Source organism: Enoplosus armatus, chromosome 13 (assembly GCF_043641665.1).
Source record: "Enoplosus armatus isolate fEnoArm2 chromosome 13, fEnoArm2.hap1, whole genome shotgun sequence".
Classification (NCBI taxonomy): domain Eukaryota; kingdom Metazoa; phylum Chordata; class Actinopteri; order Centrarchiformes; family Enoplosidae; genus Enoplosus; species Enoplosus armatus.
This window is the reverse complement of record NC_092192.1, coordinates 24,276,165-24,400,380: the sequence shown is the minus strand read 5'-3', so window position 1 is coordinate 24,400,380 and position 124,216 is coordinate 24,276,165. Positions and strand designations below refer to the sequence as shown.

The following is a 124,216-nucleotide window of genomic DNA, read 5'->3' as shown; positions in this document are numbered from 1 at the left end:
CTGACAGTCAAGTTTCCACTCAAAAGAGCAGGAAAGGTCAAGTTTTCACTGAAAGAGGCCTGAACGTGAAGTTTTCATTCAAATCAGCTCCAATGTCACGGTTTGACTGAAAACGGGTGTAATACGCAGTTTATGACTGAAAAAGGAGGAAAGGACAAGTTTTCAGTGAAAGCGGCCTGAATGTCAAGTTTTCACTCAAAACAGTTGAAAAGGTCAAGTTTTGTCGGAAATAGGCCTGAACATGAACTTTTCATTCAAATCCGCTCCAAACTCACGGTTTGATTCAAAACGGGTGTAATACGCAGTTTATGACTGAAAAAGGAGGAAAGGACAAGTTTTCAGTGAAAGAGGCCTGAAAGTCAAGTTTCCACTCAAAACAGCAGGAAAGGTCAAGTTTTGACTGAAAGAGGCCTGAACGTGAACTTTTCATTCAAATCAGCTCCAATGTCACGGTTTGACTCAAAACGCGTGTAATACGCAGTTTATGACTGAAAAAGGAGGAAAGGACAAGTTTTCAGTGATAGGGGCCTGAAAGTCAAGTTTCCACTCAAAACAGCAGGAAAGGTCAAGTTTTGACTGAAATAGGCCTGAACGTGAACTTTTCATTCAAATCAGCTCCAATGTCACGGTTTGACTCAAAACAGGTGTAATACGCAGTTTATGACTGAATGAGGGGCGAAAGTGATGGTTTCAATCAAAACAGGAGGAAAGGACAAGTTTTCAGTGAAAGAGGCCTGAAAGTCAAGTTTTCAGTGAAAGAGGCCTGACAGTCAAGTTTCCACTCAAAACAGCAGGAAAGGTCAAGTTTTGACTGAAAAAGGCTTGAACGTGAAGTTTTCATTCAAATCAGCTCCAATGTCACGGTTTGACTGAAAACGGGTGTAATACGCAGTTTATGACTGAAAAAGGAGGAAAGGACAAGTTTTCAGTTAAAGAGGCCTGAAAGTCAAGTTTTCAGTGAAAGTTGCCTGAAAGTCAAGATTCCACTCAAAATAGCAGGAAAGGTCAAGTTTTGACTGAAAAAGGCTTGAACGTGAAGTTTTCATTCAAATCAGCTCCAATGTCACGGTTTGACTCAAAACAGGTCAAATATGCAGTTTGAGACTGAACGAGGGCCGAAAGTGAAGCTTTCATTCAAAACAGGAGGAAAGGACAAGTTTTCAGTGAAAGCGGCCTGAATGTCAAGTTTTCACTCAAAACAGTTGAAAAGGTCAAGTTTTGACTGAAATAGGCCTGAACGTGAACTTTTCATTCAAATCCGCTCCAAACTCACGGTTTGACTCAAAACAGGTCAAATATGCAGTTTGAGACTGAACGAGGGCCGAAAGTGAAGCTTTCATTCAAAACAGGAGGAAAGGACAAGTTTTCAGTGAAAGCGGCCTGAATGTCAAATTTTCACTCAAAACAGCAGGAAAGGTCAAGTTTTGACTGAAAGAGGCCTGAACGTGAACTTTTCATTCAAATCAGCTCCATTGTCACGGTTTGACTGAAAACGGGTGTAATACGCAGTTTATGACTGAAAAAGGAGGAAAGGACAAGTTTTCAGTGAAAGAGGCCTGAAAGTCAAGTTTTCACTCAAAACAGTTGAAAAGGTCAAGTTTTGACTGAAATAGTCCTGAACGTGAACTTTTCATTCAAATCCGCTCCAAACTCACGGTTTGACTCAAAACAGGTCAAATATGCAGTTTGAGACTGAACGAGGGCCGAAAGTGAAGCTTTCATTCAAAACAGGAGGAAAGGACAAGTTTTCAGTGAAAGCGGCCTGAATGTCAAGTTTTCACTCAAAACAGTTGAAAAGGTCAAGTTTTGACTGAAATAGGAGGAAAGGACAAGTGAACGTGAACTTTTCATTCAAATCCGCTCCAAACTCACGGTTTGACTCAAAACAGGTGTAATACGCAGTTCATGATTGAAAGAGGGGCGAAAGTGAAACTTTCATTCAAATCAGCTCCAAAGTCATGTTTCACTGAAAACAGGTTGAAAGGTCAAGTTTTCGGTGAAAGAGGCCTGAAAGTGAAGTTTTCATTCAAATCCACTCCGAAGTGACCTTTTCACTCAAATGAGGTGGAAACTTCAAGTTTTCACCAAAATCAGCTTGGACGTGACCTTTTTACTCAAATCAGCACTGAAGTGACCTTTTTACTCAAATCAGCTCCGAAGTGACGTTGTCACTCAAATGAGGTGGAAAACTCAAGTTTTCACCCAAATCAGCTCCAAAGTGACCTTTTGACCCAAATCATCTCCGAAGTGACGTTTTAACTCAAATGAGGTGGAAAACGCCTGACTGAAAGTGGCCTGAAAGTGAAGTTTTCATTCAAGTCAGCTCCAAAGTTACGGTTTCACTCAAAACAGGAGGAATACTCACCTTTTCAGTGAAAGAGGCCTGAAAGTGAAGTTTTCATTCAAATCAGTTCCGAAGTGAAGTTTTCACCCAAATCAGCTCCGAAGTGAAGTTTTCATCCAAATCAGCTCCAAAGTGACGATTTCACTCAAATGAGGTGGAAACTTCAAGTTTTCACCAAAATCAGCTTGGAAGTGACCTTTTTACTCAAATCAGCTCCAAAGTGACGTTGTCACTCAAATGAGGTGGAAAACTCAAGTTTTCACTCAAATCAGTTCCAAAGTGACCTTTTGACCTAAATCAGCTCCGAAGTGACCTTTTGACCCAAATCAGCTCCGCAGTGAAGTGAGTGACTTCCATGCATACATTTGTTACTACATTCCTTCAACAGTTATACTAGTCAGACTGATTAAAAATTATTTCAATAATTTCAGAAGAGGAACTGAACTGCTGTGGACCACAGAATCACTGCAAGATTATCTGGTTAAAGCAAAGGTCACACCACTATCAAACCCAGAACCTAAAGGTCATGTGGAATATTTTTAGCACCAAACTTGAATCAATTATCGTAACAACAATGTTTTCAAGACACATCATTATGGGAGCCCTGGCTCATTAAGATTTTGTCTATTTAATAACAACCACATCGTTTGACAAGAAATAGGTGCATCATACAGTTTCACATGGGAAGGAAGGGGGGCAGGAAAAACACCCCACATGTGTACTGTATGTCATTACTTGTGTATGCTCATCGGATTGGCAGAGAATACTTTTCATCTCTATGTGGAACTTGCATTGTGCTACTGTATGTTCTCTCTCTGTCTCTGTCTCTCTCTCTCTCCACAACTGCCCGAGGCAGATGACCGCCCACCACAGCCTGGTTCTGTTCAAGGTTTCTGCCTGTTAAAAAGTTTTTCTGTGCCACTGTCACCAAGTGCTTGCTCATGGTTGGAACTATTGGGTCTCTGTAAATAATGTACATATCTACACATCTGTAAATAAAGGGTACGGTCTAGATCTACTCTAAAACTGCCCTGAGAAAACGTCTGTCATTGAATTGAAGATAGTGCAAGTGCAGCAAGTTGAAGGGCCTCAGTTATCACCATTAATGTCTATTAATGGAAATTAATTAATTAAGAAATTCAATCAAAATAATTTTGGCAAAGCCAGGCATGAATAAATTACCTTTGTGGAGCAAAGGGCAGGACAAAAGGCCTTAAATGTATTTGGACACGGACCACAAGGTGCTTTCCCTCAAGGCTGGAAGCAGGGAATGACATCAGTTGATTTCCCTTGGTGCCTTGTGCCTCGAACACATCCCACAGAAGTATTATCCATTTCCTTCTTCTTCTTCATAATGTGAAATAAACTATTCTAAATCCACATCTTTATTGGCTTGGTCTTTGTCAGTGAATTAATTATTAATATTGTGAAGATTGTCATTTGTGCCTGTGGAGAGGCAATAACACGGGACGGGCGTAGAGCATATTGACATTAATGTCAGTTGTTGGCAACAACTGCTGCACAGGAGGTAGAGCAGATAGAGCCGTCATGTCGAAGTGTCCTTGAGCATGACACTGAACCTGCTTGCTGCTTAAGTTGCTCCCGATGGAGAGCATCGGGGTGCCTTGTATGGCAGCTCGGTCCCCATCGATGTGTGAGTGAATGGGTGAATGTGACCTGATCTGTAAAGCGCTTTGGGAACTGTTAAGGTAGAAGAGCACTGTATATAAGAAACAACATTTACCTTTTGTTTTAGACAGTGGTGTAATCCTAATGTACCAGATGTCAATTACATCTTTAATGTTGTCACAATAATCTTGGCTCAGGCTTGCAACAAGAGGGGCACCACACAAAAGTTTCAAATTTATGTATTTAATTAATAAGAAGATGAGGAGTGGAGATATGGAAGGAGTCAGTGGTGTGGATAAATTAAAGTATGTGCATGAGTGAAAAAAAAGTAAACTACAAAGGTGTGGAGGCCATGAGGAGATGTTGAGGCTGCCCAGCAGAAAACTCACAGAGCTTAGGTCGGGAGAGCAGCCCTTTTGTGCCTTTTGCCAATCCCACCTTTTAGGTGCAGCTTAGGTAGATTACCCATTTCAAGATGAAAACAAGAAAGCTGTTATTTTCCATTTTTGATGGCCGCAATAAACTAAATTCAGACCCCATCTTTTTTTTTTTTAATACCCGTTTCTGAAAGGAAAATGACCAAAAGTTACATGGACTTTGTGCCAAACAACTGAAGTGTAGAACATTTAGAGGAAAATTTTAGTGACATTATACTCTTTAGTTCTCCCTGAGGAATCCTGAGGGAATCAACAACAGTTATGCAGGTGTAGTAGTATTATTGCCAACTAAGTATATCCTCCCAGAATTCCCTTCAAGGCACGATATTGTAGGCATTTTCTTTGAGATGTTGATGTGCGATGAAACATGAAAGCCAAGCTCAGTATAATCTAACTACAAGGCAGAATTTAAACAACAGCAATTTCAGCAATGATAAAACAACCATGCAGAATTACATGTCAATGTCTTTTATTGTCATGTCCTGTGTATTACTGTATATGCATTCACATGCTTTGTGGGTCTCACATGCAGGAAGCTGGCAGAGAAACACAGGGAAGCTCCACCTCCTGATCCTCAGGATCCAAGATGAAAACTCACAAAGCATGTCTGGTAAAAAATGATAAGTCCCCAGATGGTGGAAACTAAAGGTTTGAGTTGCATTGTAAACAAAGGCTTTCACCCTTGCGGTTTCTGTACAACGAATAAGACAAATTAATTCTTAATTCAGTTTAATACATTGTGTACCATATGGCCACAGTGCCATCTACTGACTCATTTATAATTGCATCCTTAGTAGATAGAGATCTACTAAGGATGCAATTATAAATGAGTCAAAGTGTAGTTTATTATACTGCATTGTGTGATCAACTGAAGTATTAACTTTCTGACACTTCGACATGATGGGGGGGAGCCGAGGATTGAACCCCCAACTTGCTTTACCTGCTCTACCTTCTGTGCGATGGTGCTAACCACTGTGCCACCAAGCCAGCCGCGAAACAAACAGCAATATCAAAATTTTAGACAAAGGAATAGAGTTTGAGTGTGAAAAACTCCGCCTTTGGCACAATTGGTAGAGCCTGACTGATCTCTCGTCATCAGGCTGGTCCTTACCTTAGGCTCAAGAAATATCAGGGTTAAACTGAAGAGCTATTTCTTTTGACCTTTATCATTTTGTGCCATTACCACCTCAGGTTAATAGTGTTTTTTTTTTCATTTTTTGAGGTTTTCCTCCAGCCAACAAGAAAAGAAACCCCCTTCAGTTATAAAAAATGTTGTTGATTGAGTTTCTGTCAATCAACTAATTTACTAATAACATATAACATAGTAACTGTGATTGGGAATTATTTTTACAAAAATGTGTGTACATTTTGACACACATGTTTGAACAAACTAGTCGATGGTAGAGGACATTCATTCTTCTCTGCATCTGAAGTGCAAGATCTAGTCTGAGTTGGCCCACTTTACTTCTTCAACAAATAGAGATATCATTACAAATGTGTGGGTTTGTGTTTGTAGTTAGAGAACAAAAATGCCTCCAATCAAGTAGCATTGACATATATTGTAGTTTTCTTTAATAAAAACACACACAACACAACATCTTTCTTTCTGTACAGTAATGTATGGTCACAACAGAAATCCCCAAATGTAAGGTAGCATTGCTAAACATAACAGTGATGAGATTCATTTTAATACACAGTAAGAGTGAGCCTAATACATCTGTAAGTGCTTAGTTATGGCAGTACATCAACCCATGCTATTCTATTCAGTTATATTCATTTGTAGAACATGAGTTGCGATGCAATGTACCACTTTGTGCTTTCTTCACTCTATTCACATCCCTTCCTGACAATTTTTAACCTTATTATTTGTGTTCCTCAGCTGTATCATGCTTGTATTGGCTGATTGCCCTTTGGATCCTTGTTACAGCATGATTTTAATGTGTGGCTGCTTTGACTGATTGCCTATTAAACCACCCCAGGCACTCACATAGATAGGCTTATTTTAATTTCCTCATAAAAGTACTCAAACAGAAAATTGTGGTAGTACATGTGTTTGCTCATCCTTTTTTAGACATTCTTCTTGAGTGCAGCAGTCTAATTGTCAGACTTCATGATAGCATTTTGTCTCGAGCTCTAGCATTCTTGCTCACTTAAAACAGTGGGCATCAAAGTCCCCAGAAGATCAGAAATATCAAACTGCAAGAATTTCACTTCATCTATACTGTCATTCAGTAGTCAAATTACAGTACACAAAATGCTGGGTTTTACAGAGCTCTAGTGTAAACAACATGATATCAGCCAAATATGGAAATTAGAAACCTGCTCTGGCAGCTACAAAGTGCCCCCCAGAGATACAGTACACACACAAGTGTCTCACATTAAATGGGAAAAGTACAGATCTCAATACCCTTGCGCCACACTTGTAAACATCATAAGGTCCTTTCAGGAGGAAAAAGGAAAAAGATACCTTCCGTAAGCAGCAGGTGACTGAACAAAAGCATCTGAAAATTGCCTTTGAGTGTATTGCTCAAGATGGCACATCCACTTCTCCATGCATTCTGTGATCAGTTCATGAGGAAAGATCCTTCGCAAAGCATTCACTAGAAAAGAAATTCTCATAATTCTCCGAAAAACAACAAAGAGCCAAAACAATGTACAGCACATGATACAAAAAGATAAACCCATTTCTAATGCAACTAGCATTAAAAGTCACCAAGGTGTTCTGGTAACTGATGTACAGAGCTTGCTGCTGTGCCAGCTCACATAAGGTGCTCACGAGAAAAGCCATTTTCTTATTTTAACAATGCCCTCAGTGCTCTGAATGACAGAGGGGCAGCTGAGCTCACAACGTTCAGAGATTTTAAATTTTTTTCTTTTATGTCAATTCTTTTTTTGAAGTTGGCTCATGATTAAGAAGTCTTTAGTAGTGTATAGCTTCAAAAGTTGGCATTTACAAACCATGTTATGTCCCTCTGTTGGAATACCAATGAAGCACTGAAAAATGATCTCATCTGTGTAGGTAAGATGGCTCTTTGGAACATCCCTTTCATCCTCGTTACACCAGTCAAGGTCCCACAAGCTGTTAGACGTGGGTCTGCATGCGTTTCTGCAGAGGCCTTGTGAGGTCTGAGTTCTGGGAGGAGGACTGAGAATAGTGGGAAGAGGATGAGGCTGAGGTCTTGCTGTCCTTGTCAAACTGCACGTAGGTGTCCTGCTTGCTGTAGCTGCTGATGCTGCTGTCACACTGCGTGTCGATGAAGGAGCTAGAGTCGCTGAGTGAGCTACGCTGAAACTCTCGCTCGCATAGTTCAATGGAGCTGCTGCCCATGCCCAGGACGAAGCGCTGGCTATAGTCGTACAGGCGGTTTGGACCGGCTCCTAGTGTGTTGTAGATGTTGGTGAAGGACATGCCGGTGGGCACACGCTGCTTGCCGATAGTCATAGTTCCAGCAGGTGGGCTTCGGACTGCGTCGGGCGTCTGGCTGGGGGCCAGGGACATGGTGGGAGTGGCGTGGTGCTCGTTGAAGGTGTTGACAGTGTAGTAACCATTGGTGGGGTCCTTTTACATGCAAAATAAAGCAAAATTCCAAAAGTTGCAGTGAGAAAATAAACAAACCTTTTTATGTTGCCTCTTATTAGTGAATCAATGCCTTCCTTTACTTGCAACTACAGTTATTGAAAGCTATTTCTGAAACACAGTGCATCTATAAAACTCAGCACCAAAAATACTTTTTCTAGGTTTTCTAATCTCTCACTTTCACTCTGAAGGGAAAAGTAGACATTCAAACAGTAATTAGGAAATAGGATGATCAATACAAGGAATTAATAAACAGGCTAATTTGTGCAACATGAAATAGCAGGTAACATTCTTTCGAGGTGTGAGTCATCTGCTTGTGACTGACTTGTGAAAACCCACTTAGTTAATCAATGCTCTGCAGTATCCACCACTTGTGCAGTGTATATTGCTAGATTTGTTAATACATTTTATTGTCTGTCAAATTAATTGCAAAACTGCACAGCATTGTCTGTCATTGCTCTCTCTCTTTTTTTAATACCATCACTGACATAAACTGAATGTGGAAAAGGAGGGACGACAGTAAAAATTTGGTTTTATGGTGGCAGAATATATATGTAAAAAGTAAATCAACTAGGAAGAACATTATTAGCAGGTGGAACATAGAGAGGTGTGTTGGAAAACAAATATCTCATCTGTGGATAAAAATCTCCATGGAAGCATGGATGGGCCTCGGCCTAATAAACTGGATTTCTTTGTGATGATTAAGATCTGACTGTGCTGAGCTTTAAATTACTTTGAGGCAGTAGAAGTATATTGCAAGATGGCGCCGCGGATGGCTGCCTCGTCTGTTGGAGCGCATTGTTTTGCCTTGTTTTGTTTGTAAACAGTGTTTTTTGTTTTGGTTCACGGAGCTCTTTCACCAGAGAAGAGCTCATGAACATCAGGGGAACATCTCCAGTGGATTTGTTTCCCGAATTTCTCGCACCTTTAACTGTTTTATGGGACATTCTGGTCAAAGGTGCTCTCACCTTTGCAGCTCAACGCCGACGTAGAGGGAAACGTGCCGGTGCGCTCGTGCGTCTTCGCCGGCGAGGACAACGCACACCGCTACCCGGAATATTTCTCTCTAACGTGCGCTCACTGGGGAATAAGATGGACGAACTCCAGCTGCTGATGAGGAGAAACAAGGACTTTTATTCATCTGCTGTTTTGTGCTTCACGGAGACATGGCTGGGGGAAAGAACTCCCGACGCGGCGCTGCAGCTGGACGGATTCCAGCTTCTCCGAGCGGACCGCGACGCACACCTCTCCGGCAAAACAAAGGGTGGAGGTATCTGTTTCTACATCAACAGCAGCTGGTGTAACGACGTGACAGTGATCCGACGGCATTGCTCTCCTTCCCTGGAAACTTTTTTCATAAACTGTAAACCTTACTACTCCCCCCGTGAGTTCGCTTCATTCATTCTGGTCGGTGTTTACATTCCACCGGAGGCCAACGTGCAGGACGCACAGCGCGCACTCGCCGATCAGATACTGGAAACGGAGCGGACCAACCCGGACTCCTTAGTTATTGTCCTCGGTGACTTTAACAAAGGTAACCTCAGACATGAACTCCCCAAATACAAACAGTTTATTAAATGCCCCACCAGGGAGGGGAACACTCTGGATCACTGTTACACCACAGTCAGTAACGCTTTTCACGCCGTCACCCGCGCTGCACTGGGACACTCCGACCACGACATGGTCCACCTGATTCCTGCATACAGGCAGAAATTAAAACTTTCTAAGCCTGTTGTGAGAACTTCGAAGAAGTGGACCAGTGAAGCTGCAGAGGACCTGAAGGCGTGTTTGGACTGTACTGACTGGGATGTTTTCAGGACTGCTACCAACAGTCTGGATGAGTACACAGAGGCTGTGACTTCATATATCAGCTTCTGTGAGGACTGCTGCGTACCAACTCGGACCAGGGTGAGTTACAACAACGACAAACCCTGGTTCACAGCAAGACTGCGACAGCTGAGGTTGGAAAAGGAAGAGGCGTTTAAGAGTGGCAACAGAGCAGAGTTTAAGGAAGCCAAGTACAAGTTTAGCAAGGCGGTGAGGGAAGCTAAACGACTGTACTCAGAGAGACTACAAGACCAGTTCTCCTCCAACGACTCTGCTTCTGTGTGGAGGGGGCTCAGGCAGATCACCAACTACAAGCCAAGAGCCCCCAACTCTGCTAACGACCGACGCCTCGCCAACAGCCTCAACGACTTCTACTGTCGCTTTGAAAGACAATGGGACAGTCCTGACACCATCCCCCACACCATCACCCACCAGCTCCAGCCCAACAGCCCCAACCCCCTCATCACACCTGGGGCTGAACTCTCACACCTCCTACCACCACAGCTGCCCCCCACAGCGCCCCCCACTCCTCCAGCATCGACACCTCTGTCTGTCCTTGAAAGAGATGTGAACAGGCTCTTCAAGAGACAAAACCCGCGTAAAGCTGCTGGACCAGACTCCATCTCCCCATCCTGCCTGAAGCGCTGCGCCGATCAGCTGTCTCCAGTGTTCACGGATATCTTCAACACCTCACTGGAGACATGCCACGTGCCAGCCTGCTTCAAGGCCTCCACCATCATCCCCGTCCCCAAAAAACCAGGGCCCACAGGATTAAATGACTACAGACCCGTCGCCCTGACCTCTGTGGTCATGAAATCATTTGAACGCCTGGTCCTGTCCCACCTCAAATCCATCACAGACTCTCTGCTGGACCCCCTGCAGTTCGCCTACAGAGCCAACAGGTCTGTAGACGACGCCGTCAACCTGGCTCTACACTTCATCCTCCAGCACCTGGACTCCGCAGGATCCTATGCCAGGATCCTGTTTGTGGACTTCAGCTCTGCCTTCAACACCATCGTCCCGGCTCTTCTTCAGGACAAGCTCTCCCAGCTCAACGTGCCTGACCCCACCTGCAGGTGGATCACAGATTTCCTGTCTGACAGGAAGCAGCACGTGAAGCTGGGGGAACACGTCTCAGACTCGCGGACGATCAGCACCGGCTCCCCTCAAGGCTGCGTTCTTTCTCCTCTACTCTTCTCCCTGTACACCAACAGCTGCACCTCCAGTCACCAGTCCGTCAAGCTCCTGAAGTTCGCGGACGACACCACCCTCATCGGACTCATCTCTGGAGAGGATGAGTCTGCCTACAGGTGGGAGATTGACCACCTGGTGACCTGGTGCAACAGCAACAACCTGGAGCTTAACGCTTCAAAGACAGTGGAGATGGTTGTTGACTTTAGGAAGAGCGCAGCCCCACCCGCCCCCATCACCCTGTGTGACTCTCCAGTGGACACTGTGGAGTCCTTCCGTTTCCTGGGCTCCATCATCAGCCAGGACCTCCGGTGGGAGCTGAACATCAGCTCCCTCATCAAGAAAGCCCAACAGAGGATGTACTTCCTGAGGCAGCTGAGGAAGTTTAACCTGCCACAAACAATGCTGGTTCACTTCTACACTGCCATCATAGAGTCCATCCTCACCTCCTCCATCACCGTCTGGTACGCTGCTGCCTCCACCAAGGACAGACGCAGACTGCAGCGTATCATCCGCTCTGCAGAGAGGGTGATCGGCTGCAACCTCCCATCTCTTCAGGACCTGTACTCCTCCAGGACCCTGAGGAGAGCAGGGAAGATCGCTGCCGACCCCTCCCACCCCGGACACCATCTGTTCAACCCCCTCCCCTCTGGCAGGAGGCTGCGGTCCATCAGGACCAAAACCTCCCGCCACAAAAACAGTTTCTTCCCCTCTGCAGTCAACCTGACAAACTCTCACTGACACCCCCCCGAACACTACCACAAGCTATACGTTATATTAACGTACATCACCCCTGTCCCCACTGCGTTACATTAACGCACTCACCCCCTACTGGACACTTTATCTGGACACTTTACTTTATTCTGGTCACTGCACTGTTGTTATTTATCTTATCTTATTTTTATTTTTATTCTTATTGTTATTTTAGCTTTTATATTCTACTTATTTGTTATCAAAACAATAGCACCTCCAGACCACAGCAAATTCCTTGTAATGTATGTTACTTGGCAATAAACAGTTTCTGATTCTGATTCTGATTCTGATATATATTTGGATTGTTAAGACTGAGGTGCTATTGCAGTATTCTAAATTATAGGTTTAAAAAAGTCCTGATCCTCTTTTTGAATCTTGCACGATTCTGGAATACCGTAGATAATATTTATTTAAGAGCTGCTTCACTGGTAATAAATTGCTTGTGATAAATTACTTTTGAAAAGAGTGAAAATCAATCAGCTAAAGTGACTCCTATGATTTGAACGCCCCTGTATGTCTAACATGACTGTGTTGTGCTGTCACTTTGCAAGGCATGGGTACCTTCTCCCATTAGACTTAATGCAACCATTCATTATTGAACGAGATGCTATCACCCACTCTTTGCCTCTGCAAATGGCTTTCTGAAGCTGAGTTGTCATATTTCCTGATGGATTCCCTGCAGTTGTCGTTCGGCCTACATATTCTCAGTGTTCACCCACCTTGATGTGCTTCTCTTCCTCCTGGAGCACCTCCAGCTGCTTCAGCACAGGATCCTGCTGGAACTCACCACGTTCAATCTGCATCATGGTTAATCAGGGTGCATAGTGAATACAGTTGACTAGAAAGCCTTAGAGAATGCATATCAGTATTTGACAAGCTGACGACAAAAGGCCACATCAGAGCACTCACCATCATCTGTTTAATGCTTGTATGCTCCTCGCTCTCCCGTGCTGCATTGTGATCCTTGTGAACGATCTCCACTCGAATGTCATTTTTTGCTGAAACCACTCCTTTGAGATCTGGAGGAGAGGGAGAGACGGAGCAGTGCAGCTGATTGGTGTAGGCTGATAGATGCATTGGTCCTGTGTCACACTGTTTCCCCATTTAATGCACTCAAAGCAGCTTCAAAGGCCGCAGTTTTCCTAAGATCTCACTGCGACGGTGGTAATGAAGACTGTGCAGCTTACACAACACTCTTTTCAGCCTACTGCAGTGTGACCTTAAGCTCACTTACTGAGCACTTGGATAAATCCCATCTTGGTAACACTCACTTGTCCCTGAACCTCATGGTGCAATACTGATAAATATCTGCAATCTTATAATGCAGCTATGTGTAGCTGGCCTAAGAGTGTGAATATAAAATGCCGGCCTTTCACAATGATGAGTTTACTTCAGATCACAGAGACAACAAAGGGCTTATGTGAAATGATCCTGACACTAATGCACTTCCGCTTTTCTTTTGGCACTGAAAGTCGAAAGGTTTTTGTTAATAGAGGTGTTAATCACATTGCAAATGTTCTCTCAGTACCATGGCTATTAAACTAATCAACAGGCAGTCCCTGGGTACAACATGGCTAAGTGGTACAAAGTTACTAAACTTCACCTGAAATTAGCAGGAAACAAAAGCTGAAAACTAACTTTTCAGAGAAGGAACACAGCATCCTCTGGAGGGAACATTTATTTGTTTCATCTTTGAAGGCATGCAATCCATTAAACAGTTTCAGGTGTTTTACAATGCAGTAAAGCATTTTTTTGCTAGGTTATAGTGTTCTCTAAATGTCTGTCTTCAGGTGTGCTATGATAACACTATATGGCAGACAACATAACATTTATCATCAGTTATGTGGAAAAAGTTGTATTCTAGTGCTCAAAATTTTCTATGCTAAATACTCCATGATGATATTGGTCATTAGTTGTAAGTATCAGGTAAATTATTATTATTAAAGTTTAATAACAATAATAACAGACTGCCCATACATTATTATTTATCATTAGTATTCACTTACTCCATAAGTGGCATTTTTATGTGGCACCATAAGTTCTGACAATGCAATAGAGGCCAACATTTGCCTCCCAGAGTAGTTGCTGTGGCTGCATCATGAATTACATTTAACAAGACAAAGGAAAAGCAAGCATTAGGATTATTAATTCAACAAATGAAATAACTGGAGATTTTCCTCTGAATGTCTTCGTTTCTGTGTCTCCATATTCGCCTAATGACGCTATATTTACTGTAGGCACAGTCACACAGTGAAGCTATATTGCTGGAATGTTGAATGTCTAAAATAAATCCTATAGCTGAACTCTCAGCTGTATGCAGTACAGTCAAACAATGACAATAAAGGTTACATGAACCACATGTGAATTGAAATGCAAATGCTTCTTGAAAAACTAGTTTCAAATTTATTCTTACTTCACATAACTTTGACATCACACAAGGACATATACAGTGCATCCGGAAAGTATTCACGTCGCTTCACTTTTTCCACATTTTGTTATGTTACACCCTTATTCCAAAATGGATTAAATTAATTTTTTTCCTCAAAATTCTACACACAACACCCCATAATGACAATGTGAAAAAAGTTTTTTTGAAATTTTTGCAAATTTATTAAAAATAAAAAACTAAGAAATCACATGTACATAAGTATTCACAGCCTTTGCCATGAAGCTCAAAATTGAGCTCAGGTGCATCCTGTTTCCACTGATCATCCTTGAGATGTTTCTGCAGCTTAATTGGAGTCCACCTGTGGTAAATTCAGTTGATTGGACATGATTTGGAAAGGCACACACCTGTCTATATAAGGTCCCACAGTTGACAGTGCATGTCAGAGCACAAACCAAGCATGAAGTCAAAGGAATTGTCTGTAGACCTCCGAGACAGGATTGTCTCGAGGCACAAATCTGGGGAAGGTTACAGAAAAATTTCTGCTGCTTTGAAGGTCCCAATGAGCACAGTGGCCTCCATCATCCGTAAGTGGAAGAAGTTCGGAACCACCAGGACTCTTCCTGGTCAGGGAGGACATGGTTCAGGGAGGTGACCAAGAACCCGATGGTCACTCTGTCAGAGCTCCAGAGTTCCTCTGTGGAGAGAGGAGAACCTTCCAGAAGGACAACCATCTCTGCAGCAATCCACCAATCAGGCCTGTATGGTAGAGTGGCCAGACGGAAGCCACTCCTTAGTAAAAGGCACATAGCAGCCCGCCTGGAGTTTGCCAAAAGGCACCTGAAGGACTCTCAGACCATGAGAAACAAAATTCTCTGGTCTGATGAGACAAAGATTGAACTCTTTGGTGTGAATGCCAGGCGTCACGTTTGGAGGAAACCAGGCACCGCTCATCACCAGGCCAATACCATCCCTACAGTGAAGCATGGTGGTGGCAGCATCATGCTGTGGGGATGTTTTTCAGCGGCAGGAACTGGGAGACTAGTCAGGATAGAGGGAAAGATGAATGCAGCAAAGTACAGAGACATCCTGGATGAAAACCTGCTCCAGAGCGCTCTTGACCTCAGACTGGGGCGACGGTTTATCTTTCAGCAGGACAACGACCCTAAGCACACAGCCAAGATATCAAAGGAGTGGCTTCAGGACAACTCTGTGAATGTCCTTGAGTGGCCCAGCCAGAGCCCAGACTTGATTGAACATCTCTGGAGAGATCTGAAAATGGCTGTGCACCGACGCTTCCCATCCAACCTGATGGAGCTTGAGAGGTGCTGCAAAGAGGAATGGGTGAAACTGCCCAAAGATAGGTGTGCCAAGCTTGTGGCATCATATTCAAAAAGACTTGAGGCTGTAATTGCTGCCAAAGGTGCATCAACAAAGTATTGAGCAAAGGCTGTGAATACTTATGTACATGTGATTTCTCAGGTTTTTTATTTTTAATAAATTTGCAAAAATCTCAAAAACTTTTTTCACGTTGTCATTATGGGGTGTTGTGTGTAAAATTTTGAGGAAAAAAATGAATTTAATCCATTTTGGTATAAGGCTGCAACATAACAAAATGTGGAAAAAGTGAAGCGCTGTGAATACTTTCCGGATGCACTGTATATGCATATTTTTTCATGCTTTTCCATGTTATTGCCAACTGTCGCAGGTGAAAATATAATTTTAATGTTCATATTTGAACACTGACATGTATCCAAAAAGCACTTTATTTCTGGTGTGCACGTTGTTGTCCAAAATGTGTTGGTGTATCTGACAGATATCACCACAGTCTGATTTCTACCACCTCTGCTCTGTCAAGAAAGCTGTGCAGAGCCTGCAGGAATTTAGATTTTTGTCGGAGGGGCTTCTTCTTTATTACACATTGGAAAAATGTTGTGACCCAGAGATAGACTAAACAGTCTATCTCTAAGATGAAATTTTATTTTTTGTCATGGATATACACTATGGTATGAAGGTGGTATAGAGGATACATTACTCAGGGATAACATTAAAAAAAATTTGAATTATACAGTCAGCAAAAAGATTCGACAACACTGATTGTCGAGAGCAGGCATTGCTCATCATACTGTGATCATGGAATCATTTAAACAATGTTTATTAAAGGCCTTACTTTCTGTTTTCACATCTCTCTGGCGCGAAAGAGACACAGGAAGAGAAGACATGACCAGATGGACATCCTCTGTAGAAAGTGTCAAAAAGAAAAGAGCAGATAACAGAAATCATATCAAAGACAAACATTGTTTTTCCTCTGTTACAGTAATGCTGTACATGCTATAGGCCACCAAACTTTACCAGGACATTTAGTCATTATGGGGTGGGAAATCCTGCCCTTCACACAGTGAAGCACATATAAACAGAAACATAAAACTCCATCTTTAAACAAACACTTACAATACAATCAAAATGTTCCGCTAACGACCTTCAGAGGGAGTGGAGGCAGAGCTGGAGGCCAAATTGTGCATGAACCCAAATCAAAGGTTACAACAACTGAACTGAAGGAATGTACATGTTTCAGATCAGCTAATGCTAGGAGATACTTCTCTATGTTACACTGTATAACAAAATGGATCAATCATGAATATTCCTTTCAATCCTGTTGGTGTTACCCTTGATTCTACAATGAATTTTAATAACCACAGAATCATGACATTTTTACATTTTCATCTTAGAGACAGAAATGGTTAAATGTTGAATGAAATGTCTTGCTGACCAAAAAGTAGCATAGAGCCAAAGAAAATATGTTTCTCTGTGACTGAGAATGCAACAAAACTCAATGGACATTCAAGACACTTTTGGACTGAGATTGGAGCTCCTTTGTTGTCTCATGAGCAGGATCCACTTGCAAGGAATGGAAAAAACCCCCCACCGCCTCTTTGTCTGACCCAAAGCTTTAATTCAGTGGGATCTTACTTCTCTGTAATCTGGTGCAGCAGAAAGCACCTAACGTCCCCAGGAGGATGGAGAGGGCAAGGAAGGCTCCCACTGCTACGCCAATGATGACAGCCAGTTGCAGAGTCTCTGAACAAACACAGCACGACATTTCAAAAGGACTTAGTTGTGCCTCTTCCTTCGTTTCTTGCACACACGCACACATAGATACACACTGACGCACTAGCACATAATCTGTTTTATTATTCATGAGGCCAGTGTTAACTCCAGGCTGTGAACAATTACCATCAACACACAGGGCTCTGTTCAAATGTTTCTTCTATATTGTTCTATGGATATCATGATAGCATATCTGGAAGCTTTCCAGCAGGAAATTGTATGTCCTTAAGTGGGTTTGACAGGCTGGTCAGGAGACATAATTCAAGTGAGGGACTTATTAAGTTATAGTATTATCTTCTTTACAGATCAAATCCAGATCTTTGCTGGAACTCAGTCTCAATAATAAAATAAAGAAAAGAAGATCAAATTATAAAAATTAAGCCACTATTTCTGGATGATACATGTGTGATTACAAGTTGAATTTGTGATCACCCCTAACATAATGAATGACTTTACACAGATCAGGCTGGATTAAATAGGCAATAAACATCACACTGAGAGTCAGTGTTGTGCATGAATGCACTAAAAGAGTGTTCACTGAACATGCTCATATCTTTGGTGAATGGTGAACTGAACGTATCCGTTTGCAACTTATGAATGTGAGCACACTGCTTACGGCACCTGAGAATTTATGGCAACCAGCTTGCCAACATGGGTAGTGCTACTACTGCTGCTGCTGAAGCCAATTCACATGAATATTTGAAAGACTTTCATGAACAAATCAGTACATATTCCAATGTACATTTTTATACAAATTTTGCCTGACAGGTCTGAAGAAACAAGTGCGAATGTCAGCCACATCGGCAAGGACTTTGAAACGACACATCGAGTTGTATTCCATATACCTTAACTGCACGTCTTTTTTCACTTTCTGCGTAATATGATACATTGTTTAAATGATAAAACATAAACTCACTTTGTTTTTTCTTGGCTTTTAAAAGTAATCTTGATAATAATCTTCTATCTTCTTCTTCTGTAGTATACAGTAATTCATTTAGTTTGGGAAGTAGACAGTGGCAATGATTGGGGGCTGGGGGTAAATAGACTTAGGGTTAGGGTTAGAAATGAACGTGAACTAGTTCATTTTAATCTGTGCGAACTGAACTTTAAGCTAGCTCTTGCGAAGTGTTAGGGTTAAAGGGTTAGGGTTACACGTTAGTTATTTGTATTGGAGTTAATACAGAAATGGACTGGGAGCCTGGGAAAATTAGTGAATTTGTCCTCCATCCAAGTTGAGCACAGGGGTTGGATCTGTGATCCTCAAATTACTTTGGTTAGCCCTCATATAAAGAATTAGTTCACACTAATCATTTGTCATCACCTGAATAACAGCAGCATTGGTCATTGGTCAGCATATGTTTACATTTTCCTGACATGCAGTCTCTTGCTGTTGTACAAATAATGACTGTTCTCTCTGACTGAAATGCATTCATTTACAATATTTACGATATTACACGATCAAACATATATTGTATAGCTATATGTTTAGGTCCAGTAGCAAAGGTGAAAGAGCACTACGCTCTCAATTAGGAAGTTGTGGTGGATGGACTGATGTGTAACTTCAACATTGAAGACAACAGTTCATGTCCCGTCTCTGACGATAGATATGTTGATATTAAAAGTGAACTTTCTCTAACTTTATCGTTAATGGTACCCTGCGTAGTTCTGCAACAGTAGTAGTGCTATAAAGCTATATTTTTATGAGTGGGTCCCCAGTTTGTTTGTATTGTACATGCGCATGTGGCCACACACAAAAGAGCATGTGGTTTCACACTATTCCACTGATCAACAGTTAGCGGCACCAAATGTAGCAATGCTCCAACAAAGTAATTGAAGTTTTATTTGCCTGAACGTAACCTTAACCACTGATTGGCAGATCAGAAAATGCTCCTCTGAGTCGAGTTATATGTGTTGATTGAGGGAATAACAAATTTAGTTTTGAATTCAGTAATTTGTGGTCATCATACACATTCAATACATTAAATATCGTCAAACATTTTGGATAACTGATACCTACCAGCTATTGTGGGATAGGAGCAAATAAGAATAATGCCTTTGAGTAATAATCAGCCACTGACTATTCATGTTTCTTTTGACATGACAGCTATGATGCCTTGTGTACTGCTGTTCAGTTGCAGTTACACTGCAAGAAGCCTGTGACATAAACTTTACCCGATGCAAGGTTTTGATGGGAATCCAAACAAGTATGATGAAAATACAGTTACTTTTAAATACTTAATACCATTAGCTTTAATTGGTGCCAGTATTATCAGTAATCACCAAGTTACATTAAGATTTCTGTCTGTTGTCCTCACCTTGCTCTTTGAGTCGTATAATTTCAGTGTCAGAGCCGAAGCTGTTCCATGCCGTACAGTTGTAGATAGTCTGGAAATCAGCGGGGACGATGTTACTCATGGTCAGTGTGGAGATCACGCCCTCCTCTGTACTGACCGTCTCCACGGTGTAGCGTCCAGACGTCCCTGACTCTAAAACTGTCTCCTTCCAGGACCAGGCCTGAGGGACAACATACATATATTAGCGGGAGCACACCTATAACCTATAATCACCTATATCATATGTTTCCTAATTATCCCTTAATGTGAAGAAATCTAACTTTTCACAAGTAGCAGACTACACTAATTATTGATGCTTTGGTCGTCCACCAAATTCCCAGTCCTTTAAAGAGAGGTTAAACTGTAAAAATGATACTAATTCTATTTTTAGAAAAGTCAGAATCACTTGGCATTATCAAAAAATGTAAAAACTAAGTAAAGGGAAAAAACTACAAATTATAACAGTACTGTATTAACATCTAACTATTATTGCTAACCATTATTGCATTGGCTGCCTCATCTGTCAGACATAATGTGTGTTGTTACAAGGTTGTGATAACATAAACTCGGCGGCATGGTGGCGCAGTGGTTAGCACAGTACGGGAGGGTTGGGGGTTCGATCCCCGGCTGCCCCCGTCATGTCGAAGTGTATTTGAGCAAGACACTGAACCCTAAGTTGCTCCCGATGGAGACCAGCACCTTGCATGGCAGCTCGGTCGCCATCGGTGTGTGAGTGAATGGGTGAATGAGCCTTAGCTGTAAAGCGCTTTGGGAACTGTGAAGGTTGAAAAGCGCTATATAAGTGAGATCATTTACCATAACTCATGGTCAATTTTAAACATACCCATAATTCAGAGCGGGCAAGTGGGCTGAGAAAGCTCTGGAGAGATTGGTGGCCAACTACTTAAAAACATGTGTACACATGGTATGTGTTAATCTTGACAGATTAATTTTTTTATAGAATATGAAAAATGTGTGTTTTGTTGTTTTGTGCCATTTGTTAGCGTTAGGGTTAAGTTTCAGACTGAGATGCATTCCGCACATTGGCCAAATCTCTTGAATATGGGAATTAATTAGTAAATGGAAGAATGGAAGAAGGGATGAAGTGACTCACTATGCGGTCAGGAGGAGGGGTGCTGCGGATGAAACACTTGATCTGACCCTTCTCTCCGTAGAGTGCCTGCTGGGTCTGGGTGCTAGAGATAGTGGGAGGACCTGTTGAGACATAGCCGAGGCAGAAACACTCAATCATCACAATAAAAACCTGGCCATACATCTTCCTGGTGACGGCACGCATTAAATGCTTCGAGAGGGCCAGCACCAAGGGTAGAGCCATGGTCAGGTCCCATTAACAGTAAAAACTCTGAGACATTATTTATTTTCTGCTTTTAATTGGTTTCACTGAGGTTGATGCAGAGATGTAGTGCAGGTTAAACCAGCCTACAGTCAATTTACCTATCTTCTTTTAAATTCTCAGATAGAGTTTCGTCTTCTTCATAGGGTTCATATGGATTTTCTGTATGGCTGTACAGTACATCAGCAGTATAGATCATACTAATTAGTATCAAATTGATGCATTGTATAGACATTATTATTATAAGTAACTTATATCATAAAATTATAATAATTCCCAGACAAGACAGACAGTAACAATGGACATAAAGATAGACTGATGAAGCACATAGTGTCACATAGTACAGATACAACAATTTCCAGTATTACCTAAAACTGGAACATCGCAAAGGAACATATTGTAGACATTATACTGTATGTCTAGCATAAAGAAAAACTAGAAAGGTTACACTGTCGTATATTGATTGTTAGGGTCCCCTTAATTGTTATCATCATGAAATTGGTGGGTTATGAACTGATCAGTGACTAACTTAACGATGGTTGGAATTCATTTAACAGATACAACAATTTCCAGTATTACCAAAAACTGGAACATTGCAAAGGAACATATTGTAGACATTATACTGTATGTCTAGCATAAAGAAAAACTAGAAAGGTTACACTGTCGTATATTGATTGTTAGGGTCCCCTTAATTGTTATCATCATGAAATTGGTGGGTTATGAACTGATCAGTGACTAACTTAACGATGGTTGGAATTCATTTAACAGATTAATTTCTAAAGTGGTTCCATGTCTTTGTTTGGACTGCACCTTGTGAGGTTCTCAAGGGCCTACCATGCTAATGTTGATGGAAACACTGTTATAGTGACCACAATGGAGAGTGTCTCCCCAGAGATTCACAGACATCCTGCAGAACTGATTCTACACTTTGAGGAATTCCAGTGGGGGTTGAAAAAGACCCTCTTTGGAGAGACCATCTGTAAACTGACTTCTCACATTTTTGATATTAACGGTGTCATTGGGACACTTCCCAGAGAAAGTACCAGGACTTTCTACCCCTGATAAATACATGTCAAGATAACGAAGTAACAGCCAGATGTGAAGACAACAACATGACTTTTTATTATTTTAGATGGAGATTAGGCAATGAGGCAAAGAGGAGAGACTAAAAAACAGCACTCTTCTCCCCTTTTCTTTCTTTCTTTCCCTCTCACACGCACACATGCAGCACCTTCTCTCCGCCTCTCTCACCTCTGATCTGGTCTGAGATAAGATGACTACCAGGCCTATCATAAAACCTAAGTGCATTCCTGAGGAAGTAACACTGTTATATTCTTCTTTCCAGCCCAAGCCTGATTAAGGTAAAATAAGAGGTAAATTAAAATCAGTGATGTGGCTAAGTCTGCTAACTCCAATCTCTGTACAATTTAAGATGAATAAATTATTCATTCATAGTTTAATGCATTGCATACCATGTGGCCACAGTGACATCTACTGATTGTAGAGAATGAGTATCTAAGGATGCAATTATAAGTGTATAAAATTGTAGTTATATTGTACTGTATTGTGTAATCAAACTTTCAGTATTAACTTTCTGTTCAACTATCAGCAGTATTGAACTGTATGTTTTTATAGTTAGTAGTTTGTAGGAATATTAGATAACTGCTTGAATGATGTTCTGAAATATGATTGCTGCAAAACCATGAGCTCCCAGAATGATTTTGTAACCACTATGTTAAAGTATATCCTGAATATCTGCATAAGTTAACCTTTTTCTAAGCAAGCCTCTGAGTGCCACAGTGTTAAAGTGAAGAGCTATTTCTTTTGACTGAAGGTTTTTAAATATTTTCCTCCAGTCAACGGAGTTACACGCGCCTAGCTGAAGAAGTTAGTGTAGCCAGAAAAACAAGAGCCGTATTGCCCTGAAGAACCGTGCCAGCCACCTTTGGAAGTCAGCTGAAACTGTCTCCTCCCTACGGCAAGTAGGCTAACCTCCATCTGCAACTGTGATACGAGTTAAAAGAAATCTCCTAAAGTTGACTGCTCTAGCTCGACGTTAGCGTCGCCTTTTTGTTTTGATAATTAAATCACATGCTCTTCACTCTCGCCCACTGAGTAAGGTTTATCATTTAAGATCTTGATTAATCCTTCATCTATTCAGTTATTAGACGTTTATAAGTAAATGTCCTCATTTAGCAGCAAGAAGTTGTCTGTGTGTTTTTCTTTGAAGCAGGAGACAGGAGTGTATGTATCGGAAAGAATTCCAATTCCTTCTGATGAGACTGATCAATTTAACGATTAATTTGGTTTATTTATTTCCTTCAATCTGAAGTTGATGCCCCCTTTTTCAAATGAGACCAAATATTGAATTTTAAGGTAGTAATATCATTACACTGCATATGACAAATGTATTCTATTATTAGTGTCCTGGTATCCTCGTGGTTCTTATAGCAAGTCCTTACATTCCCTCACTTACAAAAGAGGCCCTCTTGGTATATGTTACCTGAGAGGCCCCTTGGAATGACCTACAAGCATACAAGTAAGAAGGTATATTCAAACCTACAGAATATACCTGAATAGGGATGGAAGGAGGAGGTCTAAAATTTACCACGTTTTATGTGGATGTCCAGTCAGTGTTAATGTGTAAATGTAGTCAGTTGAAGCAATAAATTCCTCTGTTGTTCTTTCGGCACCAGCGGAAGAACTACCATTTTTTTCAACTTGGATTTCTAGTCATTATTTTTGAGCTGCTGAAAAATAAAACTTGTTCTCTTGGCTCGTAAACTAGCTGTTTCCAACAGCAAAAATGGAATCAAAATTTGTAAGCATAAGACGTTGCATGGATGAGGAAACATTTTACAGTTTTTTGGCTGACTTGGATGTTCAGCCATATTACGACTGAAGAAATGCTGAGGAGACAGGCTGAGGCTGAGACAGGATATGGCTGGCGGGGACCAACCTAAGCTGCTGAGAGCAAACAGAGACTGGTGGTGCCTTTTCTGATTCTGATTCTGATGCTTGTATCAGCGTTGATGACAAAGTGGGTGGGTGGTAAATATCTTCTGCTTGATGTTTAGTATGAGTCAGACACTGTGGACGGAGTTCCATTCACATTCAGTGTATGACATGTCAAAATGGTCATTTTGAAGAATTAAGTGAGCTGGTCCTGAGACTGAAAATATCAAGTTACCTAAAAGAAGCCTTCCTTCCAACACAGGCAAAATGTTTGCTGGGTCACTTAGTAGGTGGATTTTTAGTGTACAAAGGAGGTGAGGTTTTGAAGAACAAAGGCTTCAGACAAGAGGCTTTAGAACTGCTGAGTGCTTGTCATTGTTGTTTGCATGCCCATCAGTCCAATAAGTCACCACCATGTGGTTTTGGATCGGTCTGAAGGTCTGACATCTGGCTTCTGTTGTACACTGCATGTTGTACACTGAATGACAGCCCTGACACTCAAGAGGCTCTTGCCAATTGAGGAACTGCTGACCATGAGAAATTAAATATTGCCTTTTCTTCTTTCAAATGCATACTATTTTTCCTCAAAGAGCCCTCAGGACCTTGCCTGCCACAGTTCACAGAAACAAAACATGTCAGTAGAATAAAGAAACAGTGGAGTCATGGAGCAGGAGAGAAAAAGGGGGAAAATTCTCGTAATTGCATTTTAAGATCATCTTTTACGCACCAGCATGTCCCCAAAGATAATTACTCATCATTAAACTTAAACTTAACCCTAACCCTAACCCTTTTCGGAGAATAGTTGCATTTACCCTGTACCTGCATAATATAACTGTCAAATATGTCCTCTAACAAACAGCTTTTTTTCTAGTTCGTTAAGACTTGGCCATGGTAACCTTAGAGCCTCCAGTTCTTTGTTCAGTCTGTGGAGCACTGCTTGAACTTGAAATCCTGCTGAGTAACATTTGTAATTTTTTTTTTTTTTTTACACAATGGGGAAACTCCACATTGTCCACACTCATTTTAGAGGGATTTTTAATCTATGAATGGTAATGCTGATTTTGGCTAAGAGGTTTTTTTTTTCCTCTCAGCATGGTTTTGTCAAATTGAGTGTTTTGTGCAAAATAGGAAATACTTACCAGGCACTGGCTGTTCAAAACATTCTGTATCTTTTCTTGACAAAAAAATGAACCTTCCCTGAGGTTATGTCCACATGACCTCGGGGTCATAAAACAGACCCCGCCACACCTCAGAGTGACTTCTCCGCCGGCCATCAGAATCAAATCTTTTCCTGTGATAGTGGGGTTGATGCTATAGATTACTGAAAGAAATTTAGCGGCAGCTCACACAATCATGATATGGAATTGTAAAGTATTTCACTCGTGCTCCCCAGTAACCTTTCAGCTGCTGAACGGTGCATTAAGGCGATTTCACTGGTAAATGTTAAAGTTCATCCACTTAGTGGTTTCCTGTGTTTACGCCAGTTAATACAGCTTGCCAAGATAATCATTCACCGCGTCCTCCAGTGTAAAATGGTCCTCATTTCATGCATTAATTGTCTGTTGTATTCATGGTTTCATTATTAATTGTTCATTGCTGTATTCCTTGCTTTGATTCATGGTTGCATTAATTCATTAATTTCTATGTCTAGTAGCTGCTAGTTGTGTGTGTAGTAAGTAGTTGAATAAACCTTTCATTTATAAAGAACTTTATTAATATGTGGTTTATGTGTATGAAGTATTACCGTCACGGAACTCCGTAGCAACCTTTAGACTGAGACTGAAGTAATTGTACCCTGAGGTGAATTTAATGTAAGTTAAATGCTGATATTTAATATTGATTATTTCTAATAGCCGAAGTTGAGTGTCATCCCTTTACTACAATTTGTATTTAGGCCTATGCAACATATTTTTGGTGCTGCCTTAATGAAGTCGTATTAACACAACATAAGAGAGGCAGATTGAACATGTATTTATGTTAAATTCATGCATTTTTCTACGGTAATATTAGCTTAAAACAGATTTAAATTGATATCATGAAAATGCGAAGGGTGTGAAGAGATTTTCTTCCTCCTCAGCACCTCAAAAATAATCTGTTCCAGGTTGCTGTTATTCAGTGAGGCTTCTTGCTCTACATTGATTTTAGACTGGATCAAGTGCAGTGTGGACAAAGTGCCTTTCACATTCAGAGTATGATAGGCCATTGTACTTACCATTCACAGTGAGCGACACCTCCTTCTCCCCGGCCCCCACTCTGGGGACTACAGCCCGACACATATACTTCCCAGCATCCTCCTGCTTTACTGCTTTCAGTGTCAGAGTATTCTTGTTGCTAAGCACCTGTGTTTTGAGGGAAACACTAGTCATTTCTATCTAGTTGAACAACAATTACATTGACACAAAAGGATAGCAGCATTTAACAAGCCGTTCGACATTTACAAACATTTGTAAGAGGTGCTGCACAGCTTGCAGAATGAAAGAGGTCAATCAATCAATCAAGTTTATTTGTCACATGTAATTGTGTAAGGTACAATCACAGTGAAATGTGACTAGCTGAGGAATTTCTACCAGCTACAACAGGAAAGCTTTATTCATTCTTTTGAGCCTTCAGGGTAAACTATGCGTTCTTGACGTACCTTATTTTGAAATAAAACATTGTTTGAGAGTTGTTCAAAATCACAACAGAGAATGAGAGATTTTTGAAAATTCACATAAATGAAACATTGTTAATACCATGTATTCACAGTCCAACTACAGTTGGATTTGTGTGCGCATGTCTAGCTACAATGACAGACCTGTCCTTTAAAGAAATATTTTTCATGTAGCATGTCTCTCAGGTATAGGTTTATAACAGAACATTGGAGGAGCTGGTGTAAAATTTCCATGATCCTCTGATGATTCTATGATTATTATTATTATAGAGAACTGCACATTCCTCAATTAAATGTCCCATAGGACTTTGGCCAAAAGTGACCCAATGAACATGAATGGCCTGATGCCTTATAAACACGTTCACAATTAACTGTTGTGTGCAATGCACTTGTTGGTGAGTTATACATACCACTCCTGAGCCTCGTTTCATCCACACAATGGTTAGAGAAGGGTTTCCTGTCCAGGCACAGTTGAAAACAGCATCAGATCCCAGGTCCACCTGCAGAGACTGTGGCTCTGCTGCCATCCTCGGCCCAACTGAAAGACACATGACAGAAATGATCTGTACTTTGTAATTGTCAGCTGACAGCAGAAAACAGAATAAAAACTATAATGCGAATATAATCATTTTACACTGTATATAGTCAGTGTAAACACCTGTAGAATGTCTTTTTTTCCCCTGGAAATCTGAGCTGCCAACTGCGAAAAAAAGTCTTCTGTGAGCCTTCTAGCACCAACTGCTTGTAGAAATTATACATTTCTTGGGGGATGTAGTACATTATTAATTAAAGTATCTGCCAAGTCACAAATGACACTGACAACATATTTCTTTTTCCTCCTACAATCCACTCTTGATAATCTTGCGATATATCTGCTCGTAGAAAGCATGATAAAACTTCTTTATGGTTGTTTCTAGCACCTGTGCGTGACATTTCGCAGATGAAGGAGAGAATCGAGTGCATATCTTTATCTTCATGTTCATCTGTCACTTACAACACTTAGGGATTTAGGGAAAGATGGTGGTCTTGGTTAAAAACTGAAAAAGTCAAAATCGGGGACTTGAAGCATTACACAGGATATGTTTATTATAATTAAAAACCATGATCTTTCCCAAACCTTTACCAAGCAGGTTCTGCTGCCCAAACCTACTCACACACAGGACTCAGGACATGAACCCAGCAGTATATAAATGTTATGTAAGATTATTGTTTTGGGCATTTTTGCCTATAATTGATTGTGACAGAGAGAGACAGGTAAAGTGGGAGATAGAGAGGGGATGACATGCAGCAAAGGGCCCAGGCTGGAATCGACCGTTCGGGGCAATTGACACAGACAGAAACCAGTTGTTTTTCGTTTTTTAAATTTTGGACGAAAAGCAAAAAACACTAATTCAGCTTGATTTCTTATTTTCCATTCTTACTGACAAAACTAATTTACTACCCATGGTTTTGTTTTAATTGGTGGGTGGGCCTTCAGCGTTCCCTTGAATCTGATTGGCTTGTGTGCTCTATCAATTACATTTGCGCTGTATTCTTCAAAATAAAGGTTCTACCTCTTTGCCTTTAGACAGTGCAGTGTCAACACAAAAATACATATATTGTGAAACATAAACAGAAAGACAGGGCTGTTACGATCACAGACCATACTTGTATTGGTGGCTTTGATTCAATTTTATTTTTATCAAACAGTCAAAACAATCATTACTTGTTTTGTTAGATCTTAGTGCTGCATTCGACACCATTGACCATCATATCCTATTACAGAGACTGGAAGGGTTAGGGTTAGGGGGTTAGGGAAGGGGAACTGAGCCCGTCCACGAAGTGGGACGGGAGGTGCTCGGTCCATCCCCCGACTTCCCCCGTACCCCCGGTCCCAATCAGCCTGGCCAAAGTACTGGCGCCTCCGGCCATAACGTACTTGGGTCCAGGCCCCGCCAAAATCGTCCATGTCCATGTTTTTTTGTCTGTCTTTTGTCTTTAATGTATATGAATTCGCCTTTGTTATATATGTGATAAATAAAATTGTTTTTATGTAATGAAAATAAAATGTATCTATGTAATAAAAAATCAAAAAATCAAATCAAATGTCTGTTTTCAAAAAATAAAGAAAAAACAATTTGTTTTGCAAAATTCAAACAAGAACAAGGTGTGCCACTGACAACGTTTCGACCCCGTGGGTCTTCCTCAGGTCAGGCACACTAAAAATGAAATAAAAATGTCAAAAAGTAACTTGGTCTTGCAGTGTCTCTGTTAGGTGTGCACTCTACGAAGATCAAAGCCAGAATGAACTCCGTGGCCGCTCCTGTGTTATACCCGCCCCTTTTCCCAATTTAGGCTTCAATCTGTGTTTTTTGTTTCCCACCTTCGTTTTTCTGTTTTAACCCCTTAATACCCCTATGAAATGAATTAACAACCCCATGAAGTGAATTTTTTAACCCTTTAACCCCCATGTATCTATTTATAACCCCGTGATTCATTAATTATTAATTTATTTATTTATTTTAAAGGGGAGTGATTCGGATTAGAGTCAGGGGAGGGAAGTGGTTAGGGTTAGGGAAAAGTAAAGGTTAGGGCTAGGAAAGAGGAGTAGTTTAGGGTTAGGGCAAAGGAGGGAAGTGGTTAGGGTTAGGAAAGATGGAATGGGAGAAAATAAAAAATGGGAATTAGGAAGGGTTTGGGTTAGGGAAGAGTTAGGCTTTGTGTTGAATGTTGGATTGGGTGTTAAATTTCACATCAATTGTACTTAATATTTAATCCAAACGGTTCTTTTGTACTCAACCAATAAATCCATTTCCTTTCTATAATTTTCCGTTGTTTGTCCGTCCAAATGAGATTGCTTTGAATTCCTGCTATTTTGAGTGACTGCAAGCCATGAAAAATAAAATGATGAACTAAAGGAGTGTTGGTGTTCTTCTTGTTCTTAATGTTATATCTGTGTTGCCACATTCTCGTCCTAATAGAGTTCCTTGTTTCACCAACATATTTTTTACCACACTTGGCACAAAAAATTAAATAAATCAAATTAGAAGTACGTTCCGTAAAGTCCTGTGGTATCCTAAAAATTCTTCCATTTTCTGCATTTTTCAAATATTTCAATGTACAGAAATTATCTAACTTTGTTGCCTGATTTAGTTGTTGCACCGATTTTAGCTTAGCTCTAATTAGAAAATCTTTCAAATTCTTATTTTTTCTATATGCTGAAATTACCTCGTGATTCTTCAATAGCCCTGATTGTCCTAGCATCATGTCAAAATTGTTTTTGATCCTATAATTCAGAAGTTTACTCACAGAAGAAAATTGAGTAATCAATGGAATAATTTCCTTTTTATTAACCAATTTCTGTTCCTTGAAAGATTTCAGGCATTTCCTCAGGAATGTTCTAGAATAGCCCCTTTTCCTTAAGGCCCCAAACAAAATTTTCACTGCTTCCCAGAAATCTTTAACCTGGGTACAAATTCTATGAAATCGAAGCAATTGTGATTTCACCAGTCCTCTAAACGTATGTTTAGGATGAAAGCTACTTTTAAACAAAAGAGCATGCGTATCTGTTTCCTTAAAATAAACTTTTATATCCAATTTACCCGTCAAAGAAAAGGAAGATCCTTTATACACTGTAGTGTCCAAGAAGTCTATAGAAGATCGATTAATTGTATGTTTCAAGACAATAGATGGGTCATGGCTATTTAAGGTCTCCATGAATTGTTCAAATTCCTCCAACGAATAACACCAGACCCCCCATATGTCATCCAAATACCTTAAGTAATGGAGGGGTTTCTTTGAGCATTTTGCCAACACCTCCTCCTCCCAATTTGCCATAAAAATGTTGGCATACGAGGGAGCAAACTTCTTTCCCATTGCCGTCCCTTTGATTTGTAAATAAAACTCTCCATTGAAAACAAAATCATTTTTGGTTAAATTAATTTCTAATAATTGTAGTATTTCCTCATCTGGTCTGTCCCCATTTGGATATTTTTGAAAAATCTTTTTTACTGTTGCCAATCCTGTCTTGATATCAATATTTGTATATAAACTGTCCACATCCAAACTAAAAAATATAGAATTCTCAGGTATTGTTAAATTTTGGACAATGTCGATAAAATGATATGTATCCTTTACATATGAAGGGTGAATCGTGGATAACGGATTAAGAAAATAATCAATATATTCCGCAGTCTGATAGGTTTCGCTCCCACAATCAGAAACTATCGGTCTACCCGGAGGCACTTCAAAGGGTACTGTCCATTTCTCTGGATCTTTATGTATCTTTGGTAAAATATAAAAGCGTCTTTCCCTCGGTTCTCTTTCACCTTTCAAATATTTCTCCTGTTTGTGATTGATGAATTTCTTAGTTTTCAATGTCTTTATTATATTATGCACTGTTGGAATTGTTTGTAAATAAATGGGTTCCTCCAATTTTTTATAATATGTTTCATCGTTCAATTGTCTCAATACTTCCAATATATATTGTTCCCTGTCCAAAATTACAACTGAACTTCCCTTATCCGCTGGTTTAATTATTATGTGATTGGCCTTCATGAGTTGCCTCATTGCTTTTACCTCTTCATTACTTAAATTGGGTTTTTCCTTATGAGATTTAAAATATTTATTAAAATCTTTCTTATCTTTTTCAATCAATAAATGAATTTCCTCAGGGATTTCGTGTTTTGGTGGCACCCATGTTGAAGCCAACGTAAATGGTCTTGGTTTTGAACGTTCTTTATGTCTAAAATATGCCGTCAAACTAATTTTACGGTGATAGTTTTGTATGTCCAATTGTAATTGATTTTTCTGATTTCTATTCAAATTAATTGTAGGGATGAAAGTGAGACCTCTGCTTAATAAATCTAATTGAGCTTGTGTGGGAGTAAACCGTTTAGATAAAACAAGAACATTCTGTGCTATAAGGGGTTTCGACCCCTCATGCCCCTCCTTCGGAAGGCTCACGGGGCTTTCAAGTTTAACACTGTTATCCAATGCTCCATCATGGCCTCGGCCGTAGCCTTGGTCCAGTGAACCTCATCCCTCTCTGTCTGAAAACTGTCTTCAGGAAGGAGGCCGATGTAAGGTAAGTTCTTGTAAAGATGGGCATTAAGTGTCTTCAGGTTGAGCTGCTCCTTTTCCGGCAAAGCATCGGAATAATTCACTAACGGAATCCAAATCTCCGAATACGGAAACCGTCTCTTGGCCATCCGTACAGCTGATTGCAGCTGCTTGATAGTTGTCTCTTTGGTTTTTTGCCCTCGACTGGTTATACCACATGAAATAACAATCTTCTCCACGACAACCTGTCCTATGGCCTTACAGAGAATGGAGCTTATGTGTCTGAAATTAGCCCCTGGGAAGCTATCTATTTGGAGATCTGGTATCCCATGGAATGGCATTCTGGACAAATTGGAATCTCCAATGAACAACCACTTCTTGGTCACAGACACAGTCCAATCCACTAATTTGTGTTCTGTTCTGATGTGTCTGGTTGGTCCAAAGTTGTGAGAATGTGGAGTAGAAGTGAAACTAGCTCCCAGATCCTCAGGGTCTACGTCCTCCGGATCCCGCAAATCTTCCTGCGTTGAATGTCCGTGGACCTGTGCAATCGTGACAATCTTGTGCTGAGGGATCAGTGTTGGAGTATTGTCCCAATCCGTTTGCAGTCCCTCATCCATCAATGATTTGGAACCCTGTTCCACGTCCTCGGAAACTCTCGGTTCCTCCTCTCTTTGTCCCCGAACCGTTCTCGGAGTTCTCTGTTCCCTTGGGGAATATTGTGGAGTAGGTTGGGGGGGCAATTGCTGCTCCTGCCGTTCAATTCCCCCTGAAACCTGTATCCCCTCCGTAGTCATTGTAGACACTGCCCGTGTGGAAGGAGCTATGACCTGTTCCGTTTCAGGGGTCAGTACCACTATCTCCTCCGAAAAATCCACTTGGCAGGACTCGTGTCTTTTGTTTCGTTCACGTGGCTGTGGTGTCACCTGTGTTTGTTGTCCTCTCCGTTGTTGGTTAGTGTCTTGTGGGTTTGTTGCATTCCCCCCAGTGTCATCAGATTTTGACTCCATGGAGGTTGTCAACAACGCTTCCGCGTGGTCCACCACATCCCGTGTCAGGCGTGACAAGTTCTTACGGGCCCATCTGGTAGCCACTTCAAAGGCCGCTTTCCAATCCGGATCCGGGTCCGTAGACAAATCCTCCAAAACTTCCTCCAAAGCTGTTTCGTAGTGATCCCGAAGGATCATCAACGTGGTGTGGCCCCAATTTTTCGCATTCCCCATTATCATGTCCGTGGTCCTGGAGCTGGGGGTAGCCGGTTTTATCATGGTGGCCAACATCTCCACCATCCGAGCGATCATCCGAGGCTCTGGCTTGCCAGCCTCACCCGTTACATTCTGCAAGTGGTGTACGAACTTGATGACCTTATGCAGTTGACGCACCAACTTCCCAAATTTTGGGGTTGTTGGTGTGTATTGTTGATCTCTACCGGACTGGAAAGATCTCCCTTGCTGCATGTTCCGTGATCCGAAACCCCGATTGAAACCATCCCGTCCGGGATTGGTTCCACGTACTGCATCAGCGTACGATCTTGATTGGGGTCCGTAAGATCTTGGTGGAGGACGCTGGGCACGAGAAAAATCAGAAGGAGGCACTGGCCGGTTAGGGAAGGGGAACTGAGCCCGTCCACGAAGTGGGACGGGAGGTGCTCGGTCCATCCCCCGACTTCCCCCGTACCCCCGGTCCCAATCAGCCTGGCCAAAGTACTGGCGCCTCCGGCCATAACGTACTTGGGTCCAGGCCCCGCCAAAATCGTCCATGTCCATGTTTTTTTGTCTGTCTTTTGTCTTTAATGTATATGAATTCGCCTTTGTTATATATGTGATAAATAAAATTGTTTTTATGTAATGAAAATAAAATGTATCTATGTAATAAAAAATCAAAAAATCAAATCAAATGTCTGTTTTCAAAAAATAAAGAAAAAACAATTTGTTTTGCAAAATTCAAACAAAAACAAGGTGTGCCACTGACAACGTTTCGACCCCGTGGGTCTTCCTCAGGTCAGGCACACTAAAAATGAAATAAAAATGTCAAAAAGTAACTTGGTCTTGCAGTGTCTCTGTTAGGTGTGCACTCTACGAAGATCAAAGCCAGAATGAACTCCGTGGCCGCTCCTGTGTTATACCCGCCCCTTTTCCCAATTTAGGCTTCAATCTGTGTTTTTTGTTTCCCACCTTCGTTTTTCTGTTTTAACCCCTTAATACCCCTATGAAATGAATTAACAACCCCATGAAGTGAATTTTTTAACCCTTTAACCCCCATGTATCTATTTATAACCCCGTGATTCATTAATTATTAATTTATTTATTTATTTTAAAGGGGAGTGATTCGGATTAGAGTCAGGGGAGGGAAGTGGTTAGGGTTAGGGAAAAGTAAAGGTTAGGGCTAGGAAAGAGGAGTAGTTTAGGGTTAGGGCAAAGGAGGGAAGTGGTTAGGGTTAGGAAAGATGGAATGGGAGAAAATAAAAAATGGGAATTAGGAAGGGTTTGGGTTAGGGAAGAGTTAGGCTTTGTGTTGAATGTTGGATTGGGTGTTAAATTTCACATCAATTGTACTTAATATTTAATCCAAACGGTTCTTTTGTACTCAACCAATAAATCCATTTCCTTTCTATAATTTTCCGTTGTTTGTCCGTCCAAATGAGATTGCTTTGAATTCCTGCTATTTTGAGTGACTGCAAGCCATGAAAAATAAAATGATGAACTAAAGGAGTGTTGGTGTTCTTCTTGTTCTTAATGTTATATCTGTGTTGCCACATTCTCGTCCTAATAGAGTTCCTTGTTTCACCAACATATTTTTTACCACACTTGGCACAAAAAATTAAATAAATCAAATTAGAAGTACGTTCCGTAAAGTCCTGTGGTATCCTAAAAATTCTTCCATTTTCTGCATTTTTCAAATATTTCAATGTACAGAAATTATCTAACTTTGTTGCCTGATTTAGTTGTTGCACCGATTTTAGCTTAGCTCTAATTAGAAAATCTTTCAAATTCTTATTTTTTCTATATGCTGAAATTACCTCGTGATTCTTCAATAGCCCTGATTGTCCTAGCATCATGTCAAAATTGTTTTTGATCCTATAATTCAGAAGTTTACTCACAGAAGAAAATTGAGTAATCAATGGAATAATTTCCTTTTTATTAACCAATTTCTGTTCCTTGAAAGATTTCAGGCATTTCCTCAGGAATGTTCTAGAATAGCCCCTTTTCCTTAAGGCCCCAAACAAAATTTTCACTGCTTCCCAGAAATCTTTAACCTGGGTACAAATTCTATGAAATCGAAGCAATTGTGATTTCACCAGTCCTCTAAACGTATGTTTAGGATGAAAGCTACTTTTAAACAAAAGAGCATGCGTATCTGTTTCCTTAAAATAAACTTTTATATCCAATTTACCCGTCAAAGAAAAGGAAGATCCTTTATACACTGTAGTGTCCAAGAAGTCTATAGAAGATCGATTAATTGTATGTTTCAAGACAATAGATGGGTCATGGCTATTTAAGGTCTCCATGAATTGTTCAAATTCCTCCAACGAATAACACCAGACCCCCCATATGTCATCCAAATACCTTAAGTAATGGAGGGGTTTCTTTGAGCATTTTGCCAACACCTCCTCCTCCCAATTTGCCATAAAAATGTTGGCATACGAGGGAGCAAACTTCTTTCCCATTGCCGTCCCTTTGATTTGTAAATAAAACTCTCCATTGAAAACAAAATCATTTTTGGTTAAATTAATTTCTAATAATTGTAGTATTTCCTCATCTGGTCTGTCCCCATTTGGATATTTTTGAAAAATCTTTTTTACTGTTGCCAATCCTGTCTTGATATCAATATTTGTATATAAACTGTCCACATCCAAACTAAAAAATATAGAATTCTCAGGTATTGTTAAATTTTGGACAATGTCGATAAAATGATATGTATCCTTTACATATGAAGGGTGAATCGTGGATAACGGATTAAGAAAATAATCAATATATTCCGCAGTCTGATAGGTTTCGCTCCCACAATCAGAAACTATCGGTCTACCCGGAGGCACTTCAAAGGGTACTGTCCATTTCTCTGGATCTTTATGTATCTTTGGTAAAATATAAAAGCGTCTTTCCCTCGGTTCTCTTTCACCTTTCAAATATTTCTCCTGTTTGTGATTGATGAATTTCTTAGTTTTCAATGTCTTTATTATATTATGCACTGTTGGAATTGTTTGTAAATAAATGGGTTCCTCCAATTTTTTATAATATGTTTCATCGTTCAATTGTCTCAATACTTCCAATATATATTGTTCCCTGTCCAAAATTACAACTGAACTTCCCTTATCCGCTGGTTTAATTATTATGTGATTGGCCTTCATGAGTTGCCTCATTGCTTTTACCTCTTCATTACTTAAATTGGGTTTTTCCTTATGAGATTTAAAATATTTATTAAAATCTTTCTTATCTTTTTCAATCAATAAATGAATTTCCTCAGGGATTTCGTGTTTTGGTGGCACCCATGTTGAAGCCAACGTAAATGGTCTTGGTTTTGAACGTTCTTTATGTCTAAAATATGCCGTCAAACTAATTTTACGGTGATAGTTTTGTATGTCCAATTGTAATTGATTTTTCTGATTTCTATTCAAATTAATTGTAGGGATGAAAGTGAGACCTCTGCTTAATAAATCTAATTGAGCTTGTGTGGGAGTAAACCGTTTAGATAAAACAAGAACATTCTGTGCTATAAGGGGTTTCGACCCCTCATGCCCCTCCTTCGGAAGGCTCACGGGGCTTTCAAGTTTAACACTGTTATCCAATGCTCCATCATGGCCTCGGCCGTAGCCTTGGTCCAGTGAACCTCATCCCTCTCTGTCTGAAAACTGTCTTCAGGAAGGAGGCCGATGTAAGGTAAGTTCTTGTAAAGATGGGCATTAAGTGTCTTCAGGTTGAGCTGCTCCTTTTCCGGCAAAGCATCGGAATAATTCACTAACGGAATCCAAATCTCCGAATACGGAAACCGTCTCTTGGCCATCCGTACAGCTGATTGCAGCTGCTTGATAGTTGTCTCTTTGGTTTTTTGCCCTCGACTGGTTATACCACATGAAATAACAATCTTCTCCACGACAACCTGTCCTATGGCCTTACAGAGAATGGAGCTTATGTGTCTGAAATTAGCCCCTGGGAAGCTATCTATTTGGAGATCTGGTATCCCATGGAATGGCATTCTGGACAAATTGGAATCTCCAATGAACAACCACTTCTTGGTCACAGACACAGTCCAATCCACTAATTTGTGTTCTGTTCTGATGTGTCTGGTTGGTCCAAAGTTGTGAGAATGTGGAGTAGAAGTGAAACTAGCTCCCAGATCCTCAGGGTCTACGTCCTCCGGATCCCGCAAATCTTCCTGCGTTGAATGTCCGTGGACCTGTGCAATCGTGACAATCTTGTGCTGAGGGATCAGTGTTGGAGTATTGTCCCAATCCGTTTGCAGTCCCTCATCCATCAATGATTTGGAACCCTGTTCCACGTCCTCGGAAACTCTCGGTTCCTCCTCTCTTTGTCCCCGAACCGTTCTCGGAGTTCTCTGTTCCCTTGGGGAATATTGTGGAGTAGGTTGGGGGGGCAATTGCTGCTCCTGCCGTTCAATTCCCCCTGAAACCTGTATCCCCTCCGTAGTCATTGTAGACACTGCCCGTGTGGAAGGAGCTATGACCTGTTCCGTTTCAGGGGTCAGTACCACTATCTCCTCCGAAAAATCCACTTGGCAGGACTCGTGTCTTTTGTTTCGTTCACGTGGCTGTGGTGTCACCTGTGTTTGTTGTCCTCTCCGTTGTTGGTTAGTGTCTTGTGGGTTTGTTGCATTCCCCCCAGTGTCATCAGATTTTGACTCCATGGAGGTTGTCAACAACGCTTCCGCGTGGTCCACCACATCCCGTGTCAGGCGTGACAAGTTCTTACGGGCCCATCTGGTAGCCACTTCAAAGGCCGCTTTCCAATCCGGATCCGGGTCCGTAGACAAATCCTCCAAAACTTCCTCCAAAGCTGTTTCGTAGTGATCCCGAAGGATCATCAACGTGGTGTGGCCCCAATTTTTCGCATTCCCCATTATCATGTCCGTGGTCCTGGAGCTGGGGGTAGCCGGTTTTATCATGGTGGCCAACATCTCCACCATCCGAGCGATCATCCGAGGCTCTGGCTTGCCAGCCTCACCCGTTACATTCTGCAAGTGGTGTACGAACTTGATGACCTTATGCAGTTGACGCACCAACTTCCCAAATTTTGGGGTTGTTGGTGTGTATTGTTGATCTCTACCGGACTGGAAAGATCTCCCTTGCTGCATGTTCCGTGATCCGAAACCCCGATTGAAACCATCCCGTCCGGGATTGGTTCCACGTACTGCATCAGCGTACGATCTTGATTGGGGTCCGTAAGATCTTGGTGGAGGACGCTGGGCACGAGAAAAATCAGAAGGAGGCACTGGCCGGTTAGGGAAGGGGAACTGAGCCCGTCCACGAAGTGGGACGGGAGGTGCTCGGTCCATCCCCCGACTTCCCCCGGGTTAGGGTTAGGGTTAGGGTTAGGGTTAGGGCATCAAAGGAACCGCACTAAGCTGGTTTAAGTCATATTTATCAGATCGATCTCAGTTTGTACATGTTAACGATGAATCCTCCATGTATGCCAAAGTCAGTCATGGAGTTCCACAAGGTTCTGTGCTTGGACCAATACTATTCACCTTATATATGCTTCCTTTAGGGGATATTATTAGAAAACACTCATTTCACACACATTTTCATTGCTATGCGGATGATACCCAACTATATTTATCGATCAAGCCAGAAGAACCTCATCAGTTAGCCAAGCTTCAAGCATGCCTTAAGGACATAAAGACCTGGATGACCTGTAATTATCTGATGTTGAACTCAGACAAGACAGAAGTTATTGTTCTTGGCCCTGAACACCTCAGAAACACAGTATCTAAGGATATTGTTACCCTAGATGGCATTGCCCTGGCCTTCAGCGCCACCGTGAGGAATCTCAGAGTTGTCTTTGATCAGGACATGTCCTTTAACTCCCACAAAAAAAAACTTCAAGGACTGCCTTCTTTCACCTCCGCAACATTGCAAAAATCAGGAAGATCCTGTCTCAAACAGATGCAGAAAAATTAGTCCATGCATTTGTCACGTCTAGGCTGGATTATTGCAATTCCTTATTATCAGGCTGTCCCAATAAGTCACTGAGGACTCTCCAGCTGATCCAGAATGCTGCGGCACGTGTACTGACAGGAACCAGGAAAAGAGATCATATTTCTCCTGTATTAGCTTCGTTGCACTGGCTCCCTGTAAAATCTAGAATAGAGTTTAAAATCCTTCTCCTGACTTACAAAGCTCTTACTGGTCAGGCACCATCATATCTTAAAGAGCTCATACCTGGGTGCCTGACTCTCATCACTACAGTTATTATGTTTAGTCGTAGTTCTGTTACTATTAAAGCTGCTATTATTAATCTCAGCTAGTATTACAGCTGTAACTACTATTATCAGTCATATTTCCAGTATTATTATAATTATAGCTGCTATTTCTACTGCTAGTGTTGCCATACATCTCTGTCTGTCTGCCTGTCTGTCTGTATCTGTGTCTCTACGTCTATCTCTCTCTCTCTCTCTCTCTCTCTCTCAAACCCAACCGGTCAAAGCAGATGACCGCCCACCTAGAGTCTGGTTCTGCTCGAGGTTTCTGCCTTTTAAAAGGAAGAAGACCATGCAACTAAAAAGAAAGCCCCTCAAGATAAAGGAGGACAGCCTGAGGATCCGTCAAATACGGCGATCTTGTTAGCATTATGAGAGCAAGAGGATCAGTTGACCAATAAAGTTAAGTTGGCCATGAGAGAGGAAGTTGAGCAAATGCTCTCCGGTGAAATTCAAGCCTTAAAGACTAGGTTTGAATCTTCAAACTCGGCAGTTGCCAAACAAGCCAGGATATCACTCACCAGGCCGAAGTTGGTAAAACGCTACAAGGGAGAATCGATGCTACAACAGCTTATATGAGACTGTTACAGGTCTCAGGCTGAGAGCCTATAAACAGATAAGAATTCCTGTATAAACAGGAGAAATGATGAGACAGGCGACAACAGCCGACTTCTCCATACAGCTTCGCTCAGTAGAATTTATTTACACACATGCAAAATCATCCTAAACTAAAATACCTTCAACTGTCGCACGAACAAAACAACCCAAAATTGAAATGTACTGAAGTCAAACCTGTATTATCTCTCGACTTTACGTGGGTATAAACAAAATTAAAGTTTACAGCTAGCGCCACATCGGGAGATTGTACTTCTCCACGTGCTCACAAACTCATACATACATACATGTACAAACAATCATCAACAAAACTTTTCAGTCAGTTTAAACTGTAATAAACATGTGTGTGAAACATTTCTCACCTGTATAAACAGGAGAAATGATGAGACAGGCGACAACAGCCGACATCTCCATACAGCTTCGCTCAGTAGAATGAGGAAGTAAACAAACCGTGCGAAGAAAGTCCAAAGGAGAAGTGAAGCGCCACATTGCCTCCTGCTGGTTAAACTGGAAATCTCCCAGTATATAAATAAGCCTAGGGGCTTATCAAGGGGCTTATCAAGCGGCAGTAATTGAGCTCTTTTATTTAAGTTTGAACATTTGTTTTCTTTAAATCACCCTTGAAATAAAATACATTAAATAACATAAAATTGTGACCATACATTTTTGTGTGTGTCACAAGACCGGTCAAACATGATGTGGGTAGCCTCCAGAACGATGTATAAATCTTTGGCAGAAACTCACCAAGATCGAAGACCGATCACAGAGGTGCAACACTCCACTTGTTGGACTCACTGAATCAGCAGAGGGTGAAAATGCCATTCAGTTTCTGTAAGAGAGTCTACCAGTGTGGATCCCCTCTCTTGTAGGGGGGAGGATTGAAATTCAATGGGCCCACCATACCTATACCACCCAGGACAAGACTAATCGTCCCCAGACGCTCATCTTCCAAATACTTCAGTATCAGGACAGAGAGAAAATTCTCATCGGAGTCGGAGCCATACGTGGGCAAGCTAATTCACCACGACCAAACAGGATTTTTTTGCGTCACACAATATCAGACGGCTTTTCCACACCATTCATGCATCTGAACCAGATGTGCACTCCAGAACCTGGTCCTGTTCAAGGTTTCTGCCTGTTAAAACGGTCTAGACCTGCTCTGTATGAAAAGTGCCCTGAGATAACTTTTGTTTTGGTGCTATATAAATACAATTTAATTTAATTGAATCATGGCCACCAATACAAGTATGGTCTGTGATCGGAGCAGAGCCCTGTCTGTCTTTCTTTTTATGTTTTCCAATATATGTATTTTTGTGTTGACACTGCACTGTCTAAAGGCAAAGAGGGATAACCTTTATTTTGAAGAATACAGCACAAACATAATTGATAGAGCACACTAGCCAATCAGATTCAAGGGAACGCTGGGCCCACCCACCAATGAAAACAAAACTATGGGTACATCCCAAGTCTCTTATTTGTCATTTCCTTGCTCCTCGCTTGAACCGGAAGTCGTTCAGGTCAGCCATCTTGCAGGCCGTCCCAGAGCTCTTAATTCTGCAGCAAGGAGTGAGGATATACGAGAGCAGCCTTCCCGGAACACATCATACTATTGTACAGCACTCCGTTATTCATCAGACCTCATGTGTTAGAAACTCTTACATTACATTCAGTGGTCATTGGGCTGGGGCTGTCCGGGACTCAGCCCATCTTCAACAATGAATATATTTTTACACTTTTCTCAGTCTTAATAATTCAAACAATGACTGAAACACGTTTTCTTCGTAGTTGTAGAGAACATAGGCCTAAACGAGATGATGTAAGAACTTGAACATCAGAGCTTCTGTACTGAGTGTTTTGTCAGAGTGATTGATATCAGGTGGTTGGTTTATGCACTCTCCCTCCTGCCTGTTGGAGCATGGAGACAGTGCATAACCTTCATCTCCTCTTTTTCACAGCAGTAGGCTTCATTTTGTTCCCAGCCATCATCCCCTCACGGAGAATGTTAGGTATTCTACTGTGTGGTGCCACTGGGGCGCATATGGGGTTATATGCACTGTTGCACTGGTGCAGTGGCTGGGCACAGAACCCTTATTGCTTTATCTTGTGAAATGTAAGACCCAAATGTAGATGCAATTTAAGAGATTTAAAATGAAAAATTCAAAAAACCACCTATTTCTGGTTTCTGCCTGCGTCAATTGTACCAAAAAAACAAACGGTTGAAACGTACCTTGGTTGTATAAAGCTGACAAACACTCACAGTAAACATCCACGTTTCTGCTGATGTTGGTGTTGCCCATTGTATTGGTGACCTCACAGGAAACAGGCTCAGTGAAGAAAGAGTGATCCACAAGAACCTCATATGTGTCACCTGACACATCTGGAATCAAATGACCTCCTTTGGCCCACCTGAAATCATTAGAAACAGACCACAGAACAAAATATATGTGGGTTTGACCAAAAACAGGACTAAAAAAGACAACAAACATGAAATGAAAATTAAAAAAACACTCTACATGTAAGTACGATTATCATGCATACATTTGTCTCTAGAATAAAGCATTTGTTACAGGTTTTAGGCATTTTTTTTAGCAAGCAGCAAAGTGAAACTGAAGACTAACAGTTGCAGTTAATCTTTTTTACATCTTCTATAGTACCACAGTGCTGTAAAAGACACCGTATCAACATACACAGTTGCATTGAGGACTACATACATTGCTGTAGGGGGTTGTACGTCAGAGATTTTATAATAACAGCATAACATCAGCAGAGTGGTGTATTGTACCCTTCTTGAAAGTGTATTGTTGGGAAGCATCCACCTTGCTGAATAAGCGTGTTTGAATGACACTGAATCCCTGGCTGCTGTTGTTTAGCTTAGCGTTTCCTAACCTAATCTTCATGGACCCCTATTTTACCATTGTATATACACTGACGACCACCACTGCCCCCCACCCACATACAATTACAAAAATATCTTTATGTATTTTTTCATTATATTCATTGCATTAAAACAATAAGAGCAACAATTAACTGCACAATTAAATCTAGCAATTTGTAAAAACTTCTGAATAGACTATTTCCTGTAGATATTGCAATGTATCAGACGATTTTCCTCATATTTTAAGGAACACAATCCTATGTCTGTATTATTATTTTCTATTAATTTCACTATCATGCATACGTTTTAATAGTCCAAGCAGCCTGGGTTCATAATAAATAAAGATATAAACTCCTAAAATGACCCTTTATTTTAGTTGTCTTCCTCACAGAAATTAATTAAATGCATGTATATTATATTTCACATATATAAAAATCCTTGCACCCTTACAATCAAGAGGGCTTCACAACCCCCCGTGGAGCTTTGGCGGCCCATGATGGGGGCCGGAACCCCCAGGTTGGGAACCACTGGTGTAGCTGACCTTGACCTTTAACCTCCCTTGAGGAAGACAACAGAGGTAAATTTCTAAAAGTATATCAAAGGTGAAGAGTGTCTTTGGAAATGGAAAATGTAATGATTCGTGGGTTTCACACTTTTGAATGTCCCTTATTCACTTGCAAAAGGGAAATTTTGATCTTGGAAAATAACATTAAATGATTAAATTAAAATATGGAAGATTGGTGATATACGTAGACATTTAACTTTTGCTGACCTCCTTTCAGTCATCAGATCACTTTTTCTGACTCTCTGCCTGCTTAGAGGTACTTCTTTTATTTGATGACTGGAATGCCCACGTAATTTTGTTGTTAAAATACCCCCTCCCTCCTTTCTCCTCTTTAAAACTTGACCAGACATTTCTCAGCAGAGGTTCTTGTGTGTATGGACACACTTTCTGTGCCCTGTCAGTCTACTGTCTGCCATCACATAGCACGGTCCCGACACATCCAGTAACAAAAGTAGAGGTCACCGCCTTGTCAGATCACCATTTGTGGTTTCTTCAGAGAGATCAAAAGTAACACAGACCTAGTACATGAGTTTGAGCCCATTAGATGTGACTTGTGTTGGACAATGCAGCTTTGAAAGGACATCTGTAGCTGCCTTCATTATCTTCAGCTCCCTGTTCCACCTGGTGACACTGGCAGGTTTATGTTTCAGCCTTTATCAGCATCTCGTATTGATTTATAGCAACCTGTCAAACACATGGACTTTTTTCATGGATGAAAGTCAGTCATATCATCTCTAAATTCATTTTAAGGCCACATGCCTCATCGCTGGTGTTATTGTCTCTCAATCCTGTTGGAGAAACTTCATTGATGCTGCAGGTAAGACATCCAGTCAACTCCACATGGTGGCTGTCTGTTCTCTGCCATTAATGGGTCAACAAAAAGCCACCAGGAAAATAGATGATTAAAATGAAATAAAAAATCTTGGAAATCTAGGTTGATGACAAAGAATGCAAACGTTTAAAATTGTTGTTGAAAAATCTGAAGCTAAAACCATGTATGTTGTGCATTTTAGGGATTCTATTATAATCAGAATCAGAATCAGAATCAGAAATACTTTATTGATCCCCGGGGGGAAATTGTACAGTACCGGTGCTCCCATTCAAGAGTAAAAAGTAGCATAATTTAGAATTAAAAGTATGTACAAAATATAAAAATAAGAAATAGAAAATAAAAAATATACACATTTACAGTATTTAAGTGAACAATGAAGTAAAAAATATATACAATAACAATGTATGTGTATACATATATATATGTATGTATGTATTGCACTGAAGTGTATGACTATATATGTATTGCGCTTAAACATTTAAGAATAAATAGTGAGGTAGTATATGAACAGGTGAAGTAGATCCAGATTTCCAGTCTCTTCCTGAGTGTCTGACACTCAGAGGGAGGAGTTGAACAGTTTGATGGCCACAGGCAGGAATGATTTCCTGTGTCGCTCTGTTGTACATTTGGGAGGAATGAGTCTCCCACTGAAGGTGCTCTTGTGTCCGACCAGTTCATCATGGAGAGGATGTGAAACATTGTCCAAGATGCCCCGCAGCTTAGACAGCATCCTCCTCTCTGACACCACCGTTGCGGATCAGTTTGTTTAGTCTGTTGGAGTCCGCCACCCTCAGCCTGCTGCCCCAGCATGCAACAGCATAGAGGATAGCACTGGCCACCACAGACTCATAAAACATCCTCAGCATAGTCTGGCAGATGTTGAAGGACCTCAGCCGCCTCAGAAAATAGAGACGGCTCTGGCCCTTCTTGTAGAGGGCATTAGTGTTCTTTACCCAGTCCAGTTTATTGTCTATGTGAACTCACAGGTACTTGTAAACCTCTACAATGTCCACACTGACCCCCTGGATGGAAACAGGGGTCATCGGCGCCTTGGTCCTCCTCAGATCAACAGTCAGTTCCTTTGTCTTTGTCACGTTGAGCTGCAGGTGGTTCTGCTCGCACCATGAGACAAAGTTGTCCACAGCAGCCCTGTACTCCTCCTCATCACCCTTGCTGATACGTCCAACTATTGCTGAGCCGTCAGAAAACATCTGAAGATGGCAGGTCTCAGTGCAGTAGCTGAAGTCTGTGGTATAGATGGTGAAGAGGAAGGGAGAGAGGACAGTCCCCTGCGGGGCCCCGGTGTTGCTGACCACTCTGTCTGACACACAGTGTTGTAAGAGCACATACTGTGGTCTGCCAGTCAGGTAGTTGACAATCCAGGACAGGGGGCCTCCACCTGCATCTCCATCAGCTTCTCACCCAGTAGAGCCGGACGGATGGTGTTGAACGCACTGGAGAAGTCAAAAAACATGACTCTCACAGTGCTCGCCGGCTTATCCAGGTGGGTGTAGACGCGGTTGAGCAGGTAGATGATGGCATCCTCCACTCCAAGTCGGGGCTGGTAGGCGAACTGAAGTCCAAGTGTGGCTTGACCAAGGGCCGGAGCTGCTCCAGGACGAGTCTCTCCAGGGTCTTCATGATGTGGGAGGTCAGTGCCACGGGTCTGTAATCCTTGGAGCCTCTGGGACGCGGTGTCTTCGGCACAGGAACAAGGCAGGACGTCTTCCACAGCACGGGGACCCTCTGACGACTCAGGCTCATGTTGAAGACATGGTGAAGTACTCCACATAGCTGGGGGGCACAGGCTTTAAGCACCCTGGGGCTGACACCATCAGGGCCTGCAGCCTTGCTGGAGTGGAGTCTCATCAGCTGTCTCCTAACATGGTCAGCAGTGAAGCACACTGTAGAGATGACCTTTGGGGGAGGGGTGGTGTTGTCAGGTTGAAGAGTGCCGTCAGCCTGGGGACTGGGGAACGAGGTGTGAGGAAAGCTCTCACAGGGGGGTGGGGGGCTGTGAGGAGCAGGAGGGGGAGGGGGGAGTGGAATAGGTGAAGGTTGGAGGCAGATGGCAGAAGAGCCATGGGGGGGGGGTGAGCAGGGCCCACAGAGTCAAATCTGCTGTAGCACGGAGGTCGTCCAGTTTATTATCCAACTCCTGTACATTGGCTAGCAGGAGGCTGGGCAGAGAAGATCTATGATGAGTGTCTCGTAGATATGTTATTTGTCCAAATTATTCACAAAAGTACAAACGCACAAAAAAGTACAACTGTAGTTGACAGCTAAAACAGCAGGAGATTTGGTGGTGTCCCTGGATGTGACCTCCTGTTCAATCACATGATCCTCCCTTGCTGGCCTAGGGACCTCCATAGGCATTTTTTCAGGAACCTTCATCTGCAGCTGCTCACCAGAATTGATTCATATCCTGCACCCACTTTTCTCCATTGCTGCGTTTGAATTGGGCCAGGACATCACCAGATAGTAGTAAATGCAGAGCCACTACTTGGTCTACACTGATAGTCATCTTAAATGAAGATAAATAGAATCAACTAAGTGGGTAGAGGCAGCTTTCCATATCTGAAATGATTTCCTCCTGGGTTTACTTTTCCAGTTGGTTAGGTAATCCAATCAGTAACTTTAAAACAATGTGTCTGTGCGTCTTCAAGTCAAAAAGCAGTACCCGGGGCTTGAAGAGAATAAAAACACAATCAGCACACCACACTTGTCACAGCTGTTTGGACGGTGTGTAATGACAACATAACTGGAAGTTGAATGAAGAGACAGGCCTTATAACTTTCAAACATTTCCAGTTCAATTAAAGTGTTTATTAAAGTAGTCTCAAAACAGGTGTGATATGGTGCCAAATAAATAAAATGGAAAATTGAATTGAAATTGAATTGACACAAGCAGTGTGCATTTGAGACGTTTGAGGACAAACTTCCCGGCTTCCATCATACATCTGTGGAGTATAACTGCTCTCCTCACCTGTGCCTTTATCAGGAAGTACTTCTATGTTCTCATACTTGGAGAAGTACATGTCAACAAGCTGAGAGGAAATTTGTCAATACTGATAGTTAGGTTAGGGTTAGGGTAACCCTATCATAGTCAAGTAGTCTATAGGAGCAACAGAATTTGATTATCAATTTTGCACATCTATTATTAAAGCAATAGTGTGTATGTACTGTAGTGACTACAATGGAGGAGAGTGTCTCCCCCAGATTTACAGACATCCTACAGGACTGATTCTTCAATTTGAGGAATTCCAAGGAGGATGAAGAACCCTCTTTGGGGAGACCTCTCCTGATCTTTAACGGACTTCTCACATCTTGAATAGTAAAGTTGTCATTGGGACACTTCCCAGAGAAAGTAGGGACTTTCTACCCCTGAGAAATATCCGTCTTGTCAAGATAACAAAGTAACAGCTGTATATGAAGACACAACATGACTCTTCTGATTATTTCTATACCACTCTCCCCCCTTTTTTCTTTCTCTCTCTCACACACACACGCAACCTCCCTCTCTGTTTCTCTCACCTATGATCTGGTCCGAGATAAGATGACCACCAGGCCCATCATATAACGTGCATTCGTGTAGTAACACTGTTATATTCTTTTTTCCAGCCTAAGCCTGAATCAAGGTAAAATAAAAGGTAAATAAAAAAATAGTAACTTAGTTAACATTACTTAGCATATGTTCTACTGGAAAATAGGGCAACTCTGATCTCTGTACGATGTAAGTATTCACCAGAGTCAGGAAACATGAACAGCAATATTAAAGTTTTAGACAAAGCAATCAAGTTTTCAGCACCAAACACTTTCCTCCATCCCAAACTCCACTTGTTTTGACACAGTTGTTAAAATAGCCTATTGATCGCACAATTCAAGTAACATCTCTTAGTTATCTTAATAACTTTGACATCTTTCTTTATTTTCATTTTTCCTTTGCCTAAAGTCCGTGGACAAGTTATCTTTTTTCTAAGCAAACCTGGGTGCCTCAGTGTTGAACTGAAGAGCTTGTTTTTCTTTTAAGTTTTTATATTTTTGTACCACTAAGCCTGACAGTTTTAAAGTGTTTTGTTTTTTCAAAGTTTTCCTCCAGCCAACGGAGTTACCTGAACATAGCTGAAGAAGTTAGTCTAGCCAGAAAAACTTTATTCGATATTCAGCCACCGCATCACAAGAGCCATATTGCCCCAGAGAACCATGCCAGCGACGCCCCGGTCAGACCGTTTGCCGTTGGCTGTGAAACTAGACTGCCAGACCGGCTAGAAGACCTCATCCGCTCTGTGACCCACTGCTTTCACAGAGTGACCTGGAAGCATAACCTGCAGCTAGGCCGCTAAACGACGGAGCCTCACAGGAAGACCGGCCTGCAACTCCTGCTGCGCTGCCAACCCACAGCCACCTTTGGAAGTCAGCTGAAACAGTCTCCACAGTAGCACATGGAGGTTCCATGTGCTACTGTGATAAGAGATGATGAAATCGACTGCCCTAGCGTTACGTTAGTGTCGCTTTTTGTTTTCATAATTAAATCACATGCTTCTCACTTGCCCACTGAGTAAGGTTTATCATTCAAGATCTTGTATTCATCCGTTTATTTTCTTCATCATGTACTCTTTATTAATCCCTTATTTATTCAGTTATTAGACATTTAGCTATAAATAAATATCCTCATTTAGCAGCAAGAAGTTGTCTGTTTTTCTTTGAAGCAGACGACAGAAGTAAACGTATCGAAAAGAATTCAGATTCCTTCTGACGAGATTGATCAATTTAATAAATAATTAGTAGTAATATCGCTACAGTAAATCTATATTGATATCAGCCACAGCTCCAAGTTCCAAAAACCCGTTTGTCACACAGAAATGGGCAGCAGTGAACAGCGTCGAGGTAACAGAAACATTTGAATTGGCAAACTAGATACAGACTGCCGTTGTGTCTGGCAGGTCACTGGACAGGAAGCAGTATTAGTTTATAACCTAACCCTGCAGTGAGGTCTCACAGCAGCATCAAGCATCGCAAATACAGAAAAGCTGTGCTCTTCTGTGGGTGGTAAAAACGTTTTTTCATTTTGGGGCTTATAAAATTCTGTCAGCCCTGAATCTGAATCAGAATCAGAAATTGTTTATTGCCAAGTAACATACATTATGAGGAATTTGCCGTGGTCTGATGGTGCTACATTTTTTTAACATGTAACATATAATCTGACAGACAACAAGCATGTAAAAATAGAGGGGGTCAAATAGATGGTGTCCGGGGTGGTAGGGGTCGGCAGCGATCTTCCCTGCTCTCCTCAGGGTCCTGGAGGAGTACAAGTCCTGAAGAGATGGGAGGTTGCAGCCAATCACCCTCTCTGCAGAGCGGATGATACGCTGCAGTCTGCTCCTGTCCTTGGTGGAGGCAGCAGCGTACCAGACAGTGATGGAGGAGGTGAGGATGGACTCTATGATGGCAGTGTAGAAGTGAACCAGCATTGTTTGTGAAAGGTTAAACTTCCTCAGCTGCCTCAGGAAGTACATCCTCTGTTGGGCTTTCTTGATGAGGGAGCTGATGTTCAGCTCCCACCGGAGGTCCTGGCTGATGATGGAGCCCAGGAAACGGAAGGAATCCACAGTGTCCACTGGAGAGTCACACAGGGTTAAAGTCTTCAACCATCTCCACTGTCTTTGAAGCGTTACGCTCCAGGTTGTTGTTGCACCAGATGGTCAATCTCCCACCTGTAGGCAGACTCATCCTCACCAGAGATGAGTCCGATGAGGGTGGTGTCGTCCGCGAACTTCAGGAGCTTGATGGAGCTTGTCCTGAAGAAGAGCCGAATGCAGCCTGTTTCCAGCTGTTCACTTTTGTCAACAACAGGCTGGCTGGGAGATCTCCAGTTATAAGACTCTTAGCTGGAGGTAAGTCATACCATCCTTTGTCCAAATATCTCTTCAACTTTGGTAAGGAGAGCACTATGCTTGACAATCATTTACATTCAAGCATATGTCGATCATCCCATTTAGAGATATCAGTACTGACTGTGACAGAACTTTTCTAATTGGTGGTAATGTATACACGCTCAGCCAATAACATCACTGGTCTCATAGCTCTGAAACAGCTGAGCCAATCGCAGTGGAGTATACCAAAAACAGCTCAACAACTGTCCTGCTGCCTTCAGATGGCTGCAGAGATTTAATGAACTGAAATAGAAGCTTCCTATATAGCAGGGGTATTCAACTAAAATTCGAAGAGGTCCAGTTGGAGAAAGTTTCCTCAAGCAACACTCAGGCCTAAGCAAGGACCGCCCACCAACTCCAAACTCCAAAGTGTTCCAATTTTTCCGCATCACCTCTGGCAGCTGCTCTGCAGCCAGGGAAACACTGTAAGCAGATTTAGCTGCACTTCTACCATGAATATCACCACAATAACGCTTCTCTACAAAATACTTTACAATCACATGTTTGAGTGGGAATCTCTTTTCAGAAATCCAGGAGAAATCATTCCTGATGTTTCCTCTACTGCCATATAATAGCGCAACAAAATAAATGTGAATTCTTTCATGCAGTCTAAATGGCTGCCCCTGAACCCAATCATCCCCCTGCTTGATGGCCAATTGCAGACAGGTGCGCTTCAAGCCACTATATAATGTCCTCACTCAGAACTGCAGCTCTCTCTGCTCTCCATCCAACCTCCCTGCCATGCGTTTCTGGGAATGCAAGCATGTTATGTTTATCTGTAGTTATTTGCATTACCTTTAAGACTACACTGCTCAAAAAAAGTAAGGGAACACTTAAATCACTCATCGGATCTCGATGAACGAAATACATATTCAAGTTCAAAATCTTTACTGTACATTGTGTAATTCATTGAGAACAAAATGTCGTTCAATGGAAACTACAATCATCAGCCGACTGAGGGCTGGATTCAAAATCACACCCAAAATCAAAATCAAAATTTTTAATCACAGCAACTCACAATGTGACTCAGTAGTGCGTATTTCCAACATCTGGGCATGCTCCTGATGAGACAGCGGATGGTGTCCTGGGAGATCTCCTTCGAGACCTGGATCAGGGCATCAGTGAGCTCCTGGACAGTCTGTGGCGCTACTTGGCGGCGTCAGATGCACTGATACATAATGTCCCAGAGGTTCTCAATTGGATTCAGGACATTGTCCTGAACCAGGAGGAACCCAGGGCCCACTGCACCAGCGTAAGGTCTGACAATGGCTCTGAGGATTTCATCCTGGTACCTAACAGCAGTCATGGTACCATTGGCTAGCACGTGGAGGTCTGTGCGACCTTCCACGGATATGCCTCCCCAGACCATCACTGACCCACCACCAAACCGGTCATGCTGGATGATGTTGCAGGCCGCATAACATTTACCACGGCGTCTCCAGACTCTTTCACGTCTGTTACATGTGCTCAGTGTGAACCTGCTCTCATCTGTGAAGAAAACGGGGCGCCAATGGCGGACCTGCCAATTCGGGTGTTCTCTGGCAAATGCCACTCGAGCTGCACAGTGCTGGGCTGTGAGCACAGGTCCCACTAGATGACGACGGGCCCTCATGCCACCCTCATGGAGTCTGTTTTTGACAGTTTGGTCAGAAACATGCACACCAGTAGCCCGCTGGAGGTCATTTTGTAGGGCTCTGGCAGTGCTCCTCCTGTTTTTCCTCGCACAAAGGAGCAGATACCGGTCCTGCAGGAATCAGTCAGGAAGGATAAGGACAGAGCAATTGTCTGTGGCCACCACCTGCAAAACCATTCCCTTTTGTGTGTGTTGTCTTGCTGTTGCCTCTCCAGTGCACCTGTTGTCAATTTCATTTGCATTTACATCAAAACAGGTGAATTCACAATCGCTTATGCTTCCTACCCGGACAGATTGATAGCCCTGAAGTTTAATTGACTTGGTGATATACTGTGATAAGTGTTCCCTCAATTTTTTTGAGCAGTGTATTTTGAGTTAGTTATTAATTTCATTTCAATCTAGCTGGTAATTGTTTGATTAGTATTTAGTTTGTATTATTAATTTTGGATTATGCACTGTGCTCTAAGACTTGTCCAGGTGGGAATAAGCCTGGTATAACAGATAAATGATGCCATTGTCCACTCTGTTGTTCTCCTGGTAAGCAAACTGAAGGGCAAGGGCAGGACCAGGGACCTAAGGTGGGAGAGGGATGTCAGGGTGTGTAGTTGTTTAAGACTTTGGGGTGTCCCTTCTTGGGTACTGGGACCAGGTACGCTGTCTTCCACAGTGTGGGGACCTTTTCAAGTCTGAGGCTCAGGTTGAAGATGTGCTGCATGACTCCACACAGCACATGCCTTGAGCATAACTGTGCTCACACCATCAGGGCCTGCCGCCTTCCCTGCGTAGAGTCTTTGAAGGCCCTGATGGTTGGGGGGGTGGTGTGGATTGGGGGAAGGGTTCAGTTCCAGGTTGGGCTCCAGGGTTGGTGGGTGAGGGGCTGGGCTAGGAGTGGAGGGTGGTTACAGGGTGAGTTGAGAATTTTTGAGGTTTGGGCTAGTGGAAGGGGGCTCATGTGTCAAATCTGTTGAAAAACAGGTTCAGCTCATCAGCCCAGCTAATGCTACCTTCCGCCCAGCCAGTGATGCCTCTCCAAACGTCCCTGTTATTCTGCTGAAGTCTGGCCTTCATCTTCATCATCTCCTGTATGTGTTCTTGCCCTCTTTGATCTTGATCCTAAACTCTCTCTGAATTAGTTTGAGCCCATCCCTGTCTTTTTTTCCCATACAAGAGGGCCTTGATGTTCCTGGTGATCCAGGGCTTATTGCTGGGGAAACAGGTCACAGTCTGGGCAGAAACATCATTGTCCACACAGAAAATGATATATCCTGTGACACAAATGTGAGCCCCTCAATGTCTTCACCATATGGCACACATATGATCAGCACTTCCCAATGCCGCCATGTTTTTCTGACAGATGCACATTGCAAAACAATGACGACAAACTTGCAGCAAGCATGTCTATTGCGAGAGTAAATATCCTGTGTTATAATAACAATATGTATAGTAACACCAATTTTAAAAGTAGTTTTTCAGAAGAGTTTGCAGCCACTCTGTCCCCACTCAGTCATCAAATTTCACATTCTCTCCCCACTCTAATCTGCAACGGTCTTAAAAAAGCATAAAACTGAAACTACAATTCTGTGAAAACCATGCGATCTATCAACCTGTCTGGCCGGCCAGCCAGCCAGTGTGTGGTTGCTGAGACGGTTCAGTAAAGCAATCCTCAGTGAAATGCAAAGACCCAAGATAAATGCTTGGGTGTGTACTACTGTATGAGATCCAAAATTACGAACTATATCTGCTGTTGTCTAATGTTGCATTACTTCCACCATAGCAACAACAGAAACACTTTCTTCCCAACATTTGTTGCAGTCCTTCACAGTCTTTGCTTCGTGGACGGGCATGCCGAAACTAGAGCGGAGGCTCATTTATGAACATCTGAGCTGTAATGAGCATCTCAAAGTGAACCGTTCAGAGCAACTTTGACAATGTTTAATGTGTATGTCCAACAACATAACGCTTTATAAACTCTCTCAAAGCATTATATGTCCACTTTACTGTTATACTCTTATACGGAAGACTATGCTATTAACTCAAAACACAAACTGAGTATTAAACATTAACCTTTATGGATCAATATCAATCTAAATCGTAGCTCACAACCAAATACTTATTTGTGATGTGATTTATTTCTGAAAGGCAGAGACTGATCTCTATATTCACAGGCTGCTTCCTGTATTGAAAAACCTGCAGGTTCCATCCCGGCCAGAATAATTAATCTGCTGGCGCCGTTGCCAAAAACACTGTCACAGCTTGAGTCACCTCATTAATCCAAGAAGGGTTCGCTTTCTTCACTATAAACAGTGTTGCATTAACAAAAGTCACAGCAGAGACAACAACAAATGCAAAAGGATCACTGCTGTCAACATCAACATTCTCCATTCAAATCAACTTTTGTTTGCTTTGGTACTTTAGAACAAAACATTTTTTCACTGAGGAAACCCTCTTGTGAATTTTGAATAAATTAAAGCTAATGTTGTTTACATGACAAATGGGTCATGTGAATTCAATAAGGGATTCTTTCTGGTTTATTGTTGGATATTGATGTTGGATTTTAATGCTGTTTGTCAAACTAAAATGCCGGCTGTAGAACTGGAGATTTGATACTACCAGTGCATACAAATGTTTTAAGTACTACAATAAAAACAATTCCTAATTCAAAATGTATTGCTATGCTAATCATTACAAAACAAAAACAAATATAGCAAATACAGTATATGTTTCTTATATCAAGGAATAAACTTTAATCACAAATTCAAAACTCCAATTTTAATTTCTAACTTTCTAGTTTTATTATAGTGTGTGCTGTTTCCCTACATCTGATGGCCTTTACATTTCAACACAGTTTTAATGACCCTCACTAAACACAAACACCTGCCAGGATATTTCATTGCCAAATCAGTCAAACAGGTTTTTGTCCATAAACAGACACCCTTTAAATGGATGACAGGCCAAGCTTAACCAGCACAATTGAGTCTCTCATTAGACACTGCTGAAGTGGCAAATGAAGAAACAAGAGATGACAACTTTGCTTCAAAATAAAAAGCCCCAAAACAGAAGCAATGGTAGCAGAAGCAGCTGACACCAGCATCACAGCTCCCCATAGGATAGAAGAAAAGGAGACACTTGATTTGCAAGTGACATCAAATTCCTCTCTTCTGTTCTGTCCTTCCTTTCTGTCTCCCTCCTTTACAATTCAATTAATTTCGGCTCCTCCTTCTCTCACCCTCCTATACATGTGTCTTCTGGTTCACTGTTTCTCCCTCCATCCATCACTTATTTTCTCCTCACTTCCTTTGCAGTGTTTTGAAAAACAAACAGGCAATAATGAGTCAGCTACCAGATTCATCCTATGAGCCTGCCAGACCACCAGAGGTGTGGATGCCTGTGTTGGGTTGTTGAAATAAACTGTCACCCCATGGTTGCCCACTCCCTTTCCCCTCCATCTGTCTGCTGAAATGGGGCTGCCCTTGAGCCACTGTTGTACTTTCATTCCAAACACCCATGAGACTGGGCAAAGAAACACGCACAAATAGCAGAGACCGCAATAATGCATGGACCACAGATGCATACACAGAGAGCCTGACAGGTGTGCGTGCGGTGTTCTCATTTCCCAGAGAAAAGGATAGACCTCAGGGGCTGGTATTTCAAATGATTATATTGGTTGGATTGGATCAAAATCTGATCTGAAAATTTTAAAGCAGATCCAAAGGTTTCTGATCCTAAAGATTTGGATTCAGATTTGGTAATCAAATCCCACCTTTAATTCGGACAAAATGCTGTATTTGGGCGTTTAAAAATTTGGATCCCACCTCAGAGGTAGATTTGACAAATCGCCTAGGCTTCACTTCTCCCAGATATTGTTCCCCAAGATGTTCATTACATTTAAACTCTAAATTGAATGTGCCATTCAAATGTGTAAGTGTTTTAGTTCTAACATAACCAAGTAATTGAAGAAATGTAAAGCACTGCAAAATATGGTTAGGCCATATTTCTTCCTGAAAACACCTGGAAAAACTGCTGCAAATACAAGTGTAACAACTAACAGACAACCAATTTCTGTGCTTAGTTTCACTTAAACATTGTATTGCATTGTTTGTACCAAAACATCCAACATATGTTTTTGTTTGTGGTTAGGCTAGCAGAGACAACAAGGTTTTAATTGTGCTTTTTAATGTTTAATTAGGCAACATTGCCAACAAAGAAGTACATAATGAGGGGCAATCGTTTTTAAGAATAAAATGGCCATTGACTTATAATGCAATGTATTGTAAATGTTCTTAAAAAAATGGCTATAAAATGCATTTACATGCCGATTTCTGTATAATGTTACCTTGCTGCAGGGGTCCGGTTTACCAGTGATGCTTTATGGACTATAATTGTCCTTATAAGCAGTGGCATTGCTGAATGGGGACTGTGGGAGTGAGTGTACTCCGGAAGGTGAGAAGGTATAAGGTTAGGTTGTCTTTATGACATTGTCGGCAATCCACAGTTGCCTCCCGAAACTCAAACCCCATACTAGTGCACTTCTGAACGAACTGCATAATTCGTACAATGTAACGTCATGTTTTCAAAGTATAGCAGCAGTCTGTACACATGTAGTCTACTTGAAGGTTTGCTGCGTCAGTAGGCACACAATAACATTAGCTAGCTTCAGTGCAGCAAAATCCTAGATTCAGACACTGTGAACAGGTTGGCGTTTGTTTCAAGAGTCAATGTATGACGTAATTCCAATTAATTCCCTTTAAAAAGTTGAACCATAGACCGCCACATACATCAACAAAGCCAGCTAGCTCCCGAGCTCATTTTGAGTAGGTGACAATTCAAGTAGCTGGCTAGCATGACATGTTGGTTGCCATTCGTATAGTCTTACAAATGCTATATATTAGACACAAATATACTTACATTTGGACATGAAAGCTGTGAGATCATTTTGTGAAATGCCATGTTTTTTTTCTGTTCAGATCCAGTGGCTGGGACTCAAAATTTGGAAATCCCGATCTGGTCGTATTGGGATCACCGTGATCCTATCCTGCCAATGCTTTGAAATACTTCAAATTCAGTGAGATCATTTTGATCCTTGACTGAGAAAAGGTTTGTTTCATTAACAGCTAACTGCTGCTAAATCTTGCTACCATCAGCTAATTAGCCGTGCAGTCAGCGGTCCTATTAGCGTAGCTGACCGGACTAGGAGCTCGGAGCTCGGAGTCTGTATGATGTGATTCCACTTGCTATTTCATGTAGATTTGTTGGCTCAAGGGCGCCCTCTCTCAGGGGTGGTAAATGCCACTGGCATCTTAGAGGCATTGCCAGTTGTGAGAGACATGCCCGTAAGTTGCTGTGCACAGCACTGTATGCAAATGTGGTGCATTAATGTCTGTGTGTCCGCCATATGAACATATATGCACTGTGGTTTACGGAAACGTTAATGAGAAGAGTTACAAATGGGTTGCTGTACTTTTTAAGTGCTAAAAATGTATTTCAATTCTGGGTAATCACATTGTAATGAGACTCAAATACAGAATCTAGCAGAAGATGCAAGCACAATACACTCAAGCCAGGAGCACCAGCCGTGGTGGTCAGAGATGTGTTTTGACACTGTGTTGACAGTAAGGAGGCAGGCAGCACATATAGCACAAAACACACCATTGCAGAAACATTGTACGCAGATGAGGTGTTTGCCTTCATTTTTAAACTAATATTAAGAAAAGAAGGTGTGCTTGGCGTGCATTTTAATCTCAGGTGGAAAGTCAATTATTATTAAGATAATTTTTTGATGTATTCATCAGCTGGGGCCAAAATTATACAATTAGGCTTCCTCTGATCCACTCAGATGTATTATCTTATCAAATACCATATCCATGTATAACTGTTCCTTGACCTGAGTTCACATTGTAGTTTCAATTGTGTGATTGAAGCATTAAAAGATCAACATTGTAAGCTGCTGCCTTGACTTAAGGTCAGAGAGGAAAAACAAAACTCCATTCCATCCATTAACTATACCCGCTTATCCTATCCTCAAGGGTCGGGGGGGCTGACACACAGAGACAGACAACCATTCACGCTCACATTCACACCTACGGAAAAACAAAACGCTATAAGTATCTTATGTATTCAGTGAAACAGTTTAAGTCTCCATTTTATTTCCATTTTAGTTTTAACCATATTACTGGACTTATTAATGGCCACCTAATATATTGTATACAATATATTATAAATGTAACGTGTCATGAGATAATTTTTGTTATGATTTGGTACTTTATAAATAAAATTGAATTGAATGCAACATTTCAAGCCCCTTAATGGGTTAGTAAACTAAGTGTTGACTTTTTTTTCCCGTCTTGACCACCTGAGTTACAATTGCTTGATTAAGTGAATATTTTGTGAAGTCCCTGCTTTTGGACAATAATTGTTCCCCTGCATTTAGTAAAGGAAATGTAAGTACATGTGAACCAAAAAGACAAACAACAACAACAGAGAGTGTGTGTATGAGAAAGGAAACAGCAGAGGAAATGTTTGTCTCTACACTGCATACAAACCATCACAGGGAAGTGGATATGGTGAGGCTGACCTGTAATAGATGACAGGTGGGTTGGCTTTGGCGGCGCAGTGGAATTTGACCAGGTTTCCCTCCAGAACAGGCTGTGGCTCCACTGTGAGGTTGACAATGGGCAGGTCTGAGAGAGGGGGGGAGATGGTCATCATTTTAAAGTCATCAGTGACGGTGGTCATACATTGTAAAAAGTTACAAATCTTCTGCAAGTCTGTCCACACTTTCATGGGGACTCTCTCTCGTTCAAAGATTTTCTAAATACTCCTTCGTCCAAAAGGCTAAATTTCTCATTTATTTGTTTACACAATGCTGATGAAATCTGATCAAATTTGTTGATCAGGCAAAGACCCAAACAAAACCGATGGCAGAATGCAGGGACAGTTTTGTACTCTAAGCGTGCACCAACCTTGGCATCTTGTAAACACAACCCACTTTCATAATGCATGCTTCATTCATTAGGCTTATAATGACAGCTCGGTGTTGGCTCTGTGACAACCACTCGCATTACTGCGATATGAATAGTTGGGTTAAGTTATTTTGTCTTGCATGCTACTACCAAACCAATTTCTTCATGAAACTGACAGCAAGTTACTAAAATAAAAGTACTGTCACTTCTGTCTTGTATTGGTAACCACATGTCAAAAGAAGCAATAAATATGCACCATTGAAAAGCATATTTCTTAACCAATCCTTATAAATTTGGGAGCACTTTCAAAGCAGAACTAGTTTAAACTAGCTAAACTAAAAAAGTGTAGTGCGTAGTGCAGTTATGGGTTTAGTGCCCTTGCTCAGCTGCAGCTCAGCAGCTACCAGTCCACACTCCATACTGTGGTTCCAATGACATTTATTGTGAAAGTCTCCATTTGCGTTGTCTTCTGCTCCAAATGATAAACAAACCTTTTGAGTGCTTAATGCTTCCTCTTGTGCCTATTTAGTACAAAAGCCAGTAATTGCACATTGTTTTTTTTCTCCAACAAAGGACAGCTCCACAGTAAGGGCAGCAGATCAACGTCTGTGATGAGCTCCAGCTAACAGGCAGGGTGGAGGTGAATGTTGGCACTCCATGCAGCCAGCTGACCTTGCAGTACAATATCTACCATCCTTTTACATGAGTTTACGTACTTAACATAGCAAAACAAAGCCTTGCAACAAAACATCAACACCCACAAACATCCTCTCACATGCTGAAATCTTTTTTACAGAATCAATAACATCAAAGGCTGGGGCAAAATAAGCTTCCAATGCACTTCAAAGCTTCAGTTCCAGCTGGTTGGGAAAAACATCTTGCTTTTAGTGCAGATACAAAAGACAGGAGTTGGATTAGCACAACAGGCTGTATTATTCATTTTAATCAACTCAGGCACAGTCAAGGCTGCCACTCTGTACGAAAAAAGAATGAAAAAAAAGAAAAGAAAGAAGAATGACTCCCACTCAGTGGCTCTCAACGTGCTAAAGTGCCTTTGAGGTATACAGTGAAGGCCCTTACTGAGGTATCTCAGTGCAGTTTTTTTACTTGAAAAATGTCCAGATATTTGACTCCACCAGTAGAACTTCCTGCATTCTACAATTGACTTTATGCTCAATGTGACTTGTCTGTAATTCATAACATTTATAAAAATATAAAATGCAGTTTACATATACTTTACTGTGCATTCACACTGCAAGAACTCAACCAAAACCAATTTACCATTCAGCTCAATAACCGTGAAGCTCTCAAAGTTCCCACACTGTGTGACACTGAATGAAGTTAGACTTTTAGTTGGTAAAGCAAGTCCAAAATCATGCTTCTAACTTCAACATATTAGTATGTGTAAATTGTGTCACAGATGGGTTAGGTGTTACAGTTTAATAGGTTATAGTATTTCTTTAAGGTTGATGACAGATATTTTACTTGCTAACTCACCTGTCTCTGCTACACTGTCCCTGCCATCTCTTTCCTCCTTACTGTGCCCTGTGACTACATGCAGATTTTCCTAAATGAATTACAGCAGCAGATGCATGATAGTGACATAAAGAAAGCGTACTTTCCCACACAATTCTGTTCATCCTAGGACAGAGAAATGTGTGATATGAATATCTGACTGACATGATTAAAATGAACATGATCATCTTTACCACAGCCTTGTGAAACTTAAGATGCACACAGGAACACTAAATGAAAGTTGTGTTCATTCATGTTGAGATTTTACAGATGTTTTCACTCAATTGAGCATCTACTGACATTGCAGGTATGCACATTTTATAAAGGACACTTGTTCATCATCTATTTCAGTTTTGTAATTAGGATGAGTCAAATATAGATAATTAAAATAATGTGTGTAAATGTTAAATGATCTCACTTATATAGCGCCTTTCAACCTTCACGGTTCCCAAAGCGCTTTACAGCTAAGTCTCATTCACCCATTCACTCACACATTCACACACCAATGGCGACCGAGCTGCCGTGCTGGTAGGGAGCAACTTAGGGTTCAGTGTCTTGCTCAAAGACACTTCGACATGACGGGGGCAGCCGGGGATCGAACCCCCAACCCGCTCTAACCAGCTTTACCTCCCGTGCGACAGTGCTAACCACTGCGCCACCATGCCGCCCATGTTAAGTGCACAATTGCCTTTAATAGCCTATAACTGCAAATACATTCTAAACCTCTTTGCCAATGCTATGTGACCATTATAATCCTAAACAATGCTGACCATTTGAGGAACTCACTTGTTTGGTTTCTTTGGCCTCTTGTTATGTGATTATTGTTAACATTTCACTTGCTGTTGAATATCACTTTTAATTGTCGCTGACAGGTGATAACCAGCTTCATGATACCGGTTATCCAGGATCACCAATGATAGTTTTAGTGAAGCAAGTAACCCAAAGAGACAGAGACCTCAGGGGCGATATGGAGGTTGGCTGCTAGCCAAGTTCTACAAACTTTTTTTTCGCTCCGGACAAACTCTGAAATAATGAACTTCAATGCAACACGTAACAAGCTGCCAACAATTTTGTTATGTGACTGACTGAAGCAGAGTCTGCTTTCCATCTGCCTGTTTTTCCCCCCTCCGTTGTCTCTCTTTACCAGAAGGTGCGCGCACACACACGCACAAACACACACACACACTTAAACATTAAACACAATGGCTGTATGGCTTGAACCTGTATCGATGGACAACAGTGTTGGGGGGGATCAAATTGTTACACGAGTGCATTAGCATTTTTAGTATGCGTGTCTTTTTGGTGCCCATGGGGATCTTTGTTGACACACCACATCTGCATTTGGCTATTAATTATCAAAGAAAAATGCATTATTTAGCCCACACTCCTCTTTGTGCAATTACCTTCTGAGCTTCTTCTTTTCTTACAATTACCCAGGGACAGAGTGCGCTGCTTGGCTCCTCTGTGCCTACAACTCATTGCAGGCAGAGGGACCACAGGAAATTTAAGGACCTCTGTAAAATAACAAACTTTTTAATTGCCAGACCTGGTTCTCATCATGTTACTTGTGGGATCAAGATTAATTGTGACGCAGTTCAGATTTCATTTACATGACACACAGATCTACCATACATATGTATTTCGTGTGGTACTCACTAGCTCTGATTTACTGTACTGAATTAAATGAATAATCTCACATTTTGGGATATCCGGTTTGCTGTTGTATATGCAGAACGTTTCAGTCAGCACACCACATGTCCTTACAAAAGCTGATATAAGATGGTACAGTGTCAGTGGGTTCATCTAGGCATTTAGCTGCAGCCTCCTCTGTGTCACCAAGCCTGGTCTTAGTAAAGCACAGGGCAACTGTTGAGGTTGCAGCTCATCCATTTTGATTTTGAACTCCGCTCCTGTCGGCCAGAGAGTGAATGTCCGGTTGCGGTTTAACAAGCACAAGTCCCATAGGGAGATGTTGCTCCACCACCTAAAGTCTCTGCAAAACATTCTGGTTGTGTGAAAAGCGGTGAAAATGTTTGACAAGTGAATTGTCAAATGTTCAAAATTCTTCCCTGGTGAATGTAATGGGAAGGGGAGAGCTGAAAACTAATAACAAATAAACAGGTACATTGTTCTTGACCACAGCAGGGTGAAAAGGCTGTTATCTGGGTGGCTGGGTTCTTTGGATTCTCCTAGCCTTTTTCTCGAAGCACCTAGTGTGTTTTATCTTTTGCAAATTATTGAATTATTACAAGTTTGGATGATTTTTACTTACGCTGAATGTCAATTGTGACAGTAGCATCTTTTCCGTTGGGGGCTGCTTTGTTTGAAGCTCGACAGATGATCTGCTGACCTGACTCAATGTTGGAGGGAGACAGGTAGAGTGTGCTGACTGTGCTCTCCCTCTTCCCATCCCGCAACAAGGTCTGAGGAATCAAGGACAGAAATGTTTCAAAAAGTTGTATCCATGCCAGAGCATCATTTCATCAACACAAAAGCAAACACAGCACACAACTTTGGCAATGGTCTGTTTGACCTTGAGTTAGAGCATAGACATACTAAATTCATTCAGTGAAATTGTGTGTGCCTTGTTATTTTTCTGAGGAACTATTTTTTCAGAGTGGATGTCACGCCATCTTTTAAATAGATAGATAAATGATTCATTAAAACTACCCACGAGAAACCTGAGTAGTTTGCAGATGTGACCCACACATTCATACCTGAAAGCTGCCCACTATAAACACAGTCCTCCACTGCTGGCCTCAGACCAGGTCATGGTAAAGGAGGTCTCTGCGTTCCACCTCATTTAGCCAATGAGTGCTTTGAACACGTTTATTTTCTGACCATACAATAATCACAAATATACACTGTGTTAGTGGTAAAAGACTGCCACAAGCTTAAGCAGAAACCACACAAAGCCATAGGCTGTTTTATGCTTAAGCAATTTAACGTAACATAGATTTGACAAGTCAACAATTTCAAGTTCAAGTGAAATTAGTAAACTGATGCAGACCAAAGACTCAAGTGTCCATAATCTTAATTCAAGAACATTTAAAGGTTCTATATAGAGTATATGGAGTCGTTGTTTTTAATGACACCGGTGGCTGCACTCTGTAGGTACGAGCGAGCCAAAACAGTGAAGTGACATTCACCAGACTGATTTACTGTGATTTACAATCATATTTAGAAAAATATTACTGTAATGTTCCTATATTTAATATGGACCATTGGCTCTGTGATACAAACTAGGTTACCGTTTGCAAGTTACTCAGCTAACGTTACAAAGCAACCAATGGCAGATCCATGCAAGTTACAGCAAGCTGGCTAACCTTAACGTTCAGCTCAGGTTACAGTTAGCAAGTTGCCTGCCCCTGCCTTGCATTGCTCTTGGTTAGTAGTAAGCAATTGTTAGTTATACACTAGAGTTGGGTGATGCGTTATGTTTTTCCAGCAGGCCACAGTCAGCACATCAACCAGCGATTGCCAATACATTCACGCAGGTGTGTGTGTGCAGTGAGCCAGCAACCCCCATAGTTTCAGCTGAGAGTTTGCTACGTTCCACAAGCTCTCCAGTTTATAAACTCACAAAATGTCAAATGAAATACTCTTACTCCTACTTTCCTTATTAAACAGAAATATACAACCGCATATCTTCTGAATTCATCAACTCCATTTTGGTAGAAATAAACCCTGAATCCATCAAGTCAGATATTCTGGCTGTAACGTTACACACTGTGTTCCCCTCTTGCCTCTCTCCGTCACTGCTGGCCTGTCTGGGTTGGCTCCCTGATTGAGAGCCTGTTGCTGAGCAGTGGCTCTCAATCAGCCTAATAAAATGACAAAAATTGGCCCAAAAACATAAATACTCATTTGCTTTGTACCGTTACATAATTTATTGTTGGCTAAAATCAACATATCATAGCACATTGTTACATACAGTACCTGTAAAATTTGACTTTGACTTCTGCAGTGTAAAATGCTGTAAGGTGTGAAAAGAATTCCAAACTGGTGAATGTGTTGTCTTGTCTGTAAGGAGGACTGTATGCAAATAAATCCAAGGCAAATTTGTAAGAAACATTGAGATGAGATTTAAATTAGATTATCCCAGATTGCTGCAGATAAACCTAATAAATGTTTGGTTTACTTCAACATCTGTTTCGTGCTAATGGATTTTGCTTGTACACACAACAGTAGTCCCCTCAGATTAATGTGCAGTTCATGCTTCCCATATTTCTTTAATGGATGCCTTTCAGACAAAATGACAGATATTAAGTGAGAGAAGCTCTTTGTTGTCATAACCTGCTTCTTGATTTTTAACATCTTCAGCCTGATGGCAGCTCAAAACTAAAAAATTCATAATGATTCTTTTTCTAAAGGAAAGGACACATCACACACCAACAATATCAATGGTTTCAAATCAGATGGGACTACTTTTATTCTGCTAATCTTGTTAAGGTTTAGGTCAGGTTTAGGGTTTCAGATCATTCTTGAACCAAAGTCAAGCCACTCACAGGTTAAACAGGTTTAACAGGTTAAAATGGGACTTTGTGCATGTTGAAAAATAACAGATCCAGTTGCTTGAATTACCTCAGCAGGTGGTCAGCTGTGTGTTGGGCTGCATTAGGTTGCAGTGATAAAAACAGTGTAAATAGAAAACCTTTTTCAATTCTTATGAGCAAAAAAACAAAAATAACACTCAAAACTTTATTCAGTGTTGCTGCTAGCCACAGCCTATAAGCATACAGCTGTGGTCAAAAGTTTTGAGAATGACACAAGTATTGGTTTTCACAAAGTTTGCTGCTTCAGTGTTTTTAGATCTTTTTGTCAGATGTTACTATGGTATACTGAAGTATAATTACAAGCATTTCATAAGGGTCAAAGGCTTTTATTGACAATTACATTGAGTTTATGCAAAGAGTCAATATTTGCAGTGTTCACCCTTCTTTTTCAAGACCTCTGCAATTAGCCCTGGCATGCTGTCAATCAACTTCTGGGCCACATCCTGACTGATTGCAGCCCATTCTTGCATAATCAATGCTTGGAGTTTGTCAGAATCCGTGGGTTTTTGTTTGTCCACCCGCCTCTTGAGGATTGACCACAAGTTCTCAATGGGATTAAGGTCTGGGGAGTTTCCTGGCCATGGACCCAAAATTTTGATGTTTTGTTCCCCGAGCCACTTAGTTATCACTTTTGCCTTATGGCAAGGTGCTCCATCAAGCTGGAAAAGGCATTGATCGTCACCAAACTGTTCTTGGATGGTTGGGAGGAGTTGCTCTCAGAGGATGTTTTGGTACCGTTCTTTATTCATGGCTGTGTTCTCAGGCAAAATTGTGAGTGAGGCCACTCTCTTTGGCTGAGAAGCAACCCCACACATGAATGGTCTCAGGATGCTTTACTGTTGGCATGACACAGGAATTGATGGTAGCGCTCACCTTTTCTTCTCCGGTGAAGGTTTTTTCCAGATGCCCCAAACAATTGGAAAGGGGATTCATCAGAGAAAATGACTTTACCCCAGTCCTCAGCAGTCCAATCCCTGTACCTTTTGCAGAATATCAGTCTGTCCCTGATGTTTTTCCTGGAGAGAAGTAGCTTCTTTGCTGCCCTTCTTGGCACCAGGCCATCCTCCAAAAGTCTTCGCCTCACTGTGCATGCAGATGCACTCACACCTGCCTGCTGCCATTCCTGAGCAAGCTCTGCACTGGTGGTGCCCCGATCCCATAGCTGAATCAACTTTAGGAGACGGTCCTGGCGCTTGCTGGACTTTCTTGGGCGCCCTGAAGCCTTCTTCACAACAATTTAACCTCTCTCCTTGAAGTTCTTCATGATCCGATAAATGGTTGATTTAGGTGCAATCTTACTAGCAGCAATATCCTTGCCTGTGAAGCCCTTTTTGTGCAAAGCAATGATGACTGAACGTGTTTCCTTGCAGGTAACCATGGTTAACAGAGGAAGAGCAATGATTTCAAGCACCACCTTCCTTTTAAAGCTTCCAGTCTGTTATTCTAACTCCGTCAGCATGACAGAGTGGTCCTTTTGTGGCAGGGCTGAAATGCAGTGGAAATGTTTTTTGTGGGATTAAGTTCATTTTCATGGCAAAGAGGGACTTTGCAATTCATTGCAATTCATCTGATCGCTCTTCATAACATTCTGGAGTATATGCAAATTGCCATCATCAAAAAGGCAGCAGACTTAATTAATCAAATTAATATTTGTGTCATTCTCAAAACTTTTGGCCACGGCTGTATACCTAAAACACAAGGGAGATTCATTTACATCCTACTCATTTGTTCTGCTAAATAAGTTTGTAAAGGAATCATATTGCGGCCTGTGTTAAAATGAACATTTAGCAGTCAGTGCAGGAGGGTTGAGTCATACATAGCCAAAAGACATGTATCCACAGTCACCATGTTGTCCTGTCATCAACAGCATTTGATGGGAACTGCCAGCCTTAGATCGCCTTACCCTAACCTTTCATTAACCTTCTACAAAACACAACATACATCACATGTACATTCAGATCACCAAACAAGGGCTTGCTAATGCATAACCAAAGGTTATTGTACACATTACATAGAAAATGTAAGTGTCTGAATATCTGATTAAAATGCAAATCACACCTCTCACTAGCATAGTGAAGTGAAAGCAGGTGAGCAGATGAATGAGGAAGTATGGTGGAAAATGTTGAGGGAATCTGACGGCTCGAGGACAAGTGAGCAGAGGCTAGAGACAAGTACAGCTAGAGAGTACAGCAGAGGGCAGGGGATGAGAGAGTGTGACTGCAGGAAGGGACTGAGAAGGTGTGAAAGTGTGAAAACTTTAAATTCTGTTGATGTGTGCGTCACTCACAAAAACTTTAAGTATACCACAATACTGCTACCTCCTCATACCTTTTCCACCATCTTCTCAAACAGTAATCTCTCTATATATTAAACACAAATCTGTTGAATTGTTTGAAGTACAATCATTCATTGTTACAGCTTTGGTTGTTCAGCTGCTAAACAGGTCAATGAAAGGTGGATAGCATTTCTATCAAGCAATAGAGTGGGCTTCTGGGTTCTTCTATTAAGTCTATTGCCACTGAAGTAGCAATAGACTTAATAGAAGAACCTCCTATTTTCCACATTTCAAATAGGGAACAGTTGCACCACTATTTTTTGTAATAGTCAAAGTTCTTAGATCTTAAATTGCTCACAAATCTTATTTAAGATGTACTGAAAAGATCAAGATTGGAACAGCTGAGGCACTGAAGATGTATGATCCTGTTGTAATGTCCTGCTCATGAGTTAATTTGAAAATGTGCTTGAATTGTCAATCTCTAACTCAATTAATGTCATTTTACTGCCAAATATCCATTGCTTTGTAAATCTCAGTGTATTTGAACAGTCAGAGCAAATACATACATACATACACGGTACATGCATATATTATGTCACATGAAACACTCCAAGGCACTAAGGACTTACACACAAGCTTCACTCTCTTAATGAGCCTCAGTGGAAAATAGCATGCTCATACTGTTATATGGAATAATGTAAAATGGCATGCATATATAATATTAGTGAGACAAGCTGTGTCTGTCTTTAATGAACATGTTTAAGTGACTGGGCTCTGTCTAATTCATAAGTTCTTATAATGAATCAAGGGCTGTTGGCCTGCCACAGCTACAAAGCAAGCTGAACTGCAGTAAGGCTCCATATCAGGGGAAATGCTTTAAATGGACCTCTCACGCTTTCCAGCTCAGGACTGAACAAAGTGAATAAACTGCCAAAGAAAACATAAATAACTAACAATGTTGGAACATTTTCTCAGTTTTTGTCATGTTTAAAGCATGACTGGAATGCTCACTCTTGCCATGTGGATCAAATAAAAAATCTCAGCACAGGTGTTTGAAGAAATGGTAAAGGAACTGCAGAGGGAAGGGAGGCTGATGGTAGGGTACTTTTCTTAGAATCAAATGCACTTCCATCTTGGCTGGTTCACATCTTGCTCTGGGTTTACTCGTCTGATCTCATCCAGTGAGTTCCAATATTTCTCATAAACCAGAATAATTAACCAGGATTCATGTTTAATTATTAGGTTAGTTAGGTTAATTATTCACATGAACCCAATATTTCTCATCCAGTGAGTTCCAATATTTGAAGGAATTAACAAGTTTATATATACATATATATACACACATGCATATACCGTACATATACACATACATACACTATATGGACAAAATTATTGGGCCACTCCTCTTAATCATTGAATTCAGGTGTTTCATTCAGTCCCATTGCCACAGGTGTATAAAATCAAGCACCTAGCCATGCAGTCTGCCTTTACAAACATTTGTGAAAGTATGGGTCGTTCTAAAGAGCTCACTGAATTCGAACATGGTACTGTAATAGGATGCCACCATTGCAACAAGTCAGTTCGTGAAATTTCTTCTCTCCTAGATATTCCATGATCAACTGTAAGTGGTATTATTGCAAAGTGGAAATGTTAGGAACCACAGCAACTCAGCCACGAAGTGGCAGACCAAGTAATGTTACAGAGCGGGGTCGCCGAGTGCTGAGGCGCAAAGTGCGTAAAAGTTGCCAAAGCTCTGCTGACTCAATAACTGCAGAGTTCCAAACCAGCTCTGGCATTAATATCAGCTAAACTGTGCGCCGGGAGCTTCATGGCATGGGTTTCCATGGCCGAGCAGCTGCATGCAAGCCTTACTTCACCAAGCACAATGCCAAGCGTCGGATGGGGTGGTGTAAAGCACGCCGCCACGGGACTCTGGAGCAGTGGAAACGTGTTCTGTGGAGTGACGAATCACGCTTCTCTATCTGGCAGTCTGATGGACGAGTCTGGGTTTGGCGAATGCCAGGAGAACGTTACCTGCCTGACTGCATTATTACCCTAACTGTAAAGTTTGGTGGAGGAGGGATAATGCTATGGGGTTGTTTTTCTGGGGTTGGCCTAGGCCCCTTAGTTCCAGTGAAGGGAAATCTTAATGTTTCATCTTACCAAGTCATTTTGGACAATTCTATGCTTCCAACTTTGTGGAAACAATTTGGAGAAGGCCCTTTTCTGTTTACAGCATGACTGTGCCCCAGTGCACAAAGCAAGGTCCATAAAGGCATGGTTGGATGAGTTTGGTGTGGAGGAACTTGACTGCCCCGCACAGAGACCTGACCTCAACCCCATTGAACACCTTTGGGATGAACTAGAACGGAGATTGCGAGCCAGGCCGTCTCTTCCAACATCAGTGTGTGACCTCACAAGTGCTCTTCTGGATGAGTGGGCAAAAATTCCCACAGACACGCTCCAAAATCTTGTAGAAAGCCTTCCCAGAAGAGTGGAAGCTGTTATAGCTGCAAAGGGGGGACCAACTTCATATTAATGCCTATGAATTTGGAATGGGATGTCATAAAAGCTCCTGTAGGTGTAATGTGTAGGTGGCCCAATACTTTTGTCCATATAGTGTATATATACATATACATATACACACATATATACACATACATATACATATCATATGTATACATACATATACACATACATATATATACAAATATACATACATACATACACATATATACATATACATCTATACACCGATCAGGCATAACACTATAACCACCTGCCTAATATTGTGTTGGTCCCCCTTTTGCTGCCAAAACAGCCCTGACCCGTCGAGGCATGGACTCCACTCTACCCCTGAAGGTGTGCTGTGGTATCTGGCACCAAGATGTTAACAGCAGATCCTTTAAGTCCCGTAAGTTGTGAGGTGGGGCCTCCATGGATCGGGCTTGTTTGTCCAGCACATCCCACAGATGCTGGATTGGATTGAGATCTGGGGAATCTGGAGGCCAAGTCAACACCTCAAACTCGTTGTTGTGCTCCTCAAACCATTCCTGAAGCATTTTTGCTTTGTGGCAGGGTGCATTATCCTGCTGAAAGAGGCCACAGCCATCAGGGAATATTGTTTCCATGAAAGGGTGTACATGGTCTGCAACAATGCTTAAGTAAGTGGTACGTGTCAAAGTAACATCCACATGGATGGCAGGACCCAAGGTTTCCCAGCAGAACATTGCCCAAAGCATCACACTGCCTCCGCCGCCCATTGTTGGCGCTTTCGACAAACTCGCTAAAATCCTTACGCTTGCCCATTTTTCCTGCTTCTAACACATCAACTTTGAGTGTATATATACACCGATCAGGCAAAACATTATGACCACTGACAGGTGAAGTGAATAACACTGATTATCTCTTCATCATGGCACCTGGGATATATTAGGCAACAAATGAACATTTTGTCCTCAAAGTTGATAGAGCAGGTCTAGACCGTACTCTTTATATTATTCACAGACCCAACAGTTCCCACCATGAGGAAGCACTTGGCGACAGCAAACTTCTTTTTAATGGGCAGAAACCTTGAACAGAACCGGACTTTTTGTGGGCGGTCATCTGCTTTGACCGGTTGGGTTGAGAGATAGAGAGAGACACAGACAGAAATACATGCACAGTAATAACAATAACAGCTATAATAATAGAAGAAATGCAACTAAAAATAATAATTGCAGCAGTGGGAGTCAAGCAGGCCCACTGTGGTAGGCGGTCCAATGTTGCATGACCAACTGAATGCACCTGTTGGTCATGCATGGTGTCTTTGATTTGGATCACTTAGTATGTGATTGGCCACCCGATCTCAGGGGTTGGGTGGAATAAAAGATGAGCAGTTCAGAGATGTAACCAGGTGCCAGTCCATGCTTTATAAACAAATAAAATAATCATGAAATCAATTCTGCACAGCCCAGTAAAGGGGAGATATGGTCTCTCTTCTTGGTGCCTTTATGCAGCTGTTACCCCCTTGAGGGGATTACATGCCATACTGGTTAGCGTTACTTTGTAAACAGTGCAGGCCGCATTTTGTAATAACGGTGCATTTTGTAATAAACGTCCAAAATGTAATAACTTTTTCATTTCATTTTGTGATAAAGCCGCATTTTGTAATAAACTGCCGCATTTTGTAATAAACTGTCCCAACGCATTTTGTAATAAATTTTGCCGCATTACGTAATAAGTAATTACATTTTGAGAAGATTATTACAAAATGCACTTGCAACTTTTTTATTTTCTTGAAAATTTAGTAACATGGTGCATTATGTAATAACAATTCTAAAGCATAGTTTATTTGTTTGTTAATTGTATTTTATTTTACTTTCAAGTATTTGTAAAAAGCTAGGCCTATTATTAGTATCACTGTATTAGCTTAGTAGCAGTACTTAGCAATTACTATCAGTACACTATTCAAAGGTTGCATTAACAGAGAATAAACTGTAAATTCCAGATTTTTTTTTGTTTGTTTTGTTTGATGGAAATTTTCCTATTTTGTTTATTGGATACCAAAACCACATCAAGAATAGTTAAAAACGTCCAACAAACCTTATTATGCTTCTTATAATACAGAACAAAACTCTGGCCATCAAAATTTAATCCATTCGTAAACATTAACACATGCACATACAAAATAGAAATGCTGATGAATAGGTAAAGAACAGCTTTATTTATGCATTAACATAACCTTTCAACAACAATACATGCGACCAACACATGCAGGCTTTTAACGGCCAATTTAAAATAATAATGAACCAATATATAAGTTCTACCTTAAACAAGGTAGAACTTATTTCTCCACTAAGATTAATTTAAAAAAAATATGAAATTGCCTCAATAGGCTAAACAAACAACAAAATTTCTATTTCCAAAATATATCTGTAATTTCAAATTGTCCATGTCTAATATGTTTAATTACCAGCCAAGCCATAAACCACTTGGAATGTTTTCCAAACAGCTCCTTGAGTTTTAATGCCACGCCACCAAAGCGCCCTGCTGCTTTGTACAACCTTTGTACACTAATTGTGTGCTTTCCAACAACGTCCAACCCAAGGCTTCGGCTTAATGTTTCCCTTAGATAGATTGATGGATGGAATCGATCTGCAATGTCTTTAAAATGTTGAGACACTCTGTTGAACGTCCCAAGCATTGACATGTCATCCTCAAGGGTCATTTGGATAATAGACTGAAACATTTCAGTCGGTAGGACAGGCTGAACAGGGGCTGCATTCGGAACAGGCTCCTCAGGCTCATCAGACTGGATAGGTGGGTCAGACTCGACTGGAGAGGCAGGCTGGAGAGGTGACCTGCTTGAGCATCCAAAACATGTTCTATAAATGGTGTGACTGGTCCCTCCAAACTCAGATAATGTTCTCCATGCCCCTCTGCCACATGACCAAGTACTAGCACTGGATTGTTGTGAGAATATATGTTTGACTCTGATACAATAGTTGAGGCATTGATTCCCAGAGAGGACATTACAAGAAACTGGACCCGGAAAATTTCAGATGCTCTTTGCAATGTAATGTGGTCACCATATGTTCCAGTTTGGGCCATTCTTTCCAAGTATCCATCCCAGTCATTGCCCTCCACAAAGTTGAACAAGGGTGTTCCATTTTCATTGTACGGATAATTCCTGAGGTCTTGGACAATTTCATCTCTTAAGGTTTCTGGTGATCTAAATATTCCAAGTGTGGATAGCTGGTCAGCCATGGCTGCAAACTGACAATTTCCATCTGGGTCAGGGTCATAGCGAATGCTTAACTCCATGGACATAAATTCCTCTAGTCTGTCTGTGTGTGTGTACTGAAACAAAAGTGGGTTTAGGCCTCTCTTTGATGGTGCTGTCTTGGGTTTTTTAGAGTGTGTCTTTTTTTGCAGCCGGGTAGCACTAGTTATATCCGACACGAAGAACCATTTTTGTGTTTGTTGGAGGGTCTTTGGGTCCCTGAAACTCACTTTGTATTTTGAGAGCTTTCGATTTTTTTTCACAATTGTACCACGCCTTACGTGATACTTTTTGGAGACTCGATGGGCACCATCCCTCACTCTGACCAAAACAGCGTCCTTAACATTGTAGTGTTGTGATAGGTTTTGTTTGAATGCACGCTTGATCATCAGTTTAGCACAGTGCTGGCATCATGTTGAACTCCGTTGGCTGTCTCAATTAAGCATGCAAGCAGCGCATGATCTTTGTAGAACTGAACGGTGCAGCAGCCAATCAGATTACACCCCCCCCCCCTCCCCGGGATGGGTGACAGACGGTGTAAAGAGCTTTGAATTTGGCCACAAGTTATTGGCCTATATAATTCCAAACTTCAAATAGGCAACTAACGTTATATTTGGAGTATTCTGTCATACATAGATTTATTAGGCTACATAGCTCTAAGGGAAATAGCATAAAAATCAATAAAAGTCACTCTTGTCTAAATTCATTGTTTAACGAACAACAATAATAGGTATTATTACGTAATGCACCATGTTATTATATTTCCCAGCAAATAAAAAAGTTGCAAGTGCATTTTGTAATAATCTTCTCAAAATGTAATAACTTATTACGTAATGCGGCAAAATTTATTACATAATGCGTTGGGGCAGTTTATTACGAAATGCGGCAGTTTATTACAAAATGCGGCTTTATTACAAAATGAAATAACAAAGTTATTACATTTTGGACGTTTATTACAAAATGCACCGTTATTACAAAATGCGGCTCAACACCGCCTCCTTCTCCTGCTTTGTTGTCGTTGGTTTACGTTGCACTGGAAGCTCAACTCTTAACTCACCACTACTTCGTTGATTGTTTGTGACATGTTTATATTTAATTCCCTACCTGTTTCATTAAGTAACTTGCCACTAAATTCATTCTTTTTTAACTTAGTTGTGACTTAGTATGTATTACCTTCACTTGAGAATATGTAGCTGGATGGTGATCTCGAAGTAAGTTGCAGTGAATTCGAGGTGTTGGACCCAACTTGTTTTCTGCAACTTTTGCAGATTGAATATCCGTCTTCTTGAACGATCCCCTGGTCAGTCTTTGTGTATCAAAAATGCTCCCATACTGACGACTTAAGGTGTTTTTTGGTGGAAGCAAATCTTCAGTGTTGGCTCACTTCAAAGCTACATTTTTGTAGCATTTTGTAGTATAAAAAAAAATAAAACTGGCAAACTGGCTCTTCAATTTGACCCAAATCCAGAGCAAACCAAGTCACCTGGCTGATCTAAGGTTGGGCATAACTCCTCCAGCACATCACCTGTTGATCATTTTGTCACTGTTCTCTCCATTTTGCCTTTGTTAGATAGAGACAGCAAGGGTGGGAGAGAGAGAGGGGATGACATGCAGAAAAGAGCCCAGGCCGGAATCGAACCCGGGCCACTACTGGGTGAGCTACCGGGGTGCCCCATTCTGTCACTATTCTAACATTTGAACAGAAAGCATTGTGAACATTAGTTTTGTAGATGAAGAGATCATTCAAATGCTGCTGAGTTAACCTAAACTCAGCAGCATTTGGAATTTAAAACTGATCTTAAATCTGCATCGTTACCAGGGAATTAGAACACCCACTGGCAAGTAAAAGTAAAGTGACCTAATACTGGCGGTACCACGCAGTACTCAGCAGAGAGGGCTGGTCTAATGGCATACCTTTGAGTACATGGCTCCACTCAAGACTAGACCGTTGCGAATCCAGATGATGGACGCAGCAGGTTTGGCGTTGTCTGCGTGACATGTGAGGTTGAGGTGGTCACCGGCCCGTAAACTCACCACTGGAGTCCCCACTATCATCGGGTCATCAGGAGGAACTGTGAAGGTACAGTTAGATGTTAGATCCTGGTCTACTTAATGATTTTGTTCTCATGAAATACAGCATAAATGTTGTACAACTAACACCAAGAAATTAATCAGACTCAAATATAATACGTAAGACCTTCATCAGGGTTGGCAGGACAAAGACTAAATTACAAAGGACACATACCTCTGCCAAGGACGCACATTTCTCAAAAATACTGATAGAAAATGTTTACATTTCTACTATGCATCTGAATACAAAGTCATAGACATGCTTATTGGCTGATGGTGGTCATGATTTTAATCTAAATCCTGTCTGGAAATATTCACATTTATGCAGAACTCACAGTGGATGTTTGTTAATAACTTATTCTTGCTCATCCAAATATTTCTGCGTCATAGATTTGTAGTGACTACTAAAAAAACTTAGACATGGGTCTAAACATACAGACAGACAGGTTTAGAACCACTGAGTCCAGGAGACGCTTTGCTTCAATGTCTTTAGATGTTATGAGCCAAACTATAAATTACTTCACAAATGGCACCATTGGTCTGTGGTGTAACCTTGCCCCAAATTCCCTTGAAATATGTTAGCAGTGTTTGTCTGTTAGCAGGATATCTCAAACACACATACAGGACTAAAACCATACCCTCCTTGGCAAAAATAATAAAACATAACACAAAAATAATTCACTGCATGTGCCACACCAACAGGAAAGGACCTTTCAACCGAATCTAGCATTTGGCCTGTGAGGTCAAAGAGAACAAAACATTTACATAACTGCGCATTGTATGTACATAAAGCTTCAAAATGTTTCCAACTAGTTGGTCGCAGCATTTCTGCATTCTCTCAAGATGTGGATTTGATAGTTTAAGGGTATCTTTAATGAGCTGCAAGTGTGCATGAGGCCTAAAGCTCTATTTAAGCTAATTAGCACTTTAGCCAATAATAATTTACAGCAAAGAGTTTGTTGTAAGAAGAGAACAACTTCTTTATTTTCTCATTTATCAACTGTGCCATGTGCTATGGCAACAGATGTTTGCATGATGTGGTCAGTGCCAAGACATGATTGTTCTGAAATCCTTTAGGTGGAATAAAAATGTTCACTTTGTGCTCAATATCTAAAGAGTACTGAGTCCATGTTGACGTGTTTGAGCCAATTGTAAGCTGCAAGCCAAGGAAGTTTAAATCCATTGTGTTGCTAGAATATTTAGCAAGTCATAGCAAGCTTTTAGTAGAGTGAAGAATCCCTGAATCCCTTGCTTCCGACACTAGGACGACTCGACTGTTGCCAGCAAAAACACCAAGAGCGGATTAGGTTGTTCTTTTTTACCTTTGGCTCCTGTAATGTTTGACTGGAACTGGAATTACCTGGAAATTCATATTATGGGAGCTTCTTACTGAATTGGTGACACTCTCGTGGTGTCTAATACTGGAACCTGCCGTCTTTAAAATCTCTCAACTGCCGAAGAAGAATAATCTTCCTCTCCTCTTTACTACAATAATTTGAAACTGAATTCCCCCCTACACACACACACACACACACACACACACACACACACACTTACTGTCTTAGAATTGCCTTTACATGCTTAATGTATTTTGTAGCGTGGGTTACACAGAAGTTAGGCCTAAACTGCATCCCTGAGTTATTGATGACAGACTTAATTGTAATGTCTGGTGCCCAATTTTGATAATTGTTGTACCTTCAGGCCTTAAATTATGCTACAAGTGACAGATCACTTTAACCTACAATGGTATTTTTGCCATTTTTTGTCACATGATGAAACAAAAAAAATGCCTGAATCTGCAGACTGCTCTACAGGCTGAACATTTTTGGGGGCCAACTGAACAGAGAAGCGGAAGTGGGAGTGCACTGTGGGAATGAAAGGCCCGATATGTAGCTGTCTGTGTTATTGTTTACATAAACTGTTTTGAAAAGCGGCATAGCTAAGAAGAAAAAAACGCCTATGGCTACGCCTGCTTTTTGTTGTAAGTAGTTATATATTGCTTGATATCTCAATTTTCCTAATTTTACCTTTCACATGTTATGTTTGCAACCTGTGTTGCACTGACATGGTGAACATTTTTAGTGTGGTACATAAAGTATTCAAAAATGGCAAAAAGACCTCTAATAGAGTCTCTGATACTTGCCTGACCTGAAGGTACAAGTGAACTGTAGCTGTAACTGAAAGCTGTATTTGGAGATCATTTTCACATACTTCAGAATATCACTTGAATGCAGCAATGAGCAATAGTTCCAGTTTGACTCTATTGCAAGGAGTGAACGATTTAAATCACACTTGAAATTTCTCAAGAGGACCAGAAATGTTTTTCAACTGTGGCAGATGTTTTGCTTAAAGAAAAAAACTATAACTATTCATCTATCTATCCAACACAATATTTTTATCATCTTAGATCCCCTGTTGAGATCTCTTAACTTCACAAAATCTGTGACTACTCTGCAAATAAATACCTCACGTGAATGATTACTCCAAATAAAACTTTGAGAAATGAGCTAAAAAGCAGGAGAAAGCTAATGGTAGGAGCAGCGACAAGGCTGCTCAAAGACCTTGATTACGCTCTTGTATGAAAGTGGATCTGATCAGCCTGGATTTTATTCAAATTTGAGTGAATTATTGATTGAGCTCTCAGCTCATTAGATAGCAGATCTGGGGCAAGCCTAAATCAAAGTGAACATGCATATGGCACCTCCTGAGCACTGAGAAGAAAGACGGAAAGCACCAGTTCAACACAGTTCTTCCTTTATGCACATTTCAACTAACTGGAGACATTCCTGATGCATGCTACTGTATGTAACTTCTAGCTTACAATTCATTTGTTTGTGTGTTCTTTGACTAATATTCTTGTTCTTTGATTATTATTATTATTATTGTTGTTGTTGTTGTTGTTCAAGGTAGCTCCAAACTCACTTTTCTGTTTCATGAAAAATGGATTTGTGTTTGTAAACAATTATTTTCAAATATGTAGCAAAAGACTTAATAAACTTTGTTTAAAAAATTTGTAATTGTATAAAAAAAAACAAGACCTCAAATAGGAATAGGAAAATGAAAAATATAAAATATTTATTCAAAGGAATTCCAGAATTGAAGTTCAAGATCAAAACTTAACTTTCAAATTTTAGTTATTAGCAATTATAATTTCTTTTTTCAAATTATCAAAACTATTGGCCTTGAATTGGCTCTATAATTCTTACTTTCAGATAGACACTCCATTCAAACCTTAAAATGTTCCACATCTTTTAATGCAATATGATGTTTATTCTTAGATCCTATTCATACTAATTAGACCCTTTCTCATCTTTCCAAGTCTTCATAGTCCTTCAGCTACCTCATGATGCAAACTTAAGCCAGAAATGCTGTTTAGCTCAATAGCCATCAATATAGCAACGTAAGCTAGCTCAGCTTGCAGCTATATTTTGCGTCTCTCATGCCTTTCCAACTCTTTCTATAAAGATCTGGGTATCACTTAACTTTTTAACTTTGTCAAGCATTTTTCAAATTATATCTACTCATTCATACTTTTAGCATTCAACTGCTCCACATTGTTCATGCAATATGAGGTTTGTTCAACATTTAAATCCTATTCATTGTATTTAGACCCTCTCCCACATTTCCAACTATTTTGTCATTCAGCTGCTACGTCATAAAAATTAAAGCCAGCAATCCACTTTAACGTCAGCTTTTCAACAATCCTTCAAATATTCCACATTTCATCATTGGTACTTTTCAACTTTTTAAGCCAGCAATCCTGTTTAGCATCAGCTTTTAAACATTCAGTATTCACGCCACAATTTCTTCAGAAATTGCCTTCTCTTGTTATATATGATATTATTAGATTAACACTGATGCATTTATGTGTAAGCAGCTTTTTGCTGTTGTGGCTTATTATGGCAGTGCTAATTTTAACTATTTTATATACAGTTAGCCGATTAGTCCAGTGGTTCACAACCCGGGGGTCACCCCCCCTCCTAAAGGTCACAAATATCTTACGATCTGTGGGGTTGAGAGATAATTAATGGGAGCCACAAACGGTTATCAAATTTAAACCACCAGAAAAGGGGAAATGTCCCTTTGGTGGAATTGCTAACAACTCATCATCTGAAAACATGACAAGGAGCCCCAACTAGACACCATTGTGGTCACAACTCAAAAAGGTTAACAACCACTGGGTGGTTAATCTTTTCTCTCTGACATGTACTTGGGGTTCAAGCCAAAATAGACTGTTCAAAGTTGAAATCTTTTAATGTGGCCCTGGTCCAATGTGGTTCAGACGCCCTGAACCCCTAATAATACCAATGATAACGTTTAAGTGGAGCTATTATGCTCATATCCAGCTCTATATCTTTATTTTTATTAAAGTAGCTTTAAAGCTTTAAAGAGCAGCTGCGGAGCATCCAGAAGCAGCTCCGGCAACAAATAAGGAAGGGCAAGGAGAGCTACAGGAGGAAACTGGAGGAACATCTGGGGCAGAATAACACCAGGGATGTCTGGAGAGGACTTAAGAAGATCTCTGGACATAGAAAAGGTAAGGGGACACACCAGGACAGTGGAGACAGGGATTGGACTAACAAACTAAACCTGTTTTTCAACAGATTCGATTTTGCCCAGTCTCCCTCCCCCACCTATCCTGCCCCCTCTTCACACCTCCACAAGCTGCCCTCCACTCCACCCCCCTGCTTGTCCCCTTCCTTATCAACACCAGATCGTCACCAGTCCACAACTCCCACCACCCCACCCCTCCTGTCACCCCCCTCTCCTTAACAGCGGACCAGGTGAGAAGGGAGCTGAGATTCATCAAGGAAGGCCTCGGGGCCGGACGGAATCAGCCCCAGACTGGTCAAGGACTGTGCAGACCAGCTATGTGGGGTGGTCATGCACATGTTCAACATGAGCCTCAGTCTGGAGAAAGTCCTGGCCCTGTGGAAGACTTCCTGCGTGGTCCCGGTACCCAAAACGGTGCACCCCAGGGAACTCAACCACTACAGGCCTGTTGCCCTGACCTCTCACCTTATGAAGACCATGGAGAGGATCATCCTCAAACACCTGCGACCCCTGGTGAGCACATCGCTGGACCCCCTCCAGTTTGCTTACCGTCCCGGAATCGGGGTAGATGACGCTGTGTAGTAGGTAGATCTAGCTACTACACAGATCCCTTTCCCACCTGGAAGCACTGTGAGGATCATGTTCTTTGACTTCTCCAGTGCCTTCAACACCATCCAGCCAGTACTGCTGAGGGTGAAGTTGGAAGGAGCGGGAGTTGACCGTCACCTGGCTTCATGGACAATCGACTACCTCACCAACAGACCACAGTATGTGAGGCTCCGGGACTGTGTGTGTGATGTGGTGGTCTGCAGCACGGGGGCCCCCCAGGGTACGGTTCTCTCTCCATTCCTCTTCACCTTCTACACCTCGGACTTCAGACACAACACTGTCAATTGTCACATCCAGAAGTTCTCTGACAACACTGCCATCGTTGGATGTGTGTCTGAGGGGAACGACCTGGAATACAGGGAGGTCATCAGCGACTTTGTCAGCTGGTGTGAGCTCAATCAGCTTCACATCAACGCCAGCAAGACGAAGGAGATGATCGATTTCAGGAGGAAGTCATCCAGCACCACACCGGTGAACATCCAGGGTTTGGCCATTGAGGTGGTGGAGAACTACAAATTCCTGGGTGTTCTCCTGAACAATAAACTGGACTGGTCTGACCACACTCAGGCCCTGTACAAGAAGGGCCAAAGCCGCCTCCACCTGCTGAGGAGGCTGAGGTCCTTCAATGTGTGCAGGAAACTGCTCCAGGGGGAGCACAGACAGGGATAGGAGGAGGCTCAACAGACTGATTAGGCGAGCCGGCTCTGTTCTGGACTGTGCGCTGGACTCCATTGAGGAGGTAGGGGATAGGAGGATGTTAGCCAAGCTGACATCCATCATGGACAACACCTCTCACCCCCTGCACGAGACTATGGAGGCCCTGAGCAGCTCCTTCAGCAGCAGACTGTTACACCCATGGTGTAAGAAGGAGCACTACCGCAGGTCGTTCATTCCGACTGCTATAAGACTGTTTAACAGCACTGCATAATTCTGTACATAAATCTGCACATCTGTACATATTCATATTCCCCGTATAAACACTACTCACAAAAAGTGAGGGATATTCGACTTTCGGGTGAAATTTATGGAAAATGTAAAAAGTTCGTGCTACAGTGATATTATATCATGAAGGTAGGGCATTTAAGTAGAAGCATGCAATGGTAATTTCTTCATCTCATTCCTCATTTCTGCTCAATGTGAATCGACTTCATGTGAAAGCTGAATATCCCTAACTTTTTGTGAGTAGTGTATATCTATTTTTTAATCCCATATTTTTTATATTTGTATTTATTATATGTATATTATTTTTTTTAAAATACTTCTGTTTTTTTATTGACACAGTGCTTGTCTGCTGTGTGTTTCTGCACCTTTCTGTCTTTGCTGCTGTGACTTGTAAATTTCCCCGCTGTGGGATGAATAAAGTCTAAGTCTAAGTCTTTGCATGATTCACAGTTCAAATAAATCCGAATTCATCTTATTCTGGCCCTTCATGCAGCCCCTCAGTTCACCCTCTGTCTGACGCAAGCCGTTTAAGCTCCTGTCTCTTTAAGGCCTGCCTCCCTAAAAGCCCACTTTCTTCTGATTGGCCAGCTCCCTGCAGCCCACGAGGGGCAGGGAGAAGCCTGTGTGCTCTGAGAACAGCACCACTTTATACTTGAGCCGGCATATGACAGCAACAGTAACTTAGCTTGGAAAATAGCGATATGGGGCACTGAATGTGATGAACTTACTGTTTATCAGACCACAAATGAGACAAGAAGTAAGCTGGAAAAACGATAGATGCTAGATAGGTGTTTCTGGGGACTGGGCCTCACTGATTACTGTATAAAAACACACCTTTATTCACAGATTTTGGTGAAACTCCATCATTTTATGGAGGAAATGTTTTTTGGTTTTCCCCTCTGATGTGATTTATGGAGTTTCCTAATGGACAGAATATATATATATATATATATATATATATATATATATATATATATATATATATATGGATAAGAGGATTGCTAGATGCACAGCTAACTAGCAAATGGAAGTTACAGTTAGCAATAGTTAACGATTAGCTGTGCTAGATGCACAGCTAACTAGCAAATGGAAGTTACAGTTAGCAATAGTTAACGATTACTTTATCAACAAGTAAAGCCATCTGTCCATCAAGAAACTACCTGCTACCTACATACTTTCCTAAAGAGCAGTCCTGAGCAGAGCAGCCAAATAACTGAGCGGGTGGATGAGCGCGTCCCTCTACTTCGTGGGCGTGCTTTTATGTATTTTTTCTTCTTCTTCGTGGGCGTGCTGTCACTGCTGTGCCCAGAGGAAATGACTATATGAGGAAATTCAAGTCCTGTCTGACGTCAGAAATGACAGAAATGGAGATGGAAACAGAGCGTTCAGAGCAGTCTGAAGCCTGAGCTTTTGGCTCCCATTATTTGGCATTACTTTGGCAACGGTTAATATGAATATCCAACACAACTGGAAAACACTGCTGGGGAGAGGGACATCTGGACTACCTCACTGTGTTGTAATATTTAGTCTTTATTTGATATGTTATAGCTTTCATATTCACACGGTTTATGTGGCCTCCTGCTCATGCACATGAAACATCAAAGGCCAGTTCTGCTGCTGATTGTTTGGTTATTATAAATGTTAATGGATTTATTCCCCTAACTTCACATGAAAGAATACATCAAAAGTCACTTCTGTAGTCACCAGATGACTTTTCAGCCAGATCTGGTCTCATTCACCCATTCACACACCCATGGCGACCAAGCTGCCATGCAAGGTTCAGCGGGGGGGGGGTCGACCCCCCAAACCCAACCCGTTCTATCCTGCTCTACCTCCCGTGTGACAGTGCTAACCACTGCACTACTATGCCGCCCTCATGTTGTCACTCATGCACTCACACACACACGTTTACATTTTAAAAACATGAAAGTAAAACCTAATAATAGAAAACAGAGAGGGTGAAAGCAGCGTAAGATGTTTACCTAATATTGTACTAAATACATTATTGCCTCAGCAGCAAACTCCTTTGTATTTGGCACTCGCATGTTTCTTTGATCCAACCTGTGCTGAGTGTCACATCAACCATGTCTGAATGTAAATGCGTTTCGTTCCCCCTGCCTTTTTCTCTCTTTTTGTACATTCATCATCCTCTTGAGGGCTTCTTTAATGACTTGACCCATCCTATACAACTCTCACAGGACTCTGGCTGCCATCTTTACTATACTCTGTCATTGATTATTTGTCATCACTGACATTTTTTCCCAACTTCCCTGCAGAGTGGATATATAATTTGAAATTTTCTTCTTTAACTGGTTTCTCATACCAGTGCACATTGGTTCATTGTTGTTTGACTTAGTAGTAAGGTTGTGATTGAAAAAGCTGTTTGTAATGTTTACTTCTTTGTATTATTGTACAAGAATGTTAAAATAGTTGGCCTTGCTTGTTGTGTGCGTTCTCTATAGATGTACTGTGCATGGAAAATAATAAAACCCCAGGTGACTGTAGCACATCATTGAAAACTGATCGCAGTGATCGCAAACTATTTGAAGTTGAAATCTAAAACTTTTTAATTATCTGTTCATGTTTTCCCTGATGCTGACTGCTGGCATATTGTAGAATAATATTTCAACCTACTGCATAGGCACTTCATGAAAGCCATTACATTTGCTGCTCTAAACAATTTAGCTTTCAGAAAGTTAGCTAGCAACATCTACAATACAGGCATATCTACAATTAAATTTAAGTGATTCCATCGTTATTTAACGCCATGTCTCAACAGAGGACTCCTATGCTAACTTTCATCCCTCCCAAATTGACCATCTTGTTGATAGTGCTGCAGGCTCATTGCAAATGATACTCAACTCTATTGCCCCTCTAAAAAAGAAGAAAATTAGCTCCATGGTATAACCCCCAAACCCACAAATTAAAGCAAACGTCGCAAAAACTTTAAAAGGAAATGGTGCTGCACCAAACTGGATGAACCACGTTCAGTCTGGTAAGATAGGCCCTTTGTAATGCCAGAACATCTATTACTCATCATTAATAGAGGAAAATAGTTCTGTTCAGACTCAGGTATCAACATGCGTCCTGAGTGATCCAATCACAAGTGGACAGCTCCAAGCATGTCTGTGCACACCTGGCAGCAGTGTACGAAATTGAAAAAAGTAATTACTGTATAAATTTGCAGTTTTTATGTGAAATTAGCCCAGATTAAAATGCATACAGTAGTCACTGCCTTGTGCCAACATGAATAAATAAAAATCATACTATTGCTGTTCCAAAGAGAAGTGGGCAATCATGAGTCTAATATTCCTTCTTTACTAGGGATGAGTATCATTAAGATTTTAACTACTACTCTTATTGATACTATTTATCGATCTGGTACTTTAACGGTACTCTTATGTTGTTTTTGTTATGAACACACTCATATTTATAGCTAAACAATCAGCTGGCTAATGGTTAGATTTTATAAAGCAATATATATATATATATATATATATATATATGGCTTTATTTGACAGAACAGCATAGAGACAGGAAAGGCGGGGGGGGGGGGGTGACATTGCAGCAAAGAGCACAGACCGGACTCGGACCCGAACCACTACAGTAACTTATGGACTCAGCCTTGATATATGGTACGTGCTTTACTTGGTGAGTAGAATGGTTACTTTTATTCATTAACGTGTGTTTGTATAATTTAGTTAACTCCTGTGGGCTCTAGGCTTCTAGCATACATAACATACATGAGGTACCTGAGGTGGACAGGGAAACGAGAGATGAACTACGAGGTAACTTGAATGAGTGGCCGATATAAATACGTTTCGACTCAGGCAAAGCAGCAGTGGCTTTTTCTCTGTGCGTTTACACCAAACCATAAAAAACTGCTTTTAAAAGGGGAAAACATAGAGAAAGTGGAGTTATTACCATTGACACCATAAAAACCTTAATATTATCGTGAAACATACATGTTGAGTAACAGACTGATAAATGACTATAAGTGTTTCATTATAAACGTTTCTCAGTGATATTAACACTTTGTAAAAGCCAGTTAGAGTATCAACATAGTATCAACTGTAAAATAAATTTAACTTTTAACATTATTTCCCTGACTCTGTCATCATGTATGACAAATCTGCAATGCTGACCATACTTAGCTGTACGTTCCTCCTCTCACTGTATGTATGTAAATGAATACAGTTCCCCCACAAGATCTCTCCATCACAAAAACAAATCAAAATCTACCTGATCCTGGAAAAACCATGGCATATCCCCAATAAACAAGCTCTTGTCATCTCTACTGCTACAGTACAACTCCCTCCTTGCAGCTTTTAGACTTCTATAGCTCATATGAAGTGGTGAACCCTACTGTAGCACTGTTGGAATTTATAGGTAGCTAGGACGATATTCTAGGTTCAGAGGAGCAGTTTTTAACTAGAATTTAGGAATAACAGACTAACAGGGATAAGGTTGAACTGCTGGCTTATTTATGAAAACAAATAGTGGTAGTCGAAATATGCATACATTTGTGCTGAATAACACATCACACACGCAAAGATGGAATTTTCAAATAAAATCCTTGAAATCATGAAAAATAAATCCCTAATCTCAGAAAAAAAGGTTTCTCTCTACATTTTTATCAGGTTTGGTTGATTTAAATCTATTTAAGTTCAAAGAATAATTTTCACCTTAGGTCCCTTTAAGTTTACGTAAGATATTTAGTTCCTTGTTTCTTTTTGAGTTAACTCAGTTCTACATTCTACTTTTATCTTAGTTAGGCCCATTTCAACTTTAGTTCTACTTCTCATTAGTTCACTTGACCAGTAAAATTTAGAATATACAATAACATAATTCTTTACCAATTTGGCACAGAATAAATGGAAAATAAAAAAACAATTCAACACAGCATCTAAATACAAAACTCAAAATCTCCACAGATCTGTATATGATCAATAAACTCAGTTTTCACAACTTGTGTGTAATCAGTCCTTTTTCATTATTCTCCAAATGAGTTCCACTGCTACCACAATGCAGGTGTATAAATCAGTACTTTATCCTTGGAGCGTAGGTTGTCTTGCAGAAACAGACTCCTATCAACACGATTTCTCCTATAGGTGGCTCACCATCATCCATTCCTCAGCTTTGGTGCGGAAACACCAAACAGTCCTCACAACTAAAACCTGACCTGTGGTATAAAGGTGCAATATACATACACACTTTTTACATATTTCATCAAAGTTAGTACTTGTAGCACCTAAACACAGGTTAATCGTTAATTCACTCTGAGCCGCACCCTATCGAGACTAAACTTGATCATGCCTGTTGCATGTAGCTTCTCAATTAAAAGAAAGAATAGAAGAATAAAGGTTTATATTTCTCAAAACCTGCTTCTTTTCTCATATTTTTTTCTCTTCTCACTTGTCTGCAACTTCTGATGCTCTTACGATTCGCTGTTTTCTCTCTACTTTTCCTCTTTCTCCCGCAAGAGGGCACTACAGTTACACTGATTGGCTTCTACTGCTGCACTTGTTAAAGGAACAGTACACATGTAAAATAACACAATCAGCAGGGTAAACTGTGTAAACTTATGACTGTTTATGTTTGCACATATCCACTTCATATCTTTGTTCCCACAAATAACAACAGAGATTCCTGAAACCAATGAGCTTAGAATAAAAGCAAAAAAAGTCAGGGTGGCAAGATGTATTTGGTTCACTTTCACTCACTCTAGATGCTCTGAATAAATTATGAGGCATTCTCCTCTCTGCTCTGACAGAGTGACAGTTTTAAATATCTCTGGCTCTTTAATGCTGAATCAATTTACACGATGGCAGATTGCAAACCATATAACACAAACATCTAATACAAGCAGAAACCATCTGTCTGTCACAATATGTGAAATGTGGCCATCTATGGTTAGGAGTTAATGTCTATGATTTTGACAAGACTGGAAGTGTAATACTGTACAGTGGCATCAAGAGATCGTTGGGAGAGTGTAACTGTGACCTCAATGGGGCATTTTAGTGGTGTAGAGGTACAAAACCTGCTCACAACCACAAAGACAAATGTTTAACTCATTTAGTCTCTGCAAGTCTCAAACGGATAAATACCCTTCATAAATGAAATTAATCCTTGGGAGTTGTTAGAAGTCATTATTCATGAATATTACTTTCACACAATTTAATACAAATAAAAACCCTTGAGAATTTTAAGAAAAGTAGGAATCTTAGCATTTGTCCTCTAAGTCTATCCAGTGGGTATTTTTCTCACCATGGATACAGTAGCAAACTCACAACATGCCAAGAAAGATACAGTACAGTTAGAGGCATGACTTCCCTTGCAGGATAAAATGACCACAGATAATATCTGTTGTGGTTTAATAGAGTTGTCGATAAAGACTCAGTTACTACCGAGATGTTGGGTTTCAAAATTCAACTTTGATGATTTTGCCTAAATGGGAGGCCAGAGCTTAAAGAGCCTCCCATATCAGCTAGAGCCCCTGTTTGACAGCATCATTGTTTCCCAGAAACTTGGACAGAAACCCAAGTCAGGTAGTGTTATATCTCTGGAAACAGCCACATCAAACATGCAAACTGTGATCACATCACATTTGCTCCCCCAAATGTAGATGGGGAACGAAACTCCCAGCTCATCAGTTCAAAGGTTTAAATGGTGATATAGTTACTCTAGATGACATTGCCCTGGCCTCCAGCACCACTGTAAGGAAGCTTTGAGTTATCTTTGATCAGGACATGTCATTAAACTCCCACACAAAACAAACTTCAAAACATTGCAAAAATCAGGCACATCCTGTCTCAAACAGATTCAGAAATACGAGTCCATGCATTTGTTACTGCTGGGCTGGATTATTGCAATTCCTTATTATCAGCCTGTCCCAGTAAGTCCCTTAAGACTCTCCAGTTGATCCAGAATGCATGTATACTGACAGGAACTAGGAAAAGAGATCGTATTTCTCCCATATTAGCTTCTCTGCACTAGCTCCCTGTAAAATCCAGAGCAGAGTTTAAAATCCTTCTCCTCACCTACAAAGCTCTTACTTGTCAGGCACCATCATATCTCAAAGAGCTCATAGTACCCTATTACCCCACTAGAGCACTGCGCTCCCAGAATGCAGGGTTACTTGTGGTACCTAGAGTCTCCAAAAGTAGAATGGGAGCCAGAGCCTTCAGCTATCAAGCTCCTCTCCTGTGGTACCAGCTCCCAGTTTGGCTTCGGGAGATACCTTCCCCACATTTAAGAGTAGGCTTAAGTCTTTCCATCCCTTAGTTATGCTGCTATAGGCCTTGAATGCCGAGAGACGTCCTATGATGCCCTCTCTCCTCCTTTCCCTCTTCATCTGTATGCATTGTTATCCCATTGATGGATGTTACTAACTCAACATCTTCTCTCTCCTGTAGCTGCCTCCAGAACTGTAGAGTCTGGATCTATGATTGCAAACCACCTACTGCCCCCATGTTCTGGAATTATTATTATTACTATTATTATCTTTATCGATAATATTATTACTAGTAATAGTTGCTATTACTAGTACTTTACATCTCAATGTAGCATTATGCTACTGTATTCTCTCTCTCACTCTCTCTTTACCAACCGGTCGAGGCAGATGACCACCCACCCAGAGCCTGGTTCTGCTCAAGGTTTCTGTCTGTTAAAAGGAAGTTTTTCCTTGCCACTGTCGCCAAGTGCTTGCTTATGGTGGGAACTGTTGGGTCTCTGGAAATAATATTTTAAAGAGTTCGGTCTAGACCTGCTCTATTTGTAAAGTGTCATGAGATGACTTTTGTTGTGATTTGGCGCTATATAAATAAAATTGAATTGAATTGAATTGATATACCATCTGTTATGATTTGGCATTATATAAACTAAATTGAACTGAATTGATGTCAGATGGACTGGGATGGAAAAAAAAGTTATAGGTAGATGAAGATGGGGCAAATTCAGAGAGAGAGGATGAGTAGCCTGAATGTAGAGAATGGACGCAGAGGCTGAGGAGGTCAGAAGTGAGTGGCAAGCCATTTGCTGTGAGAGTGGGTTCCGATTTTGATTTGACTTGGGAAGCATGGAGACGTGGGAATGTGAGGAAGAAGGACTCGTTTGAGTTAGGATGATTCCTGATAAGTAGGTTGCAAACAGGAGCGGATTTTCAGAGTAGAATGAGCGTCTGTGATAAAATTACAGATAGACATAACGTGTAGAGAGAGAAAGGGCAGCTGGTATGCGTTGTGATATGCCTAATAACAATTCCAGCCAGTTAGATTGGCTCAGAGAGTGCTTGAGGCAAGGCTGTTAAGGATGGCTTCTTGCAAGGCATTCGGAAGGTTTTCCAACTGTGGAGATAGTTGAATATTGTGGCTGAAAATGGTGGGACTGGTATGGGATGAATGTCCAATTCTGGGGCAAAGAGTATGAATTTCTGAAATGAGAAGTGGGAAAGTGAATCAGCAATGCTGTTGTGGTACCCAGAAATGTGAGCTGCGCAGAGAATGAACTGGGACGGCTGCTGCTTTTGTTTGGAGGTTGGACAGGGAGGGTTTCCCTTGAGGGATTATGTGTATGGCATAATTGAGGTGACCGAGAAGTGCTAGCAGCTGCTGTTTGGTGAATCTGTTTGCTAGGAGATAGTTTGACTGAAGCAGAGTGATGCGCTGTATTTTCTCTGAAGGCAAAGATGCATTGAAAGAAATGGAGTCAAGGTAATCCCCAAAGGTCTATGAGGCTTTATTTTCTGAAAGAGGAACGCTACAGTACAGAAAAAACTTTTGTGAATTGGTAAGCCAGAGGCGTGGAGTTGAGGACAGAGGAGTAAGGATGAGAAAATCGTTGAGAAGATGGAAAACATAAGAGAGTTCGTAGTTGTTTGTAAGGATCCAACATAAGGTTTCTGAAAGAGACTCAAAGATCTTAGGACTGATTCTGCAGCTGAAGACTAAGCATACAGCTAAATAGGCTCCTTTCCAGCAAACTTTGAAAAATCTGGATGGATGGTAAGACTTTGAAAGTGATAGTGATGTCTGCTCTAGAAAGCCAAGCAACATGGCCTGCTGTCTGTCCTTCCGAAATGTAAAGCCACCTTGAGTATGATTAAAAGATAATATGTTTGTTTGCTAGGTTATTCCTTATTTTTTCCTGTTGAATCTGTGTGTATTTTAGGTGTCACAGTCAGTCACAATGGGGAGTTACGTGAAGGTGTGTGTGGGATCTGCGCCTAAGGCTGGAGTATAGAGGGAGGGTGAGAAAAGTTGAAAGAAACTGTCTTTGTTGTTGTTGCAGTTGAAGGGAATGACTTTCCGTTTTAAAGCATGTTGGAGACGGGCCACGCTCCAGTCTCCGATATTGGGTTGTGCACTGTGGATGTGAAGATGGCGTGGAGGAGGGTCTGCTGTGAGTGCTCCGTGGTGCATTGCTGGGAATTGTGTGTGACTTGTGTAATTGTGCATGGTACATATCTGACCTTGAAATTTGCATTCAGTTGCATACAGAAAAAAACAAATGCACAGGAAGCATGTTTGACAGGAAAGCATTGGTGGACCTCAGTGGAGAAAGAGCCTTGCACCTGTGTACAAGTGGAAGAGCAGTATTTTCAGGCTTTACAACAACCACCATCACAAAACAATGCCGAGAACTGCTTCATTCAGCATTAGATGAGCCTGTCTAATATTCTCTACAAAAACAATATCCTGTCTTCAATGCCGGGTTGTAGCAAAAAAATTAGTATAAATGACAAAATTTAGCATAAAAAAAGTATATCCCATAGCCTCTAACTCTTTATGCTCAGCATGAACTCATAACAAATAGCACCTGCCTGCTAAAGCACAAATATAAAATATCATACACGGGCAAAGAACACTGACGTCTTTACAGAAAAAAAGGAGGTAACAGTTCTATCACCAACCATGAAAACAGCAGGCAACCTGATCCCTCTGTGTAACCGACACCTCAATCAGCCAATAAACAGATACCATGCTAATTTCAGTACAAACCACATTGTTGTGTTTAGTCATCGTGAATCTTGTAAGTCCAAATGAGATAATGGACATAAGAACTGGAGATAATTCATAATTTTAATGTTATTATTTGAGTTTTTGAAGGGGAGCATCACTGCAACACTAACAGGCTGAGGTGAATAAAACACAGTGGAGTACAGTAATGAAGGAATCGGACTTTGATCGGCTTTATTTTAACTGATACGGGTCCTTTGGATCAGGGACTGGGACTGCTAGTGGAGAATATAAATAGATGTGTTCTGTTCTAAATCTACACTGTCCCTTAGAATATAAACTGTAGCAGTGAGGCAGTCAGAATAAAATAAATGTCTTCTGGTCATGGTTTAAAGTCAATAAGTTAACTTTTCAGTTATAAGTTAGATAACTGAAAACATTTGTCATGTATATGAATCCTTTTTTGAAGTAAAAATGTAAAAGAATACTAATATGTTTATGAATAATGTGTTGGTAGTCACATGAATCCTGGCTACTGCTAGAGGACACAACAGCTGCCAGATATTAGGCTAATCTTCAAGATGCAGAGTAAAAACTTTGCATGCATATCATTAAACATGGCTATTTGGATGCACAGTACCCTGTTGTACCCCAGATTTGCATACATTTCTAAATGAACTCTCAGCTTCACTAATTGCAAAAAATAGCTGAGATGAGGAGAATTATACAATGCACCCACAAAGTTCAGTCTCAGTAAATCAGGGTCTGCTCTGTTTTGTGTGATTTCATAAAGACAAGCAAAAGGGATGGCAAGCTAAATTGAAAAGTTTAATGTATTTATCTTGTTGGCCTTGATAAAGCTGCCATGAGTAACTTAGAGAGCTTATAATCAACACTTAAAATGCAATCGAGTGGATACACTGAGTCTAGGCAATACCATATACATACAGTGCTCTATAACGTATTTGCTGCTTCTGCTTCAGACCTCAACCTTGGATTTCTAAAACACTGCAGATAGAAAGAGTTTCTTTCTTCAGAAGGATGTACAAATAAAGGCAGTATAATCATCTTGTTTTTACAAATGTAGAGGATAGCTGGACCATTACCAAAAAAAACTCCAGCTGACAGTGTGACATACCCTAGTTTAAAGTAAAACTGGAAAAAGATCCCTTTGGAGGATAAAACGCTCACCCCAGTGTGATTGAAATGTGGTATCTACTGGGATAGATCAGTGTGCAGTATCATTTTGAAGCTGTGAAAAGTTGACAAACATTTCTTCATTCATCAGGCGCTTAACAGCACTACAACTAATATGGTCTCCTTAGCCTCTGAAAGCCCATTTAAACAAGCAATGACCTATGGCTCCAATAGGCTGGTTTGCTCTCTGGACAAATGACCTGACTTGCTGCCCTACCTTATAGTTGTTGGTGAAAACTTTTGTTCTGTGTGAGTTTGTGTGTGTTTCTGTATATGTATGGCTGATGTGTGTGTGTGTGTGTGTGTGTGTGTGTGTGTGTGTGTGTGTGTATTTTCATATACAGTCATATGTATGTATGAGACAAGAAGGCTTTCCGATATCTAATTAGCTTTAGGGTTCTCTCCAGCGGATCAGCTCCCTGCTCTGTCTCATGCCTTATTCAATAGGCCCAACTCTCTACATAGATTACCCAGCCACACTAAAACACTAAAAAGGGTCAGTGGTCACAGGTCCATGCTCATAGGTCATTCTCATCCTAGCGGCAAGTCACCCAGAGCCCATGTTAATGCTTCCTGTATATATGAAGTTGTGGATATGACTCAATGACTTTGCAGTCATAGAAAGCTTATGAGTCCGGTAGACTTGGATAGTTCTCTATCAGGCATTAATACTGCTCGTAGTGCTTTTTCAGCTATGTTGATGTGTAGCACAGACAAGATACCCTGGGAACCAGACAAATCTGTGAGCTGAGAGGGCAATGCAAGGCTACAGACAAGAGGCAAACAAACTAGACCTTGCCTCTGTGCTTCACTCTGCTTCAGCTGATTAACTATCATCAGCTCTACTTTCATATCTGGTCTGTGATGTCACAACAGGTGAGATGGAAAATACACTCAGCTGGCAGTTTATTATGTACACCTAGCTAAAACTAAAGCAATCTAATACAACAGCCCTGCAATAAATACAAAATAAAAATAATATTTAGTCCACCCCGATTATATAAATGAGGGTAGGCTAAACAGAAACACTTTTTTGTCTAATGCACTACAGTTCAACAGCAGCAAAAACATCATCCAAAACAACCATAAACACCTCTGTAAAACAGTTTCAACAAAATGATAAGATAGAATTATATTTATTCCAAAGGAAATTATTGTGCAGCAGTTGCAGTACAAAATAGGAAAGAGTGCAAATACAAAATATCAATAACAAATATCAAGTGCAAGTGAACATTATAACTTTATGAAGGTAGGATTTATTTCTTGACTATTGTGATAGACTGCCTTAGTTTTAACTAAACAGGTGTTTAGTGTGTATAGAGTTATAGAATGTATTTTGGTAGGTTATTTTAGAGACTTTCAGAATCAGAATTTCAGCAAATGCCCCAAAACAACATTTGTTTATGTTAAACTGACAAAGCTCTCTAACACCTGTGGGAATGATAATGTTTGGAACAAAGCAGGAAGTAGGGTCACATTCTTGTAGAGATACAAAGTCCAAAGTGGGAGGAGGTCAAGGTGAATTGATGGGTCCACAAAATGTTGTCGACAAGGTAACACTCAAGGAAATATTCTGTCGGGGCAAAAATAGATTTACTTCCAGAAAAATACTGTGGCAGTCTGGACCATTACTGTTAAGAATCCAATATCTTGAAGACAAAAATAACTGTAGAAATTATTTGCTACCGCACTTTTATGTCTGCCTTATGGACATTTTGACATGTCACAGTAGGAACAGCACAGAAGTAAATAATAATAATAAAAGGTCAAGCATAATAAAGCCCCTGAACGCACCAAAACTGTGCAAGCTCTATATGCATGACAGCAAATCAGGCATACAAGTCTATAACGGCTGTCTGTGTTTGTCTGTAAAACATGACAATAGTTTGCACACTGTTTCAAATGAGAATGTCTGTTAAGCCAGTAGCTTCATGTGGAGTTTTATTTCTCAAAGCAGGCCAATTTGATTGGGATTAAATGTCAGGCTAATGTCTAAATGATTTGTCTCCTCCACCTTCTAGTCTGATGGAAAAAATGTTAACAAACGGTACCCCTCTTATCTATAATTAATCATTCATCCCAATTGCCAAACATCTTAACTCCTCCCCTTGCGATGCAGTACCCATTAAGTAACCATCATAAGATTAATGGGTAAAGCTGTAACTAGTGAGGGAGTTTTAAGTTGGGGTGGTTGGATAAGGAACTGATGCCTTTGAAATATATCATGGTTCAAATAAGACAGGGCTGAACCGACAATTGTAATCAGGGGTCTCCTTGCTTGCCAACAGGTTGCTGCTCTTAAATGCAATGCCTTTTTTGTGAATCGGAAAACTCAGATTGATTCAGGACCAAATGACAAGCTGATGATAATGATTCATAATGATTAGCCTCTGATTTGAGCACATATCATTGATTTATCTATGCCTGTTCTATTATAATTCATGTCTATTGTTACTTTCAGCTAACATGATTTTTGTCTCTTGATAAGCGATCTGTTTCCATCAGTGAAGTGTGGAGTTAGGACATACCCAGCACAGTGAGGCGAGCCGGTTGTGATCTGATAGCCGCCTGGATGGCCTGGCACTCAAAGAAAGCATCATCTTGAATCTCTGTTCTCTGGATCAAGAGGTGATACTCTCCTTTACTGTGGTCTCCAACAATGTCATATCTTGGGTAACCTGTAACACAATGGGAGCACATTTTTTGGAGAAACAAACTGTCATGTATTGTCCATCCCTCACATGCACAGGATTCACAAACACACAAGTCATTGGGTATCGGTTTCTGTCAAGGTCTCTTTATATAGTGCTTCTGAAGCACTAGCTTTTATTAATGCAACTAAATGTGACAGTGAATGAAACTGTGCATTTTTGGTTAAGGAGAATGTATGTCAGAAGGGCAGCTTTTTTAATGGGTTTATTTTGCTGTGGATTTCACATTACTACACAGTTTGTTTATTGATTGCTGTGTTTTATCATAGTTTATGTTGTATTATGTTATATTGATTGCATGCTTCTGTGTTTTTACAGTGAATTTGATGCATATCAAAGTGCTATATTGTGGTTTTCTTGCATGTTTTAATTGCCAATTACCCATGTGCAAAATGTGAAACACAAACAAGCTCAATCACAGTGCTGCTCGCACACACCGGCCTCCGTCTGTCTTGGAGTTTGCTAACTGCTTTTTTCCACTGCTGTAATGGGCACCCTGATGAAATCTCATTCTCACTCATTCTGCCTTTAATGCTCATTGATTCCATCTAAAATACTATTAAATAAAACAATTTATACTACTGACCAACAATCAAAGGCTAGGGCACTTTGGAAGTCCCTCACTAACAATAAACACAGGGCTCTAAATTAGGAGCACTGTGACCTAAATGTTGGAAGTGTTATTGCTTCAGTGAAATTGGAGTTACTCATTCAGTGTGTTTCATAAACCAGGTGAACATAGGCAAGACCAAATACCTGCAGGGAGAAATCAGGTTATGGTGGGAAACTGACAATTTTACATACATACAACACAGCTTTTAAATAATCAGATCACTCTCCAAATTTCATATCATATTTGAACCAGATGGATTGCATATTTTAAACATTTGAAATTAATCAGTTATATATGATGCTGAAGCCAGTAGACTTCTTTTTTGGAGCATTTTGACTCATGGCATAGTGAAACGATGGGCTCTGTCGTGAGAAAGCACACAATTTCTTTTTTCATAGTGTGCATGTGTCTTAATGTTACTAATAGCCTACTGTTTAGCTTCCCAAACTGGTAAGACTTTACCCTTATTAAGCATTAATAGGCAGTACACAAAACACTTCAAAGGCTTCACCAACAGAAACTGTAGCTGTGATTTTTCTTAATACTTTTTCACTGATTAAAGACAGATTGTAGAGTTTTTCACATTTGTTGTTTAAGAAATCAGGTTATTGCAGAAAGCCATCAATAAACGTATTACGTAAGTTAATGTGAACATGTTGGTACCAGTTCTCTTCCAAATAAGCAATAGTGAGGTTTGTAAAAAGTGACATTAGGAAAACAACCCCAAAATATATATTCACAGGAGTAAGGAGACAGATGTTAACATCTGATATCCTAAAGTGCAGTTTGGATGTAGTTTCATATTTATTGTTTTATCCATGTTTTCAACTGCAATGAAGACCAGGGAAGCAGTGAGATGCAATTAAATTAGCTACATACAGTACAGTTCATCAATTATTGGCTATAGCATGATTGTTTAATGCCATAGTTGGTGTCCAGACACTCCATCTCTCCGTTCCAAGAAGGAATATCATCATCAGATATCCATAATCTCAGGCTGTAGAGAGCAAAACATAATCTGCATATATTTTACTATATGAGTATGTGCTCTATATGAGTGCCAGTTAAAGCAAAATCTCATTGTTTGCTTTAAAATGATGAAATCTCTAAATAGATGTGAATTACTGACTTCACTTCCAAAGTCAATCTAGACTGTGTTAATGCACAAGTTGATTTTAAGAAGAGAGGGTAGCAGACCAAACAGCAGGAGAGACAATTGGATACTACACTGCTTGATTCACTCAAACCTACAGATCACATAGTCCAGACACAAAACTGACAATTTCTTCTCATCAGTTTTAGTAGAAGTTACACACATTTCAGACACTGGACTTCGGACACTGCTGGCTAAAAGTAATATATTTATGGGGGTTGTTGAACCATGCCCTGCTTATCAAGCAGCTGAGAACTGAAATGCAATGCTAGGGAAATGTGGGGAAGGTGAAGGGCAGAGTTGAGCTGTCTGTGGTTTCCTTGACAGAACAGTCTCCTGTCTTAAAAGCATTTTCTATTTAAAAAGGAGGACACACAGACTGCTAGAGAACATTGTTACAATTTGCATTCATGAATGTGATTGTGTTGTTAACTAGCTAATGATGTGAGTTAGTGATGTAAAATATTCTTAGGACTTGTGTGCCCCTTAAATTTTTGTCACAGCTGGTGGAGCAGGGCAACAAGCACCAGGGCTGAACTGATGCAGGTAAAAAGGTTTATTGGCAAATCCACGGGAACAAAGACTTACAGGGTGGTGAGGCAGGCACAGGTCAGAACCAAAAAAGCAGTCCAAAAAGGCAAGCAAAATGGACCAAGTCCAATAAACGATCTAAAAGTTCAAAATACACTGGGAGCGCAGGGGAACCAGAGAGCAAAGGCAAGAAACACACAGCAGTAACATACAACAAACTGGCTCTGGGGAGAGGGGAAACACACAGACTAAACAGAGAATCAAGGTGGGGATAATGAGGAGCAGGTGAAACTGATCAGGGCAGTTGCAGACAATCACACAGGCGGGAAAACACACAAAGGGAGAAAGTGAAGTTGGTTGAAAGGAGAGGAGAGGAAAGTAACAAAATAAAACAGGAAACATGAAACATAAATGACTGAACTGAACACACATGTGAAGCAAACTGACAGTTTTAGCACGGTGCAGTAATAAAGCAGTGGCAGTGCATCTACAGCAGATATGCAGCTGGGGGCGCTGTGGGTACGGCATAGTGCTGTAGTGGTTAGCACTGTCACATGGGAGGTAGAGCGATAGAGGGTAGGGCAAGTTGCGGGCTCGATCCCTGGCTTCCCCTGTCCACATGTTAAAGTCCTTGAACAAAACATTGAACCCTAAGTTGCTCCCGATGGAGGTCAGCACCTTGCACGGCAGCTCGGTCGCCATCGGTGTGAATGTGTGTGTGAATGGGTGAATGAGACCAATCTGAAAAGCGCTATATAAGTGATGTCCATTTCCCATTTGTTGACAAGTCATAGTCGTAGTTGTCATGTGTGAACTGTGCAGTATGGGGCTGCTAAAGTAGCAGACATGCAGCAAGAGAAAGAGACAGAAAGAAACATGGCTGTATGTACCAATGTTCGACTATAACCAACAGTGTGGATATATTCTCTACAGGTCCTGTTCATACCTGGTATTAACATGCATCCTGGGTGATCACAAAAGGACAGCTCCAAGTACGTCTGTGCACACCTGGCATTAACATGTGTCTCGAGTGACTACTGGTGATCGGATCTCACTTCCCCATTCCATATACAAATAAACACGTAAATTATTTCCGTTTGCAAAGACCAAATACGCTTAACCCGAATTTGACGAATTTACTGTTTATCAGACCACAAATGTGAGAAGAATTAGGTTGGAAAAACAATAGATGCCGCCAGAGTGGAATGTTTCTGGGGGCAGTGCATTACTGTACAAAAACTTTAGAAATTATTCAATGATTTGGTGAAACTTAATCATGTTTTATGGAGAAAATATTTTCTGTTTTCCCTCTGATGTCCTCCTGCTGCTCTGTCTCAACTCTCTGTGATTCTCGGAGTTTCCTGATTTTCAACCTCCACGGTTCCCAAAGTGCTTTACAGTTAAGTCTCATTCACCCATTCACTCACACATTCACACACTGATGGCGACCGAGCTGCCACGCAAGGTGCTGGTTGTTGTTAAAGTAACTGCTAACTATAAATCGCCTGAAGTCGAGGCAGAGCAGCTGGAGGACATTGGACAGTGTGTTTCATGTGTGACGAGTGTGTACTACGGTAGTTTCACAAGTTCTATCCGAAGTTGATCTTGTATTTCAAACTGTTTGAGCATGTAATCATAGTGCATCATAGCTTTAGAGATGACCTTGTAACGGCCGAAGGTGGACATAGCTTTGGTTGTTGAACATACACTATATTGCCAAAAGTATTGGCTCACCTGCCTTGACTCGCATATGAACTTAAGTGACATCCCATTCTTAATCCATAGGGTTTAATATGATGTCGGTCCACCCTTTGCAGCTATAACAGCTTCAACTCTTCTGGGAAGGCTTTCCACAAGGTTTAGGAGTGTGTTTATGGGAATTTTTGATCATTCTTCCAGAAGCGCATTTGTGAGGTCACACACTGATGTTGGACGAGGAGGCCTGGCTCTCAGTTTCCGCTCTAATTCATCCCAAAGGTGTTCTATCGGGTTGAGGTCAGGACTGTGCAGGCCAGTCAAGTTCATCCACACCAAACTCTCTCATCCATGTCTTTATGGAACTTGCTTTGTGCACTGGTGCACAGTCATGTTGGAACAGGAAGGGGCCATCCCCAAACTGTTCCCACAAAGTTGGGAGCATGGAATTGTCCAAAATCTCTTGGTATGCTGAAGCATTCAGAGTTCCTTTCACTGGAACTAAGGGGCCAAGCCCAGCTCCTGAAAAACAACCCCACACCATAATCCCCCCTCCACCAAACTTTACACTCTCCTGGCAACCGCCAAACCCAGACTCGTCCATCAGATCGCCAGATGGTGAAGTGCGATTCGTCACTACAGAGAACGCGTCTCCACTGCTCTAGAGTCCAGTGGCGGCGTGCTTTACACCACTGCATCCGACGCTTTGCATCGCACTTGGTGATGTATGGCTTGGATGCAGCTGCTCGGCCATGGAAACCCATTCCATGAAGCTCTCTACGCACTGTTCTTGAGCTAATCTGAAGGCCACATGAAGTTTGGAGGTCTGTAGCGATTGACTCTGCAGAAAGTTGGCGACCTCTGCGCACTATGCGCCCCAGCATCCGCTGACCCCGCTCCGTCATTTTACGTTGCCTACCACTTCGTGGCTGAGTTGCTGTCGTTCCCAATCGCTTCCACTTTCTTATAATACCACTGACAGTTGACTGTGGAATATTTAGGAGTGAGGAAATTTCACGACTGGACTTGTTGCACAGGTGGCATCCTATCACAGTACCACGCTGGAATTCACTGAGCTCCTGAGAGCGACCCATTCTTTCACAAATGTTTGTAGAAACAGTCTGCATGCCTTGGTGCATGATTTTATACACCTGTGGCCATGGAAGTGATTGGAACACCTGATTTCAATTATTTGGATGGGTGAGTGAATACTTTTGGCAATATAGTGTATATTTGTTTGAGTCATCATTTTCTACATTATACCATGTTAAACAGGATTTGAGGCAAAGGAAAAGGAAAGACTCCTGCTATCCCTGAAAGAAAGCAGTCACGTTGATACTGCAGTCAAAAAGTATACAGGCTGGTCCCACCTACATTAGTTGACCCTTTACTGGTCTTCGTGACAAAGAAGGGTGAAAAAAATATGATATATCTCCCACGATTAATCAATATTTCGACTACTTTTTGGGAGTAGTTGATGACCACTAAAATGCAGCAGTCACGAATGCCTTCGTAGCTCTGCTGTTAATTAAAGGTTTTGCAGTGATTTGTAAATGAGGCGTTCTGTGTGGAGGGCAGGTTTGCTAATAGGGCCCAGTATGAATGAATTCTGCTACTGCATGACTAATTGTCGTTAGCAGAAAACTGGATGGGTGCAAGGAGCTTATAGTCAAAATGCAGAGGGGGGAAAGGTCACATGAAAAAAATTCTCATGATGAAAAGTAGACCGTTTTCGGAGAAGTATCAACCAACATCTTTCCTTTCCCATTTCCATTGCAGTGGCCTTACATTTCAGTTTTCACTCCTTATCCAGACTTTAATTTGAATTACTGCAACATCGTACTTCAGTACCCATGCTTTCAATACTCTCAACAGTTTATTTGCTGATATGTTTTCTGTTCTGACAGGCTCATAAATAATTTTTCTTTCTGTTCTTACAATAGTTATAATAACCTGTTTAAGCAGCAGTTTGCGAGAAGGGCTCTGTTGTCCAAGCAAAAAGGCTAATTACACTGTCACCTCTGAATAAACACTCACAGTTCCATAGGAAGAGAGAGAAAAAGAGGCTGTCCGGTTCTCTGTAGTTCTTGTCACTGATGTGTAATCAAGAAAGAAGTGTTGTTTACACCATGACCGGCACACACAAGCAAAAACACTGCAGGTGAACACATACATGAACACACACATGAAGCCCACACGTGCACACACACAGTGAGCTCCTGTCCTCTCTGTCGACCTCTGCCAAACTAAGTTGATAGTGATGTTTGGTTAGCCACCAGTGGGTCCCTGGGGGCCCGATCATTATGACGTTCAGTGACACCAGGGAGAGGCCCTGGAGTGAAAAGCGAAGAATTGTCCTCTGAGGCCCAATTAAGGGAACTATGACAAAATGGGAGCAGAGACCAAAGCAGATGATTTATTTGGGGTAATGCATCATGATAACATGCTAAAATATGACTGCATGCACACCTAGCAATGTTCAAAGACCCAGCTTTGAGAGATATTTGACTGCTTTTACATTTTCCTAAATGATATAGAGTATGTGTCTTCACTATCATTGGAGCTCAAAGACATGCAGATCAAGTGTGCTGTTATTGACCTAACCCTGCACCTGAACAAACATACTCCACTCAGAAAGCTGATTGGAGGGAATCATTTCCTCAGGCAGCTTGAGTCTTCAAAACAGCCTGGGGAAAGATGGAAGCAGGGGGGGGGGGAGTCACATGTGGTTCAGAAAAGAGCAAAACATGATTAACCATCTGCCAGAGCAGCAGATGTTGTGATAAACGGCAACTTTCAAGTGTTGACTTTTTGTAAACCAGCTGGACGTACTGATGAGGAGGCTTTCCATATTTTTGTCAAGAGACTGAAAAGCCAGTCTGCATGTTTTAAAGTGTTTTCTCAACGTGTGTTACCCCACATTAGCCCCAACACATTCAACCATACTTTTTACAGATAAAGACAACAGACAAGGTGTCATTCAAAGTGTTAAATCAAACCACAAAATAGCCACTGTGGGGATTTTCACTGTTTGCCCTTTCAGAATCTCAAGAAAAACTAAACAATGGAGCATTTAACCAAATGTCAGTCCAAAAAGACACCAAATTCAGGAGAACAGGTAAATAACATGCATGAGGAAAGACCTGCATGTCAATCAACCTGTGAAAACAATCCCCTAGTTTCAGGTTAAGGTATTTCTTTATGTAGTTGCATTACAAATTATGTCTTTCATCATCATGGTGATTAAAGAGATTGTCTGCCACCTGTTGATCAGTGGAATAGTGTGAAACTATTGACAGGACTGTGAATCACATCACCTGTGTGTGTACATGACAAACAAAAACAGGGACACGCTCAGAAAAAAACTACTCCATAGCGCCACTAGAGGTTAAAAACTCCACAAGGGACCTTTAAGTCAGTTCATCCAACCTGAACAAAGTCTCAGTTTATGGCAGTTTCAGCTAACTAAAACAACAAAAACACAGCTAGTTTTAACGTGCACTTGATGGCACTCAGTGTTTCTGGTTTTCAAGGCTGGGCAGTTTTTACCCATAAAATATCAATGCCCTGTGGCCAGAAATCATGATTTAAAAAGAATATACAGCAGCGATACTCAATTTATGGCCTACGGGCCAGAGTGCCTGTTGGTGTCCCGTGTGAAGCCAAAAGTCAACCTTGACTGAATTGCGACTGTTTCACAATAATAACCACGTGTTAAAAAGGGTTTTTGACCCCTGGGCATAGCAAGTTGAGCTGTTGTATATGTATTTTTTTTTACATGTCTTAGCTCATTTACTAAAAATCACACATAGTACACTTATTTTCTTACTGATTCCTTCCAGAATCCAGAATTCCAGAACGTAGTAGTAAATAATAACAGGCCTTTGAAAAGAGTAAAAACGGACTTCATCTTAACACACAATAAAGTTATCTTATCTTGCAGTACTGGTTTAATGTATCATCACTGCACCCTCTTAAGCTATTAGATCAGGCAACATTAAAATCCTTTCCTCTAACAGCGATGACACTGAGTGAAGTGAAGAATGTTCTCTCTACAGTGTGCTGTCTACCTCATCCTACATTTATCCATAATGGTGAGAATCTGCTTACATGTGCCCTACTTTAGAATTATAAGATTTTCATCCCCCTTATTTGGATTACCCGAGGAGCTCCTCACTGTGTCCATTGTGCACTCTACACATTTATGTGTATAGAACAAGATGCCTGAGGAAGGAAGATCTGCAGGTTAATTTCATGGGCTACTCCTCGTATGGGAAAATTCTTATTTCATCAGCACTTGGTGGAGGCAATAACTGTGAATTGCATTAGCTGAAGTGTCAAGCCCCCTTTAGGTCGTAGAGCTCATCCTACCTGGGGCATGGCCATTTTATGGGTTCTTTTTAAGGGGATTAGTGTTGGAGAAATCAGCACTGGAGTGAGTTGGGCATGCCTGTGTACTTGTCAGTTATATGCCTGCGAGAAGTCTATTTGTTAGTTCTGTTGAAACATGACGCTGGCTGGGGTTAGATAAAACAATTTCCCTACACTGGAAACAGAAAAGGTGAATATGTATTTACAAAACAAATTAATTGATAATAGCTTGTAATACGACAAAATGTAAGCTGGAATGCCAAATCTCACATCCCCTCAGAGTGCGTATTTGTCTGTGTGTGTCTGTTCTGGGGCTGCCCCCCCCCCCATCCCCTTCACACCCCACTCAGGGGGAGAAAGCAAATACACATTCCTGGGATACAAGGAACACTGACATATATTGACACTGACATGAAGTGTAGTTATGAAAGTGGGGGTGTGTGAAGATGCTATTGTCCCCCTGCCTGCTGAGAGAGAGAGATGGTCGACTCGAGTTGCCACGTGGGACCGAGAATCAACATGAGTCTCCCTCCGTACTTCCAGAGCGGCCATCTGAACCACCAAGTGAAACTTTTCCTGTTATATTGTTGTTGATGCTAGATTCCTAAGAGTAGTTAAGAAGCGTTAGGTCATAAGTAGGATCTTCCATCACTATAGAAATTATATTGAATAAAGAAAAATCATAAATTATATTGTATAATTTCCCCCCGGAGATCAATAAAGTATTTCTGATTCTGATTCTGAATTTGAAGTATTTCACTCGTGCTTCTTAACTATCTCTCAGATGCTGAATGGTGCATTAAGGTGATTTCACTGGCCAACGAGAAAGTTTTCACCCACTCGGTGGTCTCCTGTGTTTCCACAAATTAATATATCTTTCCAAGATATCCTTCACTGCTTATCTGGTATACAGAGGTCCTCATTCATTTATTAATTGTTCATCACAGTATTCATTGCATGTATTCATGGTTGCATGTATTCATTCATTTGGATGTTTGGCAGTTATAGTTGTGTGTGTAGTTAGTAGTTTAATAAACTTTTAATTTATAAAGGACTTGATTATATTATGTGGTTTGTATGAATGAAGTATTACCACCTTTAGACGGATTGCTATCATTTTACCTTCTTTAAGGGTGGTGCCCCAAGGTTAATTTAAGTAAGAGTTCATTCTGTTATTTAGTACCAATATTGATTATCTCTGATAGCCCGAAGGTGAGTGCAATCACTCTACTTCATCTTTTGTACCAATTCATGTTTGAATGCTTCATAATTTTAGTGCCCCTTTGAGGCTTATTAATAATCGTTACATATTTTTGGTGCTGACTTTGTTAAGTGGTATTAATGCTACCTGGTGTAATTGTATGATTTATGGTATTTTATTACACTAACATGCTTGACTGTAGAGGACTCCTTTATTGAATTGTATTAGCTGATGAGATCAGTCAACTCAGTAAATTAGATATTACCTGACAGATCCCTGTTAACACCCAGGGCCATACCATCACGCAGCCAGAGCACCATGCCATGGTAGCCAGGGATGGAGCAGGGCAGGGTGACCGGCTGGCCTGCCACCACCACCAAGTCTGTGGGTTGTTGGGTGAACACAGCAGAGCTCCCTGGAAGGGCAAAAAGGGTAAACTGATTAGTCCAACTTGTACAATAAATCAGCATAATTCAAACTCACACACTTGAAAATGACAAAAACCAACAATTTACTGACAAGCAGTGCTATCCACAGAGTTACACTGATACCTTAGATAAAAACATAACAGCTAAACACAGGGTCAATCCAATGTAAGAAAGACCTTGACATCAAACAAGAAATGATGATATCATATATTTTATATTCTGTAATTCTGATGCAATCTTAATCTAATATTCTCCCTTTTCTGCGCAAAAAAATACCGGGGCTTGTTAACTGAGAAATGATTCTGCACAGATTATTAAAATGTTTCAAAAATCCAAATCGAAGCAGTAGGACATCGACAAGAAGAATGAGGTCAGAAACAAACACTAATGCAATCAATACATTTGAGAAATCATTTGGTCAGATAATTGGTCAATAATAATTGGCCAGCAACATCAGTGTTGGGTCCTGTGATATCCCAATCATGTAGCAGCCATATAAGCCACAAGGCTATTTCTCAGATTCCTTCCTTCCTTAAGGACCTGTGTCCACCAAAGCATTTTTTTCTGAGGCCAGCGTATTTTTTGAATTGTTTCCAATGGGAGCGCCGCGTATTAACGTTCTGCTACAAACGTCAGCAGAGTGACGAGGCGCTGAGCGTCTATCCTGCGTTGAGCGCTGACCGTGTTTTTTAGTTGTCACCGAGAGTTGAAAAATTTTCAACTTTGGGTGAAACGCTGCGCCAGCCGTCCAATCACAGTGGAGGAGGGGCGGGACAAATACCACAAAGCTCAACTGAGAGGTTTTCTCGCACACAAAGTCACATGAAACCAGACAGACCAGCAAGTCTGTCCTCTTTCCCTATGTGCTTCAGTCTTCCCTTCATTCAATTCAATTTTATTTATATAGCGCCAAATCACAACAAAAGTCATCTCATGACACTTTACAAATAGAGCAGGTCTAGACCGACTCTTTATGATGTTATTACAGAGACCCAACAGTTCCCACAACAACCACAGGCGCTACCACCATTGAAAAACACATATACAGTTACTGAGAAACATTGTTTTGGTGTTGGTGTACGTATGAGATTATTGTAGCTTGAGATGAGTCTCTGTTAACCTCAGTTGTGAGATGTTTTGGTGTAGCGTGGTTAGCAAATTAGCCAACAGACCAATAAATCAACACTGCTGAGAGACCAGAATGGTTAGCTCTTAGCTTACCACCAAATTGGGTGGTTTCCATTTCCAATTCCAGCTTCCAATCAAAAACAATAGAAGTTTATGAAGTTTAATGAGGTATTTCACCTTTAGCTTCACGTATAGCAGCTGCTGGCCGATTCATGTATCAGAAGACGCAGAACACCTTTTGGGATTCGATTGGTTGAACTTTGTCTGCATTAAGAACACCTTTTGCGTCCTCTGATCGTTTACCAGTATAAATTGGCCTCCACATTCACCCTACATCTTAAATACATTTCAAGTCAAGTCAATTTATATAGCCCAAAATCACAAATCATAATTTGCCTCAGGGGGCTTTTTTCCCCATCCACCTCTACTCCTTTAGCCTTTTCACACCCTGGAGAGGATTCATTCTAAGAAGCTATTGTTTACTGATGCCTTAAATAACGAAAACTATTCACTGTTCTATATTGAAAGTCATTGCATTTTAGCATCATTACTAATGTGCACAAAAGGCATTGGTGGAGAAAGGAGCATGATTTGGAAGCATCTGTGAGTTATATCTACAGAGGAAATGTTTTGTCAAGGTTGTTACCATCCGGGGAACACTGCGTCCAAAGGCTTTTTTCAAAGTGTGGCAGTCATTATTTGTATTTCTTTTTATGATTTTCCATTCCATTGAACTACTACATGCTCTTTATCCCTCTATAGTGGTCTGTTTTGTCTTTCCTCCTTCAGTCCTTGACTACCAATGCATTAGTGTGCTTTGTATTCCTTTTCAATGGCACTTTGCATAAGGAATACAGCGCAGAGTTGGCTTGCCTCTGTATGGCTATCTTGTTTTTCCAAAGAAGCAAAACTCAACATTTGTTCAAGTGGATCCTCACACATGTTTATTCTCTGAAGAATGAATGTCATGCAAATTACAACATTTGCTAATGTATGAGGTTTTTGAAGTTTATTTGCTATTTAGAATTTACTAAGTGTGTACAACAATGGGCCTCATGCAGCAACATTCTCTTAGATTTCTCATATTTTTTCTCATAATTTTCTGTTAAGAGAACAAATAAGATAAGTCAACTCCAGATGCACCAAATGTTCTTAACCATCCAAATCTGCTCTTACCCAGAATGATGAATTGCACTTAATCATAAATTGGAGGTGTGTGGCTGATTGTTTATTATTAGCATAAGAAATGTCTCTTAAACACTATATAAGGGCAAGTGTTGTGCCGTGTGCAAATACTCTGACAAATGCCAAGATTTGGAGAGATGCCATCAAAAAAAGGCGTTTCAGCTTTTATAGTCTTAAATTGGATCAATGGACCAATAGTATTTCTTTAGACCACAAATGTAATAATCCAATCATTATAATTACCCTAAAACATATAATAATCCAAATATGATTATATGATATTCATACGTTTTTTTATGTTTCTCAAAATCGTGGATACAAACAAAAATAAGAGAAAATGTCTTCATATATCGCTTCCTGCATGAGGCCCAATGTTCTTACTCTACACTAAGCATCTTTAGCTAGAGTCAGACTAACAGCGTCTGGGTGGTTGTCACCCTCTCAGTATACATCTGAACAATCAAGTCTATGAAGTTTTAAATATGGGTTTGCCACACAAACAGAAAGAATGCAGGAGATCATGATGCATGAAAGTAGCAAACAGGGATTCCAGTGGGGGGCAAACTATATATGTACATGTCTATGTGTCCTTCTATCACACAGGGTTTGTGCAGCTATGGGGAGCCCTGTAATGTGACAATTTACCCTCATCTTGCAGTTTCATAACGGTACGGCTGCACAGCAGGGCAGGCACTAATGGGAGGAAGAATAGAACAAATGAATCTCATCAGTATATCTCCAAACTTCTCGGTGGGAGACAACTGTCTCAGTCAAATCAAAATAAACATATTTCCTTGGTGGAATTTTCTCCTTGCTTTTCCCCCATTTGCCTGGAGGTCTTACCCATTAAACATTGATTTCAAGCAGCCAAATTACATAGGTGCCTGGCACAAGGAGCGATTACACCAGTGTGGAAATGTTCTTCCAGTTGTTGACATAGAGACTGTTGACAGCTTAGATGTGTGCAATTTAGAGATAAAAGACAGCTGAATGGTGTTTTGCTAAACAGGCGAGCCACTTGAAGCAGAAGTACTGTAACCTCAGGTTTCCAGCTGTGTTCACTTTACAACTGTATGAAAGGAATGGAAAATATAATACACTTTTGTTTAAAGTTGATGCTATTGAAGGTCTTAGGTAGAGCAGTAGTTTGAATTCACATTTCACAAGGAGCTGTACATGGATGATTTAAGGTTAAGAGGCCTGTGGATTTGGAGACTTTACAGAGGAGAAAGTGAAAAATTACAGCCAATCTGAGCAAAGTTGCCTGCTGGCAACTAAACTACTGGTACTTGTGTGAATATGCTCATATAATTGAAGAGCAGGTCCCTCGACAAATCTTAATTCAGCTTCATACACATCTCAAGATCAACATTACACTCAACATGATGTTTGCTTTCAATTTGCCAGCCAGCGATGGGGGAATCAATTCTCGCATTGGCTCATGGATATACTGAAAGGCAATTAAGCTTATAAGGGGCCCCTCAATTCCCTTACCTGCCAAGATGACTGAAACCAGGGCGGGGGGGCATATGGCAGCTTTATGCCACAGTGTTCCGTGAGAGGTCTACTGGGGAGATGGAAATGTGTTCCTTAAACAGTTTCAGCAATTTAGCAAAATAGTGCTGAGAGTCTGCCTTCCTTTCACAGCGCTCTGTAGAGACTCAGCAGTGCCATAAGCTGCAGAGGACAGTCGCAAAGCTCTGTTCACTGTGTACGCTGCAGCCTTCAAGTGAATATTTTACACACAAAAATATATTTCTTAAAGCCACTATGTGTGTAGATGTCAAATGAACATCAGTCATCATTTATTTTTACATACATTTTAGTTGACTGTCAAGTCTCCATGGGTCCACTTGGTTCCTAGTAACTATAAGCTAGACCCAACCTGAGGTAATTTTCAGTTTTATTGCGTCCAGGTAGGCTTTTGTTTTACTGATCACGGGTCTGTGTGTTAATATGTCTAATACCCAAATGGATCTGAGTGGACTGATCTGATCAAAGGAGAAAATCTGTTTTTCCAACCAAAACAGAGAGTGTGAACTGTGAAATGCAGGTAAGATGACACCAGTGAGGGTGTTTTCTCTATTTGTGTCTGTTCATTTCAAACACATTTTGGATTCTATCTCATTATCCTCAGGTCAAGGCTGTTAGGACTGCACAGCTTCAGACACCAATCAGGGCTGAAAAGAGTTCTGGCACCTTCTCTTCATAGTTTTCGGGGTAAATAATAACAATAATTTAATCAATATTTTTTTACTAACAATATTCCCCTAAAATATATTAGATTTGAGTTCCTTGTAGTAAAGGTGCAAATACAACTTTATCTACTATTGAAACTAACTAACTGGATATTCCCTGAGATTAAAGTCACAAATTTCAGAGACACACACCGAAGTGAATGTTAATCGTAAATTTGCAACTTCAATCTTGGAAATTGGAGTTTTTCTCTGAATATTAACCCTTCCCTGGCTCTGTAATTATAATTATTATTTTTGCCTACATTGGCCCTTATACACCATTGTAAATAACAAAACAATTGCCAATGCAATTTTCTTTTCACTGGCTACCATAATAACGAAAAGTCCAAAAACCAATTTCATCATAAAATTTGCTAAATGGCAATAAATGCAAGAAATACCATAGTGCTCTAACTTGGAGGGACACAATCCTTCTTATGTGTGGGGGTCACACACATAGATAGATTACAAAGTTGACAAAGCTGTTGCTTGATGTTTCAACAAATGACTAAATGCTTTACAGTGCCCTCAAACATCAAAATATGTCTGCTTTGAAATGACTTCTGGTGCTGAAAACATGAGTGGATGAAGCTGTTTGTTGGGGAACCGGGATGCTATTGTACTACGCAGCTGAGCCTCGATATGTTATATAAGTACACATTGGATCTGGCCCTTCATTTGCGGTCTCATATAGGCTACCCTCAGAGTGTATGTGTGGATGAGGGGTGCCCCCCTCATCTTTTGCATCTCCCTCATAGATAAGTAACACATTCCTTTGGCAGAGGCAAAGAATATATATATAATTACATATTATAAAGAGTACCATCTAGACCTGCTCTATATGTAAATTGTCATGCAATAACTTTTGTTGTCATTTGGTTTAGCTGAATTGTTATTTAACTATGTATTGATATTTCAATAATTGTTGAATTGTGAACTATTCAAAACTTTGATTTAATTTGTGTGTCTTATTCTATTTCAACCTACTGTATACAGTTACGTTAATCTGTTGCAGGTGGGACATCATTAAGAGATGCACCACAAGTTCGGTTACATCAAAGCTGTGCGAAAAGTTCGCTCCGCCTTGTGTTATGCTAGTTACTAGGATTTCACTTGTTATCATCCGATTTTTATGTCATGGAAATAAAGTTATGTGTGGTGATTGTGTGCTGGCCGAGCTTGAAACTGTTATTTTGGTTGAGTTGTTCATTGGTATCTTCTTACATTCTGTTGGACAAAGACCTATGTTCTTTGTCTGATGTCTTCTGTGTGTTGGTTAATAGTGAATGTTTATAAAGAGATATAAAAGTATTTTTATAAAAAATGTAAATGTCCATCATACGATCACATATATTTTATTGTGGAACTTTGGTTCAAAAATGTTATAGTTGTGTATGTGTTTATACTGTATTTTAATTACAAAAAAAAACTCTGCTCCTGACAGACAAAGAGCTGTGTTCTGTGTCTGGTGTGCCCTATAGAAAAATAATAAATTGTGGTCTGCCTGTCTGTATGTCTGTCGGTCTGTCTATCTGTGTCTCTACGTCTATCTCTCTCTCTCTGTCTCTTTCTGTCTGTCTGTCTGTCTGTCTCTCCCCCTCTCTCTTTCAAACCCAACCGGTCAAAGCAGATGACCGCCCACCTAGAGTCTGGTTCTGCTCGAGGTTTCTGCCTCTTAAAAGGAGGTTTTTCCTTGCCACTGTTGCCAAAGTGCTTGCTCATGGTGGGAACTGTTGGGTCTCTGTAATAACATCGGTCGGTCAAGAGTCGGTCTAGACCTGCTCTATTTGTAAAGTGTCATGAGATGACTTTTATTGTGATTTGGCGCTATATAAATAAAATTGAATTGAACTGAATTGAATTGAATTGGTCCCCAGCTCTGTCTGATGTGCTTGCTTGAAATTGAATATATACATATGCATGGTGGCACAGTGGTTAGCACTGTCGCAGTGTCAAGGTAGAGCAGGGTAGAGCAGGGTAGAGCAGCTTGGGGGTTCGATCCCCGGCTCCACCTAAGTTGCTCCTGAACCCTTGCATGGCATATTGGCCGCCATCGGTGTGTAAATGTGTGAATGAGACCCGATCTGTAAAGCGCTTTGGGAACTCTTAAGGTTGAAGAGCGCTGTATAAGTGAAGACCATTTACCATATGAGGGGGCTTATGTGTCACTTGTCATCATAACCGAACTGAACAAACAGATACACACACACACACACACACACACACACACACACACACACACACACACAGCGAGTGCCTGTTTTCTTCTTTCTTTTCTTTCTCAATGGAGCGGAGACATCCCTGTGACATGAATGGGCCCTGATGTGTACTAACTTTACTGTGTTTTACTCATTTTATGTGCATATACGTACACATATGCATATATATTGACATATATTAATTGTCATTTATGACATTCAATTAAAGTCAATTTTCAATTCAATTTTATTTATATAGTACCAAATCATTCAATATGAAAGAGGCCAGGCTTAACTGATTTCACAAAGCATCTATATTCCCTCTGTCTCACAGGAGTTCAGTATGAAACAAGAGCAAATGTAAGCAGACCCAGCAATCACAACAAAAGTTTACAGGTCTAGACTCAACTCTTTAATAATAATATTGCCAATGCAGCACTGGTTACTAGTTATAATTTTATTTATAAAGGTGTTTGGTGTCTTTCAGCAACTGAGTAGGCCAACCTTTTAAGCATGGAAGCATTAGATATGCATTACCTATGCATTAGGTAAATATTTGTTAGTAAAAAAGATGTTTAAATGCAAATTTCTGGTTACTTTAAAGTGTGTACCGTATTTCCTCAAATGAAAGCCGGGTTCCAAATAATGTTCCATGGGGTGTGGTTGCAACAAACAAATAAAGGCTGGGGTGGACAAGGGTGGATAAACTCCTGGTGCTGGTTTAGAACGCAGAATGTTGATGGGGATTGTATGCAGCACATTGTGGTAAATATGGAGATATAGCCAGTAGCTTATAGGCTATTAATAGAAAATCAATTAATCAAAATCATCTCGCAGGCCGGAAAAATCTGATCTGGCCACAGGGCCTTGAGTTTGACATGTGTCCTAGATAAAACTTAAGGCAAGATTTGTTTATTTCCATGGATGTTGGCCTAGTGGAGATAATTCAGAAAAAAACACATATGCTTTCTTGTATTGAACAAATTTAAATTCAAGGCAACTGCTTTTACGCTGTGTCTTGTGGCAACTTCATTTACTTGTTCCGCCAACCATGAAAGGACTGCATGCACACATACACACACACACACACACACATACAGAGGTGGTGAGAAAAAGAAGAGACATGGCAGGGACACAATGCACCACCAGCTTCACATGAACTTTTACAGGGACATTCGGCTCTGTCCCATTCACTGGCACTCAACTTCCTCTGAAATGCTTTATCAAATACTGTAGAACAAACCCCACATGTAGTAATGCACATGCAGCTAATGGAATTTGCCATTTTACAAACACTTTGTGAGTTTCAACCTGCTGCTTGCTCTGTCTCCTTCTCTCTCCCTCTTTCCCTCCTCTCTCTTTGTTTAAAATTCTGTCTGTTTCATTTATGCTTGTGTTTATTTCACAGGCCTTTTGACGGGCAGCACGTGGCAAGAATGCTTCTGTCTGACCTCAGTTGTCAACTTGGGAGCACCAGTACTTTCTGAAAAGGAGGAGGAGGAGGAGGAGGAATTGAGGCTGCAGGCAACCCCCCCCCCCCGTCTCAATTCCCTGAGCTCTGCCCATCTCCTGTTCCTTCTCTCCCACAGCTCCTCTTTATCTACTCCCCTCGTGCTTTTCCTTTTCTTCTGCATGCTCCTCTGTTCTCCCTTATGTCCTGAAGGGGAATATTGCCTGTGGCACTGCCAAAGGCCACTGGCGTTAGATTGCCTCGACTCTCTGTGAACCATTGCCCAATGTAGTAGGGCTGAAATAAACATGGAGCCATGCTATATGTATGTTTGAACATATACTGTACAATATGCACAGCGGTGTGTTGCTCCAAATGTATTTTGTACTGGTATTATGAAAAAGTAAGTTGTCAGATGCTGTATTTAGCTGCTCATAGCATGAGTCATTTAATTTTTATTGTGTAATAGATAAGATAGATAAACAGGTAGTGGGAAATTTATCTTGACATATCATGCATGTCCAGTGTTGTCACTAGTGGGTGAAAGGCTGGGTAGGACAAGAAACATCCAGTAGTACAAGCAAATTGGGGTGGGAGGGGGCTAAGCAGTATTCTTTCTTTGGCCCTATAATTCTCAACTCTTACTTACTGTTCGGGTCAAATTTGACAGCAGTAAAAACGTCCTAAAAGCCATTTTTTAGCCTGAAATTTGTTGACTTGCCTAAAGTAACCCAAGAGCACACTTTCATGTCTTTGGTAAATAGGACATGATATTGTGTGATAGTGGATGGTTTTTCTCCATAAACGAGTGGTGTAAACCTAAACCATACTGTGAAGGTATAGAACATGAACAGTATGTAAGAGTTAATTATGCCCCCATGCATGTCCTAACACTAACACACTGTTGTTGTGTATTTTACTTGTGCTAGCGCTTGCAATGAAAGTTGAGGAGTTTATCCCAAATCCCATCTCCTCTACACAGCGCCTGGTCAGCTCTAAAAGGGTGACCTTTGCACAACTTTAGCGGTAGAAACCCTTCTGTGCTTAGAAAGAGGCCAGGCTTAACTGATTTCACAAAGCATCTATATTCCCTCTGTCTCACAGGAGTTCAGTATGAAACAAGAGCAAATGTAAGCAGACCCAGACACACATTGTTCTACCAGAAAAAGGCTTTGGTGCAGTCCATAGTACCAATGTCTGATAAATACAAGGAGAATGCACCTCACCAGCCCCTTCAGTGATCCCTGGAAATGACATGTAAACACGCGAGACGGTGGTGAGAACATCAGTGCGTGTTGATTTGCATGTGCGCAAGACTGCCAGCTGTCTCATATAACCATGGCAGGTAGTAATTGCCATTATGACACTACGGTTGAGATGAGACACCAGTAAAGTAGTGAGTCCCGTCTCATTAACACTGCCATTGTTCAGACTCTCAGGCACAGGACAAGGCAGGCAAGGCAATTCATTTGCTGCAAATTATTTATTATCATCAATAAATGTTTTTTGATTGATTGTTAGGCTTCTAAAATGTCAGAAAATAGTCAAAAAGGATGTCTTCCTTTGTCTTGTTTGGTTTGACCAACAGTCCAAAACAGCAGGTATTCAGTTTAATATGAAATGAATCAGAGAGAAGTTGAAACAACAGAATGTTTTCGTTGCTTGATAAAGAACTATAATTATTTCTCGATTTCGGAATTGTTCTTTATAAAATCATGAGGTAGAGTCAAGAGTGAAGGATGAACTCAATCATCCTATGAATTTGGTGTACAATACAAAACACAATCTGTTTTTAATTAATTTCAATGACATAATAATAATAATGATGATGATTTTTCTTAACAATGTTAGAAAGTACTTAAAACCAGAAAACAGATCAAATAAGAATAAGGCCAAAGGACGTGAGCACATAATATAAAATAAATAGGAATAAGAAGAATATAAATAAAAACATATATCAAACATTTCTGAAAGCCTTCGTATAGATAAAAGTTTTAAAGTTTGCATTAAATGGCTTGCAGAGTGCTATTTGATTATATTTACACGTTTCCTGTAAAAACGTGAAGCTAGGAAGAGAATTCTTGCCTCAACTCTGTGATTTACAGAGTTTCCTGATGGACAGATAGCTCTGACTTTACTTGTTGCTAAAGGTATCTTATTTTTATTTTTATTCTTACTCTTATTTTAGCTTTTATATTCTACTTATTTGTTATCAAAACAATAGCACCTTCAGACCACAGCAAATTCCTTGTAATGTATGTTACTTGGCAATAAACAGTTTCTGATTCTGATTCTGACTCTGAACTGTAGCTGCTGTTAGCTAATTGGTTCAGTTAGTCGTGCAGCTAAAGGCCTATTAGCTGTAAATCCTAATTAAAGCTATATTAAACCTCCTCCTCCCGGTGGTCCAAAGCTCCTGTGCTAGCCAACACCAACACTCTCCTGGTGCTCTGAGGTCACAGTCCGGGCGGCGGAGCACTAGCTGCACAGCTAACTAACTAACAGCAGCTACAGTTAGCGGTTACTTAAACAACAAGTAAAGCTATCTGTCGACCAGGAACCATTGTAAATCGCAGAGAGTTGAGGCAGAGCAGCGTGTTTAGTGTGTACTCCATCCACGAGAGTCTGTTTTGCTTGTTGTTGTGGCGTCTTCTTCTTCTTGTTTCGCATTTTGAATGAGTGCATACATTTGCTTACACTGTGAATGTTAAAATGATGTGTACACAATCGGCACATATCACCTCCGAATGTGGTCTGAGTGATCGGATCTCAATGTGTCCTCAATGTGTCTTGGGTGCATTCACACCTGGTATTAGAGCTGTCCACTTGTGATCGGATCACCCAGGACGCATGTTAATACCAAGTCTGACCAGGGCCTTAGTGTGTTTGTGTTCAGTAGACAGAGAGTTCCATAGTGTCTGGGATCTAATAGCAAAAGCCTGATCACCCTTTGTCCCAAACTGTGACCTAGGAGTAACCAGCAGGGCTCCATTTATACAGTTTGTAATGCACTGCAGTCTTGGAGGAAATATTCATCAAATACTCACAGCCCCCCCCCCACCCCCCCTCACAGGTGCATGAATGCAGGCAAGAAATCAGGTGAATATAAGCTGTCTGCTGATGTAGTGGAAATCACACAAACTCATTGTGAGACATGAATCACATCCAGCCATACCTATGGGTGGGGCCTCTGCACAATTGGTGTGACTGCATTATTTCTGCCTGCCAGAGAGCCTCACTGCTCAGGAGCTTTTCATTCCCCAATCTTTCTACTCATATATTTATAAATGTATGCGATCCAATTCCATTCCTCAGTACTAGAAAGTAGTGCAGTAGTGACAGGCTGCTCATCTGCACGACTCTACTGCATGGCTAATGGAATTAATCTATGTTGGAAAGGTCAAGTCAGGGAAGATTATGGCCTACTCTGCTGTTGAATGGCTGACCTTATCAGCACTAATGTACCACTGCAGTCTGTGTTGTCACCTCCACATTGAGATAGTAGGATGTGGGCGGGTTGAGGAGGAGTGTGTGAAACGAAGCTGGAGGTGATAAGTTCAGCAGGTCATCATGCTGTTTGTACAGTGTGATCACCCACCACTGAAGGTTTGATATCATAAAGATAGCTGTGATTAGACTGGCCTATATTTGCACTGTTATGGGAAGGGGAACATGCAGCAAAATCTATTCTTGAACAAGCTCCAAATATGTCTGGCGAAAGCAACTCTGTCTCCTACAAAATACGTGGTTTAAACTGCAGGGATCAAACTGCCAAACCCAAAAGGAAAACTGAAACTGAAAAGGAAAAGTCAGGGGGCCACCAAAATTCACAGAGACCATGAATATCTACAACAAATTGCATGGTAATCTATTCAACAATTGTCGAGGCATGACACTCTGAACTACAATTGTCAGCCTCAATCCCCAAAATTAATAGGAACGATCCTCTGGGCACCATGGATGTCTGTATCAAAAACAGATTGCAGTCCATCTGGTCTGGACCAAAGTGATGGACTGACCAAACCACCAGCTGACACTGTCATCTGTAAGCCACACCATGTGAGTGGCTAAAAATAAGATGCAGGCGGCATTACATTTCCAACAAAAGTATCTGCTCATGTAAATAAGTTGTGTATGAATGTAATTTTTACAGGGTTGGGACAAAGCCACATTTTGAGATTTCACCTATTTATTATTTGTAGGATTTCGAATGTGAAAAGTGGCAGTGCAGGTATTAGACTGCAGGCCCAAAAGAACTGCATACAGATGTTTTAGGCAAGCTTTTCATGTGATAATAAAATGTTGCCATTAGTGTAAATCAAGAAATAGGGTTTGAATACCATTATCCTCTTCCTGAACTAGATGCTGTTCCAGTGCCAGTTAAAATAAAATAAAATTATAGAGTCGGTTCAGAGAATGAATCCGTGACCATCAAAACTTTGCTCTCTCTTATTACTTTTATTTTCTGAGAGATCATCATCATCAGGAGATCATCTCTCTGTACGGAAGTCAATTATAATAATTAATTCTGTTGCTCTTGGGCTGGCGATGGCAGTTGGCGTTGTGTAGCTTTAAGTTGTATGCATCAAGGAAATACCTTGCGCTGTAATTTAAAATCTCAGAGGCTGTTTGCTTCAATTGAATTCAACTGCAGACTGAACTTGGCCTGAAAGTGCTTTGAGGCAGCACTGAAGTCTAAAAGACTATAATGATAAGGGTCTGACTTATCAGAGAATAATTGAGAACACCTTTTCTTCACTTCCTGCCAATGAAAAGACCAGTGCTGAGAGCTACAGTGGCAAAGAATTGGAAACCTATCAGTTCCACAATAAACAGGCATAAGTAAGTACAACCCATCTCCAACGTGATTGTGAAGGCTTCTGCTGAACAAGGTTGAGTATTTCAGGTGAAATGATAAAATGCGAGAACAAGGCTGTGCTGTGGCCTTTTGCTACGAGCTGCTTCGGTGTCAGCAGGGGCTCTCGGGCAGTTAAGTAACATGTCCTCCAGAGATGTGGGCACAGCATCGCAGGCACCATTCACCCTGACACACCTGACCAGTTATGAGCAGGCTTTCTTAGATAAAAATGTCAAGATTCTTAAGCACTCGTCCCCCCCCCCCCCCAACATCCCCCTCCCTTGTCATTCCCTTTCCACAAATTACACAAACATGGAAGCATGCATGCATGCTTGTACACACACACACACACACACACACACACACACACACAAACGAATAAGCCCATTTACCCTTGTCTCCCGCAAGGTAGGTAAGACAAGGCATGTCATAACCACACTTGTCAGTTTCTCACTAACCATGCTTGTCAGTGAGCCTGCCTTTGCTTCATTAAACAATCCACAGCGGTGTAGGAGGCTGTACTACAACAACAACCAGCATGGAGCTTGCAGGCCGCCTAGATGGAGGATGTTAGGGAGTGTTGTTTTTCCCAAGAGCTCATCACTGTTACGTACTTTTAATACCCTCTTCATGTCTGCAATTTGTAGAGTAAATCTTCCAGACGTGCATGCCTATAGTATTTTCATGAACACAAAGGTCCCTTGATAATACAAACCACCTGCGACTTGACAACTCTTGGTAATCTCAGTTGTACTTTTCAAAATTGAAATAGAGGCAGTGGTAGAATCTCTGGAGGAGGGTTTTGAATGCTTTTTGGCATGAGCTACCCCTGCAGTCACGGGTAGCAAAGCAGTGATGAGATTACTTCACTAATTGGCTTGTGACAGTAGGGACCAGGGATTTGGTTTTGTCAACAAGTGGCCTTCTTTCTGGGGCCGCCCCAACCTGCTGAGAGTGGACAGCCTTCAACCCACTGGAATAGGCACCGCTATTTGATTCAGTAATATAGACAAGTGTTTACAGCAGGTTTGACTGTTTTGACAGTAGAGAGCCTGCTAGGCTTATGGTTAGTGGAGATTTGGAGTGCACTATCTTAGTTAATATCTTCTTCTCCCGCCGTATTCCTCAAAAGTTCTCTTTCCCTAAATATGTGAATCACAAAAATCTGATTATCGTCCCTACCAGTGGCTGTGGTGAAGTGTCCCACAAAGCACCTGATAAAGCCCTACAAAACAAAACATCTAAGGTAATCATAATGGTATACCGACACTGTGGCGTGCACAGGCCGCAAACATTTTTCCAATAATAATAATAAATGGCATCTTGTTCCAGTTAGTATGTCAGCTGCTGCTAGCTTTACAGACTGGCCTACTAAAGACTACAGACTGCAGCCCCAACAGGACCCTCGAATTTGGTTCACCAAAGCCTTACTGATGAATGATTTGATTCTTGAACATGGCCTGTATATGACTGGTTTATATGAAACATGGCTGAAACCAAATGTTGTCCTACCATTATGTTCGCGGTTTCTGCAGAAGCAATCTGGAAGGAAACGAAACACACCGTGTCCTCATTGCTCCTGCTTTTACCTGCTTGACACAGGTCAGTAAACTGTGAATAAACTGTAATTATGTACCTTATAACGCCAGACTTAATTAACATGTCTGTCCGCTAAAGGTTCAGAGCGCTTGTAATAATTGTGACATGCATAAAAGACTGAAAGAAAGTAAGTCTGTCGAAGTTTTCCTGAGGTGACGCCATTTTCCGCTATTAACTTAAAGGCTCCTACACACTGTTAATGTTTAATACATGTATTGTGACTGAGATGTTTATAATTAATGCTCAGTTTGTTAACATTGGATATTGGTTAGTAGTGATACCTTAGTCTGTTTTCTGCTAAAATGACAAAGCACAAGTTAATACATTTCAGTGGCCTGTAATTGTTACAGAAGCTCAATGTCAAGTCTGATATATTTAAAGGGACATGGAGAATTATTTCTGAATTACACTAGTTCCTAATAGTGGTTCTACCAGTTGTATACTGTTGTAAAAATTGTACTTAGATTGCTAAGAATGTTTATTGAATACAAAAGTCAATGCAAAAGTGTTTAATCACTAATTGAGAAAGAGTCGCTAGAGTGAAAGTGTGTTTTATTGAAACTGAGAATACTGAATGATGTAATGGACTCTAATGAAGGGAACTGAATGAAACATAACTGAAATGCATAGGACAGAAATGTTTTGTGTTTACATGATATTGAGTTGTTTAATAAAACAACCAGAGAGGCAATCTGCGAGGAAACGAAACACACCGTGTCCTCATTGCTCCTGCTTTTACCTGCTTGACACAGGTTACATATCTGTTGCTATGGGACCCATTCCTGGGACCCGTAACACTGGCAGCAGCAGAAACGCTGTCTGCGTGACACCACACGCCACACGCATGCAGTTCAGAGAGGTAGCTGTCACGCACAGGTAGAGGTACACTGTGTAGCCTGGCCGGGTTAGGATCATTGGTGAAGAGCCACTCATCTCTGCAGTCATAGACAAGTGGCCTGCATTGTTTAGTGAGAGACAGGTAATCCATTGCCAACTGAGGGATAGAAATCCTGTATTTTGTTACTTGAGCGTTGATGTAGTCAGAAAGCATGTACTCTTTTCTTTGTGTTTCTTCCCCCACAGCTCTGCTGCTCTTATTTTCCATCCCTCATGCCCTTGTCTCTGCTGCGTTGTCATCTGTCTGTTTCAGGTAAGTGCAGAAAGAGCAGAACACAAATTTGCAGAAATGCAACGTCTTCCGCTGCTCCCCCTGCAGACAACTCCCTGACGCCTCTTCATTTACCATGGGTACGTCTCACACCATGTATTGCCACAGGGCGCCTTTTGATTCTCTGTAGCTCAGCTACCTGGCCTGGCATCTCAGTTCATTTTCGGTTTCCAAGGGCCATTATCAACGGGTGCAGACCAAAATGCTTCTGGACGCAATTGGAAAGACCTACAACCAATCAGAGCAACAAAACGTGCAGAGATGATCTGTGATGGTGTAGAGAAAATTAGAGAAAACCGTCCAGTTAGTTTATTACTGACGCAATAGCAGATTCAACAGAACGTTGCACATCAGCGACAGCCATCTTGGTTGTTTACAAAAAGGCCTCAAAGGCGCTCCTCTGTCAGTCATCGTATCAAACCCACCCCATATTAGATAAACAGTTGTGACTGGTTGGATGGAAATCTGTCTGAACGGTAGTGGGGCCAGAGAGGGCCTCGCAGATTCTCCTTCTTCCAGGCTATCAGCTACCAACAAAATAATGAATAATGTAATATTTTTATCATATACCAGACTTAATCTAATAATACAATATATTTGAACGCCACCTTCAAAAAATGCTTCATTAAAACTATCATTGGTGATCCTGGATATCAGATCAGTATCAGATACAACGGTCAGGTGATGTAAACAATACAATCACATAACTAGAACATAACAAGAAGCTTTAGAAAAACTAGAAATAATTTCCAAACATTAAAGATAAGGCTAAGGCTCAAACTAAGTGTGGATGTCTTTAATGTAAGAGTGAGTACTTTTTGCTTTTTTGTGCTGCACATAAAAAAGTATATCAATATCTATTGGTCCTTAATTCTTACATTATTGTAAACTCAGTAGGATTTTTGTCAGGATCCTGTAGGACTGATGACTTTATTTTATCAGTGATCTGATTGTGGTCGATACTCCAGAGCAGGCCATGCAGCATAAATTACCATGGTGATCAACCTGGGTTAAAAGTGAGCCAGGTTTGTGATACCAGAAAACCAGAGTTAAGCCCAGCTGTTAACCCACTAATCTTGCTTCTCCTATTAGTGTTGCAATGTTTACTTGTATGTATGAACGCTATGTATGTTCTTAGTAGTAAGTAATGGCCAAACAATTTATATCCCTAACAGGCAGGCCTGATTATGTCAGTTTTATGTGTATGGTTCTTGTTTGTCTCAGTTCATAAATCATTTGATTTTCTATCACTGCTTGCCTTGCAGTCAGAACAACTCAGCAACTATGAGTGAGTCGCTAGTACGCTCACTATTATGCATCTGCTGCTGTAATCATTCAGGAGAATCTGCATGTAGTCACAGGGCACAGCGAGGAGCAAAGGGATGGCAGGGACAGTGTAGCAGAGACAGAGGTGAGTTAGCAAGTAAAATATTGCTAATATATCTTGCTAATATATTAAAGTTAGAAGCATGATTTTGGACTTGCTTTAACAACTAAAAATCTCAAACTTCAGTGTCACACACAGTGTGGGAACTTTGAGAGCTTCACAGTTTTCTGCCTTGAATCTGTGCAGTGATGTACAAAGGTTGACATACCACCACAGAATTTGTAATTATTCCTTAACATCATGTCACAGGATCTGTTGGGACAATTTTGGAAGCTGCTTATACTTAAACTATGAAAGCAAATATTATGGTATTTAAATTTCAACATAAAGTATTCAGTAGTGATGAAATGTAAAAATGTGGTATTCAGTTGCTGATATATTTCCAGTTATTATGGCAAACATTTGCATCCATACACGACCAGATGCATTATCCTCACCCCCAGCCCTCCCTCATTCATTCACTCACTAATTTCCCTTGGTTCCGAGAGGTGCGCCACAGACCACAGAGGGTTTGCAACATCATGCATGTGTGCAAGATGCACTACTATCATAGTTATTATAAAAAGGTGTCATTGGATAGGGCTGACTTGGATCATTTAACACTGCTGACTCAAATTACCTGGTCAACTATGTTCATTTGTAAATAATTTGTAATGTATTTTGTTTTTGTGCCTGAGAGTGTCCCAGGAATAAGTCCCACTCTAAGGTAGGAGTTTTTTAGTCCTAGGTGCACTTTCAATGTGATTTGTGAGAGGGATTCAGAGACACTTGATAAATATGTGTCTATGTGACCATGAAGGTAGAATATATTTCACATCATCATCCTCATCAAACCATTCAGTTAGCTGTCGTGTCATGTATGGAAGCAGAACGTTTTTTTTACTATATAGTACTTATTACTAAATGAGATATCTATTCTTTGAAAATGGCAACATTGCTAACACAGTGGACTGTTGTAATTTCGTCAGAGTTAGCTTGGCAATGTTTTTTGCAGAGAACTTTTCTAGTGGTCCTGTGTCAGTTGTTGTGTTAGATAATCTTTCACAGAGTGAAGGGTGAGATTTACATAACCGTTTTGACGAGCAAACCTAACTGGTGGGTTTTCCCGGTTGACTCTTTAGGCTTAGTATCTGTCGATTGTTTAGACATGCTTGAGATCGTGCACTTTATATTTTTTGAGTTGATCAGCGTAACAGCCTAACAGTTTACTAAACTACACAGTCAATTCTCCCTTCATCCTCTCCTTCCCCAACAAAGAAAGTCCTGTCTTGTATATCAACATATCTGTGAATCAGGCTTCATTGCATCATCAGGGCTGTAATGGCCAGCAGTGGCAATTGATGCTGCATTCATCTCACTCATCCAATCATCCCTTTCTGTTTAGTTTATTTCAAAAACTGTTCCCCACTGTGGAGTATCTTCATCAGCATTAATAATGCTCAGTGTTCCTTCTTTGATATAAAACATTGTTCTCGTGCTCTCAGTTCATTTCCTTTTTTGACATTTATCTGCACTGCTGAGACACAACAGATCAGCGATAAGCATGCTACACCATTGTGCTCATTTTCATTTGTTTTGAGTGTTAGTGAACCTCCTCCAACTTTCAAATCATTGATGGAGTGTTTGAAAACTACCTGGTGACTCTGGGCAAGGACTTGACTGGTGCTGCTCTCATGCTTCCTCCTGTTTGTTTTCTATGCTCCCAGCTGTAAACACAAAAACACCACAATGTTTTACATGCTCCTACATATTTTATTGTGCAGAGTAAATGTCATGGCTGAAAAATAAAATTCACCAGAGGAGCCTTGTCAACTGGGCGAGTCGAACGATCACACTGTGCCTGCATGCAAGCTAATGTTGATGTGCGAGTGTGGTGACAAGTGGATGATGCGTACATGACTAAATCATGGGAAAAATACAAATGTATTAATCACGAGAGAACAGCAGTTTCCACTCGCATTCAACAAAGGATTTTTACATATTAGTGTTGATATCTGCAATTTATATACCTCAGGTGGAATTAAAGCAATGAGAAATAAAGGAGAGGGAGGTCATGGGGAATTACAATAATTATTCATGAGGGCCTGATTCCTGCTTTGGAGATATTTCAATAAGGAGGGACTTCATATGAGTGAACAAATATTTTATTGACACATGCATAATAAAGATGAGAAATGTGAAAGGCGATTATGCCATCATATTCAAGGGGGTACTGAAGCTCTGAGTAGTATAGGATACCCCCTGATGGAGTCTAGACACTGGTGGTGGTGGTGGAAGGGTGGCTGAGGATCTGGATGTGGTGAGTGGACTTCTGATGAGCTTAACCTGGACACTGATGTGATGGATGTGGAGGAGGGTCGCAGCGATTCAACACTGAAATGACATGCATAACTAGCTGTAAGCTATATGAACAATTAGAGAAAGAGATGGACTAGA

General features: G+C 40.9%; 1 protein-coding gene across 1 annotated transcript; it reads right to left on the bottom strand.

Moving 5' to 3' along the window:
• Window positions 1-7,492: 7,492 nt before the first annotated feature.
• Window positions 7,493-105,813, bottom strand: LOC139295539 (kin of IRRE-like protein 3). The gene is made up of 16 exons (XM_070917733.1): window positions 105,792-105,813; window positions 104,408-104,557; window positions 94,396-94,545; window positions 74,454-74,611; window positions 62,217-62,367; window positions 58,042-58,147; window positions 41,891-42,039; window positions 26,955-27,082; window positions 26,107-26,233; window positions 20,700-20,800; window positions 19,568-19,766; window positions 17,115-17,222; window positions 16,315-16,383; window positions 12,668-12,777; window positions 12,478-12,555; window positions 7,493-7,969 (listed from the first exon to the last, which is right to left on the bottom strand). The coding sequence occupies exons 1-16, from the start codon at window positions 105,811-105,813 to the stop codon at window positions 7,493-7,495; spliced, it is 2,283 nt and encodes a 760-aa protein (XP_070773834.1).
• Between the last annotated feature and the right edge of the window lie 18,403 nt (window positions 105,814-124,216).

Bases quoted from the DNA above. Each gene is read 5' to 3' on its own strand.
- LOC139295539 (XM_070917733.1), bottom strand. From the start codon at position 105,813: ATGGAAACCACCCAATTTGGTG. The intron at 104,558-105,791 runs GTAAGCTAAGAG...TTGCCCTTCCAG, and splicing joins GGAAACCACCCAATTTGGTG to GGAGCTCTGCTGTGTTCACC. The intron at 12,556-12,667 runs GTGAGTGCTCTG...ACCATGATGCAG, and splicing joins CAAGCATTAAACAGATGATG to ATTGAACGTGGTGAGTTCCA.